This window comes from Somniosus microcephalus, chromosome 4, assembly GCF_052327205.1.
Source record: "Somniosus microcephalus isolate GS21.2 chromosome 4, FLI_Smic_1.0, whole genome shotgun sequence".
In the NCBI taxonomy this organism is placed as follows: Eukaryota; Metazoa; Chordata; class Chondrichthyes; order Squaliformes; family Somniosidae; genus Somniosus; species Somniosus microcephalus.
Genome location: NC_140990.1, coordinates 62,477,031 through 62,621,209, shown reverse-complemented (window position 1 = coordinate 62,621,209; position 144,179 = coordinate 62,477,031). Strand labels below are relative to the sequence as shown.

The window sequence follows — 144,179 nt, the reverse complement described above, 5'->3', positions numbered from 1 at the left end:
TATTCAGGTCCCGATTAATCAAGTGGCTCTGTCAGATCTTGATGTGATGTTTTGTTTGAGTTTCCCGTCTTCAAATCCTCCCCTTCTAATACCCTGTAAAATGAATTTAAAACAGGAAAAAGGGAGCATGAGAGAGAACACACAAAAACACAAAGGCAGGTTGTGAAATTGAGCTGAATGAATCTGGTCATTTGTGGGGTCGGCACCAGAAAAAAGTGACCATGAAAGCTGCCGGATTGTCGTAAAAACCCAACTGGTTCACTAATGTCCTTCAGGGAAGGGAACCCGCCACCTGGTCTGGGCCGACACAAGACTCTGGCTGCCATGGGAGGAGAGAGAGAGAGAGAGGTGGGAGTGGGAGGGGTCAAAGGAGAGAGACTTTATACATCTGCAGCTCGACAACAACTTTGACAAAAGCTCCCAAACCTGCGACCTACAGTTTGTAGAAGGACAAGGGAAGCAGGTACATGGGAACACAAACACCACCAAGTTCCCCTCCAAGTCACTCACCATCCTGACTTGGACAAATATCACCGTTCATTGCTGAGTCAAAATCTGGTAACTCCTGGCATTGTTGGAGTATCTTCACCACACGGACTGCAGCCATTCAAGAAGAAGGCCCACCATCACCTTCTCAACGGGACACTGGGGATTGGCAATATATGCTGGCCTTGCTAGCGATGCCGATATCCCAAGAATTAATTTTAAAAATCTGTATGTAAAACAGATTAAAAGCCTTTACAGAAATACTTGTTCCTAAAACAATACTCTTTTACATTGTAGGGACAGTGGCCTAGAAATTGAGTTTGTGCTGCGCCGGGGCTTTAGCGCCGGAAGTTAGCGCCGGCGCTAAGTCCCTTTTCGCACGCCAAAAATTCAGTAGCGCCGCGCCCAAACGGCTGCCGGCGCTACTGAAGGGTTTTAGCACCTGAAAACTGGCGCAACGTGCCGCATTGCGGCGCTATTCCGGCGCTGCGGTGCCCGCTGCGGTGCGGCAGGCTCAGGAAGTGCAGGCCTCCTCCTTCCGTTAAGGAGGAGCTGCCTGCACCCGGCCGCGGCCCGCGCAAATCTCTTCAAAAATGAGCCCGGCACCTCGGACAAGTGCCGGGCTTGCATCTGTTCCGGGGGGGGGGGGGGGGGGAGAAGTCCGGGGAGGGAGCTGCGGGCAGGCGGCCGGGCGGGGAAAGCGGCCGGCCGCCGCGCCTCCTTAAAGCGCCGGCGCAGACTCCGGCAACACTCGTTTGCCGGAGTCTTAGTTGCGGCTGCCACTGGCGAGGGCGGCCGCAACTGAATTTCGGCTTGGGGCCGGGTTACCACGGCAACCGGGACGCTGCGCACACCCGATGACGTCATCGGTGCCGGCGCAGCGCTACCGGTCTACCGCCGCGGAAGGGCCCCAGGCAATTTAGGAACCGGCGCCAATTGCAGCGCTAGGCCCTCTAGCGCCGCAAAATCGGTGCTAAGGGCACTGAATTTCTAGGCCAACGTCTGTTTAACAATCTAATCTCCCCTAGAATCCACCTCCCTTGACAGTCCCACATTGGAAATTGTTGGGTCCTCCTGGGCTCAAAGTACTGGGGGTTAAACCCAGCAGCTTCTCCTCCATCTCCACTCCAGCTCAAACTGAAGCAACAAAAAGACCTACACAGGCGGCAAGGGACCTACCTTCCGTCAGCCTGCAATAAAACTCTTCCCGACAGCCACTGACTAATGGCGGCCGCAGCACCCACAATTCCCCGCGCCCCAGAAACCGCTCTGATTCTGATTGAGTTTTCTGATGAGGTAACAGAGAAGGTTGATGAGGGCAATGCGGTTAACGTAGAATACATGGATTTCCAAAAGGTGTTTGACAAGTGCCACATAATAGGCTTGCCAGCAAAGTTGAAGCCCATGGAATAAAAGGGACAGTGGCAGCATGGATACGAAATTGGCTAAGTGACAGAAAACATAGAAACGTAGAAACATAGAAGATAGGAGCAGGAGTAGGCCATTCGGCCCCTCGAGCCTGCTCTGCCATTCAATGCGATCATGGCTGATCATCCAAATTCAGTACCCGGTCCCTGCTTTCTCCCCATACCCCTTGATCCCTTTAGCCTTAAGAAATATATCCAACTCCTTCTTGAATATATTTAATGTATTGGCCTCTACTGCCTTCTGTGGTAGAGAATTCCACAGGTTCACCACTCTCTGGACGAAGAAATCCCTCCTCATTTCTGTCCTAAGTGACCTACCCCTTATCCTTAGACTGTGACCCCTGCTTCTGGACTCCCCGACCATCGGGAACATCCTTCCTGCATCTAGTCTGTCCAGTCCTGTCAGAATTTCATAAGTTTCAATGAGATTCCCTCTCATTCTTCTAAACTCCTGCGAGTACAAGCCCAATCAACCCAATCTCTCCTCATACGTCATTCCTGCCATCCCAGGTATCAGCCTGGTGAATCTTCGCTGAACTCCTTCCATGGCAAGAACATCCTTCCTCAGGTAAGGCGACCAAAACTGCACACAATACTCAAGATGTGGTCTCTCCAAGGCCCTGTATAACTGCAGCAAGACATCCTTGTTCCTGTACTCAAACCCTCTCACTACGAAGGCCAACATGCCATTTGCCTTCTTAACCGCCTGCTGCACCTGCATGCTTACCTTCAGCGACTGGTGCACAAGGACACACAGGTCTCGTTGCACTTCCCCTTCTCCCAATCTATCGCCATTCAGATAATAATCTGCCTTCCTGTTTTTGCCACCAAAGTGGATAACCTCGCATTTATCCACGTTATATTGCACCTGCCATGCTTTTGCACAATCACCCAACCTGTTCAAATCATCCTGGAGCTTCTCGGCATCCTCCTCACAGCACACACGCCCACCCAGCTTTGTGTCGTTTGCAAATTTGAAGCTATTACATCTAGTTCCCTTGTCTAGATCATTAATATATATTGTGAATAGCTGGGGCCCAAGGACCAATCCCTGCGGTACCCCACTAGTCACTGCCTGCCACTCGGAAAAGGACCCGTTATTCCAACTCTTTGCTTTCTGTCTGCCAACCAGTTCTCTATCCAAGTCAATACCTTGCCCCCAATCCCATGTGCCTTAACTTTACACGCTAATCTCTTATGCGGGACCTTATCGAAAGCCTTCTGAAAGTCCAAATACACCACATCCACTGGTTCTCCCTTATCTATTTTACCAGTTACATCCTCAAAAAGTTCCAGTAGATTAGTCAAGCACAATTTACCTTTTGTAAATCCATGTTGACTTTGTCTGATCCTGTCACTGTTTTCCAAGTGCTCTGCTATTACATCTTTTATAATGGACTTTAGCATTTTCCCCACTACCGATGTCAGGCTTACCGGTCCATAATTCCCCATTTTCTCTCTACCACCTTTTTTGAATAGTGGGGTAACATTAGCTACCCTACAATCCATGGGTACTGTCCAAGATTCCATCGAATGCTGGAAGATGATCAGCAAAGCATCAACTATTTCTGGGGCCACTTCATCAAGTACCCTAGGATCTAGATTATCAGGACCTGGGGATATGAGTGATCTCCTGGACGAGTTTTGATCGCCTAGATGGGTCGGAGAGGAATTTCCCTGATTTTTCCTCCCAAATTGGCCATTGGGTTTTTTATCTGGTTTTTCGCCTCTCCCGGGAGATCACATGGGTTCGGGTGGTATGGAGAGTGGAAGTAGATTTGAGGTTAGGATCAGATCAGCCATGATCTTATTGAATGGCGGAGCAGGCTCGAGGTGCCGATTGGCCTACTCCTGCTCCTATTTCTTATGTTCTTATCGGCCTTCAATCCCATCAATTTCCCTGTAATGAAATCTGTTTGTCTTGATCCTGTATTCGTTTTGCACTCATGTATATTACCCTCCCCCACGGTGTATAGTTTCACTTCCTCTTTCCCGACTAACCTGGGAGGTTCCAGGTCTTGGCTCTTGGCTCCGCCCCTGACTTCTCTTCCATAAAGATCCCAGGATCTGTATGACTCATTCCTGTGAACCAGTCAGTGTGTTGAGATCTTAGCTCTGATCTTAGTGATTAAAAGCCAACTTGTTTAAGTCTATAACTTCTAGTTTTGTGGTTATTGAAGGCACATCAATTTTAATCACTAAAGAATACTAGGATGGATCGAATCCTAAAACCAGAGCATCTGGACTTGGATCCACATTCTGCTGAAGCATCAAATCAATTTGGACACTGGCTCAAATGCTTCGAACTCTTCGCGGGGGCCTCATCCGCTAGCGAGGTAGATAAACTGAGTCTACTGACTACTCGCGTAAGTCATCGGATTTATTCGTTCATCCGGGACGCCACCTCTTACACGGAGGCCATCACTATCCTGAAGGCCCAATACCAGAGGCCGGTAAACGAAGTGTACGCCAGACATCTGCTGGCTACACGCAGGCAGCGACCAGAGGAATCAATGGACGATTTCTTACAGGGCCTAAAGGACCTGGTCCGGGACTGTAACTGCAAGGCCGTGACGGCCAACGCGTACTCTGACGAATTGGTCCACGATTCCGTCATCACGGGCCTCAAATCGAATTATATCCGGCAGAGACTGCTGGAGAAGGAGGTCCTGAACTTAAAAAAGGCAGTGGCCACTGTGCAATCACTGGACGTGGCCCAGAAAAACTCTGACTCTTATTCTTCCGGCCATGCGGCCCTCACCGCCTCGTGCGCGCCGAGGGGGCCACCATCTTGGAATCAGCCATCTTCCCCATCCAGGTCTCAGACCAGCTCTAGCCGCCGGAGTCCCCACACAGAAGTTCACCCAGGAGTCCTACTACAGCGGCAATATCTCAAGGCCGGAAATGCTACTTCTGCGGCCAGGCCAAGCACCCCAGACAACGATGCCCAGCGAAGGACGCTACATGCTTCAAATGTAAGAAAAAGGGGCATTTTAGCAAAGTCTGCAGGGGGAATCCGATTTCCAACTCCGTCACCGCCTCGTGCGTGCCGTGCGGGCCGCCATCTTGGGATCCGCCATCTTTTCCCGACTCAACGGCCGCCCAGGGCCCAACAGTGGCTTCGATCACGGTGGATCAATCCAGGCCACACCCTTTGACAAAATCCATGATGGACATACAGGTAAACGGGAATTTAACGAAATGTTTAATTGACTGTGGGAGTACCGAGAGTTTTATCCACCCTAGCCTGGTACGGCGGCACTCATTAACGGTAACCCCTACACGGAGCAGAATTGCTATGGCTGCTAAGCCCCACACTTTGGACATTTTGGGCTACTGTGTGATAACACTGACTGTAAAAGGCACGGACTACAAGGATTTTAAACTCCTCATGATGCCAGAACTCTGTGTTAATGTAATCTTGGGCCTGGACTTCCAGTGCCACCACGAAAGTGTCACGCTAGCATATGGCGGGTCCCAGCCGCCACTCACAGTCTGTGGCCTATCAACCTTAAAAATCAGCCCGCCCTCTTTATTCGCTAATCTCACTCCGAACTGTAGGCCCATAGCGACCAAAAGTAGACGGTACAGTCTGGAAGACAGACACTTTATCAAGGCGGAAGTGGACAGACTCCTGTGGGAAGGCATTATTGAATGCAGTACCAGCCCGTGGCGTGCCCAAGTAGTCATAGTTAAAAATAGCGAAAAGAAACGAATGGTAATTGACTACAGCCAGACTGTTAATTTTTATACCCAGCTGGACACCTACCCTTTACCCTGCATATCAGAAATGGTCAACCAGATTGCGCAATACCGAGTCTTCTCGACTATCGACCTCAAATCCGCGTATCACCAGCTCCCCATTAGAATGGAGGACCGCCCATACACCGCCTTCGAGGCGAACGGGCGCCTCTACCATTTTCTCACAGTGCCCTTCGGGGTAACAAATGGGGTCTCGGTCTTCCAACGTGAGATGGACCGCATGGTTGATGAGAATAAACTACAAGCTACCTATCCCTATCTGGACAATGTCACTATCTGCGGGCACAACCAGCAAGACCACGATCTAAATCTTGCGAGATTTTTAAAAACTGCCCTAAAGCTGAATCTAACCTACAACGAAGACAAATGTGTTTTCAACACAACCCGTCTCTGTATCCTCGGCTGTGTGGGGACCCTGACCGATTACGCCCCGTAAAGGAACTGCCCTTGTCACACAATCCCAAAGCTTTAAAAAGGTGCCTGGGATTTTTTTCGTATTATGCCCAATGGGTGCCCAATTAATCTGATAAGGCCCGACCCGTCATTAAATCGACGTCCTTCCCACTATCAGCTGAAGCTCGGGAGGCTTTCACCAGTATTGAAGGCCCATCATTCCCTAACACCATTTCCCTACAAATACTGATTATTTTCAGTTCCTCCCTTTTATCAGACTCTATGTTCCCAACATCTCTGGGAGGTTATTTGTGTCCTCCTTTGTGAAGACAGAACCAAAATATGTATTTAATTGGTCTACCATTTCTTTGTTCCCCATTATAAATTTCCCTGATTCTGACTGCAAGGGACCTACGCTTCACTTCACCAATCTTTTTCTCTTCACATATCTATAAAAGCTTTTACAGTCAGTTTTCATGTTTCCTGCAAGCTTACTCTCATATTCTATTTTCCCTTTCTTAATTAATCCCTTTGTCCTCCTTTGTTGAATCCTAAACTGCTCCCAATCCTCAGGTTTACTGCTTTTTCTGGCCAATTTATATGTCTTCTCCTTGGATCTTATGCTATCCCTAATTTCCCTTGTTAGCCATGGTTGAGTCACCTTTTTTGTTTTATTTTTATGCCAAACTGGGAAGAACAAATTATGTAGTTCATCCATGCGGTCTTTGAATGTTTGCCATTGCCTATCCACCGTCAACCCTTTGAGTGACATTCCCCAATCATTCCTACCCAACTCGCGCCTCAGACCATCGTAGTTTCAATTATTTAAATTTAGGACCCTAGTCTCTGAGTCGACTACTTCATTCTCCATCTTAATGAAGAATTCGATCATATTATGATCGCTCCGACCCAAGGGGCCTCGTACAACATGATTGTTAATTAATCCTTTCTTGTTACATAATACCCAGTCTAAGATGGCCTGATCTCTGGTTGGTTCCTCGACATATTGGTCCAGAAAACCATCCCTTAACCACTCCAGGAATTCCTTCTCCACAGTATTGTTACTAATTTGGTTAGCCCAATCTATATGTAGATTAAAGTCACCCATGATGACTGATGTGCCCTTATTGCACACTTCTCTAATTTCCCTTTTAATGCCATCCCCAACCTCCGCATTACTGTTTGGAGGTCTATATACCACTCCCACTAACGTTTTCTGCCCCTTGGTATTTCTCAGTTCTACCTATACAGATTCCACATCATCAGAGCTAATATCCTTCCTTACAATTGTGTTAATCCCTTCTTTTACCAGCAATGCTACCCCACCTCCCTTTCCTTGTTGCCTATCTTTCCTGAATATTGAATACCCCTGGATGTAGAGTTCCCAGCCTTGGCCACCCTGGAGCCATGTTTCCGTAATCCCAATCAAATCATATTCGTTTATGTGGCGGAGCCACCAAGAGACACTGAACAATAATCATTCCTTTAACTACTCTGTAGTGCAGTTGAGGACTGCACCTTTAAGCTGTGTGTAGTTTCTTGTATTTCCGCGTGATGACGTGATGACGCCGATCACGTGACACCCAGTTGGCGCGGAGAACGTGATGACGTCATGACGTCGGGTTCCAGTATTTAGTGGCAGTCTTGGAGAGGCTGTAGAGCTGGACAGACCTGCTTACATCTGCTCTTGTAGTTTTATTAGTTAAAGTTATTTGTATATTAAAGCTTGATTATTTCGTTTCACTGCGTTGGACTTCATTATTCGGATAGGAACCTCCGTTCCTACATTTACCTCTATTTGCGCAGCTAATTCATCCACCTTATTACGAATGTTCCTCGCATTAAGACACAAAGCCTTCAGGCTTGTTGTTTTAATGCTCTTACACCTATTAGAATTATTATTTACTGTGGCCATGTTTGATTTAGACCATTGATTGCTCTGACTGCCACTTTTGTTTTTCTCCTTCATATCTTTTGCTTTTATCCTCGTTTCCCTTTCCTCTGTCCCCTTGCTCAGGTTCCCAACCCCCTGCCATTTTAGTTTAAACCCTCCGCCAGAGCACTAGCAAACACTCCCCCTAGGACATTGGTCCCGGCCCTGCCCAGGTGCAAACCATCCGGCTTGTACTGGTCCCACCTCCCCCAGAACCGGTTCCAATGTCCCAGGAATTTGAATCCCTCCCCCTGGCACCATTTGCTAGCCATGTATTCATCTGAAATATCCTTCTATTTCTACTCTGACTAGCACGTGGCACTGGTTGCAATCCTGAGATTACTACCTTTGAGGTCCTATTTTTTAATTTACCTCCTAACTCCCTATATTTTGCTTTTAGGACCTCATCCTGCTTTTTACCTATATCGTTGGTACCTATATGCACCACGACAACTGGCTGTTCACCCTCCCCTTCCAAGATGTTCTGCAGCTGCTCTGAGACATCCTTGACCCTTGCACCAGGGAGGCAACACACCATCCTGGAGTCTCGTTTGCGGCCGCAGAAACGCCTATCTATTCCCCTTACAATAGAATCCCCTATTGCTGTAGCTCTACCCCTCTTTTTCCTCCCGTCCTGTGCAGCAGAGCCACACCTGGTGCCAGGAAGTTGGCTGCTGCTGCCTTCCTCTGGTAAGCCATCCCCCCCAACAGTACTCAAAGTGGTGTATCTGTTTGAAAGGGGGATGTCCACAGGGGACCCCTGCACTACCTGCCTGTGCCTAGTACTCTGTCTGTTGGTCACCCATTCCCTTTCTGCCTGTCCAACCTTTGGCTGTGGTGTGACCAACTGATCAAACGTGCTAATCACGATGTCCTCAGCCTCGCGAATGGTCCAGTATGAATCCAATCGCAGCTCCAGCGCTGCAATGCAGTCTGCCAGTAGCTGCAGCTGGACTTACTTCCTGCACACATAGTTTTCAGGGACACTGGAAGTGTCCCTGAGTTCCCACATAGCGCAGGAGGAGCATACAATGGCACCGGTCTGTCCTGCCATGACTTACCCTTTAATTAATTGCAATTAAATTAAATCAAATCAATCCCACCAATTACACTACCGTTAAATAGTATATTTAAGGGCCCTGGTTTACCAACAGTCCCTGCTACACCACAGAGACTTTGTAAACTTTAACTCTGTGGTTTATAGTTTCTAACGAGAGAAATACTCACCAACCAATCACTTACCTGCTTTCTGGTGATGTCACACTTCGATTACTTTTTACTTCTCTCCCTCTGAGATTGGAGATTGGTAAACCTACCTGAGCCTCTGGAGCCTTTTTATAGTCGCCGCTCCACGATTCCCGCTGAGATTTCGCCCGCTGATGCTCTGAGGCCTACCTGGTCTTTGGGGCCTTTTTGTAGTCACCGCTCCGCGATTCCCACCGAGATTTCTCCCACTGATGCTTTGAGGCCTACCTGGTCTTTGGGGCCTTTTTATAGTCGCCACTCCGAATTCCCACCGAGATTTCTCCCGCTGATGCTCTGAGGCCTACCTGGTCTCTGGGGGCCTTTCTGTAGTCGCCGCTCCGTGATTCCCACCAAGATTTCGCCTGCTGACGCTCTGAGAAAAAGAGAGTAGTGGTGAACGGTTGTTTTTCAGACAGGAGGAAGGTATAGAGTGGTGTTCCCCAGGGGTCGGTACTAGGGCCACTGCTTGTCTTGATATTCTTGACTTGGGTGTACAGGGCACGATTTCAAAATTTGCACATGATACAAAACTTGGAAGTATAGTGAACAGGGGGGAGGATAGTGATAGACTTCAAGAGGACATAGACAGGCTGGTGGAATGGGTGGACACGTGGCAGATGAAATTTAACGCAGAAAAGTGCGAAGTGATACATTTTGGTAGGAAGAACGAAGAGAGGCAATATAAACTAAAGGGTACAATTCTAAAGTGGGTGCATGAACAGAGAGACCTGGGGGTATGTGTGCACAAATCATTGAAGGTGGCAGGGCAGGTTGAGAAAGTGGTTAAAAAAGCATACAGGATCCTGGGCTTCATAAATAGAGGCATAGAGTCCAAAAGCAAGGAGGTTATGATGAACATTTACAAAACACTGGTTCAGCCTCAACTGGAGTATTGTGTCCAATTCTGGGCACCGCACTTTATGAAGGATGTCAAGGCCTTAGAGATGGTGCAGAAAAGATTTACAAGAATGGTTCCAGGGATAAGGGATGAGGGACTTCAGTTACGTGGATAGACTGGAGAAGCTGGGGTGTTTATCCTTAGAGCAGAGAAGGTTGGGAGGAGATTTGATGGAGGTGTTCAAAATCATGAGGGTTCTGGACAGAGTAGATAGAGAGAAACTGTTCCCATTGGCGGAAGGGTCGAGAACCAGAGGATACAGATTTAAGGTGATTGGCAGAAGAACCAAAGGCAACATGAGGAAAAACTTTTTTATGCAGCGAATGCTTTGGATCTGGAATGCACTGCCTGAAAGGGTGGTGGAGGCAGATTCAATCACGACTTTCAAAAGGGAATTGGATAAGTGCCTGAAGTAAAGAAATTTGCAGGGTTACGGGGAAAGGGCGGGGAGTGGGACTCGCTGAAGTGATCTTGCAGAGAGCCGGCACGGGCTCGACGGGCCGAATGGCCTCCTTCTGTGCTGTAGCCATTCTATGATTCTATAAAATATTAGAAATTTGTGCTACAGAAGCACGAGGTTTATCTGCTTTTATTCATGAATTTAAAAAGTCTCTATTAAAACCTGAGCCAGTGTGTTGTGAGACAAAGAGCCTTGTGTCCAATAAGGGGAATAAAGGCCCACAGCCTCCCCTGGCCCCGGGCCCTGAACAAGGGACTGGAGAAACTCGCTGCCCTGCGGATCAGACAATCAGCCGGCGCTAGTCCCGCCCCTCGGGCTCCCCGATTGTTTGGAGGACCTGCCGCCGGCTCGCTCCTCCAGCCCCACCCCGCTCGCTCCCTATTGGTCGGAAGCACCCGTCAATCAGGCCATGGGCCCGGGTCACGTGTCCCTGAGGAGCTCACGTGCCCCATCCAAATGACGCCGCTCGGTCCGGGGCCTCGCGGACTCTCAAGCTTTTCTATTTCTCTTTATTCTCTCCCGATCCACCCCTCCCCGCACCCCGCGCGATTCTCCACCCAATCGGAGCGGAGAAAACTCACTTTGCGTCACCGATCGCAACTCTGGAACTGACACTAAGGCCTTTCCCCGGAATGCCCCGTGCCGACTCCGTCCGACGGGATCCGACCATGCAGGCGCAGCTCCGAGTGGGGGATGGGGTTGGTCTCCTCTGGGCATGTGCGGTTATTACCCTTGGTGACCGGGAGGGGTCGCTGTGCCCAACCGCCACTCCGTGTGCGCATGCGTGGACTCTCGCTGTCCCCAGTAGGAGCAGGAGTGGCCATTCAGCCCCTCGAGCCTGCTCCGCCATTCAATGAGATCATGGCTGATCATCACCTCAACTCCATTCACCAGCCCGATCCCCACATCCCTTGATGCCCTTACTGGTCAGAAATCTATCGACTTCTGTGTAGAATTCGCAAAATTAACATTTTATTATAAGGGTCCTCTGGCAGAAGATGCCTTGATTTTCAAAGACTGTTTTAACAGATGCCCAGAAAAGGGGCACACAAAATGGCCACCAGACCCCGTGACCGGCTTATTGGGACACTTTAAAATGGTTCCTGCAGTCCCCAGACAGCCTTTGTGGATTCAACCCACAGTATTGATGTGCCTCAATAATTCCGAGACTCGAAGGTAGCAGAACAAAACAAGGCTTTTATTAACTTAGAACGAAACACGTAAGCGAGAGAGATGTCGTCCTTCTGGAGACTGTGGCTAGACTGAAGCTAGCTTACAAACGGGGCCAGGTATGGGCGGAGCCCTACACACAGCACATTCCAGTATACAATACAGCACATTCCAGTACACAATACAATGAGGTCTGGGGGAAGGGAAATGACACTGAAACTGATCTCAGTCACAGGCAGTGATGAATGGAAATATTTCATCACATTCACCCCTTCTATAGATTTAGTCTGTTCGGGGGTTTGATAGTCCTCTGCGACCGACGTGGCTGTTGCGGTGCCGCGGGTGTCGGCTGGGTGTCCCCGGTAGCCTCCTGGGTCTCTGCCGGGGGTGCCGCCAGGGTTGTTGAAGGGGTAGTTGGTGGGGGTGCCATTGGTCGGTGTTCTTCCAGGGGTGATGAAAGAGTAGTGGGTGGGTAAGAGTTGCTGTGATCGTCGTTGCCGCTATTGCCATGGTTGTTGTCGATGCCGGCTGGGGCGATGTCTTTTATGGACACGGTGTCCTCCCTTCCGTCGGCGTGCCGGACATATGCGTATTGGGGGTTGGCGTGGAGTATGTGTACTGGCTCCACGAGAGGGTCCGTCTTGTGGCCCCTCACATGCCTTCGCACGAGTACCGGACCTGGGGTGGAGAGCCATGATGGCATGGATACGCCTGAGGTGGATTTCCGGGGAAAGACAAACATTCGTTCATGAGGCGTGGTATTAGTGGCCGTACACAATAGCGACCGTATCGAATGGAGCACATCCGAGAGGACTTCCTGCCAGCGGGAGATAGGGAGGCCCTTGGTCCTTAGAGCTAGAGTGATTGCTTTCCATACTGTCCCGTTCTCTCGCTCCACTTGGCCGTTACCCCGGAGGTTGTAGCTGGTGGTAAGGCTCGTGGCGATCCCCCTGGACAGCATGTACTGGCGTAGCTCTTCACTCATAAAGGACGCCTCCCTATCCGTATGGATGTAGCTCGGCATACCGAACAGGCAGAACAGGCTGTTGAGGCATTTAATGACCGTGGCGCTGGTCATGTATGGGCAGGGGAAGGCGAATGGGAACCGGGAGTATTCGTCCACAATGTTCAGGAAGTAAACATTGCGGTCGACGGACGGGAGGGGGCCCTTGAAATCTAAGCTGAGCCGCTCAAAGGGCCGTGTAGCTTTGATTAGGTGGGCTCTATCTGGGTGGTAGAACCGAGGCTTGCACTCAGCGCAAGTGCGGCAGTTCCTGGTCAGGGACCGAACTTCCTCAATCGAGTAGGGTAAGTTACGGGACTTTATGAAGTGGAACAGCCGCGTGACCCCTGGGTGGCAGAGGTCGTTGTGGAGGGTCTGTAGCCGATCCCCGGTGGCGCTGGCACACATCCCTCGTGAGAGGGCGTCAGGGGATTCGTTAAGGGCCCCTGGCCGGTAAATGATGTCGTACTCGAAGGTGGAGAGCTCGATCCGCCACCTAAGAATCTTATCATTTTTAATCTTCCCCCTCTGTTTATTATTGAACATAAACGCTACCGACCGCTGGTCGGTAAGTAGGGTGAAGCGTTTGCCGGCTAGGTAGTGGCGCCAGTGGCGCACTGCCTCCACGATGGCTTGGGCCTCCTTTTCCACGGAGGAGTGTCTGATCTCGGGCCCTTGGAGGGTCCTCGAGAAGAAAGCTACGGGCCGCCCCGCCTGGTTGAGGGTGGCCGCCAAGGCGAAGTCAGACGCATCACTTTCCACTTGAAATGGAGTGTTCTCATCCACTGCCTGTAGCGTGGCCCGCTCAATATCCTGCTTAATGCTTTTGAAGGCGGCGTGGGCCTCAGCAGAGAGCGGGAAAGAGGATGCTTTCAAGAGGGGGTGGGCTTTGTCGGAGTAGTTGGGGACCCATTGGGAATAATAAGAAAATAACCCCAGGCACCTTTTCAGGGCTTTGGGAGTGTTGGGCAGGGGCAGCTCCCGTAGGGGGCGCAATCGGTCGGGGTCTGGTCCGATTTCCCCATTCTCCACCCCGCTGCCTAGTATGCAGAGGCGCATGGTGTTGTAAACGCACTTGTCCTCGTTGTAGGTGAGGTTGAGTTTTTGTGCAGTTTTCAGGAACCTCTCGAGGTTCGAGTCGTGATCCTGCTGGTTGTGACCGCGGATGGTGACGTTGTCGAGGTAGGGGAAGGTTGCCTGCAAGTGGTGGTCATCGACCATGCGGTCCATCTCCCTCTGGAAGACCGAGACCCCATTCGTCACCCCAAAGGGGACTCTGAGGAATTGGTAGAGGCGTCCGTTCGCCTTGAAGGCGGTGTACGGGCGGTCCTCTGGTCTGATAGGGAGCTGGTGGTACGCTGACTTGAGGTCGATGGTGGAGAACACCTGGTATTGGGCGATTTGGTTCACCATTTCTGATATGCGGGGTAGCGGGTAGGCGTCTAGTAGGGTGTACCTGTTGATCGTTTGACTATAGTCGATCACCATCCGCTTCTTCTCTCTACCCCTTACCACTACCACTTGGGCGCGCCACGGGCTGTTGCTGCATTCAATAATGCGCTCTTTCAGGAGCCTGTCTACCTCGGTCGCGATAAACCGCCTGTCCTCCCAGCTGTACCTCCTGCTTTTGGTCGCTATTGGCCGGCAGTTAGGGGTAAGGTTCGCGAATAGCGAAGGCGGCTTTACCTTCAGGGTAGCCAGACCGCACACTGTGAGGGGCGGCTGGGACCCACCGTACTTGAGCGTGATGCTTTGGTGGTTGCACTGGAAATCCAGGCCCAAGATCACGCTCGCACATAGGTTCTTCATGATTAATACTTTAAAAGAATCATATACAGTTCCGTTAACGCACAATTGTACCGTGCAGTAACCCAGAATGGTCGATGTCTGGGTTTTGTCAGCCATAGAGATGGTACCCTGAGTAGGGACCACCTTTAGGGAGAGTTGTTGTGCCAGTTCTGGGTGGATAAAGCTCTCCGTGCTTCCACTTTCAATTAAGCATTTAACCCGGCACCCGTTTACCTCGATGTCCACCATTGATCTGGATAGCGGGTGCGGCCTGGTCTGGTCCACTGTGACCGACGCCACTGTAGGGCCCTGATCGATACAAGATGGCGTCCACGCTGTCTGCTCACAAGATGGCGGACCCCACGAGGTCGGGCAAGATGGCGTCCAAGATGGCCGCTCCCACGACGCACACACGGCGGTGGCGGGTTTTCCGGCGGTTGGTTTTCCGGCGGGGTTCCCTCTGCACACCTTCCCGAAGTGCCCCTTCTTACCGCACTTAAAGCAGGTGGTGCCTTTCGCCGGGCACAGGTTTCTGGTGTGCTTTGGCTGCCCGCAGAAGTAGCAGTTGGGTCCCTGACACGTCGCGGCTGTCGTAGGGCTTCTGGGGGGAGAGCGGGGCCCAGCCGGTGTCGGGCTGTTGGGCGGGGAAGATGCCTTCCAAGATGGCAGTGCCCTCGGTGCACACGTGGCGGCGTGGACGGCGTGGGCTGAAGAGTAGGCATCCGAGTTTCTCTGGGCCACATCCAGGGATCGCGCGGTGTCCGCAGCCTGTTTCAGGTCCAACCCCGTTTTTTCCAGCAGTCTTTGCCGGATGTAAGTGGAGCTGAGGCCTGTGATGAAGGCATCGCGAACAAGCTCGTCAGTGTACACTGCGGCTTTTACATCTCGGCACTTGCAGTCTTTGCCAAGCATTTTCAGGGTGCTTAGGAACTCCTCCACCGATTCCCCAGGTGGCTGTGCGCGGGTGGCGAGCAGGTGCCTAGCATACACCTCATTCGTAGGCTGCTGGTAATGCGCCTTTAAGATGTCGCAGGCGGCCAGGTACGTCTCGGCGTCTTGGATGAGGGGGTAAACCCGGTGGCTTACCCAATTCCGCAGAATTCCGAGTCTCATCCTTGCAGCGTCCGTAGCGTCTTTGACGGCTGCGGAATTGTTCAGGAAGAATTCCATACACTCAAACCAGTGTCCGAAGCGTGCTGATGCGTCCGGAGCATGTTGATCCAAATCCAAACGTTCGGGTTTCAGGAGTTGATCCATAGTGTTGAAAATAAGTTAATAAAATTGATGTGCCTCAATAATTCCGAGACTCGAAGGTAGCAGAACAAAACAAGGCTTTTATTAACTTAGAACGAAACACGTAAGCGAGAGAGATGTCGTCCTTCTGGAGACTGTGGCTAGACTGAAGCTAGCTTACAAACGGGGCCAGGTATGGGCGGAGCCCTACACACAGCACATTCCAGTATACAATACAGCACATTCCAGTACACAATACAATGAGGTCTGGGGGAAGGGAAATGACACTGAAACCGATCTCAGTCACAGGCAGTGATGAATGGAAATATTTCATCACAAGTAAGTTCTGGAAGTCGTTTCTGAGAAAACGAAACCAGACTTTAACACATACATAAAGATTGGATGCAGAGCCAGTCAGAGCGGCCTGTAGATTAAGGCCATCTAATTGTTTACCCAGACAAAGGGGAACAGTTCCATATTCATAAAGAACGCATCAAGGACCGGTTAAAGACATCAGGAAGACATTAAAACATTGCCAGGTCATTCCAGACCAAAGATGGCCACCACCGGCCATCCCGAAAGCAGTTTAAATATAATAACTACCCCGCTGTGCCATAAGCCTGCCAAAAGTTAAACAAAGACTAACCTTGATTTGGCGGGAGATAAAGGGCTCATCTGAAAAGTATAATTGGAGACACCCGGGGTAGCGAAACAAAAAAGCTTCATCTTAGATATTGGGAAGAGAGAGGTTCCTTTTCTTCATCATCTTCATAGGACCTTCGCTAATAGCCGTTACCTTCGATAGCAGCTGGTGTTTGGAGAAGAAGACGGTTCAAGCCGGCGTCCCGCCCCGGGGTAAAACATCGGGAGATCATCAACCAACCCCGGGCCGTTGACGAAACGGGAGGGTAGTAAAACTACAGAAGAAACCTATATGAAAGCCGGCTAGGGGCTTCCAACCGTGGTCAAGCAGATGATCTCCGCCGACATCCAGGCCCGTCAGTGTCCAGCCTGTCCATGACCTTCACCTCGAGAGAGAGAGAGAGAGAGAGGTGTGGCGCAGCCTGCTGTGGCCCCACTGACCACGAGGAAACAGGACGCCTGAGGGGATCAAAACGCAAACCTGTTTCAAAACTCTATACTTTTCCAACTGGATTGGTGAGCATGTTTCTGGCCCTTCATAATCGGATCTAGGTAGGTTAAAGGGGGTGGTCATTTTGGGTATAATTAACATGAGTTGTTGTCCCTCGATGTTCCGTGTGTTTCCCCATTTCATGATGACTTTTGTAAAGTATAATATGCCTGTATCTATTTTAGCTAGTACTGTATTGTTATGATTTGTTTTTCCCTCCCATGTACCCTCTTAATTGCTTGCATTTGATTTGTTTTTCCGTATGCAATAAAATTCCATTTTGATTCATTAAACTTGGTCTATAAGAGTCTTCTCTGCATTGTAGTTCCTGCACCTAAGTCCAGTGTCTAGAACTTAAGGGGCGAGTGGGTCGAACCACTCAAGGTTTTACTGTGCAAAAGAGAGAGAGAGGCCTCTGGCGAGAGAAACCTCTGCGACCTCGGAGAGAAAGCCCCTTACATCTGTTGTGAATTTAACCATTGTAGTCTAAAGAAAGTATTGCCAAAATACTTTCAACACATCTCCTGTCCGACGAGAAACGGAAAAACTCTAGATCACTGCTACACAACAATAAAACACACCTACCGTGCCATTGCTCGGCCGGGCTTCGGCAAGTCAGACCACGTCTCCGCGCTCCTACTTCCTGTTTACAAACAGAAGTTAAAGAGCACACCCACAACAGTGAAAATGGTGCGAAGCTGGACCGCGGACACAGAACTACAACTGCAGGGCGGGCTGGAAATAATGGACTGGCGTGTTTTCAAGAACCCAGACCTGGATGTGTATGCAGGCCACGTCACTGGATACATCAACAGACTGGTGGATGAATGCATTCCTACCAAGACTTTCCGTTCATTTCCCAACCGCAAACCATGGATGAACTCAGACATCCGCAACAAACTAAGAGAACGGTGTACCGCTTTCAAATCAGGGGACAGCGAACGCTACAAGAAGGCCAAGTATGATCTCAGAAAGGCCATTAAAACAGCAAAAAGAGACTATAAGAACAAACTGGAGTCCCAGTACGGCGGGGGCTCCGACGCCAGACACATGTGGCAGGGACCAAGGGCCATCACCAACTACAAGGGGAGCTCAGCGGGAGTCACCAACACCAATCCCTCCCTACCAGACCAGCTGAACACTTTTTATGCTCGCTTTGAGAGGGAGAACACTGAGCCGGCCATCAAAACCCCCAGCCACCCAGAGGATTACACATTACAGTTGACTGAGTCCGAGGTCCGGAGAACCTTCAGGAGGGTGAAAGCACGGAAGGCAGCCGGCCCAGGCGGGGTTCCACCCCGTGTCTTCAAGACCTGCACAGACCAGCTGGCTCCTGTGTTCACGGACATTTTTAACATCTCATTGCAGCAGTCTGTTGTACCAGTGTGCTTCAAGGAGACAACCATTGTGCTGTTACCTAAGAAGACCAAGGTAACAGGCCTCAATGACTATCGTCCCGTGGCTCTAACATCCATAGCCATGAAGTGCCTGGAAAAGCTGGTCATAACACACATAAACAGCATCACCCCCGACTCCTTGGACCCGTTCCAGTTCGCATACAGGGCGAACAGGTCTGTGGATGATGCCATCTCCCTAACACTACACACTGCCCTGGGACACCTAGATAGGAGGGACACTTATGTCAGACTGTTGTTCATTGACTACAGCTCTACATTTAATACTATTGTTCCCTCCAAGCTGGTCCTGAAACTGAGGGACCTAGGCCTGGGCACCCCCATCTGCAATTGGATTCTGGATTTCCTGACTGGCAGGCCTCAAGTGGTGAAAATAGGGAACAACACCTCATCCACTCTGGTCCTCAACACCGGAGCGCCACAAGGCTGCTGCCTCAGTCCTTGGCTGTACTCTCTGTTTACACATGACTGTACAGCCATACACAGCAACAACCAGATTATCAAGTTTGCCGACGACACCACAGTAATTGGCCTGATAAGCAACAACGACGAGATGGAGTACAGAGATGAAATAGTCCAGCTGATGAGATGGTGCAATGACAACAACCTTGCCCTGAACATCGGCAAGACTAAGGAGCTCATCGTGGACTTCAGAAGCCACCGAGGGAAGCACTGCCCCATCAGCATAGACGGCACACCAGTGGAAGTCGTCAGTTGCTTCCGATTCCTGGGACTGCAGATCTCCGATGACCTGGCCTGGAACCACAATACTGAGGCCATGCTGAAGAAGGCACACCAGCGCCTCTACCCTCTATGGTGCCTGAGGAAATGCGGCACAAGCACACAGTGGCTTGTGAACTTTTACTGCGGCACCATAGAGGGCGTCCTGACGGGTGGTGTCAATGTGTGGTATGGTAACACCACTGCACAGGACAGGAAAGCCATCCAGAGGGTTGTGAGGATGGCAGAAAAGATCATCGGGTGTGCACTTCCGTCCATCGAGGAGATCTTCCAGACCAGGTGTCGGAACAAGGCCCGCTCCATCATCCAGGACCCCAATCACCCTGGACACGAACTGTTCTCCCTCCTGCGGTCCGGCCATCGGTGCTGCAGCATCCGAACCAGGACCATCAGGTTCAAGAACAGTTTCTACCCACAGGCAGTGCACCTACTGAACTGCTAACCGCACTGCCCCACATATTATAGTCATATTCTCCCCCCACCCTGGAACTGTATATCACATGAACCGTGAGCGCACAAGAACATTCTTGATCACTGGACTGTGTGCACATAGGACTCTTGTACCTCAACCTTAACTGAAAACTTATATAACTTATAACTCATTTGTACATTGCACACTGCATTTTAACTTATATTTATTTATATATTATACTTATACTACCATATACTTATCATATTACATTACTATTACTTCCAGTGGTAATAGAGGCTTTTTGCACTTTTCATCATATCCTGCAACTTGGACTGTCATTGCTATACTTATTTGCTTATTGTTTCTATATTTATACTTGTTCTTACTTTTGCTTTTTATATTTATACTTATATTGTGAGAGTGAGTGGGGAGTAAGCATTCCATTGTACCAGTTACATATGGCAATAAAATAATCTTGAATCTTGAATATACCCAATGACTGAGCCTCCACAGCCCTCTGGGGTAGAGAATTACAAAGATTCAACACCCTCTGTGTGAAGACATTTCTTCTCATCTCAGTCCTGAATGGCCGACCCTTTATCCTGAGGCTGTGGCCCCTGGTTCTAGGCTCCCCAGCCAAGGGAAACATTCTCCCAGCATCCACCTTATCAAGCCCTGTAATCATTTTGTATGCTTCAATGAGATCCCCTCTCATTCTTTTGAATTCAAGAGAATACAGGCCTAGTTTATTCAATCTCTTCTCATACAACAGTCCCGCCATCCCAGGAATCAATCTTGTGAACCTTCGTTGCACTCCCTCTATGGCAAGTATATCTCTACTTCACCTGACGAAGGAGCAGCGCTCCGAAAGCTTGTGATTTCAAATAAAACTGTTGGACTATAACCTGGTGTTGTGTGACTTCTTACATTTATTTATCCTAGCCAAATTCGCTCGTGGCTCAGGTAATAATCCAGAGATTATTACCCTTGAGGTTCTGTTTTTTAATTGACCCCTAGCTGCTCATACTCCTTTAACAGAACCTTCTTCCTTGTCCTATCTATGTCATTTGTACCAACATGGATCACAACAACTGGATCCTCCCCCTCCCACTCCAAGTTCCTTTCCAGTCCAGAGGAGATGTCCTTAACCCTGGCACCGGGCAGGCAACACAGCCTTCGGGGCTCCCGCTCTCGACTGCAGAGAGCCCTATCTATCCCCCTAATGATACTATCCCCTACCACTACAACATTTCTTTTTACTCCCCCGACTTGAATGGCCCCCTGTTCCACGGTGCTATGGCCAGGTTGCTCATCCTCCCTGCAGTCCCCGCTCCCGCCCCCACAGGGAGTAAGAACCTCGAACCTGTTTGACAAGAGCAAGGGCTGCGTCTCCTTCAACACTACCTCCTGGATCCCTGTACCTGCCTCACTCATAGTCACACTGTCCTGTCCCTGACCACGGACTACATCTGAATTAATTAATTTCATAGGTGTGACTACCTCCTGAAACATAGAGTCCAGGTACTTCTCCCCCTCCCTGTTGTGTCGCAGTGTCTGAAGCTCGGTCTCAAGCACCTCAATACAGAGCTGGAGTTCCTCTAGCAGCAAACACTTGTCGCAAATGTAATCACCGTGAGCCTCAATGGGGTCCACCGGCTCCCACATTTTGCAGCAGTAACACATCACCTGCTCCATTCTATGGAATTAATTACATTTCTTATTATTAGTTATTAGTTATGGAGACCCTCTGCCCGGATATAGATGATAATATCACACCACTATTTAATAGGACTTACCAACTTAAAGGTATAAAAGAGAAGGAAGAGAACCTACCAACCAGCTGATCACCTGCCTCCCTTTTGAATGCTGTCTGTGGGGACTGTTAGGTTGATTCGTCTCGCTGCTCCGCTTCCACAGTGCTGTCTAAGCCTGGGAGTAGGGAACAAAACAGAGCAAAAACACCTCCTCACCTCCCACTTGCCCGAACTCTCCCACTTACCAAACTCTCGCTCCACTCAACACCACCGAACTGTGGTCAGCTCGTCAACAACGTCACCTGACATTTATTTCTGAGTTCACCACGGACATTCAACACGTGTCTGGTAAAGACAACCTGGTAGCGGATTGCCTCTCCCACGCGACAGTCCATGCGGTTCACCTTGGGATTGACTACGCCCTCATGGCTGTGGATCAGGCCTTGGACCCAGAGGTCCAATCATACAGAACCATCCCCTCTAGTTTCAAAGCGGCCGATGTCAGTTTCTACGCAGCAGGCACCACGCTCCTTTGCGACGTCTCCATGGGCGTTCCCCGACCTATCGTGCCAGTCGCATGGTGCCGGAAAGTGTTTGACACCGTACACGGGTTGTCGCACCCTGGTATGAGGGCTTCACAATGACTAATGTCGGCGAAATTCATCTGGAAGGGTATACACCTGGATGTCCAGGACTGGACCAACACCTGCGTGGTCTGCCAGAAGGCCAAGGTCCAGCGTCATGTTAAAGCTCCGGTGGCTATGTTCACTGTTCTGGAGCGTCATTTCGACCACGTGCATGTGGACCTCGTGGGGCCACTTCTGCCTTCACATGGTTACACTCATCTCCTCACCATTGTGGACCGCACCACTAGGTGGCCAGAGGCAATTCCTATGGTTTCCACCACTTCGGCAGACGTCGCTAGAGCTTTCATCTCCTGTTGGGTTGCTCGTTTCGGTGTGCATAGAAACATAGAAACATAGAAGATAGGAGCAGGAGTAGGCCATTCGGCCCTTCGAGCCTGCTCCGCCATTCAATGAGATCATGGCTGATCATTCAAATTCAGTACCCTGTCCCTGCCTTCTCCCCATATCCCTTGATCCCTTTAGCCTTAAGAAATATATCCAACTCCTTCTTGAATATATTTAATGAACTGGCCTCCACCGCCCTCTGTGGCATAGAATTCCACAGGTTCACCACTCTCTGGGTGAAGAAATTCCTCCTCATTTCAGTCCTAAATGGCCTACCCCTTATCCTTAGACTATGACCCCTGGTTCTGGACTCCCCGACCATCGGGAACATCCTTCCAGCATCTAGTCTGTCCAGGCCTGACAGAATTTTATAGGTTTTGATGAGATCCCCTCTCAATCTTCTAAACTCCAGTGAGTATAAGCCCAATCGACACAATCTCTCCTCATACGTCATTCCTGCCATCCCAGGTATCAGCCTGGTGAATCTTCGCTGCACTCCTTCCATGGCAAGAACGTCCTTCCTCAGATAAGGTGACCAAAACTGCACACAATACTCAAGGTGCAGTCTCACCAAGGCCCTACACAGCTGTAGCAAGACATCCTTGTTCCTGTACTCGAACCCTCTTGCTACGAAGGCCAACATACCATTTGCCTTCTTAACCGCCTGCTGCACCTGCATGCTTACCTTCAGCGACTGGTGCACAAGAACACCCAGGTCTCTTTGCACTTCCCCTTCTCCCAATCTATTGCCATTCAAATAATAATATGCCTTCCTGTTTTTGCCACCAACATGGATAACCTCACATTTATCCACATTATAGTGCATTTACCATGTTTCTGCCCAATCACCTAACCTGTTCAAATCGTACTGGAGTTTCATGACATCCTCCTCGCAGCATACCCTCCCATCCAGCTGTGTGTCGTCTGCAAATTTGGAGATATTACATCCAATTCCCTCGTCCAGATCATTAATATATATTGTGAACAGCTGGGGTCCTAGGACCGATCCTTGCGGTACCCCACTAGTCACTGCCTGCCACTCGGAAAATGACCCGTTTATTCCAACTCTTTGCTTTCTGTCCGCCAACCAGTTCTCTATCCAAGTCAATACCTTGCCCCCAATCCAATGTGCCTTAATTTTGCACACTAATCTCTTATGCGGGACCTTATCGAAAGCCTTCTGAAAGTCCACATACATCACATCCACTGGTTCTCCCTTATCTTACCAGTTACATCCTCAAAAAATTCCAGTCGATTAGTCAAGCATGATTTACCGGCGGACATCTCTTCCGATCGTGGGCCACAATTTTCTTCAGAGCTCTGGAACGCTGTAGCTCAGGCGCTCGGCACCAAACTTCATCGCATCACTGCCTATCATCCACAGGCGAATCGCCTGTGCGAGCGATTCCACAGGTCGCTTAAAGCCGCTTTATGTGCCAGTCTTCAGGGTGCGGGATGGGTGGACAGACTCCCATGGGTCCTTTTGGGTTTTCGTACGGCGCCCAAAGAGGACCTGCAATCGTCCTCGGTGGAACTCGTTTATGGCCAGCTGCTCCGAGTTCCGGGTGATTTCCTCCCTTCTCCCACAGAGTCGTGGTCTGCCTCGCAGCAACTCATCAGCCACCAGGAAGCGGCCAGATGTTTCGCTCCGGTGTCTACATCAAATCATGGCCTACAGAGTTCCCACGTGCCGGCTGAGCTGAGGAGTGCTCAGTAAGTATTTATCCGCCACGACGTTCACCGGGATCCGCTCAGGCCCCCTTACACTGGTCCTTTCCGCGTCATCGAACTGGGAGACAAATCGTTTTCGGTTGACATCAGAGGAAAGCCAGATCACATTTTGGTGGACCGGTTGAAGCCGGCTCACTTGGATCTGGACCATCCAGTCATCATCGCTCAACCACCAAAGCGTGGCCGACCGCCCGCAGCCGCCGTGCCAGATCATCCACAGCTGCCCACCAGTTCAACCACACTTGCTGCACCAGCTCAACCACAACCGCCCGCCAGTTCGACCACTGTCCATCAGCTTCCTCCGCAAGGTTACCGAAGTCACTCTGACAGGCTTGTCAGGCCTCCTCGATGTCTCTTTTTTGCTGTTAAAGACAATTCTGGGGGGGCGCATGTGGCGAAGCCACCAAAGGACTCAGATCGTTTGTACATAATTCCTTTAACAGCATGTTAGCTACAGCCTGTGTCTGTACCTTTATTTATACTGTGTAACTGTACAGCGTGTGGTTGCTTTAACAGCACGGTTCAAACGTGATGACGTCATGACGTCACCCATCGGACCGCCCCAGCAGTCCTTGTGGAGCCTCTGAAGAGAGCAGACCTGTATTCGATGTTATCCTGCAGTTTCTTGTTAAAACCTGTTTGTTTCATTAAAGTTCATTTGTTTAACCACCTGAGTAGGACTCAGTCTCTTAGTTAGGAACTCACGTTCCTAAAAGTCCATATATACATCTACTGCACTACCTTCATCAAACTTCTGTTACTTCATCAAAGAACTCAATCAGGTTAGTCAGACACGATTTACCTTTAACAAATCCATACTGGCTGCCTCTTATTAACCCATGCTTCTCCAAGTGAGAATTAATTTTGTCCTTGACAATAGTCTCTAGTCGTTCACCCACCACTGACATTAGACTGATTGGCCTGTAGTTACCATGTTTATCCCTCTCCCCTTTTTTGAACAGGGGTGTAACATTTGCAATCCTCCAGTCCTCTGGCACCACTCCCATATATCTGAGGGAGATTGAAAGATTGTGGTCAGAGCTTCTGCTATCTCCACACTAGCTTCCCTCAGCAATGCATCACACCTGAACCGGGTGATTTGTTAACTTTGAGTGATGACAACCTATTTAACACCTCCTTTCTATCCATTTTTATCCAATTTCTCTACTCCCCCCTCCTCTACTGCAACATTAACTTCATCCTCTTCTTTTGTGAAGACAGATGCTAAGTACTCATTCAGTACCTCAGCCATGCCCTCTGCCTCCGTATGATGAGCTCCTATTTGGTCACGAATCGGCCCCACCATTCCTTTAACTATCCTTTTACTTTTCATATGTTTACAGAAGATTTTTGGGTTCTCTTTTATGTTACCTGCTAATCTTTTCTCGTACTGTCTCTTTGTCCTTCTTATATCCTGTTACATTTTCCCCCACACTCTCTGTATTCTGCCTGGTTTTTGACAGTATTCTGTACCTGACATTTGTCGTAAACCTCCTTTTTCTGTTTCATTCTAACCTCGATATCCTTTGTCATCAGGAGCTCTAGCTTTGGATGCCCCATCTTTCCTCCTTATGGGAATATGCTTGGTTTGTACCCGAACTATCTCAGCCTTGAAGGCCTGCCATTGGTCATTCACTGTTTTCCTGGACAATCTTTGTTTCCAGTCCACCTGTGCTCGATCCCTTCTCAAATCACTGAAATTGGCTCTCTTCCAGCTGGGAATTTTCACCGTTGATTTTTCTTTGTCGCTTTCCATAACTACTTTAAACCTAATGATATTGTGATCACTGTTAACCAGATACCTCCTGCCCCAGAACCGATGAGAGACCCTTTAAATGTTCTGACTGTGTAAAGAGGATTCAGAGTTCATCCAACCTGCTGAGTCACCAGCGAGTACACACAGATCCTCAAAGAAAGGAAGATGTTTTAGAAAGGCTGGTGACACTAAAAGTTTGCTGCCATCTCAGAGTAGTGTCCCTTTAATGAGTCTCGCAAAACAAGGAGAATCGGTGTCCCTTTAACTACCACAAATCCCTGTGTGGAGGAGAGGGGGAAATACAGTCTGTCCCAGTAACTGTCGCAGAACAGAATTAGCGACCCTGTCCCATAAGGGCTTGACCCTCCCCCACTCCCTGCTTTTCTTCAAGTGTCTCATCCTCAAAATTCTCATCCTTGTTTTCAAATCCCTCCGTGGCCTCGCCCCTCCCTATCTTTGTAATTTCTTCCAGCCCCTACAACCCCCCGAGATATCTGCGCTCCTCTAATTCCGGCCTCTTGAGCATCCCCGATTTTAATCGCTCCACCATTGGCGGCCGTGCCTGCAGCTGCCTGGGCCCTAAGCTCTGGAATTCCTTCCCTAAACCTCTCCATCGCTCTGCCTCTCTCTCCTTCTTTAAGATGCTCCTTAAAACCTACCTCTTTGACCAAGCTTTTGGTCATCTGCCCGAATATCTCCTTATGTGGCTCGGTGTCAAATTTTGTTTTATAACGATCCTGTGAAGAGCCTTGGGACGTTTTACTACATTAAAGGTGCTTTATAAATACAAGTGGTTGTTGTTTCCTGAAACTAATAAATTCCCCAGAGGGAAAAAACTTGTTCTTTTACTCCCAAATATTAACAAGTTTATTCTTCAGAGGCACGAGGTTGATCTGTTTTTATTAATGAATTTGAAAAGTCTCTATTAAAACCTGAGCCAGTGTGTTGTGAGGCAAAGAGCCTTGTGTCCAATAAGGGGAATAAAGGCCCACAGCCTCCCCTGGCCCCGGGCCCTGAACAAGGGACTGGAGAAACTCGCTGCCCTGCGGATCAGACAATCAGCCGGCGCTAGTCCCGCCCCTCAGGCTCCCCGATTGGTTGGAGGACCCACCGCCGGCTCGCACCTCCAGCCCCGCCCCGCTCGCTCCCTATTGGTCGGAAGCTCCCGTCAATCAGGCCATGGGCCCGGGCCACGTGTCCCTCACCGACTTTACTAAGAAAGCCTCGCGCAGTCGCCGGGCGGAGCTGCAGGTCGGCGGGAGCGGGATCGGGAGATTAATAAACTACGGGTAGGCAGCGCCGCAGGGTTTATAAAGTTGGAGAACGGCCTCAGGCCCGAATGAGATCCAGCGGCCGAATGTGTTCCACCGGACAGCAGCGGTGAGGCTTTTTCTCAGTGATAGGCCCGGGTTAGGCGCCGCCATCTTTGTGGAGGAAAGACAGACCGGTTCCACCTGCAGCACGGCGCATGCACGGCCATCGGGAACAGAGTGTGGGTGGGGCTTCAGGGTCCCAGTGACCAGGAGAGACAATCATTGACTCATTGATTTTATTCTCACTATGCACACAACGGGTGTAGAACTGAACCCAACCAGAGTAGAGGGAGGGGGAAAATTGGGAGTGGAGGAAAGAAATGTTGGAGATGGTGCGATGGGTTTGGATTTCAGCACAGGGAGGAGGGAGAGTGTGTGGGACGGGGATTTACAGCTTTGGGGGAACAAGAGCGGAAAGAATGTTCCATAGAAACTAGAATTGTCTGTTCTGAATTTCTATCCTGTACTTACAGTGATGACTTTTGTAAACCCCTTTTACAGGGTATTAGAAGGGGAGGATTTACAGACGGGAAACTCAAACCAAACATCACAACAAGATCTGACAGAGTCACTCAATTCATCAGGACCTGAATATCATCGGCCTTTTTCTCTGTTCTGTCTGTGGGAAAAGATTTCAAACACCGTCTGGTAAAGCACCGAGACACACACAACCGAGTGAGAGTGTTTCAGTGCACTGACTGTGGAAAGAGCTTTAACCAGTTACACAGCCTGAAAAATCATCGCACCATTCACAGCGGGGAGAAATCGTACACGTGTTCTGTGTGTGGCCGAGGCTTCAACCGATTGTCCAACCTGGAGGAACACAAGGACACCCACACCACGGAGAAACCGTGGAAATGTGGGGACTGTGGGAAGGGATTCAATTGCCCGACCCACCTGGAAACTCATCGACGCAATCACACCGGCAAGAGGCCGTTCACCTGCTCCGTGTGTGGGAAGGGTTTCACTCACTCATCCTACCTTATCAGGCACCAGCGAGTTCACACTGGAGAGACACCCTTCTCCTGCTCTGTGTGTGGAAATGGATTCACTCATTCAACCACACTGCTGCAACACCAGCGAGTTCACACTGGGGAGAGACCGTTCACCTGCTCCGTGTGTGGGAGGGGATTCACTCACTCATCCCACCTCACTGATCATCATCTTGTTCACACTGATAAGAGAACTTTTAAATGTTCTAAGTGTGAACTGAGCTTTAAAAGTGCAAGTGGTCTGCTGAGACACCAACGCACTCACACCGGGGAGAGACCGTTCACCTGCCCTGAGTGTGGGATGGGATTCACTAATTCATCCAACCTGCTGACACACCAGCGAGTTCACACTGACGAGAGACCTTTTAAATGCTCGGACTGTGGGAAGTGCTATAAAAGTTCTGGGGAACTGATGTGCCATCAACGTGTTCACACTGACGAGAGACCATTCAGATGCTCTCACTGTGGGACTGGGTTCAGGCAATCATCTGAACTCACTGTACACCAGTGCACTCACACTGGAGAGAGACCGTTCACCTGCTCCGTGTGTGGGAAGGGACTCACTCGCTCATCCCACCTCACTGATCATCAACTTGTTCACACTGATGAGAGACCTTTTAAATGTTCAGACTGTGAGAAGAGCTTTAAAAGCTAAAGGAAACTGATACAACATGAACACACTCACACTAGGGATTGGCTGTTCACCTGCTCCGTGTGTGGGAAGGGATTCGCTCAGTCATCCAACTTGCTGAGACACCAGCGAGTTCACACTGGGGAGAGGTCGTTCACCTGCTCCGTGTGTGGGAAGGGATTCACTCAGTCATCCACCCTGCTGAGACACCAGCGAGTTCACAAGTCTGCAGGGTTGGATTCTGCTGTTATTGCTGCTGTTAATCACATCCACGACTGAACCATGTTCATTCTGACAGTTGGGGTTTATTTCTGATGAGGTTAATGACCCCTATAACTAGGCTGGTGTTTAATATTCTGGATATGTGTCAAATAAATCAGCTTTCTTTTAAACACATTGCTGTAGATTTTCTTCCTTCCCACCTGAGTGTTTAGCATCACCTGGCTGGAGTGCAGAAAGGACAATCTGGGGGAGGATCGTACAGCAGGAACAGAACTTCAGCCTGGACACAGTCCTTCAGGGCCACACTGAGAGGGGCAAACGGCACTTTGGTCTTTCTCGTCTCTCTTCACTGACAGCAAAGTCCCCGTGCAGGTTAATCTCGAGGCGTGCGAGAAATGTGTCCCAGCCGCTCTCTACCATGGTTCAGAGCTCCTAGGCATGGAACAGAAGGCTCCTTCACAACTGTGTTTAGAGTCAGGAAGAACGGCGAATGCTGGAACTCTGCCGTCAAATCAGAGATTGGGGTCAAACTGCGATCAGTTCCTGACTGAAAGTGAAATGTATGAGCGCCTCATGACTCTTCGGCTCACCCTAGCCCGGAACCAGTGTGCTTCGGTCATCAGTGTGTACACCCCAACACTGACACCCTAGCCCGGAACCAGTGTGCTTCGTTCATCAGTGCGTACACCCCAACACTGACACCCTAGCCCAGAACCAGTGTGCTACGGTCATCAGTGCGTACACCCCAACACTGACACCCTAGCCCGGAACCAGTGTGCTTCGGTCATCAGTGCGTACACCCCAACACTGACACCCTAGCCCGGAACCAGTGTGCTTCGGTCATCAGTGCGTACACCCCAACACTGACACCCTAGCCCAGAACCAGTGTGCTTCGGTCATCAGTGCGTACGCCCCAACACTGACACCCTAGCCCGGAACCAGTGTGCTTCGGTCATCAGTGTGTACACCCCAACACTGACACCCTAGCCCAGAACCAGTGTGCTTCGGTCATCAGTGCGTACACCCCAACACTGACACCCTAGCCCAGAACCAGTGTGCTTCGGTCATCAGTGTGTACGCCCCAACACTGACACACTAGCCCGGAACCAGTGGGCTTCGGTCATCAGTGCGTACACCCCAACACTGACACCCCAGCCCAGAACCAGTGTGCTACGGTCATCAGTGCGTACACCCCAACACTGACACCCTAGCCCAGAACCAGTGTGCTTCGGTCATCAGTGTGTACGCCCCAACACTGACACCCTAGCCCGGAACCAGTGTGCTTCGGTCATCAGTGCGTACACCCCAACACTGACACCCTAGCCCGGAACCAGTGTGCTTCGGTCATCAGTGCGTACACCCCAACACTGACACCCTAGCCCGGAACCAGTGTGCTTCGGTCATCAGTGCGTACACCCCAACACTGACACCCTAGCCCAGAACCAGTGTGCTATGGTCATCAGTGCGTACGCCCCAACACTGACACCCTAGCCCAGAACCAGTGTGCTTCGGTCATCAGTGCGTACACCCCAACACTGACACCCTAGCCCGGAACCAGTGTGCTTCGGTCATCAGTGCGTACACCCCAACACTGACACCCTAGCCCGGAACCAGTGTGCTTCGGTCATCAGTGCGTCCGCCCCAACACTGACACCCTAGCCCAGAACCAGTGTGCTTCGGTCATCAGTGCGTACACCCCAACACTGACACCCTAGCCCGGAACCAGTGTGCTACAGTCATCAGTGTGTACACCCCAACACTGACACCCTAGCCCGGAACCAGTGTGCTATGGTCATCAGTGCGTACGCCCCAACACTGACACCCTAGCCCGGAACCAGTGTGCTTCGGTCATCAGTGCATACACCCCAACACTGACACCCTAGCCCAGAACCAGTGTGCTATGGTCATCAGTGCGTACACCCCAACACTGACACCCTAGCCCGGAACCAGTGTGCTTTGGTCATCAGTGCGTACACCCCAACACTGACACCCTAGCCTGGAACCAGTGTGCTTCAGTCATTAGTGTGTACACCCCAACACTGACACCCTAGCCCAGAACCAGTGTGCTTCGGTCATCAGTGCGTACACCCCAACACTGACACCCTAGCCCGGAACCAGTGTGCTTCGGTCATCAGTGCGTACACCCCAACACTGACACCCTAGCCCAGAACCAGTGTGCTTCGGTCATCAGTGCGTACACCCCAACACTGACACCCTAGCCCGGAACCAGTGTGCTTCGGTCATCAGTGCGTACACCCCAACACTGACACCCTAGCCCGGAACCAGTGTGCTTCGGTCGTCAGTGCGTACACCCCAACACTGACACCCTAGCCCGGAACCAGTGTGCTATGGTCATCAGTGCGTACACCCCAACACTGACACCCTAGCCCGGAACCAGTGTGCTTCGGTCATCAGTGCGTACACCCCAACACTGACACCCTAGCCCAGAACCAGTGTGCTTCGGTCATCAGTGCGTACACCCCAACACTGACACCCTAGCCCAGAACCAGTGTGCTACGGTCATCAGTGCGTACACCCCAACACTGACACCCTAGCCCAGAACCAGTGTGCTTCGGTCATCAGTGCGTACACCCCAACACTGACACCCTAGCCCGGAACCAGTGTGCTTCGGTCATCAGTGCGTACACCCCAACACTGACACCCTAGCCCGGAACCAGTGTGCTACGGTCATCAGTGCGTACACCCCAACACTGACACCCTAGCCCAGAACCAGTGTGCTACGGTCATCAGTGCGTACACCCCAACACTGCCACCCTAGCCCGGAACCAGTGTGCTTTGGTCATCAGTGCGTACACCCCAACACTGACACCCTAGCCCAGAACCAGTGTGCTACGGTCATCAGTGCGTACACCCCAACACTGACACCCTAGCCCAGAACCAGTGTGCTTCGGTCATCAGTGCGTACACCCCAACACTGACACCCTAGCCCAGAACCAGTGTGCTTCGGTCATCAGTGCGTACGCCCCAACACTGACACCCTAGCCCAGAACCAGTGTGCTTCGGTCATCAGTGCGTACGCCCCAACACTGACACCCTAGCCCGGAACCAGTGTGCTTCGGTCATCAGTGCGTACACCCCAACACTGACACCCTAGCCCAGAACCAGTGTGCTACGGTCATCAGTGCGTACACCCCAACACTGACACCCTAGCCCAGAACCAGTGTGCTACGGTCATCAGTGCGTACACCCCAACACTGACACCCTAGCCCAGAACCAGTGTGCTTCGGTCATCAGTGCGTACACCCCAACACTGACACCCTAGCCCGGAACCAGTGTGCTTCGGTCATCAGTGCGTACACCCCAACACTGACACCCTAGCCCAGAACCAGTGTGCTTCGGTCATCAGTGCGTACACCCCAACACTGACACCCTAGCCCAGAACCAGTGTGCTTCGGTCATCAGTGCGTACACCCCAACACTGACACCCTAGACCGGAACCAGTGTGCTACGGTCATCAGTGCGTACACCCCAACACTGACACCCTAGCCCAGAACCAGTGTGCTTCGGTCATCAGTGCGTACACCCCAACACTGACACCCTAGCCCAGAACCAGTGTGCTTCGGTCATCAGTGCGTACACCCCAACACTGACACCCTAGCCCGGAACCAGTGTGCTTCAGTCATTAGTGTGTACACCCCAACACTGACACCCTAGCCCAGAACCAGTGTGCTTCGGTCATCAGTGCGTACACCCCAACACTGACACCCTAGCCCAGAACCAGTGTGCTTCGGTCATCAGTGCGTACACCCCAACACTGACACCCTAGCCCAGAACCAGTGTGCTACGGTCATCAGTGCGTACACCCCAACACTGGCACCCTAGCCCGGAACCAGTGTGCTTCGGTCATCAGTGCGTACACCCCAACACTGACACCCTAGCCCAGAACCAGTGTGCTTCGGTCATCAGTGCGTACACCCCAACACTGACACCCTAGCCCAGAACCAGTGTGCTTCGGTCATCAGTGCGTACACCCCAACACTGACACCCTAGCCCAGAACCAGTGTGCTTCGGTCATCAGTGCGTACACCCCAACACTGACACCCTAGCCCGGAACCAGTGTGTGCTTCGGTCATCAGTGCGTACACCCCAACACTGACACACTAGCCCGGAACCAGTGTGCTTCGGTCATCAGTGCGTACACCCCAACACTGACACCCTAGCCCGGAACCAGTGTGCTTCGGTCATCAGTGCGTACACCCCAACACTGACACCCTAGCCCGGAACCAGTGTGCTACGGTCATCAGTGCGTACACCCCAACACTGACACCCTAGCCCGGAACCAGTGTGTGCTTCAGTCATCAGTGCGTACACCCCAACACTGACACCCTAGCCCGGAACCAGTGTGCTTCGGTCATCAGTGCGTACACCCCAACACTGACACCCTAGCCCGGAACCAGTGTGCTTCGGTCATCAGTGCGTACACCCCAACACTGACACCCTAGCCCGGAACCAGTGTGCTTCGGTCATCAGTGCGTACACCCCAACACTGACACCCTAGCCCGGAACCAGTGTGCTTCGGTCATCAGTGCGTACACCCCAACACTGACACCCTAGCCCAGAACCAGTGTGCTACGGTCATCAGTGCGTACACCCCAACACTGACACCCTAGCCCGGAACCAGTGTGCTACGGTCATCAGTGCGTACACCCCAACACTGACACCCTAGCCCAGAACCAGTGTGCTTCGGTCATCAGTGCGTACACCCCAACACTGACACCCTAGCCCAGAACCAGTGTGCTTCGGTCATCAGTGCGTACACCCCAACACTGACACCCTAGCCCGGAACCAGTGTGCTTCGGTCATCAGTGCGTACACCACAACACTGACACCCTAGCCCGGAACCAGTGTGCTTCGGTCATCAGTGCGTACGCCCCAACACTGACACCGTAGCCCGGAACCAGTGTGCTATGGTCATCAGTGCGTACACCCCAACACTGACACCCTAGCCCAGAACCAGTGTGCTTCGGTCATCAGTGCGTACACCCCAACACTGACACCCTAGCCCAGAACCAGTGTGCTTCGGTCATCAGTGTGTACACCCCAACACTGACACCCTAGCCCGGAACCAGTGTGATTCGGTCATCAGTGTGTACACCCCAACACTGACACCCTAGCCCGGAACCAGTGTGCTTCGGTCATCAGTGTGTACGCCCCAACACTGACACCCTAGCCCGGAACCAGTGTGCTTCGGTCATCAGTGTGTACGCCCCAACACTGACACCCTAGCCCGGAACCAGTGTGCTTCGGTCATCAGTGCGTACGCCCCAACACTGACACCCTAGCCCGGAACCAGTGTGCTTCGGTCATCAGTGTGTACACCCCAACACTGACACCCTAGCCCGGAACCAGTGTGCTTCGGTCATCAGTGCGTACGCCCCAACACTGACACCCTAGCCCGGAACCAGTGTGCTACGGTCATCAGTGCGTACACCCCAACACTGACACCCTAGCCCGGAACCAGTGTGCTTCGGTCATCAGTGCGTACACCCCAACACTGACACCCTAGCCCAGAACCAGTGTGCTTCGGTCATCAGTGCGTACGCCCCAACACTGACACCCTAGCCCGGAACCAGTGTGCTTCGGTCATCAGTGCGTACACCCCAACACTGACACCCTAGCCCGGAGCCAGTGTGCTACGGTCATCAGTGCGTACACCCCAACACTGACACCCTAGCCCGGGACCAGTGTGCTTCGGTCATCAGTGCGTACACCCCAACACTGACACCCTAGCCCAGAACCAGTGTGCTTCGGTCATCAGTGCGTACACCCCAACACTGACACCCTAGCCCGGAACCAGTGTGCTACGGTCATCAGTGCGTACACCCCAACACTGACACCCTAGCCCGGAACCAGTGTGCTACGGTCATCAGTGCACACACCCCAACACTGACACCCTAACCCGGAACCAGTGTGCTACGGTCATCAGTGCGTACACCCCAACACTGACACCCTAGCCCGGAACCAGTGTGCTTCGGTCATCAGTGCGTACACCCCAACACTGACACCCTAGCCCGGAACCAGTGTGCTTCGGTCATCAGTGCGTACACCCCAACACTGACACCCTAGCCCGGAACCAGTGTGCTTCGGTCATCAGTGTGTACACCCCAACACTGACACCCTAGCCCAGAACCAGTGTGCTATGGTCATCAGTGCGTACACCCCAACACTGACACCCTAGCCCAGAACCAGTGTGCTTTGGTCATCAGTGCGTACACCCCAACACTGACACCCTAGCCCAGAACCAGTGTGCTTCGGTCATCAGTGCTTACACCCCAACACTGACACCCTAGCCCAGAACCAGTGTGCTATGGTCATCAGTGCGTACACCCCAACACTGACACCCTAGCCCAGAACCAGTGTGCTATGGTCATCAGTGCGTACACCCCAACACTGACACCCTAGACCAGAACCAGTGTGCTTTGGTCATCAGTGCGTACACCCCAACACTGACACCCTAGCCCAGAACCAGTGTGCTTCGGTCATCAGTGCGTACACCCCAACACTGACACCCTAGCCCGGAACCAGTGTGCTTCGGTCATCAGTGTGTACACCGCAACACTGACACTCTAGCCCAGAACCAGTGTGCTTCGGTCATCAGTGCGTACACCCGAACACTGACACCCTAGCCCGGAACCAGTGTGCTTCGGTCATCAGTGTGTACACCGCAACACTGACACCCTAGCCCGGAACCAGTGTGCTTCGGTCATCAGTGCGGACACCCCAACACTGACACCCTAGCCTGGAACCAGTGTACTACGGTCATCAGTGTGTACACCCCAACACTGACACCCTAGCCCGGAACCAGTGTGCTTCGGTCATCAGTGCGTACACCCCAACACTGACACCCTAGCCCAGAACCAGTGTGCTACGGTCATCAGTGCGTACACCCCAACACTGACACCCTAGCGCGGAACCAGTGTGCTACGGTCATCAGTGCGTACACCCCAACACTGACACCCTAGCCCGGAACCAGTGTGCTTCGGTCATCAGTGCGTACACCCCAACACTGACACCCTAGCCCGGAACCAGTGTGCTTCGGTCATCAGTGGGTACACCCCAACACTGACACCCTAGCCCGGAACCAGTGTGCTTCGGTCATCAGTGTGTACACCCCAACACTGACACCCTAGCCCGGAACCAGTGTGCTTCGGTCATCAGTGCGTACACCCCAACACTGACACCCTAGCCTGGAACCAGTGTGCTACGGTCATCAGTGTGTACACCCCAACACTGACACCCTAGCCTGGAACCAGTGTACTACGGTCATCAGTGTGTACACCCCAACACTGACACCCTAGCCCGGAACCAGTGTGCTTCGGTCATCAGTGCGTACACCCCAACACTGACACCCTAGCCCAGAACCAGTGTGCTACGGTCATCAGTGCGTACACCCCAACACTGACACCCTAGCCCGGAACCAGTGTGCTTCGGTCATCAGTGCGTACACCCCAACACTGACACCCTAGCCCGGAACCAGTGTGCTACGGTCATCAGTGTGTACACCCCAACACTGACACCCTAGCCCGGAACCAGTGTGCTTCGGTCATCAGTGTGTACACCCCAACACTGACACCCTAGCCCAGAACCAGTGTGCTTCGGTCATCAGTGCGTACACCCCAACACTGACACCCTAGCCCGGAACCAGTGTGCTACAGTCATCAGTGTGTACACCCCAACACTGACACCCTAGCCCGGAACCAGTGTGCTTCGGTCATCAGTGCGTACACCCCAACACTGACACCCTAGCCCGGAACCAGTGTGCTACAGTCATCAGTGCGTACACCCCAACACTGACACCCTAGCCCAGAACCAGTGTGCTTCGGCCATCAGTGTGTACACCCCAACACTGACACCCTAGCCCGGAACCAGTGTGCTTCGGTCATCAGTGTGTACACCCCAACACTGACGCCCTAGCCCGGAACCAGTGTGCTACGGTCATCAGTGCGTACACCCCAACACTGACACCCTAGCCCGGAACCAGTGTGCTTCGGTCATCAGTGCGTACGCCCCAACACTGACACCCTAGCCCGGAACCAGTGTGCTACGGTCATCAGTGCGTACACCCCAACACTGACACCCTAGCCCGGAACCAGTGTGCTACGGTCATCAGTGCGTACGCCCCAACACTGCCACCCTAGCCCAGAACCAGTGTACTACGGTCATCAGTGCGTACACCCCAACACTGACACCCTAGCCCGGGACCAGTGTGCTACGGTCATCAGTGCGTACACCCCAACACTGGAAGCCACAGACGAGACCAAAGAGGAATTCTACTCCAGCCTCGAACAATCCCTGTCCAAAGTCCCAACGGGCGACAAGCTGATGCTCCTTGGCGACTTTAACGTCAGAGTTGGAAAGTACACAGACCTCTGGGGAGGTGTGACCGGCAGAGAGGGGGTAGGCAAAGCCAACTCCAACGGTACCCTCTGTTGTGTATTTGAATGTTTGTTAGAAATGTCCCCACATGGGATACCATAGTTGTGATTTGCAATGCACTATGGGAAATGTAGTGCATTGAGTGAAGAAGCACATTGTAATAAAATGGCCGTTAACTAAACACTCCACCCTGGAGTCCTTCTTTAATTGTTATAAAGATCAGGGTATAAAACCCCTTGAGACACAACACCCTCCTCCTGACAAAATGCTTAGAACATGGCCTTGTCATAACCAGAACCTTGTTCCGGCAGAGAGACAAGTACAAGGCTTCATGGCAGCACCCTCGCTCCAACCAGTGGCATCTGCTGGACTACGTCATTGTCCAAGCAAGGGACTACAAGGACATCTGCATCACCCGCGCCATGACAGGAGCTGACGACTGCTGGACAGACCACCGCCTAATCCGTTCTGTCATCTCCATCAATGGAGCCCCAAAACAGCAGCGGTAACAGAAACAGTGCCGCAGGAAAATCAACGCTGGAGCACTCAAAGACCCTGCTAAGAAAGCCCTATTCAGCCTGTGCCTCACACCCAACCTGACGACTCCCAGTGATGCAGAGACACAGAGTGTCCACAGCGCCTGGTCTGCACTCAAGGCCTCCATAATCAGCACCTGTGAAGAGACGCTCGGTCACTCAACCAGGAAACACCAAGACTGGTTTGACAAGAATGACCAGGAGATTCAGGAGCTAATAAGCCGCAAGCGCAAGCCATTACTGATCTGGAAACGGCAACAGAACTCAAGAGCAAGAAAGTAGCTCTACAGACGCCTGAAGGCCGAGGTCCAACAAAAAACTCGCGACCTAAAGAACAGGTGATGGGTGGAGAAAGCGCAGGAGATCCAGCAGCTAGCCGACAACCACGATGTGCGTGGATTCTTTAGCGCAGTCAAGACTATCTACGGCCCAAACACCCAAGGCCCTACCCCACTGCAGGCCAAGAATGGAGAGGTACTCATCAAGGACAGAGAGGCAGTCAGTGCCCGCTGGAAGGAGCACTTCGAAGATCTCCTTAACCGCGACTTTGTCTTTGACGCGAGTGTCCTCAACTCCATCCCGCAGCATGCTACCCGCCACCATCTCAGCACAACCCCAGCCCGGCATGAGGTTGAAAAGGCCATCTGACAACTGAAGAACAACAAGGCCTCAGGAGCAGATGGAATCACCGCCGAGGCACTAAAGCATGGCGGAGAAGCACTACTGGCGCAAATTCATGAGCTCATTTCTCTTATCTGGAAGGAGGAGAGCATGACAGGGGATCTCAGAGATGCCATAATTGAGACCATCTTCAAGAAAGGTGACAAGTCCGATTGCAGTAATTACAGAGGAGTTTCCCTGCTGTCTGCCACAGGGAAAGTCATTGCAAGAACCCTCCTCAATCGCCTTCTCCCAGTGGCCAAAGAGCTCCTCCCAGAGTCACAATGCGGATTCTGCCCACTAAGGGGCACAATGGACATGATCTTCACCACACGTCAATTACAAGAGAAATGCAAGGAACAGCACCAACTGCTGTACATGGCCTTCTTTGATCTCACAAAGGCCTTCGACACTGTCAACTGTGAGGGATTATGGAGGGTCCTCCTCAAAGTCGGCTGCCCTCAAAAGTTTGTCACTATCCTCTGCCTGCTTCACGATGACATGCAAGCTGTGATCCTGACCAACAGTTCAGCCACAGACCCAATTCATGTACGAACTGGGGTCAAGCAAGGCTGTGTCATCGCACCAATGCTCTTCTCGATCTTCCTTGCTGCAATGCTCCTTCTCACCCTCAGTAAGCTCCCCACTGGAGTGGAGCTAATTTACAGAACAAACAGAAAACTGTTCAACCTCCGTCACCTCCAGTCCAGATCCAAGGTCGTCCCATCCTCTGTCATCGCATTACTGTATGCAGATGACGCTTGCGTCTACACTCACTCAGAGATTAAACTCCAAACCATCGTCAACTCCTTCACCGAAGCGTACGAGAGCATAGGCCTTACACTAAACATCCGTAAGACAAAGGTCCTCTACCAACCTGCCCCCACCACACAGTCCTGCCCCCTGATTATCAAAATCCATGACAAGGCCTTGGACAAGGTGGACCACTTTCCATACCTCGGTAGCCTACTGTCAACAAGGGCAGATGTCGACAACAAAGTCCAACACCGCCTTCAGTGTGCCAATGCAGCCTTCGGTCGCCTGAGGAAGAGAGTGTTTGAAGACCAGGACCTCAAACCTGGCACTAAGCTCATGGTCTACAGAGCAACAGTGATACTCGCTCTGCTGTATGCCTGAGAGACACGGACCATGTACAGCAGGCACCTCAAAGTACTGGAGAGAACGCTGCCTCCGCAAGATCCTGCAAATCCATTGGCAGGATAGGTGCAGCAACGTCAGTGTTCTTGCTCAGGCAAACATCCCCAGCATCGAAGCTCTGACCACGCTCGATCAGCTCTAATGGACGGGTCACATTGTCCGCATGCCCGATACAAGACTCCCAAAACAAGCGCTCCACTTGGAGCTCCGGGTCGGCAAGAGAGCCCCAGATGGGCAGAGGAAATGCTTCAAGGACACCCGCAAAGCCTCTTTGAAAAAGTGTAACATCCCCACCGACACCTGGGAATGCCTGGCCCAAGACCGCACAAAGTGGAGGAGAAGCATCCGGGAAGGTGCCGAACACCTCAAGTCTCTTCGCAAGTGGAAGCTAAGTGCAGGCAGCGCAAGGAGCGCACGTCAACCCAAGCACCCCAACCACCCGCCCCTTCAACCACCATCTGCCCCACATGTGACAGAGACTGTAGGTCCTGCACTGGACTAATCAGTCACCTGAGAACTCATTGTTAGTGGAAGCATCATCCTCGGTTCCGAGGGACTGCCTAAGAAGAAGGAGGAGGAGCAGAGTGGAAACATTGTCGTACAGGAGATTTTATAATTAGAAGGATAGATAGTAATCTTAACAGTCAGGATCGAGAGACCTGAAGGGTGTATTGCTTTTCTGTTGTCAGGATAAGGGACATCTCGAAATGGCTGGAAATGAATCTGGACACCAAATCCAGGGACCACTTACACTGAGACACCAAATCCAGGGACCACTTTCACTGAGACTATAAATGGAAATCAGAGAGCCTCAGTATGGAGAATGGTCATGGTGGTGAAAAGTGCTCTAGTGAGGGCGAAAGGCGGGTAATAGATGAAGATATGACGGTGGAATCAGATGGTGACAGGTTATTTTCAGAAGCCCTTTTCAGGCAAGCTGATGATTGGATGTAACCAGCTCAACACCTGGATCTGCCTGTTCTTGTCCCCAAATCCCAAAGTCTAATGTCCCTGATGTATTTTTCTGTGAGAACTGTTGATAATAGTGCTTTCTAACCCTAATCACTAATGCCTAAGTCTAACCTCCAATTGACTACCCCAAACCACTACCTCAAACCACAAATGTCCAAAGATGTGCGGGTAAGGTTGATTGGCCATGATAAAAAAAAAAAAAAAAATTGGCCCTTAGTGATAGGGGGGATTAAATATGTGGGGTTACGGGGTTACGGGGATAGGGCTTGGGTGGGATGTTATGTCGGTGTAGGGACCGGGTCCTAGGGTTTGGATGATCAGCCATGATCTTGTTGAATGGCGGAGCAGGCTCGAAGGGCCGAATGGCCTACTACTGCTCCTATCTTCTACGTTTCTATGTTTCTATGTTAACCCCAATCCTAACCAATAACAACTAACCCCAATCCTAACCAATAACCACTAGCCCCAACCACTAACCCCAATCCCAACCAATAACCACGAACCCCAACCACTAACCCCAATCCTGACCAATAAACACGAGCCCCAACCACTAACCCAATCCTAACCAATAACCACGAGCCCAAACCACTAACCCCAATCCTAACCGATAACCACTGGCCCCAACCACTAACCCCAATCCTAACCAATAACCACTCGCCCCAACCACTAACCCCAATCCTAACCAATAACCACTAACCCCAACCACTAACCCCAATCCTAACCAATAACCGCTAACCCCAATGCTAACCCCAATCCCAACCAATAACCACGAGCCCCAACCACTAACCCCAATCCTAACCATTAACCACTAGCCCCAACCACTGACCCCAATCCTAACCAATAACCAGTAGCCCCAACCACTAACCCCAAACCTACCAATAACCACGAGCACCAACCACTAACCCCAGTCCTAACCAATAATATGAGCCCCAACCACTAACCCCAATCCTAACCAATAACCACTAGCCCCAAGCACTAACCCGAATGCTAACCAATAACCACGAGCCCCAACCACAAACCCCAATTCTAACCAATAACCACGAGCCCCAACCACTAACCCCAATCCTAACCAATAATCACTAGCCCCAACCACGAACCCAAATCCTAACCAATAACCACTAGCCCCAACCACTAACACCAATCCTAATCAATAACCACGAGCCCCAACCACTAACCCCAATCCTAACCAATAACCACTAGCCCCAACCACTGACCCCAATCCTAACCAATAACCACTGGCCCCAACAACTAACCCCAATCCTAACCAATAACCACGAGCCCCAACCACTAACCCAATCCTGACCAATAACCACAAGTCCCAACCACTAACCCAATCCTAACCAATAACCACTAACCCCAACCAATAACCCCAATCATAACCAATAACCGCTAACCCCAATCCTAACCCCAATTCTAACCAATAACCACGAGCCCCAACCACTAACCCAATCCTAACCAATAACCACTAGCCCCAACCACTGACCCCAATCCTAACCAATAACCAATAGCCCCTACCACTAACCCCAAACTTACCAATAACCATGAGCCCCAACCACTAACCCCAGTCCTAACCAATAATACTAGCCCCAACCACTGACCCCAATCCTAACCAATAACCACTGGCCCCAACCACGAACCCCAATCCTAACCAATAACCAGTAGCTCCTACCACTAACCCCAAACCTACCAATAACCATGAGCCCCAACCACTAACCCCAATCCTAACCAAAAACCACTGGCCCCAACCACTAACCCCAATCCTAACCAATAACCACGAGCCCCAAACACTAACCGCAATCCTAACCAATAATCACTAGCCCCAACCACTAACCCCAATCCTAACCAATAACCACAAGCCCAAAGCACTAACCCCAATCCTAACCAATAACCACGAGCCCCAACCACAAACCCCAATCCTAACCAATAACCACGAGCCCCAACCACTAACCCCAATCCTAAGCAATAATCACTAGCCCCAACCACTAACCCCAATCCTAACCAATAACCACGAGCCCCAACCACTAACCCCAATCCTGACCAATAACCACGAGCCCCAACCACTAACCCAATCCTAACCAATAACCACTAACCCCAACCACTAACCCCAATCCTAACCAATAACCGCTAACCCTAATCCAAACCCCAATCCCAACCAATAACCACGAGCCCCAACCACTAACCCCAATCCTAACCAATAACCACTAGCCCCAACCACTGACCCCAATCCTAACCAATAACCACTAGCCCCAACCACTAACCCCAATCCTAACCAATAACCACTAGCCCCAACCACTAACCCCAATCCTAACCAATAACCACTAGCCCCAACCACTAACCCCAAACCTACCAATAACCACGAGCACCAACCACTAACCCCAGTCCTAACCAATAACACTAGCCCCAACCACTAACCCCAATCCTAACCAATAACCACTAGCCCCAAGCACTAACCCGAATCCTAACCAATAACCACGAGCCCCAACCACAAACCCCAATTCTAACCAATAACCATGAGCCCCAACCACTAACCCCAATCCTAACCAATAATCACTAGCCCCAACCACTAACCCAAATCCAATCCAATAACCACTAGCTCCAACCACTAACGCCAATCCTAACAAATAACAATGAGCCCCAACCACTAACCCCAATCCTAACAATTAACCACTAGCCCCAACCACTGACCCCAATCCTAACCAATAACCACTGGCCCCAACAACTAACCCCAATCCTAACCAATAACCACTGGCCCCAACCACTAACCCAATCCTGACCAATAACCACGAGCCCCAACCACTAACCCAATCCTAACCAATAACCACGAGCCCCAACCAATAACCGCAATCATAACCAATAACCGCTAACCCCAATCCTAACCCCAATCCTAACCAATAACCACGAGCCCCAACCACTAACCCCAATCCTAACCAATATCCACTAGCCCCAACCACTGACCCCAAACCTACCAATAACCATGAGCCCCAACCACTGACCCCAAACCTAACCAATAACCACTGGCCCCAACCACGAACCCCAATCCTAAACAATAACCTGTAGCTCCTACCACTAACCCCAAACCTACCAATAACCACGAGCCCCAACCACTAACCCCAATCCTAACCAATAACCACAGGCCCCAACCACTAACCCCAATCCTAACCAATAACCACAGGCCCCAACCACGAACCCCATTCCTAACCAATAACCACGAGCCCCAACCACTAACCCCAATCCTAACCAATAACCACTAACCCCAACCACTAACCCCAATCCTAACCAATAACCACGAGCCGCAGCCACTAACTCCAATCCTAACCAATAACCACGAGCCCCAACCACTAACGCAATCCTAACCAATAACCACTGGCCCCAACCACTAACCCCAATGCTAACCAATAACCACTAGCCACAACCACTAACCCCAAACCTAACCAATAACCACTAACCCCAACCACTAACCCCAATCCTAACCAATAACCACTAGCCCCAACCACTAAACCCAATCCTAACCAATAACCACGAGCCTCAACCACTAACCCCAATCCTAACCAATAACCACTAGCCCCAACCACTAACTCCAATCCTAACCAATAACCACTAGCTGCATTCACTAACCCCAATACTAACCAATAACCACTGGCCCCAACCACTAACTCCAATCCTAACCAATAACCACTAGCTGCAACCACTAACCCCAATACTAACCAATAACCATGAGCCCCAACCACTCACCCCAATCCTAACCAATAACCACGAGCCCCAACCACTAACCCAATCCTGACCAATAACCACAAGCCCCAACCACTAACCCAATCCTAACCAATAACCACTAACCCCAACCAATATCCCCAATCATAACCAATAACCGCTAACCCCAATCCTAACCCCAATCCTAACCAATAACCACGAGCCCCCAACCACTAACCCCAATCCTAACCAATATCCACTAGCCCCAACCACTGACCCCAATCCTAACCAATAACCAATAGCCCCTACCACTAACCCCAAACCTACCAATAACCATGAGCCCCAACCGCTAACCCCAGTCCTAACCAATAATACTAGCCCCAACCACTGACCCCAATCCTAACCAATAACCACTGGCCCCAACCATGAACCCCAATCCTAACCAATAACCAGTACCTCCTACCACTAACCCCAAACCTACCAATAACCATGAGCCCCAACCACTAACCCCAATCCTAACCAATAACCACAGGCCCCAACCACTAACCCCAATCCTAACCAATAACCACAGGCCCCAACCACGAACCCCATTCCTAACCAATAACCACTAGCCCCAACCACTAACCCGAATCCTAACCAATAACGACTAGCCCCAACCACGAACCCCAATCCTAACCAATAACCACGAGCCCCAACCACTAACCCCAATCCTAACCAATAACCACTAACCCCAACCACTAACCCCAATCCTAACCAATAACCACGAGCCCCAGCCACTAACTCCAATCCTAACCAATAACCACGAGCCCCAACCACTAACCCCAATCCTAACCAATAACCACTGGCCACAACCACTATCCCCAATGCTAACCAATAACCACTAGCCACAACCACTAACCCCAATCCTAACCAATAACCACTAACCCCAACCACTAACCCCAATCCTAACCAATAACCACGAGTCTCAACCACTAACCCCAATCCTAACCAATAACCACTAGCCCCAACCACTAACTCCAATCCTAACCAATAACCACTAGCTGCAACCACTAACCCCAATACTAACCAATAACCACTGGCCCCAACCACTAACTCCAATCCTAACCAATAACCACTAGCTGCAACCACTAACCCGAATCCTAACCAATAACCACGAGCCCCAACCACAAACCCCAATTCTAACCAATAACCATGAGCCCCAACCACTAACCCCAATCCTAACCAATAATCACTAGCCCCAACCACTAACCCAAATCCAATCCAATAACCACTAGCTCCAACCACTAACCCCAATCCTAACCAATAACCACGAGCCCCAACCACTAACCCCAATCCTAACCAATAACCACTAGCCCCAACCACTGACCCCAATCCTAACCAATAACCATGAGCCCCAACCACTAACCCCAGTCCTAACCAATAACACTAGCCCCTACCACTGACCCCAATCCTAACCAATAACCACTGGTCCCAACCACGAACCCCAATCCTAACCAATAACCAGTAGCTCCTACCACTAACCCCAAACCTACCAATAACCACGAGCCCCAACCACGAAGCCCAATCCTAACCAATAACCACTGGCCCCAACCACTAAACCCAATCCTAACCAATAACCACAGGCCCCAACCACGAACCCCATTCCTAACCAATAACGACTAGCCCCAACCACTAACCCCAATCCTAACCAATAACCACGAGCCCCAACCACTAACCCCAATCCTAACCAATAACCACTAACCCCAACCACTAACCCCAATCCTAACCAATAATCACGAGCCCCAGCCACTAACTCCAATCTTAACCAATAACCACGAGCCCCAAACACTAACCCCAATCCTAACCAATAACCACTGGCCCCAACCACTAACCCCAATGCTAACCAATAACCACTAGCACCAACCACTAACACCAATCCTAACCAATAACCGCTAACCACAACCACTAACCACAATCCTAACCAATAACCACTAGCCCCAACCACTAAACCCAATCCTAACCAATAACCACGAGCCCCAACCACTAAACACAATCCAGCCAATAACCACTAGCCCCAACCACTAACTCCAATCCTAACCAATAACCACTAGCTGCAACTACTAACCCCAATACTAACCAATAACCACTGGCCCCAACCACTAACTCCAATACTAACCAATAACCACTAGCTACAACCACTAACCCCAATACTAACCGATAACCATGAGCCCCAACCACTCACCCCAATCCTAACCAGTAACCACGAACCCCAACCACTAACCCCAATCCTGACCAATAACCACGAGCCCCAACCACTAACCCCAATCCTAACCAATAATCACTAGCCCCAACCACTAACCCAATCCTAACCAATAACCACGAGCCCCAACCATTAACCCCAATCCTAACCAATAACCACTGGCCCCAACCACTAACCCCAATACTAACCCATAACCACTAGCCCCAACCACTAACCCCAATCCTGACCAATAACCACGAGCCCCAACCACTAACCCCAATCCTAACCAATAATCACTAGCCCCAACCACTAACCCAATCCTAACTAATAACCACGAGCCCCAACCACTAGCCCCAATCCTAACCAATAATCACTGGCCCCAACCACTAACCCCAATCCTAACCAATAGCCACTAGCCCCAACCACTAACCCCAATCCTAACCAATAACCACCAGCCCCAACCACTAATCCCAATCCTAACCAATAGCCACTAGCCCCAACCACTAACCGCAATCCTAACCAAAAACCACCGGCCCCAACCACTAAACCCAATCCTAAGCAATAACCACGAGCCCCAACCACTAGCCCCAATCCTCACCAATAATCACTAGCCCCAACCACTAACCCCAATCCTAACCAATAACCACGAGCCCCAACCACTAACCCCAATACGAACCAATAACCGCTAACCCCAATCCTAACCCCAATCCCAACCAATAACCACGAGCCCCAACCACTAACCCCAAACCTACCAATAACCACGAGCACCAACCACTAACCCCAGTCCTAACCAATAACACGAGCCCCAACCACTAACCGCAATCCTAACCAATAACCACTAGCCCCAAGCACTAACCCGAATCCTAACCAATAACCACGAGCCCCAACCACAAACCCCAATTCGAACCAATAACCATGAGCCCCAACCACTAACCCCAATACTAACCAAAAATCACTAGCCCCAACCAGTAACCCAAATCCAATCCAATAACCACGAGCTCCAACCACAAACCCCAATCCTAACCAATAACCACGAGCCCCAACCACTAACCCCAACCCTAACAATTAACCACTAGCCCCAACCACTGACCCAAATCCTAACCAATAACCACTGGCCCCAACAACTAACCCCAATCCTAACCAATAACCACTGGCCCCAACCACTAACCCAATCCTGACCAATAACCACTGGCCCCAACCACTAACCCAATCCTGACCAATAACCACAAGCCCCAACCACTAACCCAATCCTAACCAATAACCATTAACCCCAACCAATAACCCCAATCATAACCAATAACCGCTAACACCAATCCTAACCCCAATCCTAACCAATAACCATGAGCCCCAACCACTAACCCCAGTCCTAACCAATAACATTAGCCCCAACCACTGACCCCAATCCTAACCAATAACCACTGGCCCCAACCACGAACCCCAATCCTAACCAATAACCAGTAGCTCCTACCACTAACCCCAAACCTACCAATAACCACGAGCCCCAACCACTAACTCCAATCCTAACCAATAACCACTGGCCCCAACCACTAACACCAATCCTAACCAATAACCACAGGCCCCAACCACGAACCCCGTTCCTAACCAATAACCACTAGCCCCAACCACTAACCCAAATCCTAACCAATAACGACTAGCCCCAACCACTAACCCCAATCCTAACCAATAACCACGAGCCCCAACCACTAACCCCAATCCTAACCAATAACCACTAACCCCAACCACTAACCCCAATCCTAACCAATAACCACGAGCCCCAACCACTAACCCCAATCCTAACCAATAACCACTGGCCCCAACCACTAACCCCAATGCTAACCAATAACCACCAGCCCCAACCACTAACCCCAATCCTAACCAATAACCACGAACCCCAACCACTAACCCCAATCCTAACCAATAACCACTAGCCCCAACCACTAAACCCAATCCTAACCAATAACCACGAGCCCCAACCACTAACCACAATCCTAACCAATAACCACTAGCCCCAACCACTAACTCCAATCCTAACCAATAACCACTAGCTGCAACCACTAACCCCAATACTAACCAATAACCACTGGCCCCAACCACTAACTCCAATACTAACCAACAAGCACCAGCTGCAACCACTAACCCCAATACTAACCAATAACCATGAGCCCCAACCACTCACCTCAATCCTAACCAATAACCACGAACCCCAACGACTAACCCCAATCCTGACCAATAACCACGAGCCCCAACCACTAACCCCAATCCTAACCAATAATCACTAGCCCCAACCACTAACCCAATCCTAACCAATAACCACGAGCCCCAACCACTAACCCCAATCCTAACCAATAACCACTGGCCCCAACCACTAACCCCAATCCTAACCAATAACCACTAGCCCCAACCACTAACCCCAGTTCTAACCAATAACCACCAGCCCCAACCACTAACCCCAATCCTAACCAATAACCACTAGCCCCAACCACTAACCGCAATCCTAACCAAAAACCACTGGCCCCAACGACTAACCCCAATCCTAAGCAATAACCATGAGCCCCAAGCACTAGCCCCAATCCTCACCAATAATCACTAGCCCCAACCACTAACCCCAATACTAACCAATAACCACGAGCCCCAAGCACTAACCCCAATCCTAACCAATAACCATGAGCCCCAACCACAAACCCCAATCCTTACCAATAAACACGAGCCCCAACCACTAACCCCAATCCTAACCAATAATCACTAGCCCCAACCACTAACCCAAATCCTAACCAATAACCACTAGCCCCAACCACTAACCCCAATCGTAACCAATAACCACGAGCCCCAAGCACTAACCCCAATCCTAACCTATAACCACTAGCCCCAACCACTGAGCCCAATCCTAACCAATAACCACCGGCACCAACCACGAACCCAAATCCTAACCAATAACCAGTAGCCCCAACCACTAACCCGAATCCTAACCAATAACGACTAGCCCCAACCACTAACCCAAATCTTAACCAATAACTGCGAGCCCCAACCACAAACGCCAATCCTAACCAATAAACACTGGCCCCAACCACTAACCCCAAACCTAACCAATACCCACGAGCCCCAACCACTAACCCCAATCCTAACCAATAACCACTAACCCCAATCCTAACCAATAACCACGAGCCCCAGCCACTAACTCCAATCCTAACCAATAACCACGAGCCCCAACCACTAACCCCAATCCTAACCAATAACCACTGGCCCCAACCACTAACCCCAATGCTAACCAATAACCACTAGCCCCAACCACTAACCCCAATCCTAACCAATAACCACTAACCCCAACCACTAACCCCAATCCTAACCAATAACCACTAGCCCCAACCACTAAACCCAATCCTAACCAATAACCACGAGCCCCAACCACTAACCCCAATCCTAACCAGTAACCACTAGCCCCAACCACTAACTCCAATCCTAACCAATAACCACTAGCTGCAACCACTAACCCCAATGCTAAACAATAACCACTGGCCCCAACCACTAACTCCAATCCTAACCAATAACCACTAGCTGCAACCACTAACCCCAATACTAACCAATAACCATGAGCCCCAACCACTCACCCCAATCCTAACCAATAACCACGAACCCCAACCACTAGCCCCAATCCTGACCAATAACCACGAGCCCCAGCCACTAACCCGAATCCTAACCAATAATCACTAGCCCCAACCAATAACCCAATCCTAACCAATAACCACGAGCCCCAACCACTAACCCCAATCCTAACCAATAACCACTAGCCCCAACCACTAACCCCAATCCTAACCAATAACCACGAGCCCCAAGCACTAACCCCAATCCTAACCAATAACCATGAGCCCCAACCACAAACCCCAATCCTAACCAATAAACACGAGCCCCAACCACTGACCCCAATCCTAACCAATAATCACTAGACCCAACCACTAACCCAAGTCCTAACCAATAACCACTAGCCCCAACCACTAACCCCAATCCTAACCAATAACCACGAGCCCCAACCACTAACCCCAATCCTAACCAATAACCACTAGCCCCAACCACTGAGTCCAATCCTAACCAATACCACTGGCCCCAACCACGAACCGCAGTCCTAACCAATAACTAGTAGCTCCTACCACTAACCCCAAACCTACCAATAACCACGAGCCCCAACCACTAACCCCAATCCTAACCAATACCAACTGGCCCCAACCATTAACTCCAATCCTAACCAATAACCACAGGCCCCAACCACGAACCCCATTCCTAACCAATAACCTATAGCCCCAACCACTGACCCGAATCTTAACCAATAACTGCGAGCCCCAACCACTAACGCCAATCCTAACCAATAAACACTGGCCCCAACCACTAACCCCAATCCTAACCAATAACCACGAGCCCCAACCACTAACCCCAATCCTAGCCAATAACCACTAACCCCAACCACTAACCCCAATCCTAACCAATAACCACGAGCCCCAGCCACTAACTCCAATCCTAACCAATAACCACGAGCCCCAACCACCAACCACAATCCTAACCAATAACCACTGGCCCCAACAACTAACCCCAATGCTAACCAATAACCACAAGCCCCAACCACTAACCCCAATCCCAACCAATAACCACGAACCCCAACCACTAACCCCAATCCTAACCAATAACCACTAGCCCCAACCACTAAACCCAATCCTAACCAATAACCACGAGCCCCAACCACTAACCCCAATCCTAACCAATAACCACTAGCCCCAACCACTAACTCCAATCCTAACCAATAACCACTAGCTGCAACCACTAACCCCAATACTAACCAATAACCATTGGCCCCAACCAGTAACTCCAATCCTAACCAATAACCACTAGCTGCAACCACTAACCCCAATACTAACCAATAACCACTAGCCCCAACCACTAACCCCAATCCTAACCAATAACCACTGGCCCCAACCACTAACCCCAATCCTAACCAATAACCATGAGCCCCAACCACTCACCCCAATCCTAACCAATAACAACGACCCCCAACCACTAACCCCAATCCTGACCAATAACCACGAGCCCCAACCACTAACCCCAATCCTAACCAATAACCACTAGCCCCAACCACTAACCCCAATCCTAACCAATAACCACCAGCCCCAACCACTAACCCCAATCCTATCCAATAACCACTCGCCCCAACCACTAACCCCAATCCTAACCAAAAACCACTGGACCAACCACTAACCCCAATCCTAACCAATAACCACGAGCCCCAACCACTAGCCCCAATCCTAACCAATAATCACTAGCCCCAACCACTAACCCCAATCCTAACCAATAACCACGAGCCCCAAGCACCAACCCCAATCCTAACCAATAACCATGAGCCCCAACCACAATCCCCAATCCTAACCAATAAACACGAGCCCCAACCACTAACCCCAATCCTAACCAATAATCACTCGCCCCAACCACTAACCCAAATCGAAACCAATAACCACTAGCCCCAACCACTAACCCCAATCCTAGCCAATAACCATGAGCCCCAACCACTAACCCCAATCCTAACCAATAACCACTAGCCCCAACCACTGAGCCCAATCCTAACCAATACCACTGGCCCCAACCACTAACCCCAATCCTAACCAATAACCAGGAGCCCCAACCTCTAACCCCAATCCTAACGAATAACCATTGGCCCGAACCACTAACCCCAATCCTAAACCAATAACCACTGGCCCCAATCAATAACCCCAATCCTAACCAATAACCACGAGACCCAACCACTAACCCCAAACCTAACCAATAACCACGAGCCCCTACCACTAACCCCAAGCCTGACCAATAACCACGAGCACCAACCACTAACCCAATGCTAACCAATAACCACTAGCCCCAACCACTAACCCCAATCCTAACCAATAACTGCTAACACCAATCCTAACCCAATCCTAACAAATAACCACGAGCCCCAACCACTAACTCCAATCCTAACCAATAACCACGACCCCCAACCAATAACCCCAATCCTAAACAAAAACCACTGGCCCCAACCACTAACCCCAATCTTAACCAATAACCACGAGCCCCAACCACTAACCGCAATCCTAACCATTAATCACTAGCCCGAACCACTAACCCCAATCCTAACCAATAACCACGAGCCCCAACCACAAACCCCAATCCTAACCAATAACCACGAGCCCCAACCACGAACCCCAATGCTAACCAATAACCACTAGACCCAACCACTAACCCCAATCCTAACCAATAACCACTAACCCCAACCACTAACCCCAATCCTAACCAATAACCACTAGCCCCAACCACTAAACCCAATCCTAACCAATAACCACGAGCCCCAACCACTAACCCCAATCCTAACCAATAACCACTAGCCCCAACCACTAACTCCAATCCTAACCAATAACCACTAGCTGCAACCACTAACCCCAATACTAAACAATAACCACTAGCCCCAACCACTAACCCCAATCCTAACCAATAACCACTGGCCCCAACCACTAACCCAAATCCTAACCAATAACCATGAGCCCCAACCACTCACCCCAATCCTAACCATTAACCACGAACCACAACCACTAACCCTAACCCTGACCAATAGCCACGAGCCCCTACCACTAACCCCAATCCTAACCAACAATCACTAGCCCCAACCACTAACCCAATCCTAATCAATAACCATGAGCCCCAACCACTAACCCCAATCCTAACCAATAACCACTGGCCCCAACCACTAACGCCAATCCTAACCAATAACCACTAGCCCCAACCACTAACCCCAATCCTAACCAATAACCACCAGCCCCAACCACTAACCCCAATCCTAACCAATAACCACTAGCCCCAGCCACTAACCCCAATCCTAACCAAAAACCACTGGCCCCAACCACTACCCCCAATCCTAACCAATAACCACGAGCCCCAACCACTAGCCCCAATCCTAACCAATAATCACTAGCCCCAACCACTAACCCCAATCCTAACCAATAACCACGAGCCCCAAGCACTAACCCCAATCCTAACCAATAATCACTAGCCCCAACCACTAACACAAATCCTAACCAATAAGCACTAGCCCCAAGCACTAACCCCAATCCTAACCAATAACCACTTGCCCCAACCACTGAGCCCAATCCTAACCAATACCACTGGCGCCAACCACTAACCCCAATCCTAACCAATAACCACGAGCCCCAACAACTAACCCCAATCTTAACGAATAACCACTGGCCCCAACCACTGACCCCAATCCTAAACCAATAACCACTGGCCCCAATCAATAACCCCAATCCTAACCAATAACCACGAGCCCCAAGCACTAACCCCAATCCTAACCAATAATCACTAGCCCCAACCACTAACACAAATCCTAACCAATAAGCACTAGCTCCAACCACTAACCCCAATCCCAACCAATAACTGCTAACACCAATCCTAACCCCAATCCTAACAAATAACCACGAGCCCCAACCACTAACCCCAATCCTAACCAATAACCACTAGCCCCAACCACTAACCCCAATCCTAACCAATAACCACCAGCCCCAACCACTAACCCCAATCCTAACCAATAACTACTAGCCCATTCACTAACCCCAACCCTAACCAAAAGCCACTGGCCCCAACCACTAACCCCAATCTTAACCAATATCCACGAGCCCCAACCACTAACCGCAATCCTAACCAATAATCACTAGCCCCAACCACTAACCCCAATCCTAACCAATAACCACGAGCTCCAAGCACTAACCCCAATCCTAACCAATAACCAGGAGCCCAAACCACAAACCCCAATCCAAACCAATAACCACGAGCCCCAACCACTAACCCCAATCCTAAGCAATAATCACTAGCCCCAACCACTAACCCCAATCCTAACCAATAACCACGAGCCCCAACCACTAACCCCAATTCTGACCAATAACCACGAGCCCCAACCACTAACCCAATCCTAACCAATAACCACTAGCCCCAACCACTAACCCCAATCCTAACCAATAACCGCTAACCCCAATCCTAACCCCAATCCCAACCAATATCCACGAGCCCCAACCACTAACCCCAATCCTAACCAATAACCACTAGCCCCAACCACTGACCCCAATCCTAATCAATAACCAGTAGCCCCAACCACTAACCCCAAACCTACCAATAACCACGAGCACCAACCACGAACCCCAGTCCTTACCAATAACACTAGCCCCAACCACTAACCTCAATCCTAACCAATAACCACTGGCCCCAACAACTAACACCAATCCTAACCAATAACCACGAGCCCCAACCACTAATCCCAATCCTAACCATTAACCACTGGCCCCAACCACTAACCGAATCCTGACCAATAACCACAAGCCCCAACCACTAACCCAATCCTAACCAATAACCACTAACCCCAACCAATAACCCCAAACATAACAAATAACCGCTAACCCCAATCCTAACCCCAACACTGACCAATAACCACGAGCCCCAACAACTAACCCCAATCCTAACCAATAACCACCAGCCCCAACCACTGACCCCAATCCTAACCAATAACCAAAAGCCCCTACCACTAACCCCAAACCTACCAATAACCATGAGCCCCAACCACTAACCCCAGTGCTAACCAATAACACTAGCCCCAACCACTGACCCCAATCCTAACCAATAACCACTGGCCCCAACCACGAACCCCAATCCTAATCAATAACCAATAGCTCCTACCACTAACCCCAAACCTACCAATAACCACGAGCCCCAACCACTAACCCCAATCCTAACCAATAACCATTGGCCCCAACCACTAACCCCAATCCTAACCAATAACCACTGGCCCCAACCATGAACCCCAATCCTAACCAATAACCACTAGCCCCAACCAATAAACCGAATCCTAACCAATAACGACTAGCCCCAACCACTAACCCAAATCTTAACCAATAACTGCGAGCCCCAACCACTAACGCCAATCCTAACCAATAACCACTGGCCCCAACCACTAACCCCAATCCTAACCAACAACCACGAGCCCCAACCAGTAACCACAATCCAAACCAATAACCACTAACCCCAACCACTAATCCCAATCCTAACCAATAACCGCGAGCCCCAGCCACCAACTCCAATCCTAACCAATAACTACAAGCCCCAACCACTAACCCCAATCCCAACAAATAACCACTGGCCCCAACCACTAACCCCAATGCTAACCAATAAACACTAGCCCCAACCACTAACCCCAATCCTAACCAATAACCAATAACGCCAACCACTAACCCCAATCCTAACCAATAACCACTAGCCACAACCACTAAACCCAATCCTAACCAATAACCATGAGCCCCAACCACTAACCCCAATAATAACCAATAACCACTGGCCCCAACCACGAACTCCAATCCTAACCAATAACCACTAGCTGCAACCACTAACCCCAATACTAACCAATAACCACTAGACCCAACCACTAACCCCAATCCTAACCATTAACCACTGGCCCCAACCACTAACCCCAATCCTAAACAATAACCATGAGCCCCAACCACTCACCCCAATCCTAACCAATAACCACGAACCCCAACCACTAACGCCAATCCTGACCAATAACCACGAGCCCCAACCACGAACCCCAATCCTAACCAATAATCACTCGCCCCAACCACTAACCCAATCCTAACCAATAACCACGAGCCCCAACCACGAACCAAAATCCTAACCAATAACCACTGGCCCCAACCAATAACCCCAATCCTAATCAATAACCACTAGCCCCAAACACTAAGCCCAATCCTAACCAATAACCACCATCCCCAACCACTAACCCCAATCCTAACCAAAACCCACTGGCCCCAACCACTAACCCCAATCCTAACCAAAAACCACTGGCCCCAACCACTAACCCCAATCCTAACCAATAACTACGAGCCCCAACCACTAACCCCAATCCTAACCAATAACCACTAGCCCCAACCACTGAGCCCAATCCTAACCAATAACCACTGGCCCCAACCACTAACCCCAATCCTAACCAATAAGCACGAGCACCAACCACTAACCCCAATCCTAACCAATAACCACTGGCCCCAACCACTAACCCCAATCCTAAACCAATAACCACTGGCCCCAATCAATAACCCCAATCCTAACCAATAACCACGAGCCCCAACCACTAACCCCAATCCTAACCAATAACCACGACCCCAACCACTAACCCCAAAACTGACCAATAACCACGAGCCCCAACCACGAACTCAATCCTAACCAATAACCATGAGCCCCAACCACTAATCCCAATCCTAACCAATAACTGCTAACACCAATCCTAACCCCAATCCTAACCAATAACCACTAGCCCCAACCACTGACCACAATCCGAACCAATAACCAATAGCCCCAACCACTAACCCCAAACCTACCAATAACCACGAGCCCCAACCACTAACCCCAGTCCTAACCAATAACACTAGCCCCAAACACTAACCCCAATCCGAACCAATAACTACTAGACCTAACCACTAACCCCAATCCTAACCAATAACCACTAGCCCCAACCACTAACCCCAATCCTAACCAATAACCACGAGCCCCAACCACCAACCCCAATCCTAAGCAATAACCACCAGCCCCAACCACTAACTCCAATCCTAACCAATAACCACTAGCTGCAACCACTAACCCCAATACTAACCAATAACCACTGGCCCCAACCACTAACCCCAATCCTAACCAATAATCACAAGGTGCAACCACTAACCCCAATAGTAACCACTAACCACTAGCCCCAACCACTCACCCCAATCCTAACCAATAACCAGGAACACCAACCACTAACCCCAATCCTGACAAATAACCACGAGCCCCAACCACTAATCCCAATCCTAACCAATAACCACTAGCCCCAACCACTAACCCAATCCTAACCAATAACCACGAGCCCCAACCACGAACCCAATCCTAACCAATAACCACGAGCCCCAACCACTATCCCCAATCCTAACCAAAAACCACTGGCCCCAACCACTAACCCCAACCCTAAACAATAACCACTGGCCCCAACCACTAACCCCAATCCTAACCAATAACCACGAGCCCCAACCACGAACCCAATCCTAACCAATAACCACGAGCCCCAACCACTAACCCCAATCCTAACCAATAACCACTAGCCCCAACCACTAACCCCAATCCTAACCAAAAACCACTGGCCCCAACCAATAACCCCAATCCTAACCAATAACCACGAGCCCCAACCACTAACCCCAATCCTAACCAATAATCACTAGCCCCAACCACTAACCCCAATCCTAACCAATAACCACGAGCCCCAAGCACTAACCCCAATCCTAACCAAAAACCACGAGACACAACCACATACCCCAATCCTAACCAATAAACACGAGCCCCAACCACTAACCTCAATCCTAACCAATAATCACTAGCCCCAACCACTGACCCCAATCCTAGCCAATAACCACTGGCCCCAACCACTAACCCCAATCCTAGCCAATAACCACGAGCCCCAACCACTAACCCCAATCCTAAACAATAACCACTGGCACTAACCACGAACCCCAATCCTAACCAATAACCACTGGCCCCAATCACTAACCCCAATCCTAACCAATAACCACGAGCCCCAACCACTAACCCCAATCCTAACCAATAACTACTAGCCCCAACCACTAACCCCAATCCTGACCAATAACCATGAGCCCCAACCACTAACCCAATCCTAACCAATAAGCACTAACCCCAACCACTAACCCAAATCCTAACCAATAACCACTAGCCCCAACCACTAGCCCCAATCCTAACCAATAAACATGAGCCCCAACCACTAACCCCAACCCTAACCAATAAGCACTAGCCCCAACCAATGACCGCAATCCTAACCAATAACCACTGGCCCCAACCACTAACCCCAACCCTAACCAATAACCACTAGCACCACCCACTGACCCCAATCATAACCAATAACCACTAACCCCAACCACTAACCCCAATCCTAACCAATAACCACGAGCCCCAACCACTAACCCCCAGTCCTAACCAATAACACTAGCCCCAACCACTAACCCAATCCTAACCAATAACCACTAACCCCAACCACTAACCGCAATCCTAACCCCAAGCCGAACCAATAACCGCTAACCACAATCCTAACCCCAATCCTAACCAATAACCACTAGCACCACCCACTGACCCCAATCATAACCAATAACCAGTAGCCCCAACCACTAACCCCAAACCTACCAATAACCACGAGCCCCAACCACTAACCCCCAGTCCTAACCAATAACACTAGCCCCAACCACTAACCCAATCCTAACCAATAACCACTAACCCCAACCACTAACCCCAATCCTAACCAATAACCGCTAACCGCAATCCTAACCCCAATCCTAACCAATAACCACTAGCCCCACCCACTGACCCCAAATCATAACCAATAACCAGTAGCCCCAACAACTAACCCCAAACCTACCAATAACCACGACCCCAACCACTAACCCCCAGTCCTAACCAATAACCACTGGCCCCAACCACTAACCCCAATCCTAACCAATAACCACGAGCCACAACCACTAACCCCAATCCTAACCAATAACCACTAGCCCCAACCACTAACCACAATCCTAACCAATAACCACTAGCCCCAACCAGTAACCCCAATCCTAACTAATAGCTGTGAGCCCCAACCACTAACGCCAATCCTAACGAATAACCACTGGCCCCAACCACTAACCCCAATCCTAACCAATAACCACGAGCCCCAACCACTAACCGCAATCCTAAGCAATAACCACTAACCCCAACCACTAACCCCAGTCCTAACCAATAACCACGAGCCCCAGCCACTAACTCCAATCCTAACCAATAACCACGAGCCCCAACCACTAACCCCAATCCTAACCAATAACCTCTGGCCCCAACCACTTACCCCAATCCTAACCAATAACCACTAGCCCCAACCACTAACCCGAATCCTAACCAATAACCACTAACCCCAACCACTAACGCCAATCCTAACCAATAACCACCAGCCCCAACCACTAGACCCAATCCTAACCAATAACCACGAGCCCCAACCACTAACCCCAATACTAACCAATAACCACAGGCCCCAACCACTAACCCCAATACTAACCAATAACCACTAGCCCCAACCACTAACCCCAATCCTAACCAATAACCACTAACCCCAACCACTAACTCCAATCCTAACCAATAACCATGAGCCCCAACCACTAACCCCAATCCTAACCAATAACCACTAGCCCCAACCACTAACCCCAATCCTAACCAATAACCACGAGCCCCAACCACTAACCCCATTCCTAACCAATAGCCACTAACCCCAACCACTAACCCCAATCCGAACCAATAACCACGAGCCCCAACCACTAACCCCAATCCTAACCAATAACCACTCACCCCAACCACTAACCCCAATTCTAACCAATAACCACGAGCCCCAACCACTAACCCCAATCCTAACCAATAACCACTGGCCCCAGCCACTAAACCAAATCCTAACTAATAACCACTGGCCCCAGCCACTAACTCCAATCCTAACGAATAACCACTGGCCCCAACCACTAACTCCAATCCTAACCAATAACCACTAGCCCCAACCACTAACCCCAATCCTAACCAATAACCACTAACCTCAACCAATAACACCAATCCTAACCAATAACCACTGGCCCCAACCACTAACCCCAATCCTAACCAATAACCACTAGCCCCAACCACTAACCCCAATCCTAACCAATAACCACTAACACCAATCCTAACCAATAACCACTAGCCCCAACCACTAACCCCAATCCTATCCAATAACCACTAACCTCAACCACTAACTCCAATCCTAACCAATAACCACTGGCCCCAACCACTAACCCCAATCCTAACCAATAACTATGAGCCCCAACCACTAACGCCAATCCTAACCAATAACCACTGGCCCCAACCACTAACCCCAATCCTAACCATTAACCACTAACCTCAACCACTAACACCAATCCTAACCAATAACCGCGAGCCCCAGCCACTAACCCCAATCCTAACCAATAACCACTGGCCCCAACCACTAACCCCAATCCTAACCAATAACCACTAACATCAACCACTAACACCAATCCTAACCAATAACCACGAGCCCGAGCCACTAACCCCAATCCTAACCAATAACCACAAACCCCAACAACTAACACCAATCCTAACCAATAAGCACTAGCTGCAACCACTAACCCCAATCCTAATCAATAACCACTAACCCCAACCACTAACCTCAATCCTAACCAATAACCAATAACCCCAACCACTAACCCCAATCCTAAACAATAACCACTAGCCCCAACCACTAAACCCAATCCTAACCAATAACCACTGGCCCCAACCACTAACCCCAATCCTAACCAATAACCACTAACAACAACCACTAACCCCAATCCTAACCAATAACCATGAGCCCCAACCACTAACCCCAATCCTAACCAATAACCACTAACCCCAACCACTTACCCCAATCCTAACCAATAACCACTGGCCCCAACCACTAACCCCAATCCTAACCAATAACCACTAACAACAACCACTAACCCCAATCCTAACCAATAACCATGAGCCCCAACCACTAACCCCAATCCTAACCAATAACCACTAGCCCCAACCACTTACCCCAATCCTAACCAATAACCACTGGCCCCAACCACTAACCCCAATCCTAACCAATAACCACTAACCCCAACCACTAACTCCAATCCTAACCAATAACCACTAGCCCCAACCACTAACCCCAATCCTAACCAATAACCACTGGCCCCAACCACGAACCCCAATCCTAACCAATAACTATGAGACCCAACCACTAACGCCAATCCTAACCAATAACCACTGGCCCCAACCACTAACCCCAATCCTAACCATTAACCACTAACCTCAACTACTAACACCAATCCTAACCAATAACCACGAGCCCCAGCCACTAACCCCAATCCTAAACAATAACCATTAGCCCCAACCACTAACCCCAATCCTAACCAATAACCACTAACATCAACCACTAACACCAATCCTAACCAATAACCATGAGCCCGAGCCACTAACCCCAATCCTAACCAATAACCACTAGCCCCAACCACTAACCCCAATCCTAACCAATAACCACAAACCCCAACAACTAACACCAATCCTAATCAATAACCACTCACCCCAACCACTAACCCCAATCCTAACCAATAACCAATAACCCCAACCACTAACCCCAATCCTAAACAATAACCACTAGCCCCAACCACTAAACCCAATCCTAACCAATAACCACTGGCCCCAACCACTAACCCCAATCCTAACCAATAACCACTAACAACAACCACTAACCCCAATCCTAACCAATAACCACGAGCCCCAACCACTAACCCCAATCCTAACCAATAACCACTAACCCCAACCACTAACCCCAATCCTAACCAATAACCACTGGCCCCAACCACTAACCCCAATCCTAACCAATAACCACTAACAACAACCACTAACCCCAATCCTAACCAATAACCACTAGCCCCAACCACTTACCCCAATCCTAACCAATAACCACTGGCCCCAACCACTAACCCAATCCTAACCAATAACCACTAACAACAACCACTAACCCCAATCCTAACCAATAACCATGAGCCCCAACCACTAACCCCAATCCTAACCAATAACCACTAACCCCAACCACTTACCCCAATCCTAACCAATAACCACTGGCCCCAACCACTAACCCCAATCCTAACCAATAACCACTAACAACAACCACTAACCCCAATCCTAACCAATAACCATGAGCCCCAACCACTAACCCCAATCCTAACCAATAACCACTAGCCCCAACCACTTACCCCAATCCTAACCAATAACCACTGGCCCCAACCACTAACCCCAATCCTAACCAATAACCACTAACCCCAACCACTAACTCCAATCCTAACCAATAACCACTAGCCCCAACCACTAACCCCAATCCTAGCCAATAACCACTGGCCCCAACCACGAACCCCAATCCTAACCAATAACTATGAGCCCCAACCACTAACGCCAATCCTAACCAATAACCACTGGCCCCAACCACTAACCCCAATCCTAACCATTAACCACTAACCTCAACTACTAACACCAATCCTAACCAATAACCACGAGCCCCAGCCACTAACCCCAATCCTAAACAATAACCATTAGCCCCAACCACTAACCCCAATCCTAACCAATAACCACTAACATCAACCACTAACACCAATCCTAACCAATAACCATGAGCCCGAGCCACTAACCCCAATCCTAACCAATAACCACTAGCCCCAACCACTAACCCCAATCCTAACCAATAACCACAAACCCCAACAACTAACACCAATCCTAATCAATAACCAATAACCCCAACCACTAACCCCAATCCTAAACAATAACCACTAGCCCCAACCACTAAACCCAATCCTAACCAATAACCACTGGCCCCAACCACTAACCCCAATCCTAACCAATAACCACTAACAACAACCACTAACCCCAATCCTAACCAATAACCACGAGCCCCAACCACTAACCCCAATCCTAACCAATAACCACTAACCCCAACCACTAACCCCAATCCTAACCAATAACCACTGGCCCCAACCACTAACCCCAATCCTAACCAATAACCACTAACAACAACCACTAACCCCAATCCTAACCAATAACCACTAGCCCCAACCACTTACCCCAATCCTAACCAATAACCACTGGCCCCAACCACTAACCCCAATCCTAACCAATAACCACTAACAACAACCACTAACCCCAATCCTAACCAATAACCACTAGCCCCAACCACTTACCCCAATCCTAACCAATAACCACTGGCCCCAACCACTAACCCAATCCTAACCAATAACCACTAACAACAACCACTAACCCCAATCCTAACCAATAACCATGAGCCCCAACCACTAACCCCAATCCTAACCAATAACCACTAACCCCAACCACTTACCCCAATCCTAACCAATAACCACTGGCCCCAACCACTAACCCCAATCCTAACCAATAACCACTAACAACAACCACTAACCCCAATCCTAACCAATAACCATGAGCCCCAACCACTAACCCCAATTCTAACCAATAACCACTAGCCCCAACCACTTACCCCAATCCTAACCAATAACCACTGGCCCCAACCACTAACCCCAATCCTAACCAATAACCACTAACCCCAACCACTAACTCCAATCCTAACCAATAACCACTAGCCCCAACCACTAACCCCAATCCTAGCCAATAACCACTGGCCCCAACCACGAACCCCAATCCTAACCAATAACTATGAGCCCCAACCACTAACGCCAATCCTAACCAATAACCACTGGCCCCAACCACTAACCCCAATCCTAACCATTAACCACTAACCTCAACTACTAACACCAATCCTAACCAATAACCACGAGCCCCAGCCACTAACCCCAATCCTAAACAATAACCATTAGCCCCAACCACTAACCCCAATCCTAACCAATAACCACTAACATCAACCACTAACACCAATCCTAACCAATAACCATGAGCCCGAGCCACTAACCCCAATCCTAACCAATAACCACTAGCCCCAACCACTAACCCCAATCCTAACCAATAACCACAAACCCCAACAACTAACACCAATCCTAATCAATAACCAATAACCCCAACCACTAACCCCAATCCTAAACAATAACCACTAGCCCCAACCACTAAACCCAATCCTAACCAATAACCACTGGCCCCAACCACTAACCCCAATCCTAACCAATAACCACTAACAACAACCACTAACCCCAATCCTAACCAATAACCACGAGCCCCAACCACTAACCCCAATCCTAACCAATAACCACTAACCCCAACCACTAACCCCAATCCTAACCAATAACCACTGGCCCCAACCACTAACCCCAATCCTAACCAATAACCACTAACAACAACCACTAACCCCAATCCTAACCAATAACCACTAGCCCCAACCACTTACCCCAATCCTAACCAATAACCACTGGCCCCAACCACTAACCCCAATCCTAACCAATAACCACTAACCCCAACCACTAACCCCAATCCTAACCAATAACCACTAACAACAACCACTAACCCCAATCCTAACCAATAACCACTGGCCCCAACCACTAACCCCAATCCTAACCAATAACCACTAACCCCAACCACTTACCCCAATCCTAACCAATAACCACTGGCCCCAACCACTAACCCCAATCCTAACCAATAACCACTGGCCCCAACCACTAACCCGTAAGCCTACACCCTAACCGCCCCTAACAAAGGATCATTGACAGGGATCAATGGAGGAGCTAAAGACCTGATAAAAGAAGTATTTGAAATAATTATCTCGAATAAAGAAACAGTGCAAGGTATGTTGTTAACAAGAAATTAAATCAACGAGACCATCCAGCTCAGAAATTACTATTACAAAGCTCAGAACCTTTCAAAGGTTATCACGTGCAGTACTTGTGGAGGAGTTTTACTAACTCGAATCCACAGCGAGTAATACAGATACAGATAATAACAGATTTCAAAACTTATGTAAGATAGTTCTATAAAGCTATGGTTCAAAGGAATTGTAGCTGAGTGTACACTTTTGTGCTAACAAATAAACTGCAGCTTAACTTAAAACATTAAAGGAAACTTAATAATTAAATTAACATTTCATTACCTGTGGTGATAAGCTCTCCAGTCCCTGCGGTGTGCAGATGAGTTTACTCTTTTGTAGGGACCATAAACAAATAAACTGTAACTTAAAAACCATTAAATGATACTTAACAAATTAAATTAAAATTTAGTTAGCTGGGGTGATGATGCACTCTAGTCCCCGCAGCGCCCACCGGTCGCGAAAGGCATCAAGCATGCCGGCAGACACCGCGTGCTCCATATCCAGGGCCACCGGAACAGAGACAGGCAGTCGGGCCGAACGACCCCCTCGACCGCCTGCTGCCTGGACCAGTTGATGGCAGATGAGTGTAAGTGAGACACTACAGTTCAGTCTATGACACCCACAAGTTGTGTACTCAAACGGAGCAAGCTTGGGGTTTGATGTGGTAGAAGGCGAACGAGATGAGAACGGAAATAATCTAGAGTAAGAAAAGGCCCAAAAATCAAACAGTCTGGAACAGAACATCAATTCGTCTTCTCTTATCATGGAGAAATCAAATATTTGACACACTGAGTGTTTGAAACAAAGCTTATTTATTCGCTGAAATAACAACAGTAAATAATAATTCTATAAGATCTAAGAGCGTTAAAAAAACAAGCCTGAAGACTTTGTGTCTTAATGCGAGGAGCATTTGTAATAAGGTGGATGAATTAGCTGCGCAAATAGAGGTAAATGAATATGATATGATTGGGATTACGGAAACATGGCTCCAGGGTGGCCAAGGCTGGGAACTAAATATCCCGGGATATTCAATATTCAGGAAAGATAGGCAAAAAGGAAAAGTAGGTGGGGTAGCATTGCTGGTTAAAGAGGGGATTAACACAATTGAAAGGAAGGATATTAGCTCTGATGATATGGAATCTGTATGGGTAGAACTGAAAAATACCAAGGGGCAGAAAACGTTAGTGGGAGTGGTATATAGACCTCCAAACAGTAATGCGGAGGTCGGGGGTGGCATCAAACGGGAAATTAGAGAAGCGTGCAATAAGGGCACAGCAGTTATCATGGGTGACTTTAATCTACATATAGATTGGGCTAACCAAATTAGTAACAATAATGTGGAGGAGGAATTCCTGGAGTGTTTTTGGGATGGTTTCCTGGACCAATATGTCGAGGAACCAACCAGAGATCAGGCCATCTTAGACTGGGTATTATGTAATGAGAAAGAATTAATTAGCAATCTTGTTGTGCGAGGCCCCTTGGGTCAGAGCGATCATAATATGATAGAATTCTTCATTAAGATGGAGAGTGAAATAGTTGACTCAGAGACTAGGGTCCTGAATTTAAATAAAGGAGACTACGATGGTATGAGGTGCGAGTTGGGTAGGATTGATTGGGGAATGACACTCAAAGGTTTGACGGTGGATGGGCAATAGCAAACATTCAAAGATCGCATGGATGAACTACAAAATTTGTTCATCCCAATTTGGCATAAAAATAAAACAAAAAAGGTGACTCAACCGTGGCTAACGAGGGAAATTAGGGATAGCATAAGATCCAAGGAGAGGACATATAAATTGGCCAGAAAAAGCAGTAAACCTGAGGATTGGGAGCAGTTTAGGATTCAACAAAGGAGGACAAAGGGATTAATTAAAAGGGGGAAAATAGAGTATGAGAGTAAGCTTGCAGGGAACATAAAAACTGACTGTAAAAGCTTTTGTAGATATGTGAAAAGAAAAAGATTGGTGAAGTCAAGCGTAGGTCCCTTGCAGTCAGAATCAGGGGAATTTATAATGGGGAACAAAGAAATGGCAGTCCAATTAAATACATACTTTGGTTCTGTCTTCACAAAGGAGGACACAAATAACCTCCCAAAGTTGTCGGGGAACATAGAGTCTAATGACAGGGGGGAACTGTTAGAAATCAGTATTTGTAGGGAAATGGTGTTAGGGAAATTGATGGGATTGAGGGCTGATAAATCCCCAGGGCCTGATAATCTACATCCTAGGGTACTTAAGGAAGTGGTCCTAAAAATAGTTGATGCTTTGCTGATCATCTTCCAGCATTCGATGGAATCTGGAACAGTACCCATGGATTGGCGGGTAGCTAATGTTACCCCACTATTCAAAAAGGGTGGTAGGGAGAAAACGGGGAATTACAGACAAGTAAGCCTGACATTGGTAGTGGGGAAAATGCTAGAGTCCATTATAAAGGATGTAATAGCAGAACACTTGGAAAAAAGTGAACGGATCGGACAAAGTCAACATGGATTTACAAAAGGTAAATCATGCTTGACTTACCTACTGGAATTTTTTGAGGATGTAACTGGTAAAATAGATAAGGGAGAACCAGTGGATGTGGTGTATTTGGATTTTCAAAAGGCTTTTGATAAGGTCCCGCATAAGAAATTAGCATGTAAAATTAAGGCACATGGGATTGGGGGCAAGGTATTGACTTGGATAGAGAACTGGTTGGCAGACAGAAAGCAAAGAGTTGGAATAAACGGCTCTTTTTCCGAGTGGCAGGCAGTGACTAGTAGGGTACCGCAAGGATCAGTCCTTGGACCCCAGCTATTCGCAATATATATTAATGATCTGGATGAGGGAACCAGATGTGAAGGTGTTGGATTGGGTGGATGCGGGGAGGATGTTCCCGATGATGGGTGAAACTAGAACTAGGGGGCATAGTCTTAGAATAAGGGGCTGCTCTTTCAAAACTGAGAGGAGGAGGAACTACTTCACTCAGAGGGTGGTAGGTCCATGGAATATGCTGCCCCAAAAAGCTGTAGAAGCTACATCATTACATAAATTTAAAACAGAAATAGACAGTTTCCTAGAAGTAAAGGGAATTAAGGGTTACGGGGAGCGGGCAGGAATTTGGACATGAGTCTAGGTTCGGATCGGACATGGCCCTATGGGCAGAGGAGCGGGCCCAGGGGCCGTGTAGCCTGATCCTGCTCCTATTTCTTGTGTCTAATTCTGTTAGATTCAGGAGATGGTTCTGTGATAGTAGTTTGGCGGTTAGGATCAGATGAGCCATGATCTTATTGAATGGCGGAGCAGGCTCGAGGGGCCGATTGGCCTACTCCTGCTCCTATTTCTTATGTTCTTATGTAATATCTCCAAGTTTGCAGACGACACAAAACTGGGTGGGCGTGTGTGCTGTGAGGAGGATACCGAGAAACTCCAGTATGATTTGGACAGGTTGGGTGATTGGGCAGAAGCATGGCAGATGCAATATAATGTGGATAAATGCGAAGTTATCCACGTTGGTGTCAAAAACAGGAAGGCAGATTATTATCTGAATGGCAATAGATTGGGAGAAGGGGAAGTGCAACAAGATCTGAGTGTCCTTGTGCACCAGTCGCTGAAAGTAAGCATGCAGGTGCAGCAGGCGGTTAAGAAGGCAAATGGTATGTTGGCCTTCATAGCGAGAGGGTTTGAGTACAGGAACAAGGATGTCTTGCTGCAGTTGTACAAGGCCTTGGTGAGACCACATCTGGAGTATTGTGTGCAGTTTTAGTCGCCTTATCTGAGGAAGGATGTGCTTGCCATGGAAGGAGTGCAGCGAAGATTCACCAGGCTGATACCTGGGATGGCAGGAATGACGTATGAGGAGAGATTGGGTCAATTGGGCTTGTACTCACTGGAGTTTAGAAGAATGAGAGGGGATCTCATCGAAACTTATAAAATTCGAACAGGACTAGACAGACTAGATGCTGGAGTGATGTTCACGATGGTCGGGGAGTCCAGAACCAGGGGTCACAGTCTAATGATAAGGGGTAAGCCATTGAGGACTGAGATGAGGAGGAATTTCTTCACCCAGAGAGTGGTGAATCTGTGGAATTCTCTACCAAAGAAGGCAGTAGAGGCCAATTCATTAAATATATTCAAGAAGGAGTTGGATATATTTCTTAAGGCGAAAGGAATCAAGGGGTATGGGGAGAAGGCAGGAACAGGGTACTGAATTTGGATGATCAGCCATGATCTCATTGAATGGCGGAGCAGGCTCGAGGGGCCGAATGGCCTACTCCTGCTCCTATCTTCTATGTTTCTATGTAACAGAAAATGCTGGAAATACTCAGCAGGCCAGGCAGCATCCGTGGAGAAAGAAACAGAGTTAACGTTTCAGGTCTGGGACCCTTCATCAGAACTGGAAAAAGCTGAAGATGTAACAGATGTTACTAAGGTAAGAGGCAGGAAAGTTATCCTGGGTGGATCTGAAACACGAAGGGTGGAAGTTCAGTTGGAATCCACATGGAATAAGTTGGAACCGGAGACAGTTGCTGAGGAAAGAGATGTGGCTGTAAAACCGAGTCTTGGAAAATGTTGCAAATGGGGATGGAAAAATCATACAGCATGAAAAATGGGAGCAGAGGTTAAAGTTTGAAATTGTTGAACTCAATGTTGAGTCCAGAAGGCTGTAAAGTGCCTCATCGAAAGATGAGGTGCTGTTCCTCGAGCTTTATTTATTCACTATTTATACAGAATATTAATCTCCAGCGCAGATACAGGGGCTATTAAGATCAGCAGAAACAAACCATAACTACTAGAATGAACATGGTTCAGTCCTCAATCCGATCACAGTAAATCATGTTCCATTCACTAATCTGGTCTTTCAATGGGGGGGCTTTTACCCAGCGTTCCCCACAGTGGACCACGTGCCACACCCAGAGTACAGAAGCCCAGCGCACAGGTGCGGGAGGGGCCGGGTTATTGAGCGTTACTGGAGATGGAGAGGATCAGAAGCCGGGAGGGCGATGGTGCAGTGGGTAAGAATCGCGACAGAGGGGAGTAATGGACCGGTAGGTGGGTGGGGAGATTTCATAAACAACTCGTGCAGGAGGCAAGCCCCGAATAACAACCGGAAGATCCCGTGTTTGCAGTTGCGGGGATTTCTTCCGCTTACAGGCCCAGGTTAATGGCAGCCACCTTTGTAAAGGAGGGCGGAAAGTTTCAGTGCGATGCCACCCTATGCCTGAGACAAGGAGCCTTGTGTCCAATCAGGGGAATAAAGGCCCACAGCCTCCCCTGGCCCCGGGCCCTGAACAAAGGACTGGAGAAACTCGCTGCCCTGTGGATCAGACAATCAGCCGGCGCTAGTCCCGCCCCTCGGGCTCCCCGATTGGTTGGAGGACCCGCCGCCGGCTCGCTCCTCCAGCCCCGCCTGCTCCCTATTGGTCGGAAGCTCCCGTTAATCAGGCCGTGGGCCCGGGTCACGTGTCCCCGAGGAGATCACGTGACCGCCCAACTGACGCCGCTCGGTCCGGGGCCTCGCAGACTCTCAGGTTTTTCTATTTCTCTTTATTCTCTCCCGATCCACCCCTCCCCCCACCCCGCACGATTCTCCACCCAATCGGAGCGGAGAAAACTCACTTTGCGTCACTGATCGCGACTCTGTAGCCGACACCAAGGCCTTTCCCCGGAATGCCCCGCGCCGACTCCGTCCAACGGGATCCGAGTGTGCAGGCGCAGCTCCGAGTGGGGGAGGGGGTTGATTTCCTCTGGGCATGCGCGGTTATTACCCTTGGTGACCGGGAGGGGTCGCTGTGCCGGACTCGGCCCAAACCGCTGGCCCGTGTGCGCATGCGCGGACTCTCAGCTGTCAATCAACCATCAGCCAGAAGAGGTCGCTCGTGAAACCAGTGAAGAAAGAAAGACTTGCATTTATATAGCGCCTTTCACCACCACCGGATGTCCCAAAGCGCTTTTCAGCCAATGAAGTACTTTTTGAAGTGCAGTTACTGTTATAATGTAAACAAAGAAACATAGAAGATAGGAGCAGTAGTAGGCCATTCAGCCCCGCTCCACCATTCAATGAGATCATGGCTGATCATCTAAATTCAGTACCCTGTTCCTGCCTTCTCCCCATATCCCTTGATCCCTTAGCCTTAAGAAATATATCTAACTCCTTCTTGAATATATTTAATGAATTGGCCTCTACAGCCTTCTGTGGTAGAGAATCCCACAGGTTCACCACTCTCTGGGTGAAGAAATTCCTCCTCATCTCTGTCCTAAATGGCCTACCCCTTATCCTTAGACTGTGAACCCTGGTTCTGGTGTCGGAACCGCGGAAGTCAATAAGCGCACCGCAAGCTCCCACAAACAGCAATGTGATAATGACCAGATAATCTATCTTTTTGTTAGAAGTCACACAACACCAGGTTATAGTCCAACAGCTTTATTTGAAGTCACAAACTTTCGGGGCGCTGCTCCTTCGTCAGGTGAAGTGGAGAGATGCATAAAGACACAGCTTATATAGTCAGAGAATAATGTCAGATGTTTACAGGTAATCTTTCTAACTGCCATTTATCACACCTCGGCAGAGATAATCATAGCAATCAAAGGTGTGAATGGTGTCCAAACAGGTCAGTCAGGAAAACATTGATATACCTATCAATTCGTCCAATAAAAAGCGACGAGTTAGGAACGTAACTAAAGGTTTTTATTGACTAAATAACAGAGCCCACCCTCGTGGGTGATCGGGTCCAACAAGGAGGAATACCAGCCAGTCGACTACCTTTATACCTGGGCAGGTAGGTGGAGCCATGGGCGGAGTCGGAGGTGGTCAGCCCAGGTATAACAGCGCGACAAGAGGCGACCTCGTATCGTGATACAACAGTGATAACGGTGATAACAATACAACAGTGATAACTATAGTGTAACGATAAAAGTGGTTTACCACATTCACCCCTTGTTTAGATTTGAGTCCGGCGGGGTGAAGTGTACTACCAGTTCTGGTATGTCAGTCTGTCCGGAGGCCTCGTAAGCCTCTCCGATCGTCGCAGCGGCGGTGCTGCATTATCCGGTGTTAGTGCTGGTGTCTGCGTGGTCGGCGAAGGCTCGTGGGGTTCCGGCATGCCGTCTACCTGGGCTGGAATTGGGGGGGTGGTGGGGGGGGGTAAAGGTGGTGTCTCCGGAGTGCCCGAGGGTGCGAGGTCTCGTAAGGAGACAGTGTCCTCCCGCCCGTCTGGGTAAGCCACGTAGGCATACTGGGGGTTGGCGTGCAGGAGGTTCACCCTCTCGACCAGGAGGTCTGTTTTATGGGCCCTCACGTGCTTTCGCAGCAAGACGGGCCCCGGAGAGGTCAGCCAGGTTGGTAGAGTGGTTCCCGTAGTCGACTTCCTGGGGAAAACAAACATTCGTTCATGGGGGGTGGCGTTAACGGCAGTGCAAAGTAGTGACCGGATGGAGTGCAGCGCTGTCGGGAGGACTTCCTGCCAGCGGGAGGTTGGGAGGCCCTTAGACTTTAAGGCTAAGAGGACGGCCTTCCATACCGTCGCGTTCTCTCTTTCCACCTGGCCGTTCCCTCGGGGGTTGTAGCTGGTGGTCCTACTTGCTGCAATACCTCTCGCTAGTAGGAACTGACGGAGTTCCTCGCTCATGAAAGAGGAGCCCCGGTCACTATGTATATAGTTTGGGAACCCGAACAAAGCGAAGAGGTCGTTCAGGCATTTAATGACCGTGGTACTGGTCATGTCTGGGCAGGGGAAGGCAAAGGGGAAACGGGAGTACTCATCAACAATGTTGAGGAAGTACACATTACGGTCAGAGGACGGGAGGGGCCCCTTAAAGTCGATGCTCAGGCGCTCGAAGGGGCGGGTGGCCTTGATCAGGCTTGCTCTGTCCGGCCTAAAGAAGTGCGGTTTGCACTCGGCGCAGGTCTGGCAGTTCCTGGTTATGGTCCTGACCTCCTCGATGGAGTAGGGCAGGTTGCGGGCCTTAATGAAGTGGTAAAGTCTGGTGACCCCGGGGTGGCAGAGGTCGTTGTGGAGGGTCTGAAGTCTATCACTTTGCGCGCTGGCGCATGTAATTCGTGACAGAGCATCGGGGGGTTCGTTCAGCTTACCTGGCCGGTACAAGATATCATAATCGTAGGTGGAGAGCTCGATTCTCCACCTCAAGATCTTGTCATTCTTGATTTTGCCCCTCAGCTTGTTATTAAACATAAAAGCGACCGAACGTTGGTCGGTAAGGAGGGTAAATCGTTTGCCTGCCAGGTAGTGCCTCCAGCGTCATACCGCCTCCACAATCGCCTGGGCCTCCTTCTCGACCGACGAGTGTCGGATCTCAGGGCCCTGTAGGGTCCTTGAGAAGAAGGCCACCGGTCTCCCCTCCTGGTTAAGGGTGGCGGCTAGGGCGAAGTCGGATGCATCGCTCTCGACTTGGAAGGGGATGGACTCATCCACTGCGTGCATAGTGGCCTTGGCAATGTCTCCCTTAATGAGGGAGAAGGCTGCGCACGCTTCCTCCGTAAGGGGGAAGGATGTGGACTTCATGAGGGGTCTGGCTTTGTCCGCATAATTGGGCACCCATTGGGCATAGTAGGCGAAGAGCCCCAGGGTTCTCTTAAGTGCCTTAGGGCAGTGGGGGAGGGGTAGCTCCATGAGGGGGCGCATTCTTTCGGGGTCGGGGCCGATGAGTCCGTTCTCTACTACACAGCCAAGGATGGCAAGGCGCGAGGTGTTAAACACACATTTCTCCTTATTGTAGGTGAGGTTCAGCCGTTGGGCTGTACGGAGGAATTTCTCCAGATTCACGTCGTGGTCCTGCCGGTCGCGGCCACAGATGGTGACGTTATCTAGGTAGGGGAATGTGGCCTGCAGTCCATTCTGGTCAACCATCCGGTCCATCTCCCTTTGGAAGACCGAGACCCCGTTGGTGACACCGAAGGGGACCCTAAGGAAGTGGTATAGGCGCCCATTCGCCTCGAAGGCGGTGTACTGGCGGTCCTCGGGGTGGATAGGGAGTTGGTGGTAGGCCGACTTAAGGTCGATGGTCGAGAATACGCGGTATTGTGCAATCTGATTGACCATGTCAGATATGCGGGGAAGGGGGTATGCGTCCAGCTGGGTGTATCTGTTTATGGTCTGGCTGTAGTCGATGACCAGGCGATTTTTATCGCCGGTCTTAACGACCACGACCTGGGCACGCCAGGGGCTGTTGCTCCCCTCGATGATGCCCTCCTTCAGGAGACGCTGCACCTCAGAGCTAATGAAAGCTCTGTCCCCAGCGCTGTACCGCCTGCTCTTGGTAGCGACGGGTTTGCAGTCGGGGGTGAGGTTAGCGAACAGGGAAGGTGGCGGCACCTTGAGGGTGGATAGGCTGCAGGTGTTACGCGGTGGGCGGTTTAACCTTCGCTGGTTGTCGACTGTGAGTGGGGGGAGGGGTCCACCGTATGCTAGGGTTACACTTTGGAGGTGGGATTGGAAGTCCAGCCCTAGTAGGACGGCAGCGCAGAGCTGGGGGAGGACGAGGAGTTTAAAGTTTTTATACTCTGTACCCTTAACCGACAAGGTCACAGCACAGTAGCCGCTAATGTCCGTGGCGTGGGACCTCGATGCCATCGAGATTCGGTTGCGCGTTGGCAGGACAGGGAGGGAGTAGTGGCTCACCGTGTCTGGGTGGATGAAGCTCTCCGTGCTTCCGCTGTCGAACAGGCAGGTCGTGGCGTGGCCGTTTACTTTGATGTCCATCATCGACTTGGACAGGTGGTGTGGGCGGGCTTGATCCAGAGTGACGGAGGCTAGCGTGTAGGTAAGCGAGTCGTTGTCGTCTGCGGGCGAGGCGGTCGTCGGGTCCGGGGGCCCGGTGGCAGTCGGGCATGGTGGGTAAAATGGCGTCTCCCACGAGGTAGGACAAAATGGCGGAGAAGATGGCTGCCCCCATAACTCACATGAGGCACTATTGGGGTCGGTTGCCTTGATCAAAGATGGCCGCCCCCATGACTCACGTGTGGGGATACTGGCCTCAGTTGCCGTGAAAGAAGATGGCCGCCCCCACAGTTCGCATGAGGCACTGCTGGCCTCTGAAGATCCGCTCCTGCAGGCCTTAGAGAAGTGGCCTTTCTTCCTGCAGGTTGTGCAGGTAGAGTTCCTGGCTGGGCAGCGCGACCTCGGGTGCTTCTCCTGGCCGCAAAAGAAGCAGCCGGCGGCCGGATCGCGGGTGCCCGATGTCGGAGCCGGTACCGGGGGTGGCGGGCCCGGTCGGGTCCGGGACGCCGACGCTGAGGTAGGTCCCGGGGGCGGCGCTGCGAAGGGTATTGCGGTAGGGGTCGGGCCCGAGTCCCAGGGTCGCGAGCAGTACCTGGAAAATGCCTCCTGGTCCTGATGGGCCACCTCCAGGGAGAGAGCGAGGGCTTCAGCTTTGTCCAGGTCGAGGTCTTTAGCTTCAAGCAGTCTTTGCCGTGAGTAGTCGGACCGTAGGCCTTTCACAAAGGCATCGCGGATATTATCTTCCGTATTTTCAACAGCCGTCACCGCTTTAAAGTCACAGTTCCTGCCGAGCGCTCTTAGCGCCCGTAAAAATTCAGCTACAGACTCTCCTGGCTGTTGCGGGCGGGATCTTAGGAGGTGCCTGGTGTACATGTAATTTACCGGGCTGCGGTACTGCTGTTTCAGTAGGTTGATAGCGGCCTCGTACGTAGTCGTGTCCTGGATGAGTGCGTATACTCTCGGGCTCGCTTGGGCGTTCAGAAGTCTTAGTTTGGATCTCTGCGGGGCGCCGGATTCTTCCAGGTAGGATTCGAAGCAGTCCAGCCAGTGTTTGAAGTTGAGGGCTGCGTTTGCTGCCTGTGGGTTTAGATCCAGGTACGGTGGTTTGAGGGCTTGCAGCCAAGCCGGCTGGTGTGGCTGTGCTTCTGGGAGGGCTTCTGGCTGGCCAGTAGTAGACATCTTTAAAATTTAGTCAATAAAATTGATATACCTATCAATTCGTCCAATAAAAAGCGACGAGTTAGGAACGTAACTAAAGGTTTTTATTGACTAAATAACAGAGCCCACCCTCGTGGGTGATCGGGTCCAACAAGGAGGAATACCAGCCAGTCGACTACCTTTATACCTGGGCAGGTAGGTGGAGCCATGGGCGGAGTCGGAGGTGGTCAGCCCAGGTATAACAGCGCGACAAGAGGCGACCTCGTATCGTGATACAACAGTGATAACGGTGATAACAATACAACAGTGATAACTATAGTGTAACGATAAAAGTGGTTTACCACAAACATTACATCAAAGAACAATGAGGTGGGGTCACAAGGGGTCAAATGTTGCAGATGCTGGGGTCTGTGTGAAAAACAAAAAAAGACAAAAATTTTTTTTTTTTGCTGGAAATCACAGCAGGTCCGGCCGCAACTGTGTAGAGAGAACAAGCCAACAACGTGCGATAAATGTGTGGGGTTATGGGGTTACGGGGATAGGGCTTGGGTGGGATGGCTGTCGGTGTAGGGACCGGGTGCTAGGGTTTGGATGATCAGCCATGATCTCGTTGAATGGCGGAGCAGGCCCGAAGGGCCAAATGGCCTACTCCTGCTCCTATCTTCTATGTTTCTATAAGTTGTGTCTTTATGCATCTCTCCACTTCACCTGACGAAGGAGCAGCGCCCCGAAAGCTTGTGACTTCAAATGAAACTGTTGGACTATAACCTGGTGTTGTGTGACTTCTTACATTTGTCCACCCCAGTCCAACTCCGGCATCTCCACACCATATCTTTTTGTTGTGTTAATTGAGGGATAAACATTGGCTAGGACACCGGGGGATAACTCCCCTGCTCTGTCCCACATTACAACAGTGACTACACTCCAAAAGTACCTCATTGGCTGTAAAGCAGTTCAAGACGTCTGCTGGTCATGAAAGGCACTATATAAATGCAAGCCAATCTTTCTCAAAAGAGTGCCATAGGATCTTTTATATCCACCTGAGAGAGCAGACAGGGCCTCAGTTTAACGTCTCATCCAAAAAACGACACTGCCGCACTCCCTCAGCACTGCACTGGAGTGTCAGCCTGGATTTTTATGCTCAAGTTTCTGGAGTGGGACTTGAACCCACAACTTCCTGACTCAGAGGTAAGAGTGTGCAGTTTTGGTCACCTTATCTGAGGAAGGATATTTTTGCCATGGATGGAGTTCAACGAAGATTCACCAGGCTGATACCTGGGATGGCAGGAATGACATATGAGGAGAAATTGGATCAATTGGGCTTGTACTCGCTGGAGTTTAGAAGAATGAGAGGGGATCTCATTGAAAGTTATAAAATTCTGGCAGGACTGGACAGACTAGATGCAGGGAGGGTGTTCCCGATGGTCGGGGAATCCAGAACCAGGGGTCACAGTCTAAGGATAAGGGGTAGGCCTTTTAGGACAGAAATGAGGAGGAATTTCTTCACCCAGAGAGTGGTGAACCTGTGGAATTCTCTACCACAGAAGGCAGTAGAGGCCAATTCATTAAATATATTCAAGAAGGAGTTGGATATATTTCTTAAAGCTAAAGGGATCAAGGGGTATGGGGAGAAGGCAGGGACCGGGTACTGAGCTTGGATGATCAGCCATGATCACATTGAATGGCAGGGCAGGCTCGAGGGGCCGAATGGCCTACTCCTGTCCTATGTTCCTAGTGATTTGTAAAGGTTTAGTGTAACTTCCTTGTTTTTGTATTCAATGGCCCTATTTACAAAGCCAAGTATCACATACGCTTTCAGAACTGCCTCACCAACTTGCCGTGGCACTTTCAAAGATTTGTGAATATGGACCCCCAGGTCCCTCTGCTCTTGCACCCCCTCAAAATAGTCCCATTTAGATTATACGGCCTCTCCCTGTTGTTTCTCCCAAAGTGCATCACTTCACACTTATCCTCATTTAATTTCATCTGCCTTGTGTCTGCTCATTTCACACTCTGTCTCTGTCCTCCTGAAGTCTGCTACTACTATGCTCACTATTTACTACGTTGCCAAGTTTTGAATCATCCATAAACTTCAAAATTGTACACCTATACCCAAGTCCAGGTCAGTTATATATAAAACAAGAAAAGCAATGGTCCTAATCCCGACCCCTGGGGGAGCCCACTGCATACTTCCCTCCAGTCAGCAAAACATCCCTCAGCACTGCTCACTGCCTCCTCTCCCTTAGCCAATTATACCCAAATTACCATCATCCCTTTAATTCCCTGTGCTTCTATTTTCCAAGTAAGTCTCTTATGTGGTATTTCATCAAATGCCTTTTGAAAGTCCATATATACATCTACTGCACTACTTTCATCAACCCTCTGTTACTTCATCAAAGAACTCAATCAGTTTAGTCAGACACAATTTACTTTTAACAAATCCATACTGGCTGCCCCTTATTAACCTATGCTTCTCCAAGTGAGAATTAATTTTGTCCTTGACAATGGTCTCTGGTCGTTCACCCATCACTGACATTAGACTGATTGGCCTGTAGTGACCAGGTTTATCCCTCTCTCCTTTCTTAAACAGGGTGTAACATTTGCAATCCTCCAGTCCTCTGGCACCACTCCCATATATCTGAGGGAGATTGAAAGATTGTGGTCAGAGCTTCTGCTATCTCCACCCTAGCTTCCCTCAGCAATCTAGGATGCATCCCATCTGGACCGGGTGACTTGTTAACTTTGAGTGATGACAACCTATTTAGCACCTCCTTTCTATCCATTTTTATCCAATTTCTCTACTCCCCCCTCCTCTACTGCGACATTAACTTCATCCTCTTCTTTTGTGAAGACAGATGCTAAGTACTCATTCAGTACCTCAGCCATGCCCTCTGCCTCTGTATGATGAGCTCCTATTTGGTCCCACCATTCCTTTAACTATCCTTTTACTTTTGATACGTTTATAAAAGATTTTTGGGTTCCCTTTTATGTTACCCACTAGTAATTTCTCGTATTCTCTCCCTGGTGTCAGCTGTGGCTCAGTGGGTAGCACTCTCAGCCTCTAAGACAGAAGGTTGTGGGTTGTAGTCCCACTCCAGGGACTTGAGCACATAAAGCTAGGCTGACACTCCAGTGCAGTGCTGAGGGAATGCTGCACTGTTGGAGGTGCCGTCTTTCTGATGAGACTTTAAACTGAGATCCCGTCTGCTCTCTCAGGTGGATGTAAAAGATCCCATGGCACTATTTTGAAGAAGAGTAGGGGAGTTATCCCTGGTGTCCTGGCCAATATTTATCCCTCAACCATCATAATAAAAACAGATTACCTGGTTATTATCACAGTGCTGTTTGTGGGAGCTTGCTGTGCACAAATTGGCTGCCGTGTTTCCCACATTACAACAGTGACTTTGAGATGTCTGGTGGTCGTGAAAGGCGCTATATAAATGCAAGTCTTTCTTTCATGTATCCTTTTTCAATTTCCCCCGCACTCTCTGTATTCTCCTGGTTTTTGACTGTATTCTGTGCCTGACATTTGTCGTAAACCTCCTTTTTCTGTTTTATTCTAACCTCGATATCCTTTGTCATCCAGGGAGCTCGAGCTTTGGACGCCCCATCTTTCCTCCTTATGGGAATATGCTTGGTTTGTACCCGGTGTTAGATTTTGTTTTATAACGCTCCCGTGAAGCGTGTTGGGACATTTTACTACATTAAATACGTTATATAAATACAAATCGTTGTTATTGTCTGAAACTAACAAATTCCACAGAGGAAAATAATTTTTTTACTCCGAAATAATAAATATTTTCTTCCACAAAGTTTATCTGCTTTTATTCATGAATTTAAAAAGTCTCCATTGAAACCTGAGCCAGTGTGTTGTGAGACAAAGAGCCTTGTGTCCAATAAGGGGAATAAAGGCCCACAGCCTCCCCTGACCCCGGACCCTGAACAAGGGACTGGAGAAACTCGCTGCCCTGCGGATCAGACAATCAGCCGGCGCTAGTCCCGCCCCTCGAGCTCCCCGATTGCTTGGAGGAGCCGCGGCCGGCTCGCTCCTCCAGGCCCGCCCCGCTCGCTCCCTATTGGTCGGAAGCTCCCGTCAATCAGGCCGTAGACCCGGGTCACGTGTCCATGGGGCGATGACGTCACTGAGGCTCCGTGCACCGGTCACGTGTCGCTGAGGAAGTCTGACCCGCTCTGCGAGGTTGAATCCGCTCCGTTTGATTCCTGGGACCCTCGGACTCCCAGGTTTGGGTTTACCGTTATTTATTTCCCCGTCCCTCTCCGCTCGTCCGTCCAGCTGAGAAAACTGGCTTTGCGCCGGTAATTCCGACTCTTCAACTGTTAACGACCGTTACCCAGAGTGTCGTCCCCGAGCATGCGCACTAGCAGCTGGTCCTGGGACTCTGCATCCCCCGAGCATGCGCACTAGCACCTGGTCCTGGGACTCTGCTGCCCCTGAGCATGCCTACTAGCAGCTGGTCCTGGGACTCTGCTGCCCCTGGGCATGCCCACTAGCAGCTGGTTCTGGGACTCTGCTGCCCCTGAGCATGCGCACTAGCAGCTGGTCCTGGGACTCTGCCCCTGAGCATGCCCACTAGCAGCTGGTCCTGGGACTCTGCCGCTGAGCATGTGCGTTCTAAACCCCAACAAGAGCGGCGCATGCGGACTTTGAGATGCCTGGAGAGGAATCTGTCATTTGCCTTTGATCAATAACCCTCATGGTCTTGAGGACCTCCATCAGGCTGGCCTTCATCCTTCGCTGCTTCAGTGCAAAAAAAAGCCCCAAACTTCTCCAATCTCTGTTACTAACTGCTCTTTGGAACAGAGGAGACTGAGGGAGACTTGATTGAGGCGTATAAAATTATGAAGGGCCTGGATAGAGTGGGTAGGAAGAACCTATTTTCCTTAGCAGCGAGGTCAATAACCAGGGGCCATAGATTTAAAGTAATTGGTAGAAGGATTACAGGGGAGGTGAGGAGAACTTTTTTCACTCAGAGGGTGGTCGGGGTCTGGAACTTTCTGCCTGAAAGGGTGGTCGAGGCAGAAACCCTCCTCTCAGTTGAAAGGACTTGGATATGCACATGAAGTGCTGTAACCTGCAGGGCTACGGACCAAGAGCTGGAAAGTGAGATTAAGCTGGAAAGCTGTTTTTCGGCCCGCTCAGGCACGATGGGCCGAATGGCCTCCTTCTGTGCCCTAAATTTCTGTGATTCTATGATAATCCCTCCATTGCGAGACAGTCTGGGTCAAAATGGAGTGAAAAAGAGAAACAAAGAACTTAAAGAAAGAAAAGACTTGCATTTATATAGCGCCTTTTACAACCATCGGACGTCCCAAAGCGCATTACAGCCAATGACGTGTAGTCACTGTTGTAATGTAGGAAAAGTGGCAGCCAATTTGCGCTCAGCAAGCTCCCACAAACAGCAATTCCAAAATTCTATAGATTAAGGAACAGTTCCTGCAGATTGGAGGGTGGCAAATGTAACCCCACTATTTAAAAAAGGAGGGAGAGAGAAAACATGGAACTAGAGACCGGTTAGCCTAACATCAGTAGTAGGGAAAATGCTAAACTCTATTATAAAGGACTAGCTGGAGTACCCGGCGTTGCCGAGGGAACTGAAGAACCCTCTGCCATGTTTATAAAACTGTTGGGATTGAAGAACTCTTCCTAAGCACCCAGGAGGTGGTTCTTTAACTGCGTTTTTTGTTAATGGGGATCGCCAGTAACCATATACTCCAGGTTTTACAGTTTTGGGTATGTCTCACCTGAGTCTGGTCAGGAGTCTCTGAGGCTCTGGCTTTGGTATGTCTCGCCTGGTCAACAGCTTGCCGTGCATGAGTCTGGTTAGGAGTCTCTGACTCCTCCCTCCCTCCCTCACCCTCCCTCCCTCCCTCCCTCCCTCACCCTCCCTCACCCTCCCTCCCTCACCCTCCCTCCCTCACCCTCCCTCCCTCACCCTCCCTCCCTCACCCTCCCTCCCTCACCCTCCCTCCCTCACCCTCCCTCCCTCTCCCTCCCTCCCTCTCCCTCCCTCACTCACCCACCCTCCCTCCCTCACCCTCCCTCCCTCCCTCCCTCAGCGCTCCTCCCTCCCTCACGCTCCCTCCCTCCCTCACCCTCCCTCACCCTCCCTCACTCACCCTCACTCACCCTCCTCACTCATCCCTACCCTCACTCACCCTCACTCACCCACCCTCACTCACCCACCCTCACTCACCCACCCTCACTCACCCACACCTCACTCACCCACCCTCACTCACCCACCCTCACTCACCCACCCTCACTCACCCACCCTCACTCACCCACCCTCACTCACCCACACCTCACTCACCCACCCTCACTCACCCACCTCACTCACCCACACCTCACTCACCCACCCTCACTCACCCACCCTCACTCACCCACCCTCACTCACCCACCCTCACTCACCCACCCTCACTCACTCCACCCTCACTCACCCACCTCACTCACCCACCCTCACTCACCCCACCCTCACTCACACCACCCTCACTCACCCACCCTCACTCACCCACCCTCACTCACCCACCCTCACCACCCACCCTCACCCACCCACCCTCACCACCCACCCTCACCCACCCTCACCCACCCTCACCACCCACCCTCACCCACCCACCACCCTCACCCACCCTCACCCCACCCACCCTCACTCACCCACCCTCACTCACCCACCCTCACCACCCACCCTCACTCACCCACCCTCACTCACCCACCCTCACTCACCCACCCTCACTCACCCCACCCTCACTCACCCACCCCTCACTCACCCACCCTCACTCACCCACCCTCACTCACCCACACCTCACCCACCCACACCTCACCCACCCACACCTCACCCACCCACCCTCACCCACCTCCTCACCCACGCTCACTCACACCCACGCTCACTCACCCACGCTCACTCACCCACGCTCACTCACCCACGCTCACGTCACCCACGCTCACTCACCCACGCTCACTCACCCACGCTCACTTCACCCACGCTCACTCACCCACGCTCACTCACCCACGCTCACTCACCCACGCTCACTCACCCACAGCTCACTCACCCACCACGCTCACTCACCCACCTCACTCACCCTCACTCACCTCACCCTCACTCACCACCCTCACTCACCCACCCTCACTCACCCACCCTCACTCACCCACCCTCACTCACCCACCCTCACTCACCCACCCCACTCACCCACCCTCACTCACCCACCCTCACTCACCCACCCTCACTCACCCACCCACCCTCACTCACCCACACCTCACTCACCCACCCTCACTCACCCACACTCACCCACCCTCACTCACCACACCCACTCACCCACCCTCACTCACCCACCCTCACTCACCCACCCTCACTCACCCACCCTCACTCACCCACCCTGCACTCACCCACCCTCACCCACCTCACTCACCACACCACCCTCACACACCCACCCTCACTCACACCACACTCACTCACCCACACTCACTCACCCACACTCACTCACCCCACACTCACTCACCCACACTCACCACCCTCACTCACTCACCATCACCACTCACCCACACTCACTCACCCCACACTCACTCACCCACACTCACTCACCCACACTCACTCACCCACACTCACTCTCCCACACTCACTCACCCACACTCACTCACCCACACTCACTCACCCACACTCACTCACCCACACTCACTCACTCACCCACACTCACTCACTCACCCACACTCACTCACTCACACTCACTCACCCACACTCACTCACTCACCCACACTCACTCACTCACTCACTCACCCACACTCACTCACTCACCCACACTCACTCACTCACCCACACACTCACTCACTCACCCACACACCACCCACACACTCACTCACTCACCCACACACTCACTCACTCACCCACACTCACTCATTCACCCACACTCACTCACTCACCCACACTCACTCACTCACCCACACTCACTCTCACTCACTCACTCACCCACACTCACTCACTCACCCACACTCACTCACTCACCCACACTCACTCACTCACCCACACTCACTCACTCACCCACACACACTCACTCACCCACACTCACTCACTCACTCACCCACACTCACTCACTCACTCACCCACACTCACTCACCCACACTCACTCACCCACACTCACTCACCCACACTCACTCACCCACACTCACTCACCCACACTCACTCACCCACACTCACTCACTCACCCACACTCACTCACCCACACTCACTCACCCACACTCACTCACCCACACTCACTCACCCACACTCACTCACCCACACTCACTCACCCACACTCACTCAGCCACACTCACTCAGCCACACTCACTCACCCACACTCACTCACCCACACTCACTCACCCACACTCACTCACCCTCACTCACTCACCCTCACTCACTCACCCTCACTCACTCACCCTCACTCACTCACTCACCCTCACTCACCCACCCTCACTCACCCACCCTCACTCACCCACCCTCACTCACCCACCCTCACTCACCCACCCTCACTCACCCACCCTCACTCACCCACCCTCACTCACCCACCCTCACTCACCCACCCTCACTCACCCACCCTCACTCACCCACCCTCACTCACCCACCCTCACTCACCCACCCTCACTCACCCACCCTCACTCACCCACCCTCACTCACCCACCCTCATTCACCCACCCTCACTCACCCACCCTCACTCACCCACCCTCACTCACCCACCCTCACTCACCCACCCTCACTCACCCTCACTCACTCACCCTCACTCACTCACCCTCACTCACTCACCCTCACTCACTCACCCTCACTCACTCACCCACACTCACTCACCCACACTCACTCACCCACACTCACTCACCCACACTCACTCACCCACACTCACTCACCCTCACTCACTCACCCTCACTCACTCACCCTCACTCACTCACCATCACTCACTCACCCACACTCACTCACCCACACTCACTCACCCACACTCACTCACCCACACTCACTCTCCCACACTCACTCACCCACACTCACTCACCCACACTCACTCACCCACACTCACTCACCCACACTCACTCACTCACTCACCCACACTCACTCACCCACACTCACTCACTCACCCACACTCACTCACTCACACTCACTCACCCACACTCACTCACTCACACTCACTCACTCACCCACACTCACTCACTCACCCACACTCACTCACTCACCCACACTCACTCACTCACCCACACTCACTCACTCACCCACACTCACTCACTCACCCACACACTCACTCACTCACCCACACACTCACTCACTCACCCACACACTCACTCACTCACCCACACTCACTCACCCACACTCACTCACTCACCCACACTCACTCACTCACCCACACTCAATCACTCACCCACACTCACTCACTCACTCACTCACCCACACTCACTCACTCACTCACTCACTCACCCTCACTCACTCACTCACCCACACTCACTCACTCACCCACACTCACTCACTCACTCACACTCACTCACTCACCCACACTCACTCACTCACTCACCCACACTCACTCACCCACACTCACTCACTCACTCACTCACCCACACTCACTCACCCACACTCACTCACCCACACTCACTCACCCACACTCACTCACCCACACTCACTCACCCACACTCACTCACCCACCCACACTCACCCACCCACACTCACTCACCCACACTCACTCACCCACACTCACTCACCCACACTCACTCACCCACACTCACCCACCCTCACTCACTCACCCACCCTCACTCACTCACTCACTCACCCACCCTCACTCACTCACCCACCCTCACTCACTCACCCACCCTCACTCACCCACCCTCACTCACCCACCCTCACTCACTCACCCTCACTCACCCTCACTCACTCACCCACCCTCACTCACTCACCCACCCTCACTCACTCACCCACCCTCACTCACTCACCCACCCTCACTCACTCACCCACCCTCACTCACTCACCCACCCACCCTCACTCACCCACCCTCACTCACCCACCCTCCCTCACCCACCCTCCCTCACCCACCCTCCCTCACCCACCCTCCCTCCCCCTCCCTCCCTCCCCCGCCCTCCCTCACCCTCCCTCCCTCCCTTCCTCTCTCTCCACCTCTCACTCCCTCCCCTTCACTCAATTCAATTCAATTTCAATTCAAATTGCTTTATTGGCATGACAAGGTACATCTTATGTGGCCAAAGCACCGAAAAAACATTTATGGTTGAACACATAAACGCAGCTCTATCCATACAGTGTATAAACAGATATATCCCTGTGTGTATAAATATACACTCATATAATATGCATATAATCTTTTCTTAGGTTTAGTGGTTGTCCCTCTGCTTATGGGAATCTGTAACATAGTTTGCCGCTAAAGTTACGCAATTTCTCTGTTCCCCTAATAGGTATGGGAGTTTTTGGTCGTCATTCAAATTTTTGAATTCAGGGCATATTTTTATGAATTTTGGGTAGAAATTCCCCCTTATGCCCTGATAGTTTCCACAACGTAAGAACATAAGAAATAGGAGCAGGAGTAGGCCAATCGGCCCCTCGAGCCTGCTCCTCCATTCAATAAGATCATGGCTGATCTGATCCTAACCGCCAATCCACTATCACAGAACCATCTCCTGCATCTAACAGAATTAGACACACGAAATAGGAGCAGGATCAGGCTACACGGCCCCTGGGCCCGCTCCGCTAACCACAGGGCCATGACCAATCCGAACCTAGACTCGTCCAAATTCCTGCCCGCTCCCCGTAACCCTTAATTCCCTTTACTTCTAGGAAACTGTCTATTTCTGTTTTAAATTTATGTAATGATGTAGCTTCTACAGCTTTTTGGGGCAGCATATTCCATGGACCTACCATCCTCTGAGTGAAGTAGTTCCTCCTCATCTCAGTTTTGAAAGAGCAGCCCCTTATTCTAAGACTATGCCCCCTAGTTCTAGTTTCACCCATCATCGGGAACATCTTCCTTGCATCCACCCGATCCAACCCCTTCACAATCTTATATGTTTCAATAAGATCGCCTCTCATTCTTCTGAACTCCAATGAGTAGAGTCCCAATCTACTCAACCTCTCCTCATATGTCCATCCCCTCATCCCCAGGATTAACCGAGTGAACCTTCTTTGTACTGACTCGAGAGCAAGTATGTCCTTTCTTAAGTATGGACACCAAAACTGTACGCAGTATTCCAGTTGCGGTCTCACCAATACCTTGTACAACTGAAGCAATACCTCCCTATTTTTATATTCTATCCCCCTAGCAATGAAAGCCAACATTCCATTGGCCTTCTTAATCACTTGCTGCACCTGCATACTAACCTTTTGAGTTTCGTGCACCAGGACCCCCAGATCCCTTTGTACTTCAGTACTTTCCAGTTTCTTGCCATTAAGATAATTTTCTCTACGATTTTTCCTGCCAAAGTGCATAACCTCACACTTTCCAGTATTGTATTCCATCTGCCAAATCTCTGCCCACTTACTTAGCCTGTCTATGTCCCCTTGCAGGTTTTTTATGTCCTCCTCACTCACTACTTTCCCCCCCATCTTAGTATCATCTGCAAACTTTGATATGTTACACTCGGTCCCCTCCTCCAAATCATTGATATAGATTGTAAAGAGTTGGGGACCCAATACTGACCCCTGCGGAACACCACTAGTTACTGATTGCCAGTCTGAGAATGAACCATTTATCCCAACTCTCTGGCTATCTAACAGAAGGCAATCCTCTATCCATGCCAGAATATTACCCCCAATCCCGTGATTTTTTATCTTAAGCAATAATCTTTTGTGTGGCACCTTGTCAAATGCCTTTTGGAAGTCTAAATACACTACGTCCACTGGTTCCCCTTTATCCACCCTATATGTTACTTCCTCAAAGAACTCCAGCAAATTTGTCAAACATGACTTCCCCTTCATAAAACCATGCTGACTTTGTCCTATTAAATTATGATTATCCAAATGTCCTGTTACTGTCTCCTTAATAATGGACTCCAAAATTTTACCTACCACAGATGTTAGGCTAACCGGTCTATAGTTTCCAGCCTTCTGTCTACTGCCCTTTTTAAATAAGGGTGTTACATTAGCAGTTTTCCAGTCTGCCGGGACCATTGCCGAGTCCAGGGAGTTTTGGAAAATTATTACCAATGCATCCACAATCCCTACCGCCACTTCCCTCAAGACCCTAGGATGTAAGCCATCAGGTCCAGGTGATTTATCCGCCTTGAGTCCCATTATTTTACCGAGTACCACTTCCTTAGTGATTTTGATCGTGTTTAGCTCCTCCCCCCCTTTAGCCCCCTGTTTGTCCAGTGTTGGGATATTCTTAGTGTCTTCTACTGTAAAGACTGATGTAAAATATTCATTGTGTTTTTGCCATCTCCATATTTCCTACCATTAATTTCCCGGTCTCATCCTCTAAGGGACCAACATTTACTTTAGCCACCCTTTTTCTTTTTATATAACTGTAAAAACTCTTTCTATCTGTTTTTATATTTTTTGCTAATTTACTTTCATAATCTATCTTCTCTTTCTTAATCAATCTTTTTGTTATTTTTTGCTGTCTTTTAAAGTTTTCCCAATCCTCTATCCTCCCACTAGATTTGGCTTCCTTATATGCCCTTGTTTTTAGTCGAATACTATCCTTAATTTCTTTACTTAGCCACGGATGGCTGTCTTTTCTTTTACACCCTTTTCTTCTCGGTGGAATATATACTTTTTGGAAGTTGTAAAATAACTCCTTAAATGTGCACCACTGATCATGTATCGTCTTACCCTTTAATCTATTTTCCCAGTCCACTCTACTCAATTCCGCTCTCATACCTTCATAGTCTCCTTTATTCAAGCTTAGCACGCTTGTTTGAGATCCAACCTTCTCACCCTCTAATTGAATATGGGGAAGCTGTGAGGAAGTGCATCTCTGTCTCCACCACTCCCTGACTGCAGTGAGAGCATATCCTGTCCTCTCTTTGCAGCCAGGTCTGCCTGTGTCTGCCTTTTTCGATGGCCAGGCTATGCTCACTAAATCTGTACATAGTCAAGGTTTTTCTCAATTTGCTATCTTTTACCGTGGGCAGATATTTAGCCATGGTGTATTGTCTGTTTAGGGCCAAGTAGCAATCAAGCTTGTTTTGGGTTTTTGTTGTTTTTGTCCAATAGGTCAGATATTTTTCCTTTTGTTTAGTGACAATTATGTTGGGTCGAATTCTCTGTGCTACGATGTCACTGTCCTGGAGCTGGTTATTATTAGTAGTGTTAGCAGTTACTTCACTGAGTCCCAGGACTAGTTGACTGAGGGGACTCTTCGTTATGATCCTCTCTTGGCATTTCAGGGCTTTGTAATGATAGCAGTGGGGGTTGCTCCTTTTTAGGTGTTTCCAAAAGTTGGTGGCTCTTTTTTAGATATTAATTAGTAGTGGATATTGGCCTAGTTCTGCCCTGCATGCATTGTTTACGGTTTTCCTCTGAGTCCGGAGGATACTTTTACAGAATTCTGCATGTAGGATCTCAATTGGGTGTTTGTCCCATTTTGCAAATTCTTGTTGTGTTAGCGGACCCCACACCTCACTGCCATAGAGTGCAATTGGTTCAATTACTGATTTTAAAATTTTGAGCCAAATGCCAATTGGGATTTCTATTTGGATTGACTTTTTAATGGCATAGAAAGCCCTTTTTGCTTTCTCTTTCAGTTCATTCACAGCCAGATGAAAATTTCCCGTAGAACTGATTTTTAAGCCTAAGTATTTGTAGTTTGTTCAATTTTAGTTGTTCCTAGTGTGAAATTTATTCTGGGCCCCTGATGTCTGGATCTTTGCTGGAACATAAGAACTTTGGTTTTTTGGAGGTTTATTGTCAGGGCCCAGGTCTGACAGAACGACTCTAGCAGATCCAGGTTCTGCTGTAGACCCTCCTCAGTTGGTGAGAGCAAAACCAGGTCATCTGCATAGAGGAGGAATTTAACCTTGGAGTCATATAGGGCGAGGCCAGGTGCTGTAGATTGTTCAAGTAGTTTTGCCAATTCATTTATGTAAGTATTAAAGAGTGTCGGTGAGATGGGCGAGCCCTGCGTCACACCACGCCCCTGTGAGAAGTATTTTGCTTGTTTGTCTCCAATTTTAACTGCACATTTATTGTTTGTATACATTGATTTAATTACATCGTATGTTTTTCTCCCTACACCACTTTCAATAAGTTTCAAGAATAGACCGTCGTGCTAAATAGAATCGAAAGCCTTCTGGAAATCTATAAAGCAGGCAAAAATTTTGCTTTTGTTTTGGTGAACATGTTTGTCAATTAGGGTGTGTAGGGTGAAGATATGATCCGATGTTCTATAATTAGGTAAGAATCCAATTTGGCTTTTACTCAAGACATTGTGCTCCTCAAGGAAGTTTATAAGTCTTTGGTTTATGATACTACAGAATACCTTCCCCAGGTTACTGTTCACACAGATGCCTCGATAGTTATTTGGGTCAACTTTGTCTCCACTTTTGTATATGGGCGTTATGAGTCCTTTGTTCCAGATATCAGGGAAGTAACTGACACTCAGAACCAAGTTGAAGAGTTTTAGGATAGCCAATTTCATTTTATCGTCCGTGTGTTTAATCATCTCGTTTAGGATGCCATCTGCACCGCAAGCTTTTCTTGGTCGCAGGTCAAGTTTTTCAAATAGCTCTTTTTTCAGTTATTAGGGAGTCTAACGGGTTTTGGTTATCTTTTATGGCCAGTTCAAGCTTTTCCAGTTTTTTACATATTTGATCTTGCTCTGGGCTTAGTGTGTTTTTCTGGTATAATTTTTCAAAATGGTTTTCCCATGTGTCTCCGTTTTGAATGGGCAATTTGTCGTGTTGCTTTTTGTGTAATGTATTCCAGTTGTCCCAGAAACAATTAGAATCAATAGATTCCTCAATGGAGCTGAGTGTATTCTTAATATACTGTTCTTTCTTGGTTCTGAGTGTGTTTTTGTATTGTGTTAGTGCCTGACAATAAGTAAGGCGTAATTCCTCATTTTCTGGTTGTCTGTGTTTTTGGTTTGATATTTTTCTGAGTTTTTTCCTCATGTTATGGCAATCTGGGTCAAACCACTTTTCGTGGGTTTATTCTTGCGAACTTTCAAGTTTGACATTGATGCCAAATTATCAAAAATATTATTTAGGTTATTCACTGCCCGGTTTACGCCTTCTTTATTGTGAGTGTATGTGTTTTCCAGAAAGGTGTCCAAGAGAGCTTGAGTTGATTGATTGCTAATTGCTTTCTGGTATTTTTCCGTGCTGTTTTTGGCCCATCTGTAGGATTTTTTAATGTTGTACAGCTTACTGGGCTGTGTTTCTGTGTTGGTTGTTTCTGTCCTTTTGAGATACGCAGTAATTTGGCTGTGGTCTGACAGTGTTATTTGTGGTTTGACTGAATGCTCTGAAAGAAGATGGGTCCAGATCCGTAATCATATAGTCTACGGTGCTGAAGCCAAGAGGTGAGTAATAGGTGGATCTTCCTAGGGAGTCTCCCCTGAACCTACCATTGACAATGTACAGACCCAGGCTTCGACAGAGCTGCAGGAGCTGTTTTCCGTTAGCATTTGTCTGTTTGTCGCAGTTATACCTGTGTGAATGAAAAGGGAGATCAAAGTGGTTATTCCCAAATATGTAATTATTCCCCTGATTACTGGTAAAGTCTGGTTCTTCGCCAGTTCTTGAGTTGAGGTCACCACAGATCAACACGTTCCCCTGGGCCTGGAATTGGTTAATGTCCCTCTCAATGTTGGAGAAGGTGTCCTCTTTGAAGTACGGGGATTCTATAGGGGGGATATAGAGTGCGCAAATGAAAACATCTTGCATGCTAGAAATGATGCCCTCTTAATCTTGAGCCATAAGTGGTTTTCGCCCTTTTTAATAAATTTAATGTAATTTCTAAGCTCTGCTTTAAACCAAATCAATATGCCTCCAGAGTCTCTGCCCTGGGTTACTCCTGGCAGTTTATTGGAGGAGACCACCAGCTCTGTGTACCCATGGGGACAGCCAGTGGGCCCTTCTCCTTTGCACCAGGCTTCTTGCAAAAAGATAATGTCCAGATCTTTGATTTCATCTAGGAACTCTGAGGTCCTACTCTTCAGGCCAAGCACAGAAGAGCGTAGACCTTGGATATTCCAGGTTGAGATATACAAGGATTTCATGCTAAGATTGGTCTTTCACTGTGATAGGTTAAAATATGATAAATAGTGATATGTGTTTGTCGTGTTTAAATGAGGAAAAAAGAACATTTCAAGTGTCTATAAATGCTGGGAATAATTGGCTGCAACTCTTTCTAACAACTAGTCCTTATGCTTCCTGGTCCATAAGGCGGGAGTAGATGCTGCTGGGCATCTGCATTATGCCTCTTAATGGATTGTCTCTGCCTGTAGTATTGCGTACGTCCTGAGCACCTCTCCCTCTGCCTCGCTGGGGGTGGTCCTGTTCCCCTGTAGGGCAGGAGTGGTGCAGGTCCAACATTGGTGTTGTACGTGGGGATCCTCTCTGGTCCTGGTAGGTGTGGTGGTGGTCTCTGTAGTAGTCCTGGTCTGTACCCCGCTTGTCTCTGGTGGCCGAGGGGGGATCTTCTTGGCGTCTGGGTGTGGACCCGGTTAAGAGCGACGTCCTTCAGGGCCTTAGCAAAGACCGGCATTCACTCCTTGTGGAGATGGACGTGGTCGTGAATGTAATGTATGTACCTTTAAGGGGGGAACTACTTTCTACAGCTCATGTATACTGTAGTACCGGCAGTGACCACACCTGTATATAACGCTGAGTAGTAATCTGTTGTTTCAGTTGCAGTTTGAACCACGTTGAGTAAACACCTGTTGTACCGTTCTCTGCAGTCCTTTTCTTATTATTACACGGACGTAACAGTGGCGACGAGCAAGTTCGAACCTACCTGCAACTCTGCATCACCTCCCAGGGATTTGCTCCTGGAGAACAGTGGAAGAAGGTGGAGTCCAGAAACACGGGCGTCGACCACGGGCAACCGCCCAGTCATCCAGCGGAGATTTGAGCATTGCAGGGGAGGCTGTCGAGAGCCAGGCTTGGCTTTCCAGTCACGGTGGTCCAGCGAAATGGGCACTGCGCAGACCCTTCCCGGACAGCGACGGGCTAGAGCCCGACCGAGCGGCACAGAAAAAGGCCGAGCAGCGTCGACGGGGGAGAGAGAGAGAGAGGGCAGAGCGCACAGGGCGCAGCCGGTGTTCAGGACCGAGCGGCGTCAACAGGGGAGAGAGGCGAGAGAGAGCAGAGCGCAGCCGGTGGTCAAGCGCCGAGCAGCATCAACGGGGGAGAGAGGCGCGCAGGAAAACGCGAGGCGCTGCCATTGCCACGAGGACCGCAGAGAGCGGCGTTGGCAGCAGCGCAGGAGCAGCGCACGAAACCCACAGGGCGTCGCCATTTGCCACGAGGACCGCCGAGAGCGGCGTTGGCAGCAGCGCGGGAGACGCCATTTTAAGCCGCAGCGGGGAAGAAAGGAAAGCGCGGGAGACGCCATTTTAAGCCAGTCTAACCACACCCAAAAATGCCGAAGAGTGGCAGTATCCTAGCGTTCGACAATGAAGTCGAAGATTGGACGACATATGTCGAACGCATAGAAGTGTACTGCAAGGCGAATGAAGTGCCAGATGACAAGAAAGCGCTGGTATTGTTGAATTCAATGGGTGCAAAAATGTATGGCTTACTACGAAACCTAGTAACCCCAGAGAAGCCAGTAGAAAAGGATTTTGAAAACATAGTGTCAATCCTACAGGACCACTTAAACCCCACACCGCTGCTGATAGCAGAAAGATTTAAGTTTCATAAAAGGAATCAGCATAAAGATGAAAGTAATGCTGAGTAACGGAACTGCGCAAGCTATCGAAACACTGCCAGTTTGGAACGGGACTAGCAGATACTTTAAGGGACAAGTTTGTGTGTGGGCTTCAAAGTGAAAGAAGCCGTTTCTGGGTTCCATCAGAAAAGGATCTTACGCTGGACAAGGCTTTCAGCATTGCAGTATCACACGAAGCAGCAGCACGGGGCGCTGCAGAGATACAACGGAGACTGCAAGAATATGGCACAAATGAAATGTCATACAGAACAGTGAAGTGCTATCGCTGCGGCAGAACAACACACGACCATAATGATTGCTGGTTCAAGGACAAAGTGTGCAGACAGTGTGGAAAAGTAGGACACATAGCAAGAGTCTGCAGGTCGGGAAAGAAAACCAGCAGCAAGAAATCTCCACAGGAGAAGTACAAGAAGGTACATAAGGTGACGGAGAGTAGTTCAGACGAACAGAAGAGTGATACAAACTCCGGAAGCAAGGAGCTGGGTTGTCTGAAACTACATAAGGTGATCAAAATGGAGGATCACCAAACTATCTGGGTCACGCTCAAGATAGCAGGAGTCCAAGTGAAAATGGAATTGGACACAGGATCAACCCTAACAGTCATAAACCGAAGGGACTACAAGCGGCTATTCTCACATATACCCTTGAGAGATACAAAGATTGTCTTGAAGGCGTACACGGGGCAAAAAGTCTACCCCAAAGGAAAAATAAGGGTGAACGTTATATATAACGGCAAGGAAACACCAAAAGTGGACCTATATGTATTGCCAGATGGAGGACCACCACTACTAGGACGTGAATGGATCCGGAAGATACAGCTAGATTGGCATTCCATACAAGCACTGACTGTAGATGCCAAAAAGGATGACGACGTCACACCTGGACGACTGTCAAAAATGCTAACTGACGCACAAGAAGTGTTCCAGTGGGGACCCGGAACACTAAAAGGCATAACAGCGACGATCAAAATAGAGGAAAATGCAAGCCCAAAGTTTTTTTAAGGCCAGACTGGGTCCCTGGAATCCCTTATGCGATCCGCCCAGCCGTCGAAGCAGAGCTGGAAGGTTTGGAACATTCAGGAGTACTGTCCAAAGTGGACTGGAGCGAGTGGGCTACACCCATCGTTCCTGTAATGAAGAGGTTGTTGAGTAATACGCCTGGGGAACCAAAGAAGGTTCGCATCTGTGGGGACTTTAAGGTGACAGTGAACCCAGTCCTTCACACTGTACAATATCCGCTTCCGCGGATTGAAGATATTTTCGCCTCGCTATCTGGAGGGAAACGCTTCACTATGATTGACCTGGCCCAGGCGTACCTGCAAATGGAGGTAGAAGAAGCCTCGAAACAGTACCTTACGATCAACACTCATAAAGGTCTCTACCAATACAACCGGCTGGTGTTTGGGGTAGCATCAGCTCCGGCTATTTGGCAAACGGCAATGGAACAAGTCCTGCAAGGGATTCCAGGGACCCAGTGTTATTTGGACGACATCCTGGTCACGGGCGAAAATGACAGTGATCACCTCGCCAACCTGGAGCAGGTGCTCACTAGATTGAAGGAATATGGGCTCCGAGCTAATCGCCACAAATGCGAGTTTTTCCAGAAGCAGATCTCGTATTGTGGCCACGTTATTGATGAAGAGGGGTTACATAAGTCCCCTGAAAAGATTGAGGCAGTAGTCAAGGCTCCAGCACCGGAAAATGTGTCACAACTGAGGTCGTTCCTCGGGCTGGTGAACTACTACCATAAGTTCTTGCCGAATTTGTCTACCGTACTACACCCACTGAACACCCTACTGCAAACGGGGGTTGTGATAAAAATGCTAACTTCCGGGAAGTTATGTCATCACTTCCTGTGAACTATGAACTGTGAACTATGAACTGTGTACATACCTCACTTCCTGTCATATGTCACTTCCTGTTGGACTGGTATAAATACTGGTCTGTTCAGTATTGTAAGAGGCTTCTACCAGAGGCATGGTAAAGACCTCTCTTGTATATAGTGTGTTTATAAGTTACTTAAAGCTTACTTTAAAGTTACTTGATGGTAAGTCTCCTTTTTCTTACATCAATTTAAGTAACTTAGTATTTACACTGACAAATACTAGACCTTCAGACAAACTCGGAAGTTAAGGATCCAGGGAACCACCCATCATGGAGAAAATCCTTAGACCTATTCGTCTGGACTTGGACCCGAATACACCAGCAGCTGGCAGGGTATGGAAGCATTGGTATCGTACTTTTGAGAATTTTCTGGATGAATGTAAAGTGGATGCTCCTGCTAAATTGAAGATACTTGTCAATTATGTGACCCCAAAAGTGTTCGAATATGTTGATGACTGGGATAATTACGAAGAGGTGATTCGGGCACTTAAGAAACTGTATGCGAAGACCCCAAATGAGGTCTATGCTAGACATCTACTGGCCACAGCCCGACAAGGGCCAGGGGAATCAATTGACGAATTCCTGCAAGAACTTCGCAGGCTCAGCGTAGATTGTAACTTTCCGGCAGCCTCAGCTGAGCTGTACCGCCAAGAAATGATTCGTGATGCTTTCATCTGCGGGATTGCCTCTCCATTTATACGCCAGCGTCTACTAGAAAGTAAAACCTTGGCAAAGGAGGAACTGACGCAAATCAATATCTCTAAGGATATGGTGTTAAGGAAGCTAAAGGGATTGAAGGTGGACAAATCCCCAGGGCCTGATAACATGCATCCTAGGGTACTGAAGGAGGTGGCCCTAGAGATAGCGGATGCACTAAGGATGATTTTTCAGAATTCATTAGACTCGGGAACAGTGCCGATGGATTGGAGGGTAGCTAACGTTACCCCACTATTCAAAAAGGGGGGTAGGGAAAAAGCAGGTAATTACAGACCTGTAAGCCTTACATCAGTTGTGGGCAAAATGCTGGAGTCCATCATTAAGGATGAAATAGCGGAGCACTTAGCAAATGGGGACAGGATAGGACAGAGTCAACATGGATTTACAAAGGGTAAATCGTGCTTGACTAATCTATTGGAATTTTTTGAGGGAGTAACTGGTAGAATAGATGGGGGAGAGCCAGTAGATGTGGTGTACCTGGACTTCCAAAAGGCCTTCGATAAGGTCCCACATAAAAGATTAGCATGGAAAATTGAGGCTCATGGGATAAAGGGGAAAGTATTGGCGTGGATAGGGAACTGGCTGTCAGATAGAAAACAGAGAGTTGGAATAAACGGCTCATTTTCTGAATGGCAGGCAGTAACAAGTGGGGTACCACAGGGATCTGTCCTGGGCCCCCAGCTGTTCACAATTTACATTAATGACCTGGATCAGGGAGTCGGATGCAGCATTTCCAAATTTGCAGACGACACTAAACTAGGAGGGGGGGTGGGCTCAGAGGAAGAGACCAGGAAGCTCCAGAGCGATTTGGACAGACTGGGCGATTGGGCGGATAAATGGCAGATGCACTATAATGTGGACAAGTGCGAAGTTATCCACCTTGGGTGCAGGAACGGGAGGGCAAATTATTATTTAAATGGCAATAGATTGGGAGAGGGGGAAGTACAGAGAGACCTGGGTGTTCTTGTACACCAGTCACTGAAGGCGAGCATGCAGGTGCAACAGGCGGTCAAGAAGGCAAACGGTATGCTGGCCTTCATAGCAAAAGGGTTAGAATACAGGAACAGGGATACCTTGCTGCAGCTGTACAGGGCACTGGTGAGACCACACCTCGAGTACTGTGTACAGTTTTGGTCGCCTCATCTGAGGAAGGATGTTCTTGCCATGGAGGGGGTGCAGCGGCGATTCACCAGGCTGATACCAGGAATGGCGGGAATGACCTATGAGGAGAGACTATGTAGTTTAGGGATGTACACACTGGAGTTTAGAAGATTGAGAGGGGACCTCATAGAAGTGTATAAAATTCTGACAGGTCTAGACAGACTGGATGCAGAAGGAATGTTTCCCTTGGCGGGTGAGAACAGAACTAGAGGACATAATTTAAGGATAAGGGCTAAACCATTTAGGACAGAGATGAGGGGGAATTTCTTCACTCAGAGAGTGGTGAACCTGTGGAACTCATTGCCACAGAGGGCAGTGTACGCCAGCTCATTAAATATATTTAAGAGGGAATTAGATATATTTCTACGGGCAAAAGGGGTTAAGGGTTACGGAGAGAAGGCGGGGACGGGATACTGAATTAAAGGATCAGCCATGATCTCATCGAATGGCGGAGCAGGCACGAAGGGCCGAATGGCCTACTCCTGCTCCTATCTTCTATGTATCTATGTAAAACACTTGAGCTACAAAAAGCTTTTGACCTAGCTTGTTCACTGGATTTGGCAAAGAGAAATGCAGACCTCTATCAGCTGCCCAGATCTCGATCTGCTGCTGTAGCTGCAACCAGACAATTCAAGCGGTCTCAGGTGAACCCTATCATGGGGGAATCTAATTCTGATAATTCTGATGAAGAAGAGGAGGACGACCCCACTTTAGCAGCCTCTTGGCAATCTAGGAAGGAATGCTTCTTTTGTGGAGATGCTTTTCACCCTCGGAAAACCTGCCCTGCTCGCAATGCAATCTGCAGTTATTGCAAAAAAAAAGGACACTTTGCTAAAGTTTGCCTATCAAGGGCCTCTACAAGGGCCAATCCAGCTAAGGCCTACCGAACTGCCCCAATTAGGGCCTATCAAGATGCTCCAGCTAGGACCTATCAAGCTTCCTCTCGAGCTCTCTCCTGAAGAAGCACACCGAGAGTTTTAACCACTCTCTGTGCAACGACACCAATTACAGCTGCTTGCCCACAGAACCTGTCTCAGGCAGCCACAAAAATTTCAATTAAAGGGCATACCTTAGATGCCTTAATTGACTCAGGAAGTACTGATAGTTTCATTAAGGAACAGATTGTTGCGAAATTGAAACTACATGTCTTCCCATCGGACCAGGCAATTGCGATGGCCCAGTCATCACTTAATACCAGAATCTCCGGCTTTTGTGTTGTTGATATGACACTTCATGGTCGTATGTATCCCTCCACCCGACTTTCGGTGCTCAAAGACTTATGTAGTGATCTCCTCTTAGGGCTGGACTTCCAAAAACAGCATAAGAAACTCACCATTGAGTTTGGTGGATCCAAACCCGGACTTACTATTTCTAATATACCATCTAAATTACCTTTTTGTGCATTATCAGCAGCTTCACTTGATGAACCCTCATTATTTGCCAGTATTCCGCCTCAATGCCAACCGATAATAACGAAATCGCGGCGCTTTAATCAGGAAGACCAATCTTTTATTGCGGCTGAAATCTCTCGACTTCTAGCAGAGGATATCATTGAACCATGTTCGTCGCCCTGGCGGGCTCAAGTCGTCATTGTCAAGAACCCTCTAAAACCTCACAAACAGCGACTATGCATCGATTATTCGCAAACCATCAATCAATATACCGACTTGGACGCCTACCCATTGCCACACATTGATGATATGGTTAATAAACTGGCCGAATACAAAGTGTTCTCAACTTACGATTTAAAAAGTGCCTATCATCAGTTACCCTTGAAGGTCTCAGATAAGCAGTACACAGCCTTTGAGGCTAATGGACGGCTGTACCAATTTCGTCGCCTCCCATTCGGGGTTACTAATGGAGTGGCTGCCTTTCAACGGGCAATGGATGGCCTGGTTAAGCAGGAAAACCTAAGGGACACTTTTCCCTATCTTGATAACATTACCATTGCAGGTCACGATCAACAGGAACACGACTCCAACCTCCAAAAATTTCGGGATGCCCTCCATCGCCGTAATTTGACCCTGAATGAATCCAAATCTGTTGAGTCGCAACCGACCATCAACATCCTTGGCTACTGCGTAGGCAATGGTATCATTAAGCCAGACCCAGAAAGACTTCGCCCGCTCCAAGAGCTCCCGTCACCTAAGAATCCGGCTTCTTTACGTCGGGCTCTCGGTCTGTTTGCATACTACGCTAAATGGATTCCTCATTTTTCGGACAAAATCCAACCCTTGCTGCATGCTAGATCATTTCCACTGGGAACAGCGGCTGTTGCAGCCTTTAACCTTCTCAAAAAACAGTTGGAGAAAGCGGCTCTTCACTCCATCGATGAGAATCTCCCTTTCGTGGTTGAATGTGATGCCTCGGAGGTGGCGATCTCGGCTACTCTGAATCAGGAAGGTCGTCCTGTAGCATTTATGTCCAGGACCTTACAAGGTGCCGAGCTACATTATCCTCCGGTTGAGAAAGAAGCCACAGCCATCATAGAGGCAGTACGGAAGTGGAACCATTTTCTAGCTCGCCAGCACTTTACATTGATCACGGACCAACGATCAGTCGCCTTCATGCTCGATAATCGAAAACGAACCAAAATTAAGAATAATAAAATACAACTTTGGAGGATGGAACTGGCCTCTTTTGGTTATACCATTCTCTATCGGCCTGGCAAGGAGAATGTGGCCCCGGACACCCTCACACGGGCATTCTGCTCCACTATGTCATCCTCCACTCTCATGGATGTCCACAATGGTTTGTGTCATCCTGGCGTTACGCGCATGCTACATTTCGTACGATCACGGAATCTCCCTTTTTCCACTGGAGATGTAAAGAAAATATGCTCAGAATGCCGGCTTTGTGCGGAATTAAAACCTCAGTTCTTCCGCCCCTCAGCTGGTATACTCATACATGCAACCCAACCGATGCAATGACTTAGCATCGATTTTAAGGGCCCAGTGCCCTCTTCAACTCGGAACACATATTTGCTCACCATGATCGACGAATATTCACGTTTTCCGTTTGCCTTCCCCTGCTCCAATATGCTGGCGTCCACAGTAATCTGCTGCCTTGAGCAGGTATTTTCTCTCTGTGGCATGCCGGCTTATATTCACTCAGATCGGGGTCCATCCTTTATGTCAAGGGAACTCAAGGACTACCTCTCAGAACGGGGAATTGCTACAAGCAAAACAACACCATACCATCCCATCGGAAATGGGCAGGTAGAGAGGTATAACGGTATCATCTGGAATTCCGTACGTCTCGCTTTAAGATCTCGGGGCCTACCAGACCAGCAATGGGAAACAGTGCTTCCGGATGCATTGCACTCTATACGGTCCCTGCTTTCTACAGCCACAAATACTACACCTCATGAGCGGTTCTTTGGATTCCAGCGTCGCTCATTTCATGGGACATCACTCCCGTCATGGCTAACTACTCCTGGACCTGTATTACTCCGAAGATACGTTCGGACGTCTAAAAATGACCCTCTCGTAGACGAGGTTGAACTAACCGATGCCAACCCCACCTATGCAAACATACGATATTCCGACGGCCGAGAATCTACCGTATCATTACGGGATCTGGCTCCCTGCCCACCAGGACCTAGTGGGACATCGGGTGATGGCATTTCACCAGGAAACTCTTGGGACCTATCGGGTACCCCTCTCCAGGATCCTGATCGGACACCAACTAGCTTGGTGCCGGTAGAACCCCGTGCTCAAGGTTGCGACCCTCCCAGTACCGCGCATGAAAGTACTGATCCGCCACAGACCAGCTCTGCACCTCCCTCTGAACAGAGGCAGCCCGACTTTGAACCTATTGGGGCTCGTACTCGAAGCCATGATCTCCCCGACCCTTCACAGGGCAATCCAGGCCACACAGACTCTGACCAATGGCCAACCGCATGTAAGCGGACCAGCGACCCTCTACGACGGGAATCCAAACGGGTGCGACTCTTCCTTGTTCGGCGGCTGCGGACCAAAAGGTAGACCACAGCCTTCTAATCCTGCAGGAGGGAAGAATGTGATAAAAATGCTAACTTCCGGGAAGTTATGTCATCACTTCCTGTGAACTATGAACTGTGAACTATGAACTGTGTACATACCTCACTTCCTGTCATATGTCACTTCCTGTTGGACTGGTATAAATACTGGTCTGTTCAGTATTGTAAGAGGCTTCTACCAGAGGCATGGTAAAGACCTCTCTTGTATATAGTGTGTTTATAAGTTACTTAAAGCTTACTTTAAAGTTACTTGATGGTAAGTCTCCTTTTTCTTACATCAGGGGTACCATGGAAGTAGAGTGACGAATGTAAACGAGCTTTCCAGAAGAGCAAAGCATTGATCACATCAAAAGAGGTGTTGGCTCATTTCAGCCCAGCACTACCAATTCGGTTGGCGTGTGATGCATCACCCTATGACATTGGAGCGGTGCTGTCGCACAAATTCCCGGACGGCTCGGAGAGGCTAGTAGCCTTTGCATCTCGGTCACTAACCTCAGCCGAGCGTAACTACGCCCAGATTGACAGGGAGGCCCTCAGCCTAGTGTGGGGAGTGAAAAAGTTCAATCACTATCTGCACGGGCAGAAGTTCACCTTGCTGACTGACCACCAACCACTTGTCTCCATCTTTAATCCAAAGAAGGGCATTCCGGTGATGACTGCGCAACGGCTACAAAGATGGTCCCTTTTTCTAGGGGCGCACCAATATGAAATCGAGTATAAGGGCACGAAACAGCATGGAAACGCTGATGGGCTATCACGCCTGCCACTGCCTACTGCGGAGGAAGCACCAGCAGTGGATCCTGTCTAAATATTTCATTCGACTATAATTGAATGCTTGCCAGTAACTAACGCTGGTATAGAGAAGGAGACCCGAAATGACCCGACACTGTCTCGGGTATATGATTTGACGGTGAAGGGATGGCCAGCACATGGCGACTCACTGTTGCCAGCATTCTCATCCAGAAGAGAACAGCTGTCAGTATGCCAGGGGACCTTGATGTGTGGATCCCAAGTGGTAATTCCACCCAAGTTAAGGGAGAGAGTGCTCAATGAGCTTCACGAAGGTGATCTGGGAGGGGTGAAAATGAAAAGCCTTGCTAGGGCTTATGTGTGGTGGCCGGGGATCGATCAGCAAATTGAGGACCTGACAAAGCTGCTCAGGATGCCAGAAGGTCCAAAATGCACCACCACATGCCCCTCCACACCCATGGGAGTGGCCCTCATCTCCATGGCAACAGGTGCATATTGATTTTGCTGGTCCATTCATGGACTCAATGTTTTTAATAGCCGTGGATGCGCACTCGAAATGGCCTGAGGTGATCAAAATGTCCTCCACTACCACGGAGAAAACTATTGCAGTCCTACGGACCATTTTTGCCAGGAACGGCTTGCCAGAGCAGATTTGCTCTGATAACGGACCACAGTTTGTGTCCGAAGAGTTTCGATGATTTATGAAAAGGAATGGGGTAAGGCATTACACATCCGCACCGTATCACCCAGACACAAATGGATTGGCTGAGAGGTTCGTACAAACCTTTAAAAAAGCAGTAAAGGCCATGTGCAATGACGACATTCCACTGCAGCATAAGGTGGACAATTTCCTGTTAGCCGACAGAAATTCGGCACATGCAGTCACCAACCAGGCCCTGGCCATGATGTTCTTTAACCAAAGGTTGAGATCTCGTCTGGATTTGCTCAGACCAAATGTACGAAGAGATGTTGAGAGTAAGCAATTCCAGCACATCAATGAGAAGCCGACAAGGAGCTTCAATGTAGGGCAACCAGTCTTGGCCCGCGACTACCGAACAGAGAAATGGCAACCAGGAACGATATGCACACGGCAGGGGCCACTAATGTACACAGTGGACGTTGGGGAGAGCAGCGTGAGATGTCACACTGACCAGATCCTAGAGTCACAGGAATGAGTCAACCCCATGCCTCGCCCATATGTACCTACCGAGTCCGACGTACAGGTAGCATCTACCCCAGAAACAGTAGCATCGGAAGCTGATGAACCAACCGATGACGGGGCCAGAATCGCCTCCGCACCAAGAGCAAGACACTCGGGAAAGGCGCTATCCAGAAAGGATCAGGAAGCCTCCCCAAAGACTGAATTTATAAGTAGACTATTTTCAGCTAATGTTGCATGTTAAAAGTGTTAATTGTAATTAGTTTGATATTTAATTGTTAAATGAGTGTTATGGTACTGTTAATCTAAAAGGGGAGGAATTGTAATGTATGTACCTTTAAGGGGGGGAACTACTTTCTACAGCTCATGTATACTGTAGTACCGGCAGTGACCACACCTGTATATAACGCTGAGTAGTAATCTGTTGTTTCAGTTGCAGTTTGAACCACGTTGAGTAAACACCTGTTGTACCGTTCTCTGCAGTCCTTTTCTTACTATTACACGGACGTAACAGTGAAGAATTCCATATCGAGGGTGGGGTGTTGGGCCAGGTGCACGTTATGTTTTAATTCAGTCTCTTGCTATGCTGGCATTTATCTCGTGGATTGTTCTGTTGTTAAAGTCTTTCCTTGGCAACAGTGTGGAAACAGTGATTCTAGTGTTTGGGAAGGTGGTGCTTGCCTTCTCAATCACTGTTCGGAGCGACATTGCTACCCTTTTCTGCTGGGCCTTCAGGTCATTTGTGCCGGTGTGTATTATGATGTGTTGGGGGGAGCCTATTTGGGTTGTGGTCAGCCATTCCAGAGCTTTGTCTGATGTTGGGCACCGGATCTTGTCTATGTTTAGGGAAGAGCTTTTTCTCCCGGAGGAATTTCCCATTGGAGTCTATGAGTATTACGATGTCAGCCTTGTTTGTGTTTACTGGCTGATGACTCTCGCCTGGACTCACCGGTTGTGTGTTGGACTGGGGGTCCAGTCTCTCTCTCTCTTTCCCACAGTCTCTCTCTCTCTTTCCCCCAGTCGCTCTCTCTCTTTCCCCCAGTCGCTCTCTCTCTTTCCCCCAGTCTCTCTCTTTCCCCCAGTCTCTCTCTCTCTTCCCCTAGTCTCTCTCTCTTTCCCCCCGGTTCCTCGCTCTCTTTCCCCCCCCTCCCCGGTCGCTCGCTCTCCTCCCCCCCCCCCCCCGGTCGCTCGCTCTCCTCCCCCCCCGGTCGCTCGCTCTCCTCCCCCCCCCCCCCGGTCGCTCGCTCTCCTCCCCCCCCCCCCGGTCGCTCGCTCTCCCCCCCCCCCCCCCCCCCCCCCCGGCCGCTCGCTCTCCTCCCCCCCGGCCGCTCGCTCTCCTCCCCCCCGGCCGCTCGCTCTCCTCCCCCCCGGCCGCTCGCTCTCCTCCCGCCCCCCCCCCCCCCCGGCCGCTCGCTCTCCTCCCCCCCCCCCCCCGGCCGCTCGCTCTCCTCCCCCCCCCCCCCCCCCGGCCGCTCGCTCTCCTCCCCCCCCCCCCCGGCCACTCCCTCTCCTCCCCCGGCCGCTCGCTCTCCTCCCCCACCCCCCCCGGCCGCGCGCGCGCGCTCTCCCCCCCCCGGCCGCGCGCGCGCTCTCTCCCCCCCCCCCGGCCGCGCGCGCGCTCTCCCATTCCCCCCGGCCGCTCGCGCGCGCTCTCCCGCCCCGGCCACTCGCGCGCGCTCTCCCGCCCCCCCCGCCACTCACGCGCGCTCTTGCCCCCCCCTCGCCGCGCGCTCTCGCCCCTCCCCCCCCGGCCGCGCGCGCGCTCTCCCGCCCCACCCTGGCCACTCGCGCGCGCACTCCCGCCCCCCCCGGCCGCTCGCGCGCTCTCTCTCCCATTCCCCCCGGCCGCTCGCGCGCGCTCTCCCGCCCCGGCCGCTCACGCGCGCTCCCGCCCCCGGCCGATCGCGCGCGCTCTCGCCCCCCCTCCGGCCGCTCGCGCGCGCTCTCGCCCCGCCCCCCGGCCGCTGGCGCGCGCTCTCGCCCCGCCCCCCGGCCGCTCGCGCGCGCTCTCGCCCCGACCCCCGGCCGCTCGCGCGCGCTCTCGCCCCGCCCCCCGGCCGCTCGCGCGCGCTCTCGCCCCGCCCCCCGGCCGCTCGCGCGCGCTCTCGCCCCGCCCCCCGGCCGCTCGCGCGCGCTCTCGCCCCGCCCCCGGCCGCTCGCGCGCGCGCTCGCCCCGCCCCCCGGCCGCTCGCGCGCGCGCTCGCCCCGCCCCCCGGCCGCTCGCGCGCGCTCTCGCCCCGCCCCCGGCCGCTCGCGCGCGCTCTCGCCCCGCCCCCGGCCGCTCGCGCGCGCGCTCGCCCCGCCCCCCGGCCGCTCGCGCGCGCTCTCGCCCCGCCCCCCGGCCGCTCGCGCGCTCTCGCCCCGCCCCCCGGCCGCTCGCTCGTGCGCTCTCGCCCCCCGGCCGCTCGCGCTCGCCCCGCCCCCCGGCCGCTCGCGCGCGCTCTCGCCCCCCCCCCCCCCCCCGGCCGCTCGCGCGCGCCCTCACCCCCCCCCCCCCCCCCCCGCGCGCGCTCTTCCAACCACAGCAAGCCCTCAAAAAACCCTCGGCATCGCCGGGCATTCCAGCTAGTCTTTTACAATGGACTCTAGCATTTTCCCCAGTACCAATGTCAGGCTTACCCGTCTGTAATTCCCCGTTTTCTCTCTGCCACCTTTTTTGAACAGTGGGGAAACATTAGCTACCCGCCAATCCATGCGTACTGTTCCAGAGTCTATCGAATTTTGGAAGATGACCAGCAATGCATCTACTATTTCTAGGGCCACTTCCTTAAGAACCCTATGATGTAGATTATCAGGCCCTGGGGATTTATCGGCCTTCAATCCCGTCAATTTCGACAACACCATTTCCCTACAAATACTGATTTCTATCAGTTCCTCCCTTTCATTAGACCCTATGTTACCCGACATTTCTGGGAGGTTATTTGTGTCCTCCTTTGGGAAGACAGAACCAAAGTATGTATTTAATTGGACTCCCATTTCTTTGTTCCCCATTATAAATTCCCCTGATTCTGACTGCAAGGGACCTACGCTTGACTTCACCAATCTTTTTCTCTTCACATATCTATAAAAGCTTTTACACTCAGTTTTTATGTTCCCTGCAAGCTTATTCTCATACTCTATTTTCCCCCTCTTAATTAATCCCTTTGTCCTCCTTTGTTGAATCCTAAACTGCTCCCAATCCTCAGGTTTACTGCTTTTTCTGCCCAATTTATATGTCCTCTCCTTGGATTTTATGCTATTCCTAATTTCCCTTGTTAGCCACGGTTGAGTCACCTTTTTTGTTTTATTTTTATGCCAAACTGGGATGAACAAGTTCTGTAGTTCATCCATGTGATCTTTGAATGTTTGCCATTGCCTATCCACCATTAACCGTTTGAGTAACATTCCCCAATCAATCCTACCCAACTCGCGCCTCATACCATCGTAGTCTCCTTTATTTAAATTCAGGACCCTAGTGTCTGAGTCAACTATTTCACTCTCCATCTTAATGAAGAATTCTATCATATTATGATCGCTCCGACCAAAGGGGCCTCTCACAACAAGATTGCTAATGAATCCTTTCTCATTACATAATACCCAGTCTAAGATGGCCTGATCTCTACTTGGTTCCTCGACATATTGGTCCAGGAAACCATCCCGTATACACTCCAGGAATTCCTCCTCCACAGTATTGTTACTAATTTGGTTAGCCCAATCTATATGTAGATTAAAGTCACCCATGATAACTGCTGCGCCCTTATTGCACGCTTCTCTAATTTCCCTTTTAATGCCATCCCTGACCTCCGCATTACTGTTTGGAGGTCTCTAGACCACTCCCACTAACGTTTTCTGCCCCATGGTATTTCTCAGTTCTACCCATACAGATTCCACATCATCAGAGCTAATATCCTTCCTTACAATTGTGTTAAACCCCTCTTTAACCAGCAATGCTACCCTACCTCCTTTTCCTTTTTGCCTATCTTTCCTGAATATTGAATCCCCTGGATGTTGAGTTCCCAGCCTTGGCCACCCTGGAGCCATGTTTCCGTTATCCCAATCATATCATATTCGTTTACCTCTATTTGCGCAGCTAATTCATCCACCTTATTACAGATGCTCCTCGCATTAAGACACAAAGGGCTAGATTTTCAGTATAGACAGTTTTGGGGCGCTAACCTTAGCGCCCGCCCGAAGTTAGCGCCCGCCCCAAAGTAGCGCCCCGTTGCCGGAAATTCAGTGGCTTCGCCCTAAGAGAGTGGTGGAGCGCTAAAAGAGGCGTTCCACTCCTACCTTTAGGCGCTAAGCCGGCGGTCCAGAGGGATAGCGCCCAGGCGGGGCGCAGCACGGGTGCGGTCATTTTTGCACTGACAGCAGACCCCGTGGTGCCGACCAGCTCTTAAAGGGGGAAGGGACGAATTGGTCTGCTGCCACGCCCTGCACACTGCAGCCTTGCAAAGAGGCCTCAACACTGCTGCTCAGCCCCAGGGAGTCATGGCAACGCCAGAGAAGGCCCGTCAGCGTGCCCTGCGCTTCTCAGAGGGTGATCTGGACATAATGGTCACAGCTCTGGAGGTGAGGCGCAAGATCTTGTTTCCAGAGAGTGGGAGGAATCCAACCCACCATGACTACACCAAAGCCTGGAAGCAGATCGCCCAGAGGGTGACGTTCACCGGCGAGGCCCCCAGGACCCACAAACAATGCCGTAAGAAATACAACGATCTGACCAGGATTGTGAAGGTGAGTAGCCTTTCCAGTCTCCTCCTCATTCTTGCATGTACACCTGACATGATGGGCAAAGGGACCTGAAAGTCCTATTGGCCAGCCCTCAGCCAGCAGCATTGGGACAGTCATGAGCATCAAATGGCCATTCGGCACTCTACACTTTGGCCAAGCTATTCCACCATGGGAGGCAGTGCACAGTACATCAGGGCTTCACTCTGTCCAAGCTATTCCACCATGGGAGGCAGTGCACACTACATCAGGGCTTCACTCTGTCCAAGCTATTCCACCATGGGAGGCAGTGCACACTACATCAGGGCTTCACTCTGTCCAAGCTATTCCACCATGGGAGGCAGTGCACACTACATCAGGGCTTCACTCTGTCCAAGCTATTCCACCATGGGAGGCAGTGCACACTACATCAGGGCTTCACTGCGCACTTACAGCCCGTCCTTTCTCTTGCAGGCTAAAGTAGCGTTTAATCGCCAGGCCCGTGCCAGGGGTGGCCGCGCCAAGCTGCAGAAGCTCACTCGGCTGGAGGAGCGCGTGTGTGTGCTCATGGGAGCCCGTGTGATTGTCCCCACAGCGTGCGGTGTATCCGACCCTCCACTGGCCGGCAATGGTAAGGACCTCGCCTTTTGGCCCTCTCGCGTCGCACTGGCCCATCCGAGCTACCTCCTTTGCCACTGTCCCACCAATGCGCTGAATCCCACCAGTCCTAACTCCCTCGCTGACGCCGTCTCCTCACTCTGAAGCTACTCTTGTGCATTCCTGCTTTCAGCTGGTGACGACCAGGACCCTGAAGCTGCCAGTGACAGCACCTCCGAGCAGGAGGAGGAGGAGGAGCAAGCCGGACCTTCGGGGGAACAGTCACGTCCCGCAGGAGAGGAGGAAATGCTTGACACCTCCTCACTGGACGAGTGCCTGGAGGAACTGTCGCAGGGCAATGCAGCATCTGGGACCAGTGGCGTCCAGCCACCCAGCAGCCGTGCGCGTGGCCCGCGGCCTTCCCCCCAAAGGGGGGAAGGATCAGAGGGGAGTGCTGCTGCTCGGCACACTCGCCGTCACCAACGCGGCAAGGGTCCCCTAGTTCGGCCCCCTCCTCCCCAGCGGGAGAGTCGCGACTCCAGTCCGGACACCTTCACTTCGGAGGAGGTGCGGAAGCTGGATAAGATGGCCGACGACTCGGACCGGCGCCACACGGAGCTCATGAGCGTGGTGGGGCGCATGCCTGAGGCCATCGAGTCGCTGGCGACCAGTGTGCGCGAGTTCGGGGCAGCAACTGCCGCGAGTGGCCGCATGCTGACTGATGCCGTCAAGACCCTGGCGGATGTGATGCGCGCGCACACCAGGACCACAGGGCCACTCACTGCTGCCACACGCGCTGTCTCAGGCAAGCATCGCCAGGGCAGGCGCCGCGCTGGACCATCCCAGCAAGCCGCCCGTCGGCTGATTGCTGCGGATCCTGCAGTGCGCGCCCGGCCGAGTGCCACCGCGCCACAGCACCAGCCAGCGCATCCCAGACGCCAGCTGGCCCACATTGCGCCATCCGTCGCCGCCATTCCCCCTCTGGGGCGTCAACGGCAAGCGGCTGCAGCTGATGGTGGCCAGGCTCAGGTGCGCCACTCAGCAGACGGCCCCTCGAGGCCCAAACGCCGTGTAGGCCGCCCCCCAGCGGCATCTGGCGGAAGGGCATCTGAGGCTCAGGCGCCTTCCCCCAGCCTCGCAGCAGCCACTGGGCAGAGCTTGCGAAGGAGCAGCAGGCAGGGCAGGGGAGGCAAAATGCTGGCCAAGGTCTCGCCCTCGCGGGCCACTCAGTAGAGGGTGTGGGCAGCTTTCCTTTAATATGGCGGTGGCCATCTTTATTTTGCCCATGGTTGTGCTTTTGGAGGGCTTATTTTTTGCGTTAGGCCGACGTTGAGGCCCGGTTTGAATAAAGGTGGAGTGGCTCCTCCCCAGTTTGTGGGAGTGAGTCGTTTGTTGGGCTTTTTGTGGGGCCCCTTTATTGTTTTTGGGGATTCATGTGGGAAGGGCTTTTCATTTTTGTGCAATAAAAAATTATCTTTATTCATGCAGTCTCCATGGTTGTTCTTCTTAGTGTTTGTTGGCTTCGCCGGCTGAGGGCTTGCGGAGCGGCTGCATTCATCTTCCCTCATGGCCCCTGGCCATTCCCTGACAGGGGGCTTAGAAGTACCGTGTAATAAGGTGGCGTCGTGCGGCCCTTGGCCCTGGTCGCTCCCTCCTGGGAACGTACTCCTGCTCCTCCTCCTCCTCCTCATGCTCCTCCTGCTCCTCCTCCTGAGGTGCTGGTCCAACGTCAGGTGGCAGTGCCTGAGTCCTGCGGATAGCCAGGTTGTGTAGCATGCAGCAAACCACCACAAATTGGGAGACCCGGTCCGGCGAATACTGGAGAGCTCCTCCGGAGCGATCAAGGCAGCGGAACCGCTGCTTGAGGACCCCAATAGTTAGCTCGATGATGTTGCGGGTGGTTTGATGGCTCTCGTTGTAGGCCTCTTCAGCAGCGGTCCTGGGCGCGCGGAGCGGGGTCATGAGCCAGGTGCACAAAGGATAGCCTTTGTCCCCGATGAGCCATCCTCTTGGGGAAGGCTGTGCCTGGAACATGTCATGCACAGTACTCTGCCGCAGGATAAAGGCATCGTGGCTGCTGCCTGGGAAGCTGGCATTGACTGCCATGATGCGCTGCTTGTGGTCACATACCAGCTGCACATTCAGAGAATGGTAGCCCTTCCTGTTGCGATACTGCTCGCCATGCTCCAGAGGGGCCCGCAAAGCCACATGCGTACAGTCAATGGCGCCCTGCACCAAGGGGAATTCCCCGAGTCTGGCAAATCCCAATGCGCGCTGATGCTGGCTCTCGAGGGCCATGGGGAAGGAGATGAATTGGCTTCTCCTTCTGAACAGTGCTTCGGTCACGTGGCGGATGCAGCGATGCGCGCCATACTGGGAGATGTTTGCTATGTCCCCAGCAGCGTATTGGAAGGAGCCGGTGGCATAGAAGTTCAATGCCACCATCACCTTCACTTCCACCGACAGAGACGTCCTGCACCTGAGCTTTGGCCGCAGATCTCGGCGAAGCAGGTGGCAGATCTCTGCAATCACCTCCTTTCGGAATCGGAGCCTTCTAACACATCGCGCGGCACTCATGTTTAGGTAGGAGCGCTGCTGGCGGTATAGCCTGACTGGGTAAGGCCTACGTGGCCGACGCCTGTAGCCCCCTCTGCCTCTAGCCAGGGCTGCCCCTCTCACAATGCGTCTGCGAGCCCTACGGACATGGCGCTGCAGCTGCGCGTTGGCACCCCATGCAGCCCCCATCAAATCCTGGCAAACAGTCTAATTTCCAAATGGCCACTTGCAGCGCTATTGCCTGAGTCCAAAAATACCTGGCTCTTGCTGCTTGAAACCAGTTAGCTATCCTCCTTGTGTCTCCAGAAATGCGTTGCACAAGACTGTTTTCTGAAAAAAGGATGGCCTTTATACTGGAGAGGACGTTCCCTTTAATTAGCGCCCCCCGGGGCCCGCGCTGGTTGTGTTGCGTTCCTTTTTCCAAACGCTCCGGCCGCCCGCCGCACAATGGGGCGGTCCGACTGAAGTTTGCAATCGGGGCGGCCAAAGGGCGTTGCACGAGGATGTGACGTCATTTTCTGCGCGCGCATCCGGGCGGGCGCTAAACTTTGCGCCGGCGCTAACGGGCAACTTAATTTGGGGCGGGGCGCAAACTGCGCTGCGCCCGGGCGCTACACGCATAGCGCCCGGAAATCACTTCTCTTAAGGCGCTAACTGCTGGCGCAAGCGACTGAAAATCTAGCCCAAAGTCTTCACGCTTGTTTTTTTAATGCTCTTAGATCTTTTAGAATTATTAGACCCGATGGTCGGGGAGTCCAGAACCAGGGGTCACAGTCTAAGGATAAGGTGTAGGCCATTTAGGACAGCGATGAGGAGGAATTTCTTCACCCAGAGAGTTGTGAACCTGTGGAATTCTCTACCACAGAAGGCAGTAGAGGCCAATACATTAAATATATTCAAGAAGGAGTTGGATATATTTCTTAAGGTTAAACGGATCAAGGGGTATGCGGAGAAAGCAGGGACCGGGTACTGAATTTGGATGATCAGCCATGATCGTATTGAATGGCGGAGCAGGCTCGAGGGGCCGAATGGCCTACTCCTGCTCCTATCTTCTATGTTTCTATTATTTACTGTGGCCATGTTTGATTTAAACCCTTGATTTCTCTGTCTGCCACTTTTGTTTTTCTCCTTCCTGTCTTTTGCTTTTATCCTTGTTTCCCTCTCCTCTGTCTCCCCGCTCAGGTTTCCTGGTGCCGGGGCCCTAACTGCACATCCGCCGTCCCGGCCGCTCTGATTCTGATTACATTTTTTGATGAGGTAACAGAGAGGGTTGATGAGGGCAATGCGGTTGACATGGTGTACATGGATTTCCAAAAGGTGTTCGACAAGTGCCACATAATTGGCTTGCCAGCAAAGTTGAAGCCCATGGAATAAAAGGGACACTGGCAACATGGATATGAAATTGGCTGAGTGATAGGAAACAGAGAATAGTGGTGAACAGTTGTGTTTCGGACTGGAGGAAGGTGTGAAGGCCTTCGAGAGGGTGCAGAAAAGATTGACCAGAATGGTTCCAGGGATGAGTGACTTCAGTTACGTGGATAGACTCGAGAAGCTGGGGTGGTTCTCCTTAGAACAGAGAAGGTTGAGATTTGACAGAGGTGTTCAAAATCATGAGGGGTCTGGACAGAGTAGATACAGAGAAACTGTTCCCATTGGCGGAAGGGTCGAGAACCAGAGGACACAGATTTAAGGGGATTGGCAGAAGAACCAAAGGCGACATGAGGAAAAACTTTTTTATGCAGCGAGTGGTTAGGATCTGGAATGCACTGCCTGAAAGGGTGGTGGAGGCAGATTCAATCACAGCTTTCAAAAAGGAATTGGATAAGTGCCTGAAGTAAAAAAATGTGCAGGGTTACGGGGAAAGGGCGGGGAGTGGGACTAGCTGAACTGGTCTTGCAGCGAGCCGGCACGGGCACGACGGGTCGAATGGCCTCCTTCTGTGCTGTAACCATTCTATGATTCTATAAAATATTAGAAAGTTTGTTCTACAGAAGCACGGGGTTTATCTGCTTTTATTGATGAAATAAAAAAGTACATTAAAACCTGAGCCAGTGTGTTGTGAGACAAAGAGCCTTGTGTCCAATAAGGGGAATAAAGGCCCACAGCCTCCCCTGGCCCTGAACAAGGGACTGGAGAAACTCGCTGCCCTGCGGATCAGACAATCAGCCGGCGCTAGTCCCGCCCCTCGGGCTCCCCGATTGGTTGGAGGACCCGCCGCCGGCTCGCTCCTCCAGCCCCACCCCGCTCGCTCCCTATTGGTCGGAAGCTCCCATCAATCAGGCTGTGGGCCCGGGTCACGTGTCCCCAAGGAGATCACGATCACCGTCCAACTGACGCCGCTCGGTCCGGAGCCTCGCGGACTCTCAGGTTTTTCTATTTCTCTTTATTCTCTCCCGATCCCCCCCAACCCTGCGCGATTCTCCACCCAATCGGAGCGGAGAAAACTCACTTTGCGTCACCGATCGCGACTCTGGAACCGACACCAAGGCCTTTCCCGGAATGCCCCGCGCCAACTCCGTCCGACAGGATCCGAATGCGCAGGCGCAGCTCCGAGTGCGGAAGGGGGGGTGGTGTCCTCTGGGCATGCGCAGTTATTACCCTTGGTGACCGGGAGGGGTCGCTGTGCCGCACTCGGCCAAAACCACCGTCCCGCGTGCGCATGCGCAGACTCTTGGCTGTCACTCAACCATCAGCCAGAAGAGGTCGCTGGTGAGGCCAGTGAAGAAAGAAACACTTGCATTTATATAGCACATTTCACCGGACATCCCAAAGCGCTTTACAATCAATGAAGTACTTTTGAAGTGTAGTCACTGTTGTAATGTAGGAAACGCGGAAGTCAATAATCGCACAGCAAGCTCCCACAAACAGCAATGTGATAATGACCAGATAATCTATCTTTTTATGTTATGTTAATTGAGGGATAAACATTGGCTAGGACACCGGGGATAATTCCCCTGCTCTTTCCCACATTACAACAGTGACTACACTCCAAAAGTACTTCATTGGCTGTAAAGCACTTCAACACGTCTGCTGATCATGAAAGCACTGTATAAATGCAAGCCTATCTTTCTCAAAATAGTGTCATGGGATCTTTTACATCCACCTGAGAGAGCAGACAGGGCCTCAGTTTAATATCTCATCTGAATGATGCGCTATCAATTACTCATAAAAGACTGAGAGTTAGAAGAGTAACTAAAGGCTTTTATTAACAACAGAATGGAGGTCTGCCTCGCGTGATCGACCGGTCCATGATACTAAGGGCTGGGGAGCAGTCACCTTTATACTAGGACCTGTGGGAGGAGTCAGCCGAGGCATGTCCAGGCATGTACACAGTGGAATACAAACAGGACAAACAGGAATACAAACAGTGGTTTACCACATTCACCCCTTGTTTAAAATTGAGTCCGGCGGGGTGAAGTGTATTAAAAGTTAGTGTATTGGAGTCTCTCCGGAGGTCTTGTCTGCCGCTGTGATCTGCGTGGCGACGGCAGGGGTAGTGAAGTTTCCGGCGTCGAGTCCAGCGTAGGCTGTGGCACAGGCGTGTCGTCCTCGTAGATGTCGAGCGGGTCGCGGGGCCCAGGCCTGCCGTCTGCTGGGGCTGGATATCGGATCGTGGGGGGGGGTGGTAGTGGGTAGTGGGTTACTGCGGCCCCCGAGGGTGCAAGGTCTCTTATGGAGACTGTGTCCTCCCGCCCGTCCGGGTATGCGATGTAAGCATACTAGGGGTTGGCGTGGAGGAGGTCGACTCTCTCGACCAGGGGGTCCGTTTTATGGGTCCTCACGTGTCTTCTCAGTAGGACCGGCCCTGGGGACGTCAGCCATGGCGGTAGCGATGTCCCCGATGTGGACTTCCTTGGGAAGACAAACATTTTCTCATGAGGGGTGGCGTTAGTGGCAGTGCAGAGCAGTGACCGAATAGAGTGGAGCGCATCGGGGAGCACATCCTGCCAGCGGGAGGTTGGAAGGCCCCTAGACTTTAAGGCTAGCAGGACGGCCTTCCAAACTGTCGCATTTTCTCTTTCCACCTGTCCGTTCCCCCGGGGGTTGTAACTGGTGGTCCTGCTTGTGGCAATACCCCTAGTTAGCAGGTACTGACGGAGTTCGTCGCTCATAAACGATGAGCCCCGGTCGCTATGGATATAGCTGGGGAAGCCGAACAGGGTGAAGAGGTTGTTCAGACATTTAATGACCGTGGCACTGGTCATGTCCGGGCAGGGGAAGGCGAACGGGAAACGGGAGTACTCATCAATAATATTGAGGAAGTACACATTGCGGTCGGAGGAGGGGAGAGGCCCTTTAAAATCGACGCTCAGGCGCTCGAAGGGGCGAGTGGCTTTTATCAGGTGGGCCCTGTCTGGTCTATAAAAGTGCGGTTTGCACTCAGCGCAGACTTGGCAGTTCCTGGTCATGGTCCTGACCTCCTCAATAGAGTAAGGCAGGTTGCGGGCCTTGATGAAGTGGAAGAACCTGGTGACCCCCGGGTGGCAGAGGTCATTGTGGAGGGCCCGCAGTCTATCGATCTGCGCGCTGGCGCAGGTGCCACGCGATAGCGCATCCGGGGGTTCATTTAGCTTCCCGGGCCGGTACAAGATCTCGTAGTTGTAGGTGGAAAGTTCGATTCTCCACCTCAAGATCTTGTCATTTTTGATTTTGCCCCTCTGCTTGTTGTTAAACATAAAAGCAACTGAACGCTGGTCAGTGAGCAGGGTAAATCGTTTTCCGGCCAGGTAGTGCCTCCAATGACGCACAGCCTCCACAATCGCCTGGGCCTCCTTCTCAACAGCGGAGTGTCTGGTCTCCGGGCCTTGGAGGGTTCGTGAAAAGAAGGCCACGGGTCTCCCCGCCTGATTGAGGGTAGCGGCCAGGGCAAAGTCAGACGCGTCGCTTTCCACCTGGAAGGGGATGGATTCGTCCACTGCGTGCATGGTGGCTTTGGCAATGTCCTCCTTGATACGGTGGAAGGCTAAGCGGGCCTCTGCCGTCAAGGGAAAAGAGGTGGACTTGATCAGCGGACGGGCCTTGTCCGCATAGTAGGGGACCCACTGGGCGTAATAGGAGAAAAACCCTAGGCACCTCTTCAGGGCCTTGAGGCAGTGGGGCAGTGGAAGTTCCATAAGGGGACGCATCCGGTCGGGGTCGGGGCCGATGACTCCGTGTTCCACAACACAGCCAAGGATGGCGAGGCGGTTTGTGCGGAATATGCACTTCTCCTTGTTATATGTCAGGTTTAGGAGTTGGGCGGTGCGGAGGAATTTTTCGAGGTTTGCGTCATGGTCCTGCAAGTCACGGCCGCAGATGGTCACATTGTCCAGATATGGGAAAGTGGCCTGCAACGCATTTTGATCTACCATCCGGTCCATCTCCCTTTGGAAGACGGAGACCCCGTTGGTGACGCCAAAGGGAACCCTAAGGAAGTGATAGAGGCGGCCGTTTGCCTCAAAGGCAGTGTACTGGCGGTCCTCAGGGCGGATGGGGAGCTGGTGGTACGCTGATTTCAGGTCAATGGTCGAGAAGACGCGGTACTGCGCGATCTGGTTGACCATATCAGCTATACGGGGGAGTGGGTAGGCGTCCAGCAGGGTGTAGCGATTTATTGTCTGGCTGTAGTCGATGACCAGGCGCTGCTTCTCGCCGGTCTTAACGACCACAACCTGGGCTCGCCAGGGGCTGGTGCTGCCCTCAATAATCCCTTCTTTCAGGAGCCGCTCCACTTCGGTTTTAATGAAAACCCTGTCCCCGGCACTGTATCGCCTGCTCTTTGTGGCGATGGGCTTACAGTTGGGGGTGAGGTTAGCAAACAGTTGGGGGGGGGTGACTCTGAGTGTGGAGAGGTTGCACCTGGTGCGCGGCGGGCAGTTTGGAAGCTGCTGGCTGCGGACTGTGAGTGGGGGTAGGGGTCCACCGTACGCCATCGTAACACTTTTAAGGTGGCACTGAAAATCTAACCCCAGCAGGACGGCAGCGCAGAGGTCAGGCAGGACCAGAAGTTTAAAATGATCGTACACGGTCCCGTCTACTACGAGTGTCACCACGCAGTAGCCGCCGATGTCCGCCGACTGGGACTCGGAGGCCATAGAAATCCGCTGTTGCGCAGGCAGGACTGGGAGAGAGCAACGCCGCACCGTGCCGGGGTGGATGAAGCTCTCTGTGCTCCCAGAGTCAAAAAGGCAGATTGTATCGTGACCATTTACCTTAATGTCCATTGTGGAACTGGCCAGTTGGTGCGGTCTCGCTTGGTCCAGTGTAACGGATGCCAGCGTAGGGGTCGGTGTGTCGCTGCGGGTATCAGATGAGGCGGTGTCGGGGGCCTGCTGCGTCCCGGCTGTCGTCCAAGATGACGGCGTCCATGATCCCCATGTGGCTGGAGGCGTCCAAAATGGCTGCTGTACTGGTGATTCGCACATGGCCGGGGAGGTCCAAGGTGGCGGCCCGCATGGCCCCACACGCGGCGCTGCTGGGGTTCGGGGTGGCTTTGGCCCTGCAGACGCTAGCGCTGTGTCCCTTCTTCCCGCAGCCCGAGCAGATCGCGTTTTTCGCCGGGCAGCGCGCTCTGGGGTGTTTTGCCTGGCCACAGAAGTAGCATTTCTGGCCTTGGGGCACTGCTGTCTGGCCTTGGGACACTGCTGCGGTAGTTGGGCCGTTGTTGGGGTGTGGCTGGGGTGGCACGGCGCTATGAGGCGGTCCTACCGTGTCCCAGGCTGTCATTCCCCGCGGCGTCCACGGTGCAGAGGAGTAGGCATCCATGCCCTGGTAGGCTGCATCCAACGATAGTGCGAGTTCAGAGGCCTTGTTGAGGTCGAGGTCACTCTGCTCCAACAGTCGCTGTCGGGTGTAATTGGATCTGTGGCCCGCTACAAAAGCGTCCCGGATAAGTTCCTCTGTGTACACGGCGGCCTTTACATCCTTACAACCACAGGCCCGGCCAAGCACAGACAGTGCCTGAAGGTATTCCACGGTCGATTCCCCAGGTTGTTGTTTACGACTCCCCAGGAGGTGCCTGGCGTACACTTCGTTCACTGGGCGCGTGTACTGGTCCTTGAGGAGCTTGATAGCGTCCGCGTACGAGGTCGCGTCTTGGATGACCGAGTACACTCGGTGGTTCACTTTGGAGGTCAGGACATCCAGTTTGTCCTCGTCCGATTTGATTGCTTCGGAGGCGGTCAGGAATTTTTCGAAACACTTAAGCCAGTGAGTAAACTTGGTGGATGAGTCCGCCTCCCGATGATCTAAGTCCAGGCATGCTGGTGTGAGGATCTTCTCCATTATAAAAATGTTGTTAATAAAATTGATGCGCTATCAATTACTCATAAAAGACTGAGAGTTAGAAGAGTAACTAAAGGCTTTTATTAACAACAGAATGGAGGTCTGCCTCGCGTGGTCGACCGGTCCATGATACTAAGGGCTGGGGAGCAGTCACCTTTATACTAGGACCTGTGGGAGGAGTCAGCCGAGGCATGTCCAGGCATGTACACAGTGGAATACAAACAGGACAAACAGGAATACAAACAGTGGTTTACCACACTCCGACAGTGCCGCACTCCCTCAGTACTGCATTGGAGTGTCAGCCTAGATTTTTGTGCTCAAGTCTCTGGGTTGGGATTTGAACCCACAACTTTCTGACTCAGAGGCGAGAGTGCTACCAACTGAGTCACAGCTGACACTAAAGAACAAGCAGTTCTGACAAAAGGTCATCGACCTGAAACGTTAACTCTGTTTCTATCTCCACAGATGCTGCCTGACCTGCTGAGTATTTCCAGCATTTTCTGTTTTTATTAAAGAAACGAGGAAGTGATTGCTGACAGGAAGAATGTTGGGTCGTCCTGCGCATGCGCACCTCCCTGGTGGCTGAGGTGAAACACCGACCCGCCCCCACCTGAGCCGCGCACACGTACCAGATGTTGCGGCTCCACATGCGCGCCCGATGTTCCAACCGCGGGGTTTTTTGCGTTGAGCATGTGCGTTGCGGACCGATTGGGACGGGCGATTGTGGAGCAGGCGGGAGAGCGCAGGGGCCATGAACACATGCGCAGGACTGAGAGTCAACAGAGCGCTTTCTGCTGCGCTGAGGCTTGTGCGTATTGCAGCCGCCATTACTGCTGATCCTTTCATCCAACCTGTGCAGCAGCTGGAGCCTGAAAATCAGCTTCACTGCCCCTAGGTTTGGAAAGGGGAAAATTAAACAACAGTTTGCCTCTGATCCTTTTCTGATCTCAATTTACAGGGTTATAGAAGTGGAGCAGTTACAGGCGGGAAGCTCAGACCAAACATCACGTCAAGATCTGACAGAGTCACTTGATTCATCCGGACCTGAATATCATCAGCCTCTGCACATGGAAGGAGAAAGCAGCGATGACAGACCGCACACGTGTTCGGTGTGTGGATGCGGATTCAGCCGATCGCCTGACCTGGCGAGACACGTGCACCGTCACACCGGGGAGAAACCGGGTAAAGGTGGGGACGGCAGGAAGGGATTCAGTCCCCCGTCTGCATTGGAAGTTCAACGGCGCAGTCACACCAGGGACAGTCCGTTCACCTGCTCCGTGTGTGGAAAGGGATTTGTTCGTTCATCCCACCTGCAAACACACCAGCGAGTTCACACTGGGGAGAGACCATTTCAGTGTTCTGACTGTGGGAAGAGCTTTAAAAGCGCCCAGTATCTGAAGGGGCACCAGCTTGTTCACACTGGGGAGAGACCATTTCAGTGTTCTGACTGTGGGAAGAGCTTTAAAAGCGCCCAGTATCTGAAGGAACACCAGCTTGTTCACACTGATCAGAGACCATTTCAGTGTTCTGACTGTGGGAAGAGCTTTAAAAGTGCCCAGTACCTGAAGGGACACCAGCTTGTTCACACTGGGGAGAGACCATTTCAGTGTTCTGACTGTGGGAAGAGCTTTAAAAGCCCTGGGGAACTGAAAAAACACCAGCGAGCTCACACTGATGAGAGACCATTTCAATGTTCTGACTGTGGGAAGAGCTTTAAAAGCCCCGGGGAACTGAAAAAACACCAGCTTGCTCACACTGGGGAGAGACCGCTTCAGTGTCCTGACTGTGGGAAGAGCTTTAAAAGCCCCGGGGAGCTGAAGCGACACCAGCTTGTTCACACTGGGGAGAGACCATTTCAGTGTCCTAACTGTGGGAAGAGCTTTAAAAGCGCCAGGAATCTGAAGGAACACCAGCTTGTTCACACTGATGAGAGACCATTTCAGTGTCCTAACTGTGGGAAGAGCTTTAAAAGCCCCGGGGATCTGAAGGGACACCAGCGAGCTCACACTGATGAGAGACCATTTAACTGTCCTGACTGTGGGAAGAGCTTTAAAAGCCCCGGGCATCTGAAGGGACACCAGCTTGTTCACACTGATGAGAGACCGTTTCAGTGTCCTGACTGTGGGAAGAGCTTTAAAAGCCCCGGGGAACTGAAGCATCACCAGCGAGTTCACACTGATGAGAGGCCGTTTAACTGTCCTGACTGTGGGAAGAGCTTTAAAAGCGCCGGGGATCTGAAGCAACACCAGCTTGTTCACACTGGGGAGAGGCCGTTCACCTGCTCAGTGTGTGGGAAGGAATTCACTCAGTCATCCAACCTGCTGACACACCAGCTTGTTCACACTGACAAGGGATCCTTTAAATGTTCTGACTGTGGGAAGAGCTTTAAAAGTTTGAAGAGCCTTAAGGGACACCAGCGTGTTCACACTGATCATCGAATCTAACAGCATAGAAGGAGGTGATTCGGCCCATCGTGTCTGTGCCGGCTCTTTGAAAAAGCTGTCCAATTTAGTCCCAAACCCCAGCTTTATCCCCAGAACTCTGCAAACTAGTCCTCTTCAAGTACATGTCCAATTACCATTTGAAAGTTCCTGTGGAACCTGATTCCAGCATCCTTTCAGATGGTGCGTTCCATATCTTAACAACCCTCTGTGTGAAAACAATTCTCCTCATTTCCCTCTAGTTTTAGCAACTATTTTAAATCTGTGACCTTTGGTTACCGACCCACTTGCCAGAGTGAACAGTTTCTCCCTACTTGCTGGATCAAAACCCCTCATCATTTTGAACACCTCGATTAGGTCTCCTCTTAACCTTCTCTGCTCTAAGGGGAACAATCCCAGCTTCTCCAATCTCTCCACATAACTGAAGTCCCTCATCCCTGGTACCATCCTGGTCAACCTCCTCTGCACCCTCTCCAAGGCCTTGACATCCATCCTAAAGTGTGGTGCCCAGAATTGTACACAAGACTCCAGCTGAGGCCAAAACCCTGCAGCTGTACAAAACCCTGGTTAGACCACACCTGGAGCACTGTGAGCAGTTCTGGGCACCACACCTTAGGAAGGATATATTGGCCTTGGAGGGAGCGCAGCGTAGGTTTACCAAAATGATACCCGGACTTCAAGGGTTAAGTTATGAGGAGAGATTACACAAATTAGGGTTGTATTCCCTGGAATTTAGAAGGTTAAGGTGTGATCTGATCGAAGTTTTCAGGATATTAAGGGGAACAGATAGGGTAGATAGAGAGAAACTATTTCCGCTGGTTGGGGATTCTAGAACTGGGGACATAGTCTAAAAATTAGAGCCAGACCTTTCAGGAGTGAAATTAGGAAACACTTCTACACACAAAGGGTGGTAGAAGTTTGGAACTCTCTTCCGCAAATGGCAATTGATGCGAGATCAATTGTTAATTTTAAATCTGATATTGATAGGTTTTTGTTACCCAAAGGTATTAAGGGATATGGGCCAAAGGCGGGTGTATGGAGTTAGGTCGCAGATCAGCCATGATCTCATTGAATGGTGGAACAGGCTCGAGGGGTTGAATGGCCTCCTCCTGTTCCTATGTTCCTAACTAGTGATTTGTAAAGGTTTAGTGTAACTTCCTTGTTTTTGTATTCAATGGCCCTATTTACAAAGCCAAGTATCCCATACGCTTTCTGAACCGCCTCACCAACTTGCCGTGGCACTTTCAAGGATTTGCGAATATGGACCCCCAGGTCCCTCTGCTCTTGCACCCCCTCAAAATAGTCCCATTTAGATTATACGGCCTCTCCCTGTTGTTTCTCCCAAAGTGCATCAATTCACACTTATCCTCATTTAATTTCATCTGCCTTGTGTCTGCTCATTTCACAGTCTGTCTCTGTCCTCCTGAAGTCTGCTACTACTATGCTCACTATTTACTACGTTGCCAAGTTTTGTATCATCCGTAAACTTCAAACTTGTACACCTATACCCAAGTCCAGGTCAGTTATATATAACAAAAAAAGCAGTGGTCCTAATCCTGACCCCTGGGGGAACCCACTGCATACTTCCCTCCAGTCAGAAAAACATCCCTCAGCACTGCTCACTGCCCCCTCTCCCTTAGCCAATTATATACCCAAATTACCATCAGCCAGGAGTGGGCCTTTGGCGTAGCAGTAGGATCCCCGCCGCTGGGCCAGACGGTGTAGGGTTTCGAACCCCGCTCCAGACAGTCCTGGCAAGTAGAGTCGGAGCTCCAGCTCTAAATTCTGGGTTGACATCCAGTGGGAGACTTGCGTCCGTGGGTGTGGGTGGCCCCCCCCCTAGTCTGGGTTGTGGGAGCCCGTAAAACCCTCCCGCCACAGGACTAACCACCCTAATGGCTGGTATGAAGATGGTTACGGTCACGGAAGGAGCGTTAACGCGGCCAGATATCCTTCCACCACTTCATACAGTTCCCCAAAGGGAACAGTGTAAAGACACGATCGACGACGACCATCAGCCCTTTAATTCCCTGTGTTCCCTGCAACTCCAGCCCCGCCCCGCTCGCTCCCTATTGGTCGGAAGCTCCCGTCAATCAGGCCGTGGGCCTGGGTCACGTGTCCCTGGGTGATGACGTCACTGAGGCCGCTGGCCCCGGTCACGTGTCGCTGAGGAAGTGTGACCCACTCCGCGAGGCTGAATCCACTCCGTTCGCTTCCCGGGACCCTCGGACTCCCAGGTTTGTGTTTACCGTCATTTACTTCCCTGTCCCTCTCTGCTCGTCCGTCTAGCTAAAAAAACTCGCTTTCCACTGGTAATTCCGATTCTTCAACCATTAACGAGTGTCGCCCCTGAGCATATGCACTAGCAGCTGGTTCTGGGACTCTGCCCCTGAGCATGCGCACTCGCAGCTGGTTCTGGGGCTCTAGGCCCCTGAGCATGCGCACTAGCAGCTGGTCCTGGGACTCTGCCCCTGAGCATGCCCACTAGCAGCTGGTTCTGGGACTCTGGGCCCCTGAGCATGCCCACTAGCAGCTGGTCCTGGGACTCTGCTGCCCCCTGAGCATGCCCACTAGCAGCTGGTCCTGGGACTCTACCCCTGAGCATGCGCACGAGCACCTGGTCCTGAGACTCTGGGCCCCTGAGCATGCGCACTAGCAGCTGGTCCTGGGACTCTGCCCCTGAGCATGCCCACTAGCAGCTGGTCCTGGGACTCTGCCACTGAGCATGCCCACTAGCAGCTGGTCCTGGGACTCTACCCCTGAGCATGCGCACTAGCAGCTGGCCCTGGGACTCTGCCCTGAGCATGCCCACTTGCAGCTGGTCCTGGGACTCTACCCCTGAGCATGCCCACTAGCAGCTGGTCCTGGGACTCTGCCCTGAGCATGCCCACTAGCAGCTGGTCCTGGGACTCTGCTGCCCCCTGAGCATGCCCACTAGCAGCTGGTCTTGGGGCTCTGCCCCTGAGCATGGCCACTAGCAGCTGGTCCTGGGACTCTGCCCCTGAGCATGCCCACTTGCAGCTGGTCCTGGGACTCTACCCCTGAGCATGCCCACTAGCGGCTGGTCCTGGGACTCTGCCCTGAGCATGCCCACTAGCAGCTGGTCCTGGGACTCTGCTGCCCCCTGAGCATGCCCACTAGCAGCTGGTCTTGGGACTCTGCCCCTGAGCATGGCCACTAGCAGCTGGTCCTGGGACTCTGCCCCTGAGCATGCCCACTTGCAGCTGGTCCTGGGACTCTACCCCTGAGCATGCCCACTAGCAGCTGGTCTTGGGACTCTGCCCCCTGAGCATACCCACTAGCAGCTGGTCCTGGGACTCTGCCCCTGAGCATGCCCACTAGCAGCTGGTCCTGGGACTCTGCGGGTTTATAAAGTCGAAGTCGGCCTCAGCCCTGAATGAGATCCAGTGGCCCGCCGGACGGCAGCGGTGAGGCTTTTTCTCGGTGACATGCCCGGGTTACGCGCCTCCATCTTGGTGGAGGAAAGATGGACCGGTTCCACCTGCAGCACGGCGCATGCGCCGCCATCTTCTCTCCTGAGGCGGTCCCTGGGACTGAGGATGACGCGCTTCCGCTAACAATGGGTTGTCAGGTGACTAATGAGAGCGACACCAGGAAACCCGGACAGAGAAACCACAACTGGATCGACACAGCAGAGCCAGCAATCCAGAGCCGGCTTGTATCAGGGCGGGCGCTGGATGCGGAAGTCGCTCCCTGGCCGCCTGTGGAGGTCTTTTTGTTGCTTCAGTTTGAGATCGAGGAGAAGTTGCTGGGTTTAACCCCCAGTACTTCTGAGCCCAGGAGGACCCAACAATTTACAATGTGAGACTGTCAAGGGAGGTGGATCCTGGGGGAGATTAGGTTGTTAAACAGACACTGTCCCTACAATGTAAAAGAGTATTGTTTTAGGAACAAGTATTTCTGTAAAGGCTTTTAATCTATTTTACATACGCAGATTTTTTTATTCATTCTAGAGATGTGGGCGTCGCTGGATGGCCCAACATTTATTACCCATCCCTAGTTGCCTTTGAGAAGGTGGTGGTGAGCCGCCTTCAAGAACCGCTGCAGTCCGTGTGGTGAAGGTGCTCCCACAGTGCTGTTAGGGAGGGTGTTCCAGGATTTTGACCCAGCGACAATGAAGGAACGACGATCTATGTCCAAGTCAGGATGGTGTGTGACTTGCAGATGATGGTGTTCCCATGCACCTGCTGCCCTTTTCCTTCTAGGAGGTAGAAGTCGTGGGACAGGTAGGGTGGCAGGTTCCCTTCCATAAGAACACAAGAATTAGGAGCAGGAGTGGGCCATACGGCCCCTCGAGCCTGCTCCGCCAGTCAATAAGATCATGGCTGATCTTCGACCTCAGCTTGACTTTCCCACCCGATCCCCATATCCCTGAGGGACATTAGTGAACCAGTTGGGATTTTATGACAATCCGGCAGCTTTCATCGTTACTTTTTTTCTAGTACCGGCCCCACAAATTCCCAGATTCATTGAGCTCGATTTCACAACCTGTCTTTGTGTTTTTGTGGGTTCTCTCACGCTCCCTTTTTCTTGTTTTATATTCATTTTACAGGGTATTAGTAGGGCAGGATTTGTAGACAGGATATTTAACTCAAACATCACATCAAGATCTGACAGAGTCACTCTATTCATCAGGACCTGAATATCATCAAACAAAACATGGAAGCAAAAAGCACCGTTCACAGCGGGGAGAAACCGTACACATGTTCTGTGTGTGGATGAGGATTCAGTCGATCCTCTGGCCTGGCGCAACACAAGCGCAGTCACACTGGGGAGAAACCGTGGAAATGTGGGGACTGTGGGAAAGGATTTGATTACCCGTATCAGCTGGAAACTCATCGACGCAGTCACACCGGGGAGAGGCTGTTCATCTGCTCAGTGTGTGGGAATGGAGTCACTCAGTCAAATGACCTGCTGACACACCAGCGAATTCACACTGGGGAGAGGCCGTTCACTTGCTCCGTGTGTGGGAAGGGACTCAGTCATCCCAGCTACTGAGACACCAACTTGTTCACACAAACATGAGACCTTTTGAATGCTCTGAATGTGAGAAAAGCTTTTAAAGCAAAAGGGATCTGCTGACACACCAACGAATTCATTCTGGGGCGAGGCCGTTCACCTGCTCAGTGTGTGGTAATGGATTCACTCAGAACTGCAGCCTGCTGGCACACCAGCGAGTTCATACTAGAGAGAGCCGGTTCACCTGTTCAGTGTGTGGGAAGGGATTCACTCAGAGCTCCATCCTGCTGAGCCACCAGCGCACTCACACTGGGGAGAGGCCGTTCACCTGTTCCGAGCGTGGGAAGGGATTCACTCGGTCATACAACCTGCTGACACACCAGCGAGTTCACAAGTGACTGGGGGGGTTGGATTCTGCTGTTATTGCTGCTGTTAATCACATCCAGGATTGAATCATGTTCATTCTGACAGTTGGGCTCACTCCTGCTGTTGAACTCCACCCCTGACCCTGCTGAAGGTTGTAGGCTCAGGGAGTGGGGCCTCCAGGAGTGGACAGTAAGAAAGCTGGGTTTCGGTATCCTGACAGATATATGGCGAGGAACCAGAGGAATCCTTACTAAGGAAATGACTGGGGTTTCACCGGCCAGCGTAGGTCTAGGGGTGAATGATGCCTGACTCCCTGAACTGTTTTACATTGAACCCAGTTAAGATCAAGAGCAATTCAGTTTACAGGAGAATAGAGAGAAATATCACCCACAATTGAGGGAGACAAAAGCAGCCATTAGAGAAGCTCAGAGATCTTTGGAAAAGAAGATGGTGCTCAATTGTGGTAATAATGGCAAAATCTTTCCCGCTCCGTCAGGAGGCAGAATCCCGTTAAAGATGGTTTCGGGCAGGGGTGGGCAATGATTGGGGCTGGAGGGCCACTTAACAAGTTGTGGTGAGCTGTTGAGGGCCGCACACCAATGTTGCCCCTAAGGTGCACGGCTGCACGGTGGCGCAGCAATGGCGAGGCCCCGCGCAGGCCGCTCACCAGCTCCTGCCACTGGGAGAGAAACCGCGTAGCACATTTAAAGGGACCGCACATGTTGGTGAGAGCAAAGTGTTCAATTGGTGAATCGGAAACAGTCCGACTCTTAGTGTTGAGCATCGCACCACTTCTACCCTCCCAATAATTTATCAACATAAATTCAGATAGTCCTCAGATACTATCTTAAATACACAGAATGTGGTGTAAGATAGTAAAATCTGCCGTTACTAAATGAATGAAATGAGTGATCGACCGATCGATGGATTATATGTTGGACTGAAAGTCCACGTGGTTGTTTGGCCGAGCGGCTCGAGTCTTTTGAAGCACAAGTAGCTCTTTGTGGACACTGTTTCTGCTTCAAAAAACTGAAGGACATCCGAAGTCATTACTGGAGATGGGCACAGCATGCCAGCTCAATAAATGGCACAAAGAATGGTAGGATGTGGGTTTATGCCCATTCTCCCTCACACTGCAAATCCTTAATCTCCACTGGACTGTCGGGAAGAAAGAGGGGGTCAACAGAAAGTGAGCGTGTCCCCACAAGGAAGTACATTTGGAGGGTGAGACCCCACGGGTCACAGTAGAACGGCAGGGTCAGAGCAAGCTGCCCACCTGTTCCCTCAGCTGAGAATGCTTTGGTTGTGTGCAGGGACCTAAAGAGAAAAAAACACAACAAAAAGTAAAAGGCAAAAGAAAACTTCAAAGGATTTGCTTAAAGTAAGAAAATACTATATTTGTAAAATAAATGCAGGTAGTTCTTTGGCTAACCTCTTAGTCAAACGATCATATTCCAATAAGTGATATTGCAGCTTGCTGTTGATGATAATTAGAGATGTACTTTGTAGGTAAATAGTGTGCGAGGTTAGAAAGCAGAAAGCTTCCCATTTGGGGATTCGTGTTGCTGCGGAACTGCTCAGGCTGTTTCCATAGTTATTTTATTGTCCTTTTGGCCATTTTTAGTAGTTGTCCTTCTAGTTCAGATATGCTGGGGGTAATTTGAACCTCCGCCACCTGACGGGATTGAATTTCCTGCCCATTTTAGACCTTCCCTGATTTTGCTCTCCAGTGATTTCAGTCGAAAGTGAAATCGGGCGGGGTGTAAAACAAGCGGCCGATCTGATCGCCTTAGTTTCCCGCCGGGTGCGTGAGGTTAAAATCACCCCCTGCTGTTTCCAAACACAACCCAAGCAAATTTCTCCTGAATAGTTTGGTTCTGATCCTTAATAATGTTCCAGCTACTCATCACCACAATTGCTTTCATTCTGACATTTGGCCTGTGATCTGACAGCAAAGCAGTGATCTCTTCACATGCAGTGAGCCAATGGGAACAAACTGGAGGTCCATTGTGCAGGAAGAAACCCAGACACGCGACGACCTTTTCTCCCACTTGAAGATGTGCATTGCTGAAGAGGATAAGACAGCTTGTAATGTGGAGGACAATCTAGTGTCAGGCAGTGTGCTTGGAGATGTACAAATATTTATCATCATCCAGTCTGGTTCTCCGCATTGAAAACTCTTGGAACATCTTGGATTTGTGAAACATTGAGGTTGATTTTATTGGAAATATCAGATTCAGCTCTGATTTACAATCCTTTATTATCACAATGCTCTTGCCATTGAGATGCATCAGTCAGCTGAATAAGGTAGATTTGATATTTTCAATAAATACAGGGTTCAGTTTCATATTTCCGAATATGATTGGCTTCCCAAGTCCATTAAACACCACAGATCAGATCATTCAGTCAGGCTCATTTTCAAAGAAAGGCTCAATTGCAACTGGTACATGGGCAAGAATGGAATGTCGATCCTTCTCTTGCAGCTCATCGGGGATCTTGGATGTGTTTGAGATTGCTGAGCTTAGACTTCTTGGGGCTGATTTTCATTCTGGGTGGACATCGGGTGAGTGGTGCGATGGTGCTGCCTGTCCAATGTCCTCGGCGAGAGGACCCAGCCATTTTGATGACCGGGCCGCATCGATGCAATATCCAGCTACAACCGCTAAACCAGGGCTGACAGGGAGCTTGCAGATCGGAGGGCGGGGGTGGGTGAAACGGGAAATCTGGCGGCTCCTCCATGGAACAGACCAGACACATTGATGCAGCAAACGGCAAATTCCATTTCCCCGCCTCTGTGGTTGTGACTCCTCTGCTGCCTCAGAGATTATGTAACGAGAAAGGATTAATTAGCAATCTTGTACGGGGCACCTTGAGTCGGAGTGATCATAATATGATCGAATTCTTCATTTAAGATGGAGAATGAAGTAGTCAACTCAGAGATTAGGGTCCTAAATTTAAATAAAGGAACCTACGATGGTCTGAGGCGCGAGTTGGGTAGGATTGATTGGGGAATGTCACTCAAAGGGTTGACAGTGGATAGGCAATGGCAAACATTCAAAGACCGCAGGGATGAACTACAGAATTTGTTCATCCCAGTTTGGCATAAAAATAAAACAAAAAAGGTGACTCAACCGTGGCTAACAAGGGAAATTAGGGATAGCATAAGATCCAAGGAGAAGACATATAAATTGGCCAGAAAAAGCAGTAAACCTGAGGACTGGGAGCAGTTTAGGATTCAACAAAGGAGGACAAAGGGATTAATTAAAGGGAAAATAGAATACGAGAGTAAGCTTGCAGGGAACATAAAAACTGACTGTAAAAGCTTTTATAGATATGTGAAGAGAAAAAGATTGGTGAAGTCAAGCGTAGGTCCCTTGCAGTCAGAATCAGGGGAATTTATAATGGGGAACAAAGAAATGGCAAACCAATTAAATACATAATTTGGTTCTGTGTTCACAAAGGAGGACACAAATAACCTCCCAGAGATGTCGGGGAACATAGGGTCTGATGAAAGGGAGGAACTGAAAGAAATCAGTATTTGTAGGGAAATGGTGTTAGGGAAATTGATGGGATTGAAGGCCGATAAATCCCCAGGGCCTGATAATCTACATCCCAGGGTACTTAAGGAAGTGGCCCTAGAAATAGTTGATGCTTTGCTGATCATCTTCCAGCATTCGATGGAATCTGGAACAGTACCCATGGATTGGAGGGTAGCTAATGTTACCCCACTATTCAAAAAAGGTGGTAGAGAGAAAACGGGGAATTACAGACCGGTAAGCCTGACATTGGTAGTGGGGAAAATGCTAGAGTCCATTATAAAGGACGTAATAGCAGAGCACTTGGAAAACAGTGACAGGATCGGACAAAGTCAACATGGATTTACAAAAGGTAAATCGTGCTTGACTAAACTACTGGAATTTTTTGAGAATGTAACTGGTAAAATAGATAAGGGAGAACCAGTGGATGTGGTGTATTTGGACTTTCAGAAGGCTTTCGATAAGGTCCCGCATAAGAGATTAGCGTGTAAAGTTAAGGCACATGGGATTGGGGGCAAGGTATTGACTTGGATAGAGAACTGGCTGGCAGACAGGAAGCAAAGAGTTGGAATAAACGGGTCTTCTTCTGAGTGGCAGGCAGTGACTAGTGGGGTACCGCAGGGATCGGTCCTTGGGCCCCAGCTATTCACAATATATATTAATGATCTAGACAAGGGAACTAGATGTAATATCTCCAAATTTGCAGACGACACAAAGCTGGGTGGGCGTGTGTACTGTGAGGAAGATGCCGAGAAACTCCAGGATGATTTGGACAGGTTGGGTGATTGGACAAAAGCATGGCAGATGCAATATAACGTGGATAAATGCGAGGTTATCCACTTTGGTGACAAAAACAGGAAGGCAGATTATTATCTGAATGGCAATAGATTGGGAGAAGTGGAAGTGCAACAGGACCTGGGTGTCCTTGTGCACCAATCGCTGAAGGTAAGCATGCAGGTGCAGCAGGCGGTTAAGAAGGCAAATGGCATGTTGGCCTTTGTAGCGAGAGGGTTTGAGTACAGGAACAAGGATGTCTTGCTGCAGTTATACAGGGCCTCGGTGAGACCACATCTTGAGTATTGTGTGCAGTTTTGGTCACCTTATCTGAGGAAGGATGTTCTTGCCATGGAAGGAATGCAGTGAAGATTCACCAGGCTGATACGTGGGATGGCAGGAATGACGTATAAGGAGAGATTGGGTCGATTGGGCTTGTACTCGCTGGAGTTTAGAAGAATGAGAGGGGATCTCATTGAAACTTATAAAATTCTGACAGGACTGGACAGACTAGATGCAGGAAGGATGTTCTCGATGGTCGGGGAGTCCAGAACCAGGGGTCACAGTCTAAGGATATGGGGTAAGCCATTTAGGACAGAAATGAGGAGGAATTTCTTCACCCAGAGAGTGGTGAACCTGTGGAATTCTCTACCACAGAAGCCAGTAGAGGCCAATACATTAAATATATTCAAGAAGGAGTTGGATATATTTCTTAAGGCTAAAGGGATCAAGGGGTATGGGGAGAAAGCAGGGACTGGGTACTGAATTTGGATGATCAGCCATGATTGCATTGAATGGTGGAGCAGGCTCGAGGGGCTGAATGGCCTACTCCTGCTCCTATCTTCTATGTTTCGATGAGACAATGACCCGCCTCCTGACGTTACATAGGCTGGGTCGTGTCCTTCAAACCTGCTTGAGTGTTACGAAGAAATTTAACCCTTTTACACCGATATCATTCTGGTGAATGTAGGCCGCGACCCCTCACCAAGGCCAATATATCCTTCCTGAGGTTCGGTGCCCAGATCTGAACGCAATACTCCAGATGGGTTCTAACCAGAGCTCTGTACAGCTCCCAGCTGCTGAGACACCAGCGAGTTCACACTGGGGAGAGGCCGTTCACCTGCTCTGTGTGTGGGAAGAGATTCACTAGTTGATCCCACCTGCTGAGACACCAGCGAGTTCACAAGTGACTGCAGGGGTTGGATTCTGTTGCTATTGCTGCTGTTAATCACATCCAGGACTGAACCCTGTTCATTCTGACAGTTGGTGTTTGTTTTTGCTGATGTTAATAACCCCGCTGATTGGGCTGGAGTTTACTATTCTGGAATTAAGTCAAATGAATCTGCTTTGTTCCAAACACACTTTGTATCGAGTCCTTGATGTCTCTAAGATAAGAGGAGACTAATTGATGTCCTATTACTGACTGTTCCATTTTGGGCCTTTTCTCCTTTGTTAAAGAAAGACTTGTATTCATACAGCACCTTTCACAACTTCAGGGCATCCCAAAGCGCTTTACAGCCAATGAAGTACTTTTGAAGAGCAGTCACTGTTGTAATGTAGGAAATGCAGCAGCCAATTTGCGCTCAGCAAGGTCCCACAAACAGCAATGTGATAATGACCAGATGATCTGTTTTAGTGATGTTGGTTCAGGGAGAAATGTTGGCCAGGACTCCAGGGTGAACTCCACTGAAATAACATCATGGGATCTTTTACGTCGACTTGAGAGGGCAGATGGGGCCTCGCTTGAACGTCCCGTCCGAAGACAGCACCTCTTTCAGTGCAGCGCTCCCTCAGTACCGCATTGGAGTGTTGGCCGAGATTGTGTTCTCAAGTCTCGAGGTGGAGTTGATCCCAGAACCTCCTGACTCAGAGTCAAGAGAGAGAGAGAGTGTGTTCCCACTGAGTCACGACTAACACCCAATCATTACTCTAGATTACTTCAGTTATCATACCTTCCGTTACTCTCATGGACAAGTCCCAGCTCCCCATATCATCCAGAGTGCTTCTCCTAGACTTGGTATCCAGGGGCAGTATTGGTAACACGCCCCTGCACCTGCCCTGGGAGTGTTTGATGGGACAGTGTAGAGGGAGCTTTACTCTGTATGTAACCCGTGCTGTGCCTGCCCTGGGACTGTTTGATGGGACAGTGTAGAGGGAGCTTTACTCTGTATCTAACCCATTCTGTACCTGCCCTGGGAGTGTGTGATGGGACAGTGTAGAGGGAGCTTTACTCTGTATCTAACCCATGCTGTACCTGCCCTGGGAGTGTGCGATGGGACAGTGTAGAGGGAGCTTTACTCTGTATCGAACTCAGGCTGTACCTGCCCTGGGAGTGTTTGATAGGACAATGTAGAGGGAGCTTTACTCTGTATTTAACCCGTGCTGTACCTGCTCCGGGAGTGTTTGATGGGACAGTGTAGAGGGAGCTTTACTCTGTATCTAACGCGTGCTGTACCTGCCCTGCAAGTGTTTGATGGGATAGTGTAGAGGGAGCTTTACTCTATCTAACCCATGCTGTACCTGCCCTGCGAGTGTTTGATGGGACAGTGTAGAGGGAGCTTTACTCTGTATCTAACCCGTGCTGTACCTGCCCTGGGAGTGTTCGATGGGACAGTACAGAGGGAGCTTTACTCTGTATCTAACCCATGCTGTACCTGCCCTGGGAGTGTTTGATGGGACAGTGTAGAGGGAGTTTTACTCTGTATCTAACCTGTGCTGTTCCTGCCCTGGGAGTGTTTGATGGGACAGTGTAGATCAGGGGTTCTCTGAGGCCCCTCCTGTGTTATAAAAATTCCCCGGACCCCTTGTAACACAACACAAGTATTCATTGTCTGTAAAGTGCTTTGGGACATCCTGAGATCACAGAAACCTCTCTAGACAATAGATTGGGAGAAGGGGAAGTGCAACGAGACCTGTGTGTCCTATATATTCATTAAATATATTCAAGAAGGAGTTGGATATATTTCTTAAGGCTAAAGGGATCAAGGGATATGGGGAGAAAGCAGGAACAGGGTACTGAGTTTGGATGATCAGCCATGATCTCATTGAATGGTGGAGCAGGCTCAAGGGGCCGAATGGCCTACTCCTGCTCCTATCTTCTATGTTTCTATAAATGCAAATCTTTCCATTTCAATTCACTGTGCTTTATTTTTGAATTAAATAGTTATTTGACGATTAAGTGCGGTAGCAGTATGTTTTAAACTCCCTCCTCTGTGATTCTCCAATACAAGAGGCCCAGTGACCTCACAAGCTGCCTTGTGGCCGCCTTCCTTCCAGCCCACGTGATCTGCTCACCTGAGCAAAGCCCAGCTACCAGGCGGAGGCGGGGAGTGCACTGATTGGCCCTTTATCACCCCGCCCACCCCATGGAGCCACCATTCGGAGAGTGAGCAGGGGGGCGGGGCTGGCCTTTGATTGACAGTTTGAGCTCCCGCTCGCGGCGCTTTGAATTTCGCCCCAACAATGGACGGCGGTTGGAGGTAGGACTTGGGCCAAGCGGATTGGCTGCTGGCCTTTGATTGACGTTTGACTGGACCAATCCCCGGGGCCGCGGGCTGTCCTGCTCAGTGGCGCCGCCTGGTGTGAGGGCGAGCGGCGGCTGGAGCTGTGGGTCCCGCAAACTGCGCCTGCGCACTGCTCCTGTTCGAGTGGGAGAAGGTGTTCAACAGGCTGGGCTCCTGGAATTGGGAATGGCCCCACCCTCCAATAAACCCCAGCCTGGATTTGTAGGGGGGAGATGGGGGCAACAGGCTGGATGGAGATGATGGGAATCTGTATCAACCCAATTGGCAGCGAGCGAGGGGCAGCTTCCGCAGCCTTGGCCCCATCACGCCCCACATCGCTTCCCCCGCGGCTGCTCAATGGGAACTGAGCCGGCGCCCGGTGTGAGGGCTGCTTGTGAGAGAAAGAATGAAAGAGGGAGAGAGTTTCTGGGCCCACCCCTTGAAACCTTCTCACCGACCCCGGTTGAGACCCGCTGATCGACAAGAGGCGCTGCAGCAACGCGCCAAGGCTTCTTCGGCAGCACCTCCCAAACCCGCCACCTCCACCACCTAGAGGGACGAGGGCAGCAGGCGCAGGGGAACACCACCACCTCCAAGCTCCCCTCCAAGTCACACACCATCCCGACATGGAAATATATCGTCGATCCTTCATCGTCGCTGGGTCAAAATCCTGGAACTCCCTCCCTAACAGCACTGTGGGAGGACCTTCACCACATGGACTGCAGCAGTTCAAGAAGGTGGCTCACCACCACCTTCTCAAGGGCACCAATATTCTCCTGTCTGATATAAACTAACCCCACAGTCACTGACACCAATCTCCTCCTGTCTGTTATAAACCAACCCCAAAGTCACTGACACCAATTTCCTCCTGTCTGATAAAAACCAACCCCACAGTCACTGACACCAATCTCCTCCTGTCTGATATTAACCAACCCCACAGTCACTGACACCAATATCCTCCCGTCTGATATAAACCTACCCCACAGTCACTGACACCAATCTCCTCCTGTCTGATATAAACCAGCCCCAGTCACTGACACCAATCTCCTCCTGTCTGATATAAACCAACCCCACAGTCACTGACGCCAATCTCCTCCCGTCTGATATAAACCAGCCCCACAGTCAGTGACACCAATCTCCTCCCGTCTGATATAAACCAACCCCAGTCACTGACACCAATCTCCTCCTGTCTGATATTAACCAACCCCGCAGTCACTGACACCAATCCCCTCCTGTCTGATATAAACCAACCCCAGTCATGGTCACTAATCTCCTTCCGTCTGATATAAACCAACCCCACTCACCGACACCAATCTCCTCCTGTCTGATATAAACCAATCCCACAGTCACTGACACCAACTTCCTCCTGTCTGATATAAACCAACCCCACAATCACTGACACCAATCTCCTCCTGTCTGATATAAACCAGCCCCACTGACACCAATATCCGGTGTTTGTCAGACTGAAGTTGTTTACAATCCTGATGAGATTTTACACTATTCCTAGTTGAGTTTGAGATCTCCCATGAAACACTCCACACACCTAATCCCCTGAGCACAGGCTTTATTATATCTTATCTATCTATATATATAAATCGGTCCTTCTGTCTGTCCTTCTGTCTATCTGTCTGTCTGTCTGCAGGTGCGCGTCTGGGCGGCTATGCGCTTGAAAGTTACAGGGCGTACCTACGCGTGTGTTACGTCGAAAGAAAGCTTACCTTTCCAAAACGTTTTTAAGCGTATTTACGTTTCGGCCGGGCTAAAATCGCGCCCGCGGTATCCGAAAAACCTTAATGTTCCGCTCATTAGCATCTCATTATCCGGCTCATTAGCGACAGAGTGACCTCGAGCTCGACCAATCGTACGCCGGGTTGCTGGCATGTGCCGCCGGGCCAATCGGTGCGTGTGTGGGCGGGCCTTATTGCTCTGAACCAAGGTGAGTAGCCGCCATCTTGCTTCCATTCTTTTTCCTGCTTTCTGCGTCTTTTCTTTTCAAATATACATTTCCAGCAAAATAAAATTGAATTTATTAAACTGTTTTAAAATAAATCACTCATTTGTAAATATTTTATCTAACCTGAAGATTCTTTTTCCTACCTTTCCCCGTTTTTTTCTTAGGCCTGAAAGCCTGGGCCTTTCTTGCCCAGCCAGGCCCGAGCTAGGTAATTGGGCTGCTGCTAAGCTCCTCACGCCTCCCCCCCCCCCCCGGTGTCACGTTACCCGGGGCAACGGCGTCAGCCACGAGGGTCAGGGTGCGCGCGCAGCAGGAGCAGGTGAGACTCTGTTCCGCGCTCAGATCGGGCGGGGGGGCGGGGCTCTCGAGAGTGCGGATCTCGGCCTTGGTGCAGCTGAGACGCGGCGTCTCTCTCTCTGGCTCGGCCGGGGGGCGGGGCTTGGTCAGTGTCAACGGTTACCCTGGCAACCGGGCCCTCCGGCCGTCTCGCACAGCCGCAATCTTGAAGCCAGCTCGGGAGGCCGGTGCTCGGAAGATCGCGCCTCCGGAGTTCGGTGCTTGGTTGGTAGGGGGGGCGAGTCTCGGGGGGGCCAACCTCTGGAGTTCGGGGGGTGGGGATCAGGGAGCTCGGGAGTTTGGGGGGACGGGGATCAGGGGGCTCGTGGACTCTACCCCTTCCCCTCCCCTCCCCCCGCCTCTCTCTCTCCTCCCTCCTCCCCTCCCCTCCCCCTGCCCCTTCTTCCCCCCTCCTCTCTCCTCCTCCCTCCTCCCCTCCACCGCCCTTCCCCCCCCTCCCCTCCCCTCCCCCAGCCCTCCCTTCCCCTCCCCTCTCCCCCCCTCCCCCCACCCTCCACCCCTCCCCTCCCCCTCTCCCACTCCCCTCCCCCTCCCTCTCTTCCCCCCAGTCGCTCTCTCTCTTCCCCCAGTCGCGCTCTCTCTCTCTTCCAACAACAACATGCCCTCGAAAAAGCCTCGGCACCGCCAGGCACTTCAGCTAGTCTATATATATAAAAGGATCGTTCTGTCTATCTGTCTGTCCTCCGGTGGGCGTCTGTCCGGCTATGCGCTCGAAAGTTATAGGGCGTACCTACGCGTGCGTTACCTCCGAAGAAAGCTTACGGTTCTGGGACGGTCGTAAGCATATTTACTTTTCGGTCGGACAAAAATTGTTCGCGCCTTATGCAAAAAACCTTCAAAATTAAACTCATTATCTGCTAATTACCATTGATTGACTGACGTCACGGTTCGACCAATCCTGTGCCACCACGATTGACCAATCCTACAGTTCAGTTGCCTGATGGTTGGCCAATCGCTGCATCTGCAAACGGATACATCTGTATGTCTGTCAGTCTGTCCTCCGGTGTGCGTCTGTCCGGCTATGCACTCGAAAGTTATAGAGCGTACCTACGCGTGCGTTACGTCAAAAGAAAGCTTACCATTCCAAAACGGTCGTAAGCGTATTGACGTTTCAGCCGGACAAAAATTGCGCCCGCGGTATCCAAAAAACGTTCAAAATTCCGCTCATTAGCATCTCACTCATTGTCTGCTCATTAGCGATAGAGTGACCTCGAGGTCGACCAATCATACGCCGGGTTCCTGGCGCATGCGGGCGGGCCCTCCTACAGTCGAGTGACGGGACGATTGACCAATCCTACGCTTTGGTGACCTGACGGTCGACCAATCGGTGCGTGTGTGGGCGGGCCTTATCGTTCTGAACCGAGGTGAGTAGCCGCCATCTTGCTTCCATTCTTTTTCCCGCTTTCTGCGTCTTTCTTTCAAATATACATTTCCAGCAAAAAAAAATTGCTTTTATTAAATTGTTTTAAAAAAACTTCATTCGGCAGCACGGTGGCATAGTGGTTAGCACTGTTGCCTCACAGCGCCAGGGACCCGGGTTCGAATCCGGCCTCGGGTGACTGTCTGTGTGGAGTTTGCACATTCTCCCCGTGTTTGCGTGGGTTTCCTCCGGGTGCTCCGGTTTCCTCCCACAGTCCAAAGATGTGCGGGTTAGGTTGATTGGCCATGATAAATTGACCCTTAGTGTTAGGGGGATTAAATATGTGGGGTTACGGGGATAGGGTGGGATATGTGTTGGTATCGGGGTTACGGGGATCGGGTGGGATATGTGTCGGTGCAGGCTCGATGGGCCGAAATGGCCTCTATCTGCACTGTGGGGTTTCTGTGATTTCTGTGATTTGTAAATATTTTCTCTAACCTGAAGATTCTTTTTCCTACCTTTCCCCGTTTTTGTAAGGCCTCAGAACCTAGGTCTCAAAGCCTGGGCCTCTCCTGCCCAGCCATGCCCGAGCTAGGTAATTGTCCCACGGCTTCAGCTAAGCTCCCCCGACCCCCCCGTGTCACATTACCCGGGGCAACGGCGTCAGCCACGTGGGTCACGGGACATACACAGGGTGCGCACACAGCAGGAGCAGCTGAGATGCGGCGTCTCTGTTCCCCGCTCGGCTCGGGCGGGGGGGCGGGGCTCTCGGGAGTGCGGATCTCGGGCGGGGCTTGGAGAGCGGGAAGGGTTACCCCGGCAACCGGGCCCGCCAGCCGTCTCTCACAGCCGCAATCAGCGGTCTTGCAGCCAGCTCGGGAGGGCGGGGCTCCGGAGAGCGGGAGGCCGGTGCTCGGGAGGGCGGGACATCGGGGGGCGGGGCTCGTGACATCGGGGGGCGGGGCTCGGGAGATCGGGGGGCGGGACATCGGGAGATTGGGGGGCGGGACATCGGGAGATCGGGAGACGGGCGATCGGGGGGGCGGGACATCGGGAGATTGGGGGGCGGGAGATCGGGGGCGGGACATCGGGGGACGGGAGACCGGGGGGGCGGGATATCGGGAGATAGGGGGGGTGGGACATCAGGGGGCGGGGCTCGGGGACTCCCCCCTCCCCTTCCTCCCCCCCTCCCCTTCCTCCCCCCTCCCCTTCCTCCCCCCCTCTCTTCCCCCAGTCGCTCTCTCTCTTCCCCCCCAGTCGCTCTCCTCGCTTCCCCCCCAGTCGCTCTCTCTCTTCCCCCCCAGTCGCTCTCTCTCTTCCCCCCCAGTCGCTCTCTCTCTTCCCCCCCAGTCGCTCTCTCTCTTCCCCCCCCAGTCGCTCTCTCTCTTCCCCCCCCAGTCGCTCTCTCTCTTCCCCCTAGTCGCTCTCTCTCTCCCCCCCAGTCGCTCTCTCTCTTCCCCCCCCAGTCGCTCTCTCTCTTCCCCCCCAGTCGCTCTCTCTCTTCCCCCCCCAGTCGCTCTCTCTCTTCCCCCCCAGTCGCTCTCTCTCTTCCCCCCCAGTCGCTCTCTCTCTTCTCCCCAGTCGCTCTCTCTCTTCCCCCCCAGTCGCTCTCTCTCTTCCCCCCCAGTCGCTCTCTCTCTTCCCCCCCAGTCGCTCTCTCTCTTCCCCCCCAGTCGCTCTCTCTCTTCCCCCCCAGTCGCTCTCTCTCTTCCCCCCCAGTCGCTCTCTCTCTTCCCCCCCAGTCGCTCTCTCTCTTCCCCCCCAGTCGCTCTCTCTCTTCCCCCCCAGTCGCTCTCTCTCTTCCCCCCCAGTCGCTCTCTCTCTTCCCCCCGAGTCGCTCTCTCTCTTCCCCCTCAGTCGCTCTCTCTCTTCCCCCCCAGTCGCTCTCTCTCTTCCCCCCCAGTCGCTCGCTCTCTTCCCCCCCAGTCGCTCTCTCTCTTCCCCCCCAGTCGCTCTCTCTCTTCCCCCCCAGTCGCGCTCTCTCTTCCCCCCCAGTTGCTCTCTCTCTTCCCCCCCAGTCGCTCTCTCTCTTCCCCCCCAGTCGCTCTCTCTCTTCCCCCCAGTCGCTCTCTCTCTTCCCCCCAGTCGCTCTCTCTCTTCCCCCCAGTCGCTCTCTCTCTTCCCCCCAATCGCTCTCTCTCTTCCCCCCAATCGCTCTCTCTCTTCCCCCCGAGTCGCTCTCTCTCTTCCCCCCCAGTCGCTCTCTCTCTTCCCCCCCAGTCGCTCTCTCTCTTCCCCCCCAGTCGCTCTCTCTCTTCCCCCCGAATCGCTCTCTCTCTTCCCCCCCAGTCGCTCTCTCTCTTCCTCCCCAGTCGCTCTCTCTCTTCCCCCCCAGTCGCTCTCTCTCTTCCCCCCCAGTCGCTCTCTCTCTTCCCCCCAGTCGCTCTCTCTCTTCCCCCCAGTCGCTCTCTCTCTTCCCCCCCAGTTGCTCTCTCTCTTCCCCCCCAGTCGCTCTCTCTTTTGTCCCCCAGTCGCTCTCTTCCCCCCCAGTCGCTCTCTCTCTTCCCCCCCAGTCGCTCTCTCTCTTCCCCCCCAGTCGCTCTCTCTCTTCCCCCCCAGTCGCTCTCTCTCTTCCCCCCCAGTCGCTCTCTCTCTTCCCCCCCAGTCGCTCTCTCTCTTCCCCCCCAGTCGCTCTCTCTCTTCCCCCCCAGTCGCTCTCTCTCTTCCCCCCCAGTCGCTCTCTCTCTTCCCCCCCAGTCGCTCTCTCTCTTCCCCCCTAGTCGCTCTCTCTCTCCCCCCCAGTCGCTCTCTCTCTTCCCCCCCAGTCGCTCTCTCTCTTCCCCCCCAGTCGCTCTCTCTCTTCCCCCCCAGTCGCTCTCTCACTTCCCCCCCAGTCGCTCTCTCTCTTCCCCCCCAGTCACTCTCTCTCTTCCCCCCAGTCGCTCTCTCTCTTCCCCCCAGTCGCTCTCTCTCTTCCCCCCAGTCGCTCTCTCTCTTCCCCCCCAGTCGCTCTCTCTCTTCCCCCCCAGTCACTCTCTCTCTTCCCCCCAGTCGCTCTCTCTCTTCCCCCCCAGTCGCTCTCTCTCTTCCCCCCCAGTCGCTCTCTCTCTTCCCCCCCCAGTCGCTCTCTCTCTTCCCCCCCAGTCGCTCTCTCTCTTCCCCCCCAGTCGCTCTCTCTCTTCTCCCCCAGTCGCTCTCTCTCTTCCCCCCCAGTCGCTCTCTCTCTTCCCCCCCAGTCGCTCTCTCTCTTCCCCCCCAGTCGCTCTCTCTCTTCCCCCCCAGTCGCTCTCTCTCTTCCCCCCAGTCGCTCTCTCTCTTCCCCCCCAGTCGCTCTCTCTCTTCCCCCCAGTCGCTCTCTCTCTTCCCCCCCAGTCGCTCTCTCTCTTCCCCCCCAGTCGCTCTCTCTCTTCCCCCCCAGTCGCTCTCTCTCTTCCCCCCGAGTCGCTCTCTCTCTTCCCCCTCAGTCGCTCTCTCTCTTCCCCCCCAGTCGCTCTCTCTCTTCCCCCCCAGTCGCTCGCTCTCTTCCCCCCCAGTCGCTCTCTCTCTTCCCCCCCAGTCGCTCTCTCTCTTCCCCCCCAGTCGCGCTCTCTCTTCCCCCCCAGTTGCTCTCTCTCTTCCCCCCCAGTCGCTCTCTCTCTTCCCCCCCAGTCGCTCTCTCTCTTCCCCCCAGTCGCTCTCTCTCTTCCCCCCAGTCGCTCTCTCTCTTCCCCCCAGTCGCTCTCTCTCTTCCCCCCAATCGCTCTCTCTCTTCCCCCCAATCGCTCTCTCTCTTCCCCCGAGTCGCTCTCTCTCTTCCCCCCCAGTCGCTCTCTCTCTTCCCCCCCAGTCGCTCTCTCTCTTCCCCCCCAGTCGCTCTCTCTCTTCCCCCCGAATCGCTCTCTCTCTTCCCCCCCAGTCGCTCTCTCTCTTCCTCCCCAGTCGCTCTCTCTCTTCCCCCCCAGTCGCTCTCTCTCTTCCCCCCCAGTCGCTCTCTCTCTTCCCCCCAGTCGCTCTCTCTCTTCCCCCCCAGTCGCTCTCTCTCTTCCCCCCCCAGTCGCTCTCTCTCTTCCCCCCCAGTCGCTCTCTCTCTTCCCCCGAATCGCTCTCTCTCTTCCCCCCCAGTCGCTCTCTCTCTTCCTCCCCAGTCGCTCTCTCTCTTCCCCCCCAGTCGCTCTCTCTCTTCCCCCCCAGTCGCTCTCTCTCTTCCCCCCAGTCGCTCTCTCTCTTCCCCCCCAGTCGCTCTCTCTCTTCCCCCCCAGTCGCTCTCTCTCTTCCCCCCCAGTCGCTCTCTCTTTTGTCCCCCAGTCGCTCTCTTCCCCCCAGTCGCTCTCTCTCTTCCCCCCCAGTCGCTCTCTCTCTTCCCCCCCAGTTGCTCTCTCTCTTCCCCCCCAGTCGCTCTCTCTTTTGTCCCCCAGTCGCTCTCTTCCCCCCCAGTCGCTCTCTCTCTTCCCCCCCAGTCGCTCTCTCTCTTCCCCCCCAGTCGCTCTCTCTCTTCCCCCCAGTCGCTCTCTCTCTTCCCCCCCAGTCGCTCTCTCTCTTCCCCCCCAGTCGCTCTCTCTCTTCCCCCCCAGTCGCTCTCTCTCTTCCCCCCCAGTCGCTCTCTCTCTTCCCCCCCAGTCGCTCTCTCTCTTCCCCCCTAGTCGCTCTCTCTCTCCCCCCCAGTCGCTCTCTCTCTTCCCCCCCAGTCGCTCTCTCTCTTCCCCCCCAGTCGCTCTCTCTCTTCCCCCCCAGTCGCTCTCTCACTTCCCCCCCAGTCGCTCTCTCTCTTCCCCCCCAGTCACTCTCTCTCTTCCCCCCAGTCGCTCTCTCTCTTCCCCCCAGTCGCTCTCTCTCTTCCCCCCAGTCGCTCTCTCTCTTCCCCCCCAGTCGCTCTCTCTCTTCCCCCCCAGTCACTCTCTCTCTTCCCCCCAGTCGCTCTCTCTCTTCCCCCCCAGTCGCTCTCTCTCTTCCCCCCCAGTCGCTCTCTCTCTTCCCCCCCCAGTCGCTCTCTCTCTTCCCCCCCAGTCGCTCTCTCTCTTCCCCCCCAGTCGCTCTCCTCTCTTCTCCCCCAGTCGCTCTCTCTCTTCCCCCCCAGTCGCTCTCTCTCTTCCCCCCCAGTCGCTCTCTCTCTTCCCCCCCAGTCGCTCTCTCTCTTCCCCCCCAGTCGCTCTCTCTCTTCCCCCCAGTCGCTCTCTCTCTTCCCCCCCAGTCGCTCTCTCTCTTCCCCCCCAGTCGCTCTCTCTCTTCCCCCCCAGTCGCTCTCTCTCTTCCCCCCCAGTCGCTCTCTCTCTTCCCCCCCAGTCGCTCTCTCTCTTCCCCCCGAGTCGCTCTCTCTCTTCCCCCTCAGTCGCTCTCTCTCTTCCCCCCCAGTCGCTCTCTCTCTTCCCCCCCAGTCGCTCGCTCTCTTCCCCCCCAGTCGCTCTCTCTCTTCCCCCCCAGTCGCTCTCTCTCTTCCCCCCCAGTCGCGCTCTCTCTTCCCCCCCAGTTGCTCTCTCTCTTCCCCCCCAGTCGCTCTCTCTCTTCCCCCCCAGTCGCTCTCTCTCTTCCCCCCAGTCGCTCTCTCTCTTCCCCCCAGTCGCTCTCTCTCTTCCCCCCAGTCGCTCTCTCTCTTCCCCCCAATCGCTCTCTCTCTTCCCCCCAATCGCTCTCTCTCTTCCCCCCGAGTCGCTCTCTCTCTTCCCCCCCAGTCGCTCTCTCTCTTCCCCCCCAGTCGCTCTCTCTCTTCCCCCCCAGTCGCTCTCTCTCTTCCCCCCGAATCGCTCTCTCTCTTCCCCCCCAGTCGCTCTCTCTCTTCCTCCCCAGTCGCTCTCTCTCTTCCCCCCCAGTCGCTCTCTCTCTTCTCCCCCCCAGTCGCTCTCTCTCTTCCCCCCCCAGTCGCTCTCTCTCTTCCCCCCGTCGCTCTCTCTCTTCCCCCCCAGTCGCGCTCTCTCTTCCCCCCAGTCGCTCTCTCTCTTCCCCCCCAGTCGCTCTCTCTTTTGTCCCCCAGTCGCTCTCTTCCCCCCCAGTCGCTCTCTCTCTTCCCCCCCCAGTCGCTCTCTCTCTTCCCCCCCAGTCGCTCTCTCTCTCTTCCCCCCCAGTCGCTCTCTCTCTTCCCCCCCAGTCGCTCTCTCTCTTCCCCCCCAGTCTCTCTCTCTCTCCCCCAGTCGCTCTCTCTCTTCCCCCCCAGTCGCTCTCTCTCTTCCCCCCAGTCGCTCTCTCTCTTCCCCCCCAGTCGCTCTCTCTCTTCCCCCCCAGTCGCTCTCTCTCTTCCCCCCAGTCGCTCTCTCTCTTCCCCCCCAGTCGCTCTCTCTCTTCCCCCCCAGTCGCTCTCTCTCTTCCCCCCCAGTCGCTCTCTCTCTTCCCCCCCAGTCGCTCTCTCTCTTCCCCCCAGTCGCTCTCTCTCTTCCCCCCAGTCGCTCTCTCTCTTCCCCCCAGTCGCTCTCTCTCTTCCCCCCAGTCGCTCTCTCTCTTCCCCCCCAGTCGCTCTCTCTCTTCCCCCAGTCGCTCTCTCTCTTCCCCCCCAGTCGCTCTCTCTCTTCCCCCCCAGTCGCTCTCTCTCTTCCCCCCCAGTCGCTCTCTCTCTT

General features: G+C 51.3%; 1 protein-coding gene and 1 pseudogene across 1 annotated transcript; both read left to right on the top strand.

The window, feature by feature from the left end:
• The first annotated feature begins 26,889 nt into the window (after positions 1–26,889).
• Positions 26,890–132,227, top strand: LOC147119039 (uncharacterized; annotated as a pseudogene).
• On the top strand, positions 108,440–110,109 carry LOC147119040 (uncharacterized). Its single transcript, XM_085987052.1, has 2 exons — positions 108,440–108,662; positions 108,822–110,109. The coding sequence occupies exons 1-2, from the start codon at positions 108,440–108,442 to the stop codon at positions 109,859–109,861; spliced, it is 1,263 nt and encodes a 420-aa protein (XP_085843178.1). The 3' UTR covers positions 109,862–110,109.
• Positions 132,228–144,179: the final 11,952 nt, after the last annotated feature.

Excerpts from the sequence above, each read along its gene's own strand:
- LOC147119040 (XM_085987052.1), top strand. The coding sequence starts at position 108,440 with ATGGGAGGCAGTGCACACTACATCAGGGCTTCACTGCGCACTTACAGC. Across the intron at positions 108,663-108,821 it reads CCCTCCACTGGCCGGCAATG|CTGGTGACGACCAGGACCCT; the intron begins GTAAGGACCTCG and ends TCCTGCTTTCAG.